Source organism: Eretmochelys imbricata, chromosome 3, assembly GCF_965152235.1.
Source record: "Eretmochelys imbricata isolate rEreImb1 chromosome 3, rEreImb1.hap1, whole genome shotgun sequence".
NCBI classification, from domain to species: domain Eukaryota; kingdom Metazoa; phylum Chordata; order Testudines; family Cheloniidae; genus Eretmochelys; species Eretmochelys imbricata.
In genome coordinates, this window is record NC_135574.1 from 201531388 (window position 1) to 201675566 (window position 144179).

At 43.0% G+C, this 144179-nt stretch overlaps 2 protein-coding genes across 3 annotated transcripts; one reads left to right on the plus strand and one right to left on the minus strand.

Moving 5' to 3' along the window:
* Nucleotides 1–30674: 30674 nt before the first annotated feature.
* Nucleotides 30675–118546, plus strand: PAK5 (p21 (RAC1) activated kinase 5). 2 transcript variants are annotated; one of them, XM_077812053.1, is made up of 10 exons: nt 30675–30725; nt 36021–36102; nt 54243–54457; nt 83843–84640; nt 95800–96291; nt 97275–97408; nt 102064–102190; nt 113457–113582; nt 117554–117688; nt 118391–118546. In XM_077812053.1, exons 1-10 carry the CDS (start codon nt 30675–30677, stop codon nt 118544–118546), a joined length of 2316 nt encoding a protein of 771 aa, XP_077668179.1. The 2 variants fall into 2 exon arrangements, with proteins under 2 accessions (XP_077668179.1, XP_077668180.1); XM_077812054.1 differs by lacking the exons at nt 30675–30725; nt 36021–36102 and adding an exon at nt 53486–53501.
* Nucleotides 118547–126585: 8039 nt separating this feature from the next.
* On the minus strand, nt 126586–141426 carry LAMP5 (lysosomal associated membrane protein family member 5). The gene is made up of 6 exons (XM_077812055.1): nt 141366–141426; nt 140825–140997; nt 140050–140181; nt 139640–139745; nt 136584–136772; nt 126586–126764 (listed from the first exon to the last, which is right to left on the minus strand). The coding sequence occupies exons 1-6, from the start codon at nt 141424–141426 to the stop codon at nt 126586–126588; spliced, it is 840 nt and encodes a 279-aa protein (XP_077668181.1).
* Nucleotides 141427–144179: the final 2753 nt, after the last annotated feature.

The following is a 144179-nucleotide window of genomic DNA, read 5'->3' on the forward strand; positions in this document are numbered from 1 at the left end:
CCTTCCTGAATGTGGGCCTCAGTCCCTTACATCAACCCTGCCTCCACTCCCTTCTGTTCCTTCTCTGCAGGATAGCTGCAGCCTTCTCCACTCTGCTACAAGCAGAGAGAGAGCTGGAGGAAGCAGCTTCTGCTGCTATAGCTGGCCTGGTGGGAGGAAAGGTAAATGCAGGCAGCATCAATAGCAAAAGCGGCAGCAGCTGCTCTGAACAGACAGAATAGATGCTCTGCATCCCCCTGAACAGGGTAGAAATGGAAGAATTTAAGAGTTTGATTCTCTTCTCAGTTACACTAGCATAATCCCATTGATTTCAAATGAGTTACTTCTGATTTGCATTGAGGGGAATAAAAGGAGAATCAGTCCCTAGCTGTTTAAATACCTGGTCCAGATACTTGGTTGTCTAAATGGTAGATTTTCTAGCAAGGTAACAAAGGAAGCCAAGTCAATTCTCCTTTAGAAATCAGGCCCTAAAGGATTCTAAGTGTTTTATTTTGTTCTCTTGTGTGGGTTTATCAAGGATATGTCAGTGTTTTGAAGCTAAAGGAACTGGCTGTTCAGGAAATTAAACTTCTCTGTTCATCACAAGGAAGCCTTGGTGGAGGCATCCTTCATAGTTGTTCCTCCAACCAGTCTCTCTAGTGAGTTAGCTCTGATTCAAGCTCTGTACTGTATCAGAGTTCTCCTGAGTACAGAGTGTCATATGGGCAGAATTATTTAAGGTGGTTTATGATATGGGCTGCTGAGGACACAAAACTCAAATCTACAAAGAAAACAGATTGGAGAGGCCAGAAACGAAAATCGGACTGTTTACATAACTACTCTCAGCTGACTTCTTTTCCCCCTGAGATTTCATCCAACACTTAGGTTTACATGCATGTGGGGAGAGTGCGTTTGCAGGGGATGAGCTGGGTTTGCTTTTGAAATCTGTTTGCATTGACAAGCATTTTCTACAGGCGATGTAAAGTTTGTGAAAGGTGTTAGATTGACAGCCCCGGAGATATTAATTTTAGATTTGTCAACAGAGGGTCTGATTTGCGATGAGATAAGTGAATGGAGAATTAGTCCCTAGATGTCTAAATATCAGAGCCAGGTACTCAGTTGTCTAAATGGTAGATTTTCTATCCAGGTTAAAAAAAAAAAGAAAGCCAGGTCAACTTCCCTTTAGAAATCATTATACAGTGGGTCTTTGGGTGGATGAGATGTGCAGGATCAGGCTCATGAGATAGGCAGCAGCAACAGAAAAAGTTGAGGTACCCCAAATATGATCTGTGAGGGACTCACACTTCTGTGAGTGACGGGGTAGTTCAGTCTCCCTGACCATTCAGTGCTTCTATTGAGACTGCCAACAATTGTCCGAGACCATTAATTCACTTCAGGTAGGCCACTAAATATCCATCAGATAATGACTTTTGGTCCCTACAAACTTGGACTTGATTCAGAACAGTGACCTAGAGGAGAAATGATTTGTACTCATTACCAATCGACGGAGCCCTCCAGTCTCACTAGGAGCAAGACATTTTTTTTAAATCCCTAATTTTTACCGTGTCTTATCGCTAACCTAATTCTACAGCCTTTCTGCCTACGGAACTCCTGTTCACTTTGAGAGTTATACCCACCGGTGGGCTGCAGAATCTAGCTTTCCTGCACCATAGATCTGATCATGGGTCATCCTCTCATAAACGTGAAGTCCCCTCACATAGCACGTGTGCATGGCTAACCTAACATCTCGTGCATGTTATGTGAAAGATTGAGCCCCACCTCCTCTTTGCCAATGATACCAGTCTGCGCCACCCATTCGTTACATTTTTCAAACAAACACCTTCACATTTTCGGCTATTCCTGCGCTCATGCCTGGGGTGAGTGCCCCGTAATCAATGACTGGAAAAAGGCTAATGTAGTGCCCATCTTTAAAAAAGGGAAGAAGGAGGATCCTGGGAACTACAGGCCAGTCAGCCTCACCTCAGTCCCTGGAAAAATCATGGAGCAGGTCCTCAAGGAGTCAATTCTGAAGCACTTAGAGGAAAGGAAAGTGATCAGGAACAGTCAGCATGGATTCACCAAGGACAAGTCATGCCTGACTAATCTAATTGCCTTCTATGACGAGATAACTGGTTCTGTGGATGAAGGGAAAGCAGTGGACGTGTTGTTCCTTGACTTTAGCAAAGCTTTTGACACTGTCTCCCACAGTATTCCTGCCAGCAAGTTAAAGAAGTATGGGCTGGATGAATGGACTATAAGGTGGATAGAAAGTTGGCTAGATTGTCGGGCTCAACGGGTAGTGATCAATGGCTCCATGTCTAGTTGGCAGCCGGTATCAAGAGGAGTGCCCCAAGGGTCGGTCCTCGAGCCGGTTTTGTTCAATATCTTCATAAATGATCTGGAGGATGGTGTGGATTGCACCCTCAGCAAGTTTGCAGATGACACTAAACTGGGAGGAGAGGTAGATACGCTGGAGGGTAGGGATAGGATACAGAGGGACCTAGACAAATTGGAGGATTGGGCCAAAAGAAATCTGATGAGGTTCAACAAGGACAAGTGCAGAGTCCTGCACTTAGGACGGAAGAATCCAATGCACCGCTACAGACTAAGGACCGAATGGCTCGGCAGCAGTTCTGCAGAAAAGGACCTAGGGGTTACAGTGGATGAGAAGCTGGATATGAGTCAACAGGGTGCCCTTGTAGCCAAGAAGGCCAATGGCATTTTGGGATGTATAAGTAGGGGCATTGCCAGCAGATTGAGGGACGTGATCGTTCCCCTCTATTCAACACTGGTGAGGCCTCATCTGGAGTACTGTGTCCAGTTTTGGGCCCCGCACTACAAGAAGGATGTGGAAAAATTGGAAAGAGTCCAGCGGAGGGTAACAAAAATGATTAGGGGACTGGAACACATGAGTTATGAGGAGAGGCTGAGGGAACTTGGGATGTTTAGTCCTACGGAAGAGAAGAATGAGGGGGGATTTGATAGCTGCTTTCAACTACCTGAAAGGGGGTTCCAAAGAGGATGGCTCTAGACTGTTCTCAGTGGTAGCAGATGACAGAACGAGGAGTAATGGTCTCAAGTTGCAGTGGGGGAGATTTAGGTTGGATATTAGGAAAAACTTTTTCACTAGGAGGGTGGTGAAACACTGGAATGTGTTACCTAGGGAGGTGGTGGAATCTTCTTCCTTAGAAGTTTTTAAGGTCAGGCTTGACAAAGCCCTGGCTGGGATGATTTAATTGGGGATAGGCCCTGCTTTGAGCAGGGGGTTGGACTAGATGACCTCCTGAGGTCCCTTCCAACCCTGATATTCTATGATTCTATGATTCTAATCATTTGCAAAGCTACCTTCCTCTCCTTCAAATCCCTCTTTCAAATCCCTTAAAATGCTCCTCTGTCGTGATACCTACAAAAAGCATGACAATGGCGAGGCAGCTGGTGTGGTGTGACTCCTGCTTTTCATGCTGACTAGCATTGTTTCATTGTTCATGATTGGCTCTTTGCTGCGGGAGCTGAGTGGCATGCTCAGCTGTCAGAATTTCCTGGAGCCTTGAAAGGGGAAGGGCCGCATGCCTGTGTAGCAGGAATGCAGGGCAGCCAAGTCCAAACAGTGAGCAGAGTGGTCACAGTGGGAATTGTGGGATACTGGGTGAGGCCAGTTATAGTGAAATTATGAACGGCAGTGTCTACATTGATGCCTTCTCCCTTTAAGTTTGTCACAGAAAGCCCTAGGCCTCTCGTCGAGGTGGTTTTGTCACCAAAAGTATCAATACCTTCACTGTTTCATCGCCAAAAGCTGCCTTTTGGAGACAAAACTCTGCAGTATAGACAGGGCCTTATGCTCCCTCTGTCTATTTGTTGTATCTGTTGTGTCTTGACTTAGACTTAGACTTAAAACTCTTCAGGGCAGGGACTGTTTTTTCTTCTGGGTTTGTACGCAAGACCCTGACCCATGACTGGGGCAGTACAAATAAATAAAAATAACGACTACAGGATTGGATCATTAGTGCAAATTAAATCATGCTTATTTTTTAGTCACCAACATGGCAAATATCATTTGACAGTAATTAATTTCAAATTTTATAACATTAAGGCAGGTCAAATTTGAGACCTAAATAAACTGATGGTTTTGGTTTCACTAAATGCGATTTGAGATTGCAATGTTTTAATAATGATGGAATTATCAGAAGCTCAGAACTGATTCATTAAATTGTCTTTCATCCTTTTGGACATCTTTAATATTTAATATGCTTCTCTATAGCAATTTACATTCACTGGTATACTTTTCTTTCTTAAATTGCAGTTTGATCTCAAGAGTCTCTGGCTGACCTAATGAGACTGTTTTAAATTATTCACTTTAATATGGAAAAACTACATGCATATAAACATTTGTACCATCAAGAATTCCAACACTGTTATTGTGAGACGTGATGAGCCAAATCCTGCATCAGCCAAAAACGATGAACGTTGTGCAATGCAAAGATACACATGTGAACATTTAGCAGGGCTACTCTCTATCCTGCTTACCACTGGCTGGCTCAAGCATGCAGCTGGACAACGGTAACATAGTTGGCCAACACTGGCCACTGTTTGCTTGAGTTTGGAGGCCAGGATGAGATGCAAGGAGGTTCACCCCACCTCCCTCTCTCATTTTATGCATGAAGGAGAGTCCATACACCCGGACACGCTCTGGACTCAATCTTCAGCTTGGGAGTGGACACTGAAAGCAGAGTAACCAGATGCCTATCATGGGCTAATCATCATTTACCCCAAGCACAGCTCAAAGCTCTCCAGACTGCCTGCTGAAACGGTGGATGGAATATGAAGGTCTGCTCTTGGGACTTAGAGTCAGTGAGTTTACAGCCCTCTCTTAGGGGCATGTCTACACAGCAGCTGGGAGGTGTAATTCCCAGCTTGGGTAGATGTACACATGCTAGATATGCTCAAGCTAGAACCTAAAAATATCCATGCGGCCACAGCGGCATGGGAGGCAGCTGCCCAAGTATGTACCCACAGATCTGGTGGGATTGTACTTGGGCAGCTATCTGCGTCGCTACCTTTACCACCAAAGCCATGCTGCTCTGCTTAGCAAGCTAGCTTGAGCAGAGCTAGCACATAGATGTCTCCCTCAGCTGGGAATTACACCACCCAGCTGCTATGTAGATATATCCTCTGAAAGGGCTCGCTAACCAGCCATCGGAGCAGTCGAGTAGTGGCCTACTGCAACTCCTCTCTTTGGGCAGGTATTTTCATGAAAATTAGGTGGCGTCTCCTAACTTCTCTGGAGTAGGACCCAGAAACCTATGCTGGGAGAACTTCACTCATTTGTGGCTATTATTTGTGTACAATTAGTTCTGTAAAGAGTGTCCAGGCACAGAAATGCCGAGCTAACAGAAATAATGATGATAAAGGCACAAGCCTGGGAAGCAGAGGGAGGCGGGTTAGGAGTGTGTCTGGGCTGAGCACATTTAGCACAATGTGGAAACCTTCTCTATTCCTTCTACCATGCTACTCAAGCCTGTGCAGGACCATCTGCAATCAAGACTACCAGGCACGTTTTGATGCTATAGCAATCACCGCACCAATTTCATGTGACAGCCACCATTTCCTTATTAATGAAATCAAAAACATTCTCTCTCTGGAGAACTCAAGTGGCTATTTTTCTGCTTTGTTTACACTAACCATTAAAATAATCTGATGATTAATGAGACTCTTCATCCCAACATCATCTTAATGAGAATGTGCAGAAAAACAAAGATCTAGCACTGGTGATTAAACAGACCAGCTTGCTATATATTTCATGAACTTGAACAATTTAATTTGATGGGATGAAATGTTTAAATTTTCCTTTGTGGGATTTTGCAACAATAACATAGGGCATGGGTTTATCGTTATAATTTTCAAATGTAAAATACAGAATAGAGACACATCTGAGCATTAATTAATGAATATCCATTATTTTAACCTCAAGCTCTAGGACCTAGTCTCAAACCTAGACTCAAATAGAGTCTTTCCATTTACTTCAGTGAGCTTTGAATCATCATTACCATCATCTGCTGTCCTGCAGGAGAAGAATTAAACTATCCAGAAAGAAACGGAATACAGCATTAAAAATCAGAACAAATTTCTACTGTACCGATGAACTGAACCTTCTTACTATCTTTCCTAGTATGTGAAGTTTCTTTCACCTCAAGATATTGGGGGTGCTCTGTCACCCAACTGCCCACCTCACTTCTATAATACCTCTGTAGCAGAGTTAAGGAACCCACCGTCTCTGAAAGGTCACCAGTTCTTTTTGCAGCTTACTCACGGCCTCTGTATACTAGCAATAGTTCCCTCTCAGTCTAATGCTGGAGCAGCTGCACTTGGTTACATCTCCATTCTGTTACGTTACTGCCACGGATGGGCTGGCTCTTGTGATTCAAACAGGTCCAGTTCCCCTGTGCCAGACTGGTGCTGCCAGTTGGGCTAATTAAGAGGGTAGGGGCTGCCCCTGGGGCTATAAAGGCCTGTCAGAGGAATGGCTGGGATAGGCTGAGCCTAAGGAAGAGGGATCACAGAGGAGGGGAGATAAAGCCTGTGGTGGGTGCCTAGGAAGGTTGTCCTAGATGAGCAATAGACTTTGCTGTGAGTGGGAAGGCACAAGAAGCAGGATTCCCAGAGGGCCCTACAAAGGGTGGTTGTGAAACTCCAGGACAAAAGGTGAGCTGAGGGACTGTGGGTGGTTGGTTGGTTGTTTTTCATGTTGTCCTGTGTTTAGACAATACACCTATTTAAAGGAGACTGGGTGAGGTAGTGTATGCCTGTCAGACTGGAAGTAGTGCTGCCAAGTCACAGATGCCTTCACCCGCCTTTGGAATTCTCCTAAGTGCTACTTGGGAGTTTTTGCTAGCAGCTTAGTCATTTTATTCCTCAGAACTTCTGGCTTATACCAGCTAGTCCTGGTGACTGGTTGCTTTCTTATTCATCTCATTTTTATTCTTTAGAACACTTTCTTCTGACACCTCAATCTCTTATAGTACCTCATCTCTATTACCAGAAAGGAGTAGATCTGGGTTAGTGATATTGCTAACATTTATAGTGAAGACTGATATAAAGACATTTGATTTTTTCAGCATTGTTATCTTCCTTAATTGCTCTGTTTACCTCCTGGCTGTCCCCTAGATCAATCTATTTTCTCAGGCTGCTATTTATACTTAATTTCTTGTCACTTCGTTTTTATACCTCCAGCTATTTACTCTTTGAGTTTGTCCCAGCCCTTCTAACGGCATTCTTACATGTGACGGGCTGAAACTTATGCTCCAGTCTTAGTGAGGCCAAGTTTAAAAAAACCGAAACTTCTAAATTTCGATGAATCATCTGGGTTGGAAAAACCTCTTGAGCCATGTTGGTTTTCTTATTGCCGTCAATCGCTGTGCCTCAGTGGGTCACAGCTGAGAATACCAGTTTCAGGGCAAAACCCTGAGAAATAGGGTAGACACACCCCAAACTGGTAGTTATTCTATCATTACATATACCAAGCCAGTAACAAAAGTGAACTTCTGTCTCACCAGAAAGTCTTAAATGCAGTCTCCTTAGGCATGCCACACTCCAGCCCTTGGCTCACCACCCAGACCCTAGAATTTATGATGAGTTGCTATTGAAAGCCAATTTCATCAAACAAAGGGTTCTTCTGATCTCAAGAGATGTATTGCTCTGGCTATGTGGCTAATAACTCAGACCCTACCCAATAATCATGCTGTTGCCAATCCTTTAGTAACTAAAATCTAACGGTTTATTCGTAAGGAAAAGAAGAGAGTCAAAATGCACCTGAAGACGCGGTTTTTTACTGATGAAAGCTTATGCCCAAATAATTCAGACTAACACGGTTACTCCCTGATACTTGACAAAATGGTTAATAGATCATATACATACAGTCATTGCAAAGTTCTCATCTCAGGCTTGTCGCAGTGATGGAACTAATGGCTTGTAAAGTCTCTGGTAACTTCAAAAAGATTGGAAGGTCCATAGATTAGAACATTTCTTTTTAGTTGCAGAGAATCAGAGCAGGAAAGAGGCAAAATGGAGATGATTCATGGGTCTTCTGTATCCTTTGCCAGGTGCTTGGAATTGTACTATCCCAAAACGAAGCCCACAGCATAGTTTTTGGGAAAATTACTGGCACAAGATGCAGTCCAGGTTCACGTGGGCAAGTCACATGCCCTTACATGGCTTGCTGACTCACGGGGCAGCCATTACCCATATACTGGCTGGGAGGTCCACAGGAAGGCTTGCTGAGTGGGATGAGTGGTGGTGGGGGGGGGGGTAGGGTGGTCGTATGTCCCGTTTTGGCCAGGACAATCCCCTTTTTAAGCCCTGTTCCAGATGTTCTGATTTTTTTGGCAAAACTGGGCATTTGTCTCATTTGCTCTTGTCAACTGATGATCAGCTGACGAGAGCAAATGGAACAAATGCCCAGTTTTGCCAAAAAAAAAAAAAAAAAAGAGTGGAGTGCGCCCCCTGGGGAGCATAGAGGAATGTTCAGAGGCCACACGGGCGGTCAGCCCCGGGGCGGGACAGCGATGCCAGGTGGCTTAGCCAGTCCTGTGCAGTGTCCCCTATCTATGGCCCCTTGTGAGAATTAATTGTCTTTAGTGGGCCATCAACACAAAGCTGCCTGATTCATTGTAGATTTTAATTGGTGGGCGTTACCCCAGGAACAGACACAATGATGACACAAGTATATAGCCAATATTCATAACTTCAGATACATGCATATAAACAGGATAACAATACTTAGCAAATCATAACTGTTCCATTGACAGCTACTTTTGTACATGTTTTGTTGCAATTGTCTAACAGTGGCATCATTGATATAAAGGTCATATTTCAATCATACAGCATCAGACCTTGTTTCCCCCTTTTGTTGGGTGGTATGGCTGCTGTCTGAGACTGTTTCCTTAAATAGTATCCAGGCCAAGTCTAACAATTTTAATGTCTTTCTTATTGACTTTAGCCCCTCTTTAACTAGCTTCCTCTTTTCTTCACAGTAGATTTTTATACCTTTCATTTTCCCCCAGGGTGTTGAACTTTAATTATGTTAAGTAATTTATGCAGTTGAACTTTATTATATAACATTAATTATAACGTCTTTAAAATAGAGTATTATGTTTTCATTTTCCACTATTAGTTATAATCTACACTGGGTAGATTTGCCAATCCTTTCAAAAGTTAGAAAGATAATTGGTGTTTCATTAAAGTAAATATTATTAGGGTTTGATCCAGATCTTATTGATCAATGGCAAAACTCCCATTGACTTTCTGTATGAGCAAAATGGAGCTGTTAAGCCAAAGTTTTCAAAAGTGGCCTCTCATTTTGGCTGCCTCACTTCTAGGGCACCAAAATGTAAGATACAGGCCTGATGTCCATCGATGCTGAGCTGCTACACTTCCTGCTTGTCTAGTCTGGGAGCTGGAGGTGTTCGGCGCCTCTGAAAATCAAGCTGGCGTATTAAAAGTTGAACACCTGGCACCCAAAAGTGCTAGTAACCCTTCAGTTGATTTTGTGAGGTCTGGTAAATATTCGTGTTTTGTGGGATCAGACTTGTGAAGAGGATTTTTTTAAGCTCTAGAATTAAGTCAGATACAGCTTTGGTGAGGCAATAGATTAATTTAGAGTAAATCTGTTTTCTGCTTGTCTGTGCTGATTATCACCCAGATATGCCATTTGTCATGGCTGAGATCTTCTGTGAAGAAGCCAGAAGGAGTGCCACAGAGTTTCTTTTTATAGAATGCCTTTGAAATCAAGCCTTCGTCTCCTCTTTCTCCTTCTAATGTTAGATGAGTGTTGGAATAAATACCCAGCCTGCTATGGCTCTTAAGGAGCTCCACAATGTTTTGCCATATTAATGTTGGAAAATAGGCTGTAAACAGTTTTAAGTGTTCCCAGCAAAGTGATCGCTGTATAGAGTTAATATTGTTCACAGTTGCACTGTCAGGCAGCCAGACAAAACTAGGATGAAATATTATGTGCTCTCAGCAGGGAAATGACCTGCTTCTTTTTGTCCACTGAGGCTTGCTCCTCTGTTCTGATTGAATTATGATACTATAAATGAAGGGTTACTGCCTCATGCCAGAGCTGTGCAATTCTTATACATTTCATAGGAGACTGGGGAAGGGGAAGAGTGTTAAGCTAACCAGTCCTAACTCTTTCTCCCTGGACCCCTATGAGTCCTGATACTGTAAATGGTAGTCAGGTCCTACCTCTAGAGAGACAAGGTGTGCGAGGTAATATCTTTTATTGGACCAATTTCTGTTAGTGAGTGACAAGCACTCTCCAGTGGCATCATTGATACACAGGGCTCTGAGGATGTGACCCGAAGAAGAGCTCTGTGTAGCTCAGAAGCTTGTCTCTCTCGCCAACAGAAGTTGGTTCAATAAAAGATACTACCTCACACTCCCACCTCTCTTCTCTCTAATATCCTGGAACCGACATGGCCACAATAACACTGCATACAAATCCTACTTCTGTAAGCCAACTGACCACAATAATAGTTCAGCCATCTATTGCAGCTCACTGCTGAGTGCTAAGTGGAAAAGACAGTTGCTTATTTTGTCCACTCCATAGTTGCTGGAGTGTGCAGTTTTTGTATGAATGTTCATTGGGAGTTACCAGACTCTGCATGAGCACACCCAGCAGAGAAAATAAAAAGGGGTTTTATGTGTCAGATTAATGTTGGTTTCTGAGCATAAAGCAATGCTTGCAGAGGACCTCTCTGACTTTACTAAATTGAAACAAGATGAATTCATCTTCATTATTTAAAACACTGTGAAAACTTGCTTATACTGTCATGAAACTAGGTTTTTTAACTTTAACCACTCATCACATTCATGGTAAGTGCCAAAACCTGAAAATATTATACTGCCAATTTTAAATAAAGCATGGGGTGCCTGATGTTTAACTGATATAAATTCAGGGGGGGAGGAATATTTCTGTGGCAAATTACATCAAGTTTGCTAAACCTGTTTTAAGGAAGGTCTAAATTGCAAATTGAACAGCATGAGCCTTCTAAAGCAATAGTTGAAAACTGCAGTCTTTTTTCCAGGGGGAGACTTTAGTGTTGATTAAGAATGTTTCATTTATTAGAAAACCTTATCCAACTCCTGGATTATTTTTTAAAAGAATTAAACTGTTGTTATAGTTCAAAAGGAGATCTTCGCTGCCATAAACTACAAGAGTGCAGACCAAAACAGCAGCAGAGCTCCTCATGTGAATTCTAGCAAGAAGTTTGTGTACTGAATGTTTATGGTGTGGTAAAATGCTATATGGAGAATGTTATTTAATCTTTTAAGCTTTAAATGATTATCCTAACATTGAACTAAGACTGGAATGCTGCTTCCTGTACCCTTTCTCCTCCCTGTTCTGAAACTGTGTGTGAAAGAGAAAAGGACTAAACATAAACATTTGACTGGCCTGATGCTAGGAAATCAGGTTTATTGGATTTTTAGCAAAGGAACACAATGTTATAAGCCTTGTAGTTTGGCTGACTCTTCTTAGTTGACTGAGATGTTCTGTTTTATAGTTCGTCTACTTGGCACTCTGTCAGACACTATGATTCTGTAATGCCATAGCTGTCAGTGTATTGTTATATGGCAAAACTCTCTCTAACTTTATAACTCCTATAAAATCTATGCAAATAGACAAGCTACAGTATGAACAAGAGTCTTCAGTTGCAGTAGTAAAATATTCCTGTTCAGAACAATTGCTGTGTCTTCCTTAGGTAAAGAACTGGCAGTGGCTTGTGTATTAGCATCACTGCGCATGTGAGTTACATTGCAACCACACAACTGTGTGTCCTTGAGCTGCATTGGATCCTCCTTTAGCTTAAGTGGTAGGGGCATTCGCTTTCGGAGCACAAAGATCTGAGAACTCTCCTGGCTGCTGTCAGGAACTGAGCCGTCCTGGCATGCAGCATAGTGACTACCATGAATTTCTAGTTGGCCATGAATTTGACAAAGTTGTCCAAATGTATTCACAAGTAATAGTTTATTACTGAACTGGAGTAGAACAGTTCCTTTTAATAGCTGCTTTTTAAAAAAACAAATGAGAGACTTGCTTGTATCTGGGGCTCTGTTTCTTAGTTTTATCTTTGGATCACTTATACAAATAGCCTAGTGGTAGAGTTTTGCTCAGATGAGTATTGAATCACAAAACTTAAGATGTGCCGTGACTAGTTCTAATGCCCTAGATATAGAAGAGTCTGTGAACTCTTCTCATGTATATCAGCAAGTGCTGCCATTTCCCTGCTACTTCCAAGAGAGAACTGAGTGTCTTGTGGCTCAGTCTGAGCTACTGTCCCATAATACATGGGTGGTGGTGGGGGAATCCATGTATCTTGATTTCAAAAGCAAAGCATAGTGGATATATTCAAAAAGTTCAATTTAGTTAATAATGTTTGACCCAAAGCTGAAATGTTTTATAAACAGTTTAGTTTCAATGAAATCTCAGGGTGTGTGAGGGGGAGATGAAGACAATGCCTTTTTTCATTAAGAATGTTTTAGTAACATCTAAATCTCAACTCAACTGCCTGGTTCAAAAAAAAAATCAGAAATAAAACAGGATTTTTCAACCAGCTCTATCCAGTATATGGAGCCAAAACCTGTAGAAATTATGTTGTGGAAGCTGCATAGCAGTGCATATAATGTGTTTGCCTGTTACAGATGGTCAACAGGCCACATGTAAATTTACAGTAAGAATTCTGAGACTTGTCTGATGAGCTGTCAGCACAGATGATCCCGGCATGCCCCAAACATTCTGCCATTGTTATACTCTGAGCATCAATACATGAAGGCTCCTAAGTGGAAAATACTTCAGTTTTATCTAGGATGTATTGGCTTTATAGGCAATATGAAGTACTTGCAGATTTCCCAAACTCCTCCCATTGCACCAGTTTCGTCCCAGTTTGTTCTCTTTTATGGCTCTGAAGCTGTCTAGCTTTGCATCACAACTCAAAAATATCACTATCTGGCACCCTGCCATGTCACACTAGTTCTGGAGATTGTCAAGTATACTGAAGCATCAGAACTAACTATCCTTTACAAACTAGTCACAGGAGCCTTTGGGCCATGGCTGGTGACAGAGGAAGTGTGGCTCAGTATCTGAACGTTTTTAATACAAGTTCTTATTTACTAGAGTAAATAGTTTAGAAAACACGGGCATGATCCTGCAAACTAACATAGCTTCTTTGAAGGAAAGGCCTGCCTCTCTAATCTTCGAGAATTCTTTATGTGCATCACCAAATCACGGATAAAAGGAACCTGGCTGAAATAAGATGTAGTTGTAGGTGCCCAGAATCACTAAAGGTCAAGCCCCAGTTACTTACAGGAAGTCCCCAAAAACTGAGGCTCCCAAAGTTAGAGGCCACTCTTGAAAATTTTGGTGGTGAACATGCAGAAATGTGGACATAGTCCTTCACAAGAGGCTACTAAGGAAGTAAGTCCTGGTGAGAGGTGAAGTGTTGTCATGGATCAGAAATTGGCTGAGACAGGAGTGAATAGTCAATTGTCATCATGACACCTGGCACCCTGCCTGTTAACTTTGTGACTGAAGGTTCCCTATTAGGCCTGTTAAATATTTATGGATGATCTGGAAAAAGGGGTGAACAGTAGGGTTGCAAGCATAGTGGTGTTGGAAGTAGCTTGGTCAGCTTCTTGCAGTCATGAAGTAGTAAGGAGGTCACACATTGTGGGATTTGTGACTCTGGGTAAACCAAACTTTTTAAGAGTATTGCCATTGGAAATCTAATGCAAACAAATTCAGAATTCATTTTCCACATTGCCTAATATTCACTGCTTCATCAGACATTCTTGCTAGTAAATGCACTTCTGAAAATATTCAGCGAAAGTAAACACGGAAGTGTAAACAGATCACTTTATGTGCACAAATATTTGTGGAAAAAGTTTTGAATTTTTTGCCCAGTTTTAATACACAAAAAATTACCATATGTGGTTATTCTTGAAGTGCATGAAATGTAACTTATATTTGAAATTCAAATAATCTCCTTGCAGCCATACTGTAGTCCTAGTACATGAAAGTTGAAGTACATTCTACTCTCACAGTGAAGACCTGCTACAAAATCTCATTCAGGTCGTGATGAACATAGAAGAAATGGAGCAGAAATGGAGGATGAATTTTTATACCTAGATGAGGGGGCAGATTAATAATGGGAAGCAAATGTCATATGTTTCAGATAGCTGTGAGGAGGTTTATGTTAGAGGGACTTGCCCATATTGCCTTTTTCTTCCCTGTGCATTAAATGAGATGACACAATCTGTAACTCTTTAGTTTACCTCATATGTGAACATAGTGAACTGCCACTTCACATTTCAGGTAGTCATGGTGAATTTGTATTAGCATTTTGAGGGGCTGCGTTGTATGAATTATAAGTGATGCATGAATACATGTTTCTAAAGCAATAGGTCACCTCTAAAAATGAGTGCCATTGAAATGCGCATCTGGCTGAGTTTATCACAGTAAAAACATTTTCAGAGCATATGAATTCTCATTTAAACTAACTTTATTTTGCATGCTTTAAAGCAATTCTACCAATAGTAATTTGCAAATATTTAAAATACACAGAATCCAGGAGAAAGAACAAGAAAAAGATAACTAATTGTCCAGGTAAATAGAATCTGAATCAAGTCACTGTTTATCTCCAATAAGGAAATCAGGCCTTGATCCTGCAAACACTTAACTTTAAGCATGTGACTACCTCATTAACTTCTTCAAGCACGTGCATAACTGTTTGCAGGATCAGGGCTTAGTTCATCTCTGCACCCAGCTGCCCCTCATCGCTCTATTGGCTGCGCTGTTACGATGAGTTTGAGGACCCCTCTTGCAACCGTAGTAATACTACACAGTGGGTTGGGGGAGGGGGGGAGCAGCCGGATCCCAGGCCACCAACAGCCTAATAAGAACTGGAAGTCCACGCGGCCGCAGAGTACTCTTTTCAGAGCTGCTTCTGTGAAGTGATCTGTGCATCAAACTAGTCCTAGCTGAGCTTAAAATTGGATGCCCATAGAAGATGGACCCTGATCTGGAAAAAAGGGGTAAACGCTGAGGTGGCAAAATTTGCAGATACAAAATTACTCAGATAGTTGAGTCCAATGCAGACTGAAGAGTTACAAAGGGATCTCACAAAACTGGGTGACTGCGCACAAAATGGCAGATGAAATTTCATGTTGATTAATGCAAAGTAATGCACATTGGAAAATATAATTCCAACTAGAAAAGGAGTACTTGTGGCACCTTAGAAACTAACCAGTTTGTTTGAGCGTAAGCTTTTGTGAGCTACAGCTCACTTCATTGGATGCTCAAATAAATTGGTTAGTCTCTAAGGTGCCACAAGTACTCCTTTTCTTTTTGCGAATACAGACTAACACGGCTGCTACTCTGAAACCTGTCATAATTCCAACTATAACATATAAAATGATGGGATCTAAATTAGCTGTTATCACTCAAGAAAGATCTTGGAATCATTGTGGATAGTTCTAGGAAAACATCCACTCAATGTGCAGCGGCAGTCAAAAAAGCTACAAATGTTGGGAATCATTAAGAAAGGGATAGAGAACACGGAAAATATAATAATGCCTCTATATAAATTCATGGTACACCTGTATCTTGAATATTGCGTGCAGGTATGGTCACCCTATCTCAAAAAGATTGATTGGAAAAGGTTTAAGAAATGGTAACAAAAATGATTAGGCGTATGGAACAGCTTCCATATGAGGAGAGATTAATAAGATTGGGACTTTTCAGCTCAGAAAAGAGATGACTAAGCGGGCATATGATAGAGGTCTCCTTCTCATAACACAAGAACTAGGGGTCCCCAAATGAAATTAATAGGCAGCAGGGCTAGCAATTAAGAAATACATATTTCGATTTGTAAGCTAAACATACTTGATCTGGAACTTGTTGAGACACAAGAATACTGCCATTTCCATGGGCTCCCTTTTGGGAGTAGATCTTCACTTTCAAGAAAGACAATCACTACAGGCGAGTGAAAGATCTCTACTGAAAGCAACCAGCTATGTACTGACACCGATGAATCCACACGGTGAACACCGTCCAGTCAGTGCTTTGTTTCTGGTCCCTGGGAAGCCAGTTGCAGAGTTAGATCTTGTGAACAGCAAAGCCGTATGTGGGGTTCTCCATGTGGGCCAGGTTGGTCCTTGTGTGGCAGAGGGCTGATGGACTATAGAGACTTAAAGGGTCTGAGGCCATGCTTCAAGGGGAGAAGTAAAGAGAGAGGACTAAATGCAAAGGAGCATAAATGACAGATGTGTTGTGACCTAGAGGAGGAACTACTTGTACTTATTGTGTGTCCAGTAAACCAGACTCTGAGCAGGGGTGTTGCTTGAACCTTGTTGAATGTGAAAGCCCACCTACAGGAAGCTAAGAAGGGGAAGCTGAGGGAGTAGATACATGACCTGACGGGGTAAACTAATCTTGTTCTACACAGGGCTTTGGAGCTGTGCCCCGGCTCCGCTCCAGCTCCAGGCAAAAACCTGCAGCTCCACTGCTCCGGAGCTGCTCCGCGCTCCAGCTCCAGGCTCCACTCCAAAGGCCTGGTGCCACACGCGACAGTCTAAGCAAAATGCTGCTGCTGCTACTCATCTCTTCCTTGCGTGTCTGTCTGATCACATCACTCCCCTTCATGAATCCCTCCATTGGCTTCTCATCTGATATTGTATCAATTGTGGCTTCTTACCATCACCTTCAAAACTTTAGGTAATGTCCCTCCTTGCATATTCTCCCTTGCCAAGCTTTGTGCTGCGTTTGTCCCCTCTGCTTCGCCAGTCCACCTCTCTGTCAGACAATTGCCTCTGTACCTCCTTCCACCCAACCTGTCAGAGATAGTGACTCCTGAGCTCATCCTTAGTCTTAAGGACATAAAATATGGTCACGAGAGAGGCCCCAACATCTGCTGTGCTGCTTGTCGTGAGTCATGTTAGTAAATTATATACAAATTTATTGTTGTTCCCCATTCCTTGACCTCTGTCGCTAGGTCATGAGCTCCTTTTGAGCAGAGACTACCCAGGCCTAGTACATTGTGGGCATTACTGCCAATAAATATTTATCAGTGTTCACGCTCCTGTACACCATTCTAGTTGCACAATATCTATACCGTGTTCATTTCTCACTTGTTATTGTATTGTTCTCTGAAACATTTCCTGAGCATAGCCTAGCAAACCCTTCCCCTTGGGTTAGGGGGATAAAAGCCTGGTGTCTGTTTAGTAACCCAATAGATATATAGGTATGGTGCTAAATGATACCACTTCCAATTTTTCTGACTCACTAGGCTAGTGAGAGTAGCCATAATATACAGAAAACTTTACCTTGAAGATCACTTAGCAGACCACTGTGTAGATAAACCTCGGGCTAACAGGAAAAGCATTAGTGGAAAGCAGATGGAAAGCAGAGTATGTGGTTGGCATGGCCATTGTATTGTGGTTGTAAACCAGGAGATGAGTTATGGTGGGACAAAAGAACAAGCATTTAAAACAATTATTTAGAAAGGCCGGGGGAATAAATATACTGAACTAAATGACTGGTAGTGACTAAGAAAAAAGGGCAATGTATTCAAATCACAGCTGTACCATTAAACAATGAGGACCTGCAGACAAAATGGAGTGACATGATGATAATTTGAGAAATGGAAGGCTTCTGATTTGAGGAAAATAAATGGAAATGGTTCCTCTACGATCATCTGCTTATGCTGTGACTGAAGAGTCCAGAGAGCTAGAACAAGCCTGCTTATAAGTTCTGAACTTGTGCCAAAAATTTCAGTATGGTTACATTAATCTGTACAGAACATTGCATTCAGATAATTCAGTAACTTTATGAATCACATGCATTGATTCATTTCAGTAAACTCCATTCCAATTGCATTCTCATGTACATCTTTCTGAGTTGAGAGCAAACCAACCTCTGTCTCTTTGTTGCTTGCAATTAGAAGCATTTGCTACGCTTAACCAATTTTTTAATTTAAAATCTTGAGTCTGTAACACATTTTCGTTCACCAAAGAACATTATTTGAGGTTTCAAATGAAAACCCCCAGTGTGTCACCGGTCTTTGACAGTGTGAAATGTGTGTATAGATACAATGTGAGGAGGGGTGTGTGTGTAAAACACACACACATGAGGAAACATTCAAGGTATCCGTCACCAGCAGAGTTGTAAAACAGGTGTTTTTTGTCAGATGAGATGTATGTTCACTTAATCTGTCTGCTTGTAAATTTGAGCATTTGTAAGCCAACACAATGGATGCTCATTTACTTACAAAGATGTAAAGTCAACCAGGAATCAGCACAAAGGAAAAAAACAGGCCCTGGCTGTGTACAAAGGCAATGAACTTTAGGGGTATAATATATAAAGCAAAGAAAACACCCCATAATCCTGCAGCTAAGAAGCAAATGGTTCTTTAGTGATAACTGGATCTCAGCCAACCTTGGTTGAAAACTCTGAGGAAAGCTTTGAGTGAGAGAAACATCTCTAGCCAGAAGGTTAACAGGCCTAACTAAGTTTAGTTTCTAGAAAGTGTTATGATTGCTTTATAGGTACCCATCTGTTCCCAATAGCCTTCTTTACTATCTCATGAATCTCGAGTCTTTGATAACAAACTTACTCTTGTGTTCACAATAAATATATCTCAGTGCAGTGTTAGGCAAAATGCTGGTCCTGAGCTGAATCTTACAAGCTGATATGTCCACTACTCCTTTTGAGACAGCAAATAGGATGTTTGAGTAGCCAGTGTCAGGGGCTGGAGCTCACAGGGGAATGCTTCACAAGGACTTGGACTGGGGCGCACCTATTGTTTAACTGCAAGGCAAAGTAAGGCCTCCAAGCACTCGCCTTTGGGCTCTGAGTGGCTGACGGGCTGGTGGCGTCAGGGAGCTGACAGCTATCTAAGCACAGACAAGACTTCTCACTGGAAAGAGTGGAGAGAACCAAGGTGATTCTCAGTCCCGGGTACCCTGAGAACCATCATATTAACTTTCGGGAGTCCAAGGTTCTGTTAATCTTTCCTGGAAAACTGTGGATGGGGATTAAAAGCATTTAAAACCTATTCAATGGTAGGAATAGTATACTGAGACACCACCTTCCTACAACCATTGGTTAAGCCAATTTGAGAGAAACTTTTTTGAAAGCTGAGCCTGCAGAGAAATGAAAATCAATTGCACTTCCCTTGAAACCCTGCCATCTGTCAGAAAAGGCCTATATACCTTTCACACTCCCCAGCAAGTCATCCTCCAGGCATTCACACTCGCTTGGTCTGGGAAATGCTGGCATAGCTCATCATAATATGAAACTTCCTTTCCTCTCATTTCATCACCCAGCAAAGCATGTAGCTAACAGCACTGACTTAAAGTATCACTGGCATCTGAGAAATCCAGTGAAATGAATGGGGAAGTTCAAACCACGGAGCTAACATTTCAAACTCTCGGCATTTCAAGCTCCCAGCAGATTTGGAAGGATTATCTGCAGCAGTTACATTGCCTTCAGATTTTGAAGATTTTCTTTGTGACCATAACAGCTTGAGACTCTCCTTAATAAAAGCTGAGACTCTGGAGAACAATTGAGGCTTGTCTGTAGTATCCACTAGGTTAATCCTTCAGGCCTGCTCCCCAGGGAGACCCACCCCATACTCTGGGAAATACTGGGTTAAATTATCTAATGGCAAAAAAAGAAACTGAGATAAATACAATGGCACGTGATCCCACATGGAAGATCTTAATTCATGAAAGGTGACATTCACTCAGCTCACATCAAGCCTGAGTAATTGGGCTCTATGCAGCTAACGTGAGGGGCGGGGAATAAAATGGCAAAATCCATCCAGCAACTTCGGGCAAGAAGTGAGCCTGCAACCCATCTCCCCATCTTTATAGCTGCTGCCCTAATGAATGGGCTATGTTAGTAACAGCGCCATTCACACCACTTGCATGGTGCGTTGGATCAATCGCTGTCTGCCCTACTACCTCAACCAGGTTAGGGGCGCATCGTACATGTCATTATACACATGTGTAGCAAATGGCAGACCTTGCCCCAAAGGAGCTCAGGCGAGATCATCCCAGAGAAAGAGGGAGAAGAGAAAGTGCTCAAAGGGAGGAGGAGACACTGAAAGTGGACAGAGATCTGAGAACTAGGAGGGTGGTACCTTGAAAGACAAGGAGAAGATGAGATGTCAGAGGGGAAAAAAGCAGTGGCGAGGATGAGGCAGATGAAGTGTGGTACAGAGCTGTAGCCAGGAAGAGTTTCTTTCTGCTGTTAAGAGCAGCTTCAGTGGAGTGGGGGGAGCACAAGCCAGATGAGAGGATCCAGGGTGGAGATAAGAGGAACTTAGCGCTCAGTGGCCCATTCAGTGTGGTAAGAGGTGAAAGGAGATGGGGCAATAATTGGAGGGACAGGTGGGATCAAAGATTCTGGTATCTGAGGATGCAGGGGCCTATGGTCAAGGGGTGTGGTAGAGGGATTAGAAGTAGAGACTAGGTGAGAGTTTGGTCCCTGCAAGACTGGGGAGGTGGAAAAAGTGACAGGTAGTAGTAAGGGGAGTGGGAAATTGATGTCATCTTGCTTAGGTTTTCACTGACTTCAAGCTAAAGAGAAGGGCAGGGGCTGAAGTAGTTCTTATGGGGAGATCTAAGGTGGCAAACTGGTGGTAGAAGCCATGAGACACAATCACCTTGGATAAATAGAGAGACTTGGGCAGGAAGATGGTAGAATGTGCAGAGTAGAACATCTGCATGGCTTCTTGACTCTCTTTTGCTCCTGTGAAATGGACACAAAGAAAGTAGATACTATTATGTTCCCTTAAAAACTGGAGAGTTTAAGTTTGACTCCAACAGGGTGTCAAAGATCATTGTTTGTTTGGGATTTTTTCCCTGCGAACCAGTTCTTTGCTCTAATTACCAAGTGTGCAGAGCATTTGCCTCAGCTTGCCATTGGCATCTATTACATTTACTATCATCAAGCTAAAGAGAAAATATCTTGTTTCCTGTAGCAGTTTAGTCGACCATTTCAAATACCGGCATTCTGATCATTTGTATGTAATGTAACTTTGTCTCTCTAAATGAGAAAATAGCTGCTAATTGATTTGACATAAAAATAGTTTGTTGCATACTGAATACTTCGTCTCTGAATGTACCATTATTTAACACAAAACAATACATATATTCGTAGTTAAGGAAGACTTTATTTACAGACACTCGCTCTTTGGGCTTCCAAATTAGAAATATCAATCTTAATGCTCTCCTTTTTTTTTTTAAACTTTGAATTTGTACTACCAGTTCACAACAAACAGCCTGCAAGTCCGCCTTTGTTAGGTTGAGTAAGGGAATAAAATTGCTGAGACTTGATTTTCCTTTTCAAGATTGGAGGTACTGGCAGCAAACAGAGGAAGCTGAGAACAATCATGTCATGTGATAGTTTTTACAAATGCTTATTCTCAGTGAGAATTTCTCCTCCCAATTTTAATTGAGTGACAACTCCGGCATATGTTTAGAATGCCATGTGGTGCTAAAATGGATCCAATGTATGTAGTGAGCACTCCAGTTTTTCTGAATTTTCTTATTGTCCAATTGCTTATTATCCTTACCACATAATACTTGGCACTTTAAACATGTAAAAGTGCTGTGTGCAAACACTAGTTATGTAAACCAGACGCTTAAGCAGGTACAGTATTTCACTGATGACCCTTTTCATTTAGCTAGTCTTATTACAAAAGAATAGCCCCTCAAGCTTTCTCTACTAGGTTTTCTATAATTATTACAAAGTTAAAGTATGTACATCCATTTTAAATAGCCTGTTACATGTATATATGTTTCGGTACGTGATTACAGCAAATACATACAAATGGGGATTGTTTTCATTTTAAAAGCAACAAAAGGAAAGAGTTTTTTGTTTCCCCCCCCCCCCGCCCCCCAGAGGCTCTAGGTGAGAGCAATCAAGTCCTGGGGCCAATTTTGGCGCCCACTGAAGTCCAATGTGGGTTGGATCCAGCCATTCTAAAAGCATTTGAGTCATTGGAATGACCTAGCTGATAACATTCACATCAACGCTGCTGATGAATTAGCGCCTTGGGCACGAGCAGCACACTCGGCAATGCCTCTGAAGCGGAAGTTGTTGCTGACTTGAAGATAAGTGGCAGGAGAAGTATGAGAGAGAGCAGTATTACAGTAGAGGCTTAACTCTGCTCTCATTGGGGCTGCATGGATTGTAAATAGGAGCAAAATTTTGCCCCTGCATGTCCAATAGATAAGAGCTTTTTTCATAATGTTATGAAGGAGGCATGGGCCAATAAATCAGTTCCTGTATAGGAAGCAAATTACCACTATGGACCAAATACCCCTTGTTCCATTCCTTTGTAACTTGTCGTATTGTCTGTGTTTTGGCTCTAACAAATGAGTTAATTTATTGAATGACTGAGTTTTAAATGACACTATACAAAGGGTAGGTCGACTTGACAGTTTCATCCTAAATGGCTGATCCTAAATATTCAGAACCTGACTCTCCCCAAGCAGAATGAGTAACTTCCACTCACTTCAATTTGAGTTACTTCTGTCCTATCCTGTGTGGGAGAACTGAGCCCCTGGGCTTTACTGCGGCCTGTGATTCAGGTCCTTTCCGGTACAGACTGCAGTTAATAAACACATGAGAGGAGATATTACTTTGGTCTAAAGCCTTCAGCTGATGCATACTAAAGAGAAAAAGTATGCTGAAGGCAGTGAACGGTATTATTAGAAGTACTAAAGTAGAGACACTTGAGTAAGTATTATAAAGTACAGCATGCTTTGTATAATCGCGTGAAAAGCCATGCAGGGCTCATTGCTGCTTTCATCATGAAGAAGCTGGACATAATTTAAAAGAGCATGTAGCTGCTGCCAGTCTTGCTAAAATTAAGACCAGCTCTTGGACACCTTGAAAAGTCCAGTGGGGTTGCACCGGGTGTAAGTGAAGGCAGAATCTAGCCCCATTGTATTTGGGTTTACTAATTTAGTGGACATTGGCAGGCTAACAGCATGTGATGTGCCTGTAATGAACTCAGCCGCTGAGTTATGCGGAGCTGATTACATGAAATAGGGCCGTCCTTACCCATACGCAAAATATGCAGCTGTGTAGGGCACCAGGATATTGCTGCGTGCTGCTCCAACCCCTGCTCCGGCTCTTCCCCAGGCCCCCGACCCTGCTCCGCCCCCACTCCCCTAAGCTCTGCAGCAGGGCTGGGGCTGCACTCACCGGAGGCGGGAAGTGCAGCAACCCGGCCCCAGCCTGAGTGCTGCGGGGTGGTTCCCTCCTGCCCCCCAAGCCAGCCCCCCTGCTCCCACCCCGCAGAGCCCTGCCCTGCAGCGGGACTGCGTAGGGCCCCAGAATAACTAGGGACAGCCTTGACACTAAATGATCAGCAGAACGTCTTTGTCAGGAAGGGCTCTGTGTTAGCTTTCCACTTCTTTAAACATTTGGGAGCCAGTTCTGCCTGAACTCGTGTGGCTATGCGAGGTCTCGAGAGCAAGGGTAGAACTGGTGTATTGTTGCATCTTAAGGGGCAGGCCACAGAGGCTTTGTAGTTAGGGTGACCAGATGTCCCAATTGTATAGAGACAGTCCTGATTTTGGGGTCTTTTTCTTATATAGGCTCCTATTTACCCCCCCACACACCCCCAGTCCCGATTTTTCACACTTGCTGACTGGTCACCCTATGTGTAGTAGTGAGGATCTGTCCATGGCAAGGTAGACAACTGGCCTCTGTGTGTGGGAGCAAGGGGAGGAGCAAGGGCAAAGCCACTTGGTCTGTGACTGTGCAGATCCACTGGCCAAAACTCCCCCATAAGGAGCTGGAGGGGCAGCAGCACTGCAGTAATAGCTGCCAAGTGATACCACAGGCAGTAATCACACAGCTGTCCAACCTGTCAAGGTCCTACTGGTGTTGTATGAAGCTTGTGACTTCCCCCTCCTTTTGTGAGATGGGGTGAAGGGGAAAAGTGCCAGGCATGTTCATTGATAGGAGATTAATGGAGCCTCCATCGAGCACACTAGTTGCTTATCCCCCTCCCTCAGGGACTGAACTGTGAAGCCTTCACAACGGTCAAAGTACAGAACTCCAAATTAAAGAGAATTTTGCCACTGCCTTCAGACAAGACCCTCAATGGCCCTGATCCAAAATCCGCTGAACTGGATGAGAAAACTCTCATGGATTTGAGTAGACTTTAGATTAGGCCCAAAACTAACTGGTAACAATTCTGCTTATTTCTGATCTGTAAACAGAGCTGAAGCTGAGTTCTGGTAACATAACCACCCTAAAGCAGTGCAGAAACTTCTTATAACCTCCTCCGCTATCTTTAAACACCACCTTTAACTTTCAGAATGTTGCTGGCTATTAGTCCCTTACATCGTGTGTGTGCGTGTGTGCAGTGTACATATATCTGACTTAAAATCATGGTGGTGAACATTATTCACAGGCCCTGATACCGGACAGCATGTGCTTAAGGCTAAGCACATACTGAAGTGCAGGATCAGGGTCTTTATTTTATTTTCTCAGCTTTATCACTAGCACCAAGAAAATGAGATTGAGCTATAAAGATCACTTATATATTAAAAAAAGGCCTGATTATTACAGCAACATCTAGGATCCCCAATCACAGACCAAGTCCCTACTGTGCTAAGTGCTATACAAACACAAATCCTGCAGAACTTCATTTGCATGAGGAATCTTTACTCATACAAATAATCCCACTGACTTCCAGTGGGGAAGGATTTATAGGATGGGGTCCAAAGTTTTGTAGCTCACAAATGGTAATGTCCGGCAGTGATTCATTTGTATCTTTACTAGGGCTGTCGATTAATTGCGATTAACTAAAAAAAAAATAAACACGATTAATTGCTCTGTTAATCAGTAGAATACTAACTGAAATTTATTAAATATTTTGGATGTTTTTCTACATTTTCAAATATATCTAGTTCAATTACAACGCAGAATACAAAGTGTACAGTGCTCACTTTATATTTTTGATTACAAATATTTCCACTGCAAAAATGATAAAAGGAATAGTATTTTTCAGTTCACCTCATACAAGTACTGTAGTGCAATCTCTTTCTCATGAAAGTGCAGCTTACAAATGTAGGGGTTTTTTGTTACATAACTACACTCAAAAACAAAACAATGTAAAACTTTAGAGGCTACGTGTCCACCCAGTCCTACTTGTTCAGCCTATTGCTAAGAGAAATAAGTTTGTTTACATTTACGGGAGATAATGCTGCCCACTTCTTAATTACAATGTAACCTGAAAGTGAAAACAGGCACTCACATGGCACTGTTCTAGCTGGTGTCGCAAGATATTTATTTGCCAGGTGCGTTAAAGATTTATATGCCTCTTCATGCTTCGGCCATCGTTCCAGAGGACATGCTTCCAAGCTGATGACACTTGTTCAAAAAAATAATGCGTTAATTAAATTTGTGACTTAACTCCTTGGGGGAGAATTGCATGACTCCTACTCTGTTTTACCCTCATTCTGCTATATTTTCATGTTCTAGCAGTCTTGGATGATGACCCAGCTCATGTTGTTCATTTTAAGAACACTTTCACTGCAAATTTTAAAACAATGCAAAGAAGATAGCAATGTGAAATTTCTAAAGATAGCTACAGCACTTTACCCAAGGTTTAAGAATCTGAAGTGCCTTCCAAAATCTGAGAGGGATGAGGTGTAGAGCATGCTTTCAGAAGTCTTAAAAGAGCAACACTCTGATGCAGAAACCACAGAACCCAAACCACCAAAAAAGAAAATCAACCTTCTGCTGATGGCATCTGTCTCATGATGATAAAAATGAACATGCATTGGTCAACACAGCTTTGGATGCTTATCAAGCAGAACCCATAATCAACATGGACGCGTGTCCCCTGGAAAGGTGGTTGAAACATGAAGGGACATATGAATCTTTAGTGCATCTGGCATATAAATACCTTGTGACACTAGCTACAACACTGCCATGCGAATGCCTGTTCTCACTTTCAGTGACATTGTAAGCAAGAAGTGGGCAGCATTATCTTCTACAAATGTAAACAAACTTGTTTGTCTGAGTAATTGGCTGAACAAAGAAGTAGGACTGATTGGACTTGTAGGCTCTAAAGTTTTACATTGTTTTATTTTTGAATGCAGAGTTTTTTGTACATCTACATTTGTAAATTCAACTTTCATGATAGAGATTGCATTACAGTACTTGTATTAGGTGAATTGAAAAACTGTTGTTTTTACAGTGCAAATGTTTATAATCAAAAAATAAAGTGAGCACTGTACACTTTGTATTCTGTTGTAATTGAAATCAATATATTTGAAAACGTCCAAAAATATTTAAATAAATGGTATTCTATTGTTTAACAGTGCAATTAATTGTGTGATTAATCGCGATTAATTTTTTTAATCACTTGACAGCCCTAATCTTTACCAATATTCAGAATTTTCACTTTTACTTTTAAAGGTGTTTTTAGACAAAAAGCAAAGGTACTTTGGTATTGTTCACATCATGATTGTTTTAAGAAAGTGGGGAGATGGCTTTTGTCACTGATTAGCTTCTGGTGTTCTACCTTTTACCCGTCTACCTTCATCTTAATTAATTACTTCCTAGCTGTGGGTTTGTTAGCTCAGCTTTAACCCACGTGTATTTATATTATCAGAATTGGGCAGGGGAGGGGAATTAGGCAGCATTTTGCTATTGCAAAGATTTCTGCCCAGGAGAGTAACACAATCAACATGTACATTGTTCATGCATGTCATGTGAAATGGGTCCTTTGTTTGACTACATAGTTGTCTGAAGTTCCAGAGAAAAGATAAATTTGGCTTGGGACAAGAGCTATCATGTTTGTTAAAAGGGCAATTCCCTGTCTTCGTCATGAAATCATCTAAAATTTGATTGCTCCCAGGAGAATTTTATAAGTGGGGCACCTGATGTAGGTTACCACAGGCTGGTCTTCACTACAGGGAGATCGACGCTGCTGCAATCTAGTGAAAACCTGTTAAGTCGACAGCAGAGCGCTCTCCGGTTGACCCCGGTTCTCCAGCTCCCCAAGAGTAAGGGAAGTCGACCGGAGAGCGTCTCCAGTCGACGCAGTGAAGACACCGGGGTAAATTGACCTAAGCTATGTTGACTTCAGCTATGGTATTCACATAGCTGGAATAAAAAAGGAAATGAGTACTTGTGGCACCTTAGAGACTAACCAATCTTGAGTAGTTGGAGTAGTGTAACTTAGGTCGACTTACCCCCATAGTGAAGACAAGCCCTTTAAGTGGCCAGTGAAGCAGGAAACTAGGTGAGGTTCCCTAGAAATGATCCTCTGCAGATCTAGCATGGGTGGAGATCTCCCAAATGCAGGGGATCTATGGGGGAAGGACATACCCGGATTCTCGGAGGAGCCATCCTGCCTGGATTACTGCCTCACCATATAGTTAGGCAAAGCCAATGACCTCATGACTCCAAGTCTGTTCTTGCTTGCTCTTTATTTTATGCCCTTCCACAAACAAGTACTTATAATGTCCTCCCAGCATAGGGTATTGTTAACTGCGGGCTGCCACAATCTGTCATGAACTACTGTCCTCTGGAAGGGTACTTAGAGGGACAATGTAAAAACTTCCCACTCTTGGTGATTCCACGCTCTTTGGAATCCAGGATACTTGCAAGTATTTAAAGGGAGGCGATAGAACTGGACACTTAGTGGCAAAAGAAAACACAAATAGGTTCACCTCTTCAATACGCATCCTTTCATTTGTATTTCAGCACCATCCAGAATAAACATGCAATACAAGCCCTTCCCCCAGAGCCTGAGGGTCATGAAAACAGTGAAATACAGTGCAAACTTTTTTTTTGTTTGTTTTGAGAATCTCAAATTCCTCGTCTTGCTGCCTCTGCAGTCTAGAATGGTGGAGTTTTCTTGTTTCTGTTTTTTGGCTTTTCTCTTAAGATAAAGTCAGAATTGTATCTATTGAATGGCTTTGTTTTATGAAAAACACTATGCTGGTGAATCAAATGTTTCCTGTTTATCAGTACACATCAACCCAAGTATCATTTGCCAGCACAGACCACTATTATACTGTTTGATTTATGTGACATTGTTGTCTGAAATTGCTGATGCTGTACTAAATTTCCTTGTTTTGCAAGTGATGGAATAATAAGTAACCTTGTGGTGGGAGGGGTGGGTGGGAGGAGAACAAACCAAGCACTGTTATCTGCAGCTTTGGGATTTTCATTGTTTCTGAACTCAGAACTGATTCTGACAGCTTGGTACTCCTCCTGCTTGCCATATGAAAGGGCTGCTCCCTCCATGGGGCAAACAACATGTCACGTCTGCTCCCCTCTCTGTTCTCCCCCTATCTACCCTCTGCCCACAGGAGTTTAGCAGTTGGGTTTGTGTAATTAGGGATTCCCCAGCCCTTCCCTAACCTCATCCCCAAAACCTCTTTCAATGCTGGTGGGAATGGAGTCCGATGAAGCTCCACTCCAGTTCAGTCACCTGCTCCACTTCCACTGTCTGTCAGACCTGTGCCCATCGGTGGTGGAGTTAATGGGATTTGCTCTTCAGTTATTCCGTTTACTTGTACACATTCCAAATCTCCAACAAGTAGCTTCAAACCATCCTCTATTTTAAATTTTAAGCAACTTAGCAGAAGAATGTTCCCTATTTCCCATTCTCAAAGTGCCAAACAGAGCCTGAGGCCTGGGTTGGATGATATTAAGTTCTGCACTAGCAGTAGGTTTAAGGTTCAGTGTCTCACAACCCTGAGGAGCCAAAAACAAGCTTCAAACCATTGGAAAGGGCAGATTGCCAGCTTCCTAGAAGACATAAATTTCCTTCTAGCCCTGAAGAGACCTGAAATACTGACCTTAAAATCAGCTATTGTTAGGTGGAAAGGAGCTATTTTAGTTCACGGTCAACACTTTACACCAGGCCATGAGCACTGTACAGAGGACCTATGCTAAGTGAGTTGTTAGGTTTTACAGGAGAGCTGTGACAAGTAATCCCAATAACACTTTGTAAAATCTCAGTAAAATAATAGAATAGCTGTTCTGTGACATCATGGCATATAGAGAACAACAGGCTGGTACTGCAGAGGTTTTATCACCACTGGTTTGAAATGCCTCGCATTGAGTAATGCAGCCCTCCTAAACTCATGCTTGTAAAACCACACTCAATCAGAAGAGGTCTATAATACAGTGGTGAAATTTCCTGACATAAATACAGTATATTTGTGTGTTTAATTACATATCTTCCCCATCAGTTTCTTTGTTCGCCACCAGTTTGTGATGGTTTTAAATGAACTTTTGCCGCCAGACTGATAACAATGGAAGATCACTTGAAGGATGTTAAAGTGACCCCTCCCAAAGCACAGAATTGTCTGAGCAGGCTGGCTGCTTGAGCAAGGCGGTCTGGGTTCTGTTCCCAGTTCTGTCACTCACCTGCTGCATCACTTCCCCTCTGCTGCTCTTGCCCCCACCTCGATCCTTTCTCCTGTCTCTGTTATCTGAACTGTAACTCTCCAAGACCAGCCGTGTCTCACTGTGTTTGTATAAGGTCTTGCACTGTGTAGCCTTCATCTTAGTGGGGGACTGTAGGCACTGCAGTACTCCTTAAATAATAGGAAGCATGGTCTAGTGATTAGGGCATTAAGCCGAGGACTTGGGAGACTTGGATTCAATTCCCTGCTCTGCCACAGACTTTGAGACCTGGAGCAAGTCACTTAGCTTCTTTGTGCCTCTATTCCCCATCTGTAAAGTGGGGATAACCACATTACCCTACCTCGTGGAGGGTGTTGAGGATAAATAAATGTAAAGGTTGTGAAATGCTCACCCACTATGGTGATGGGGTGGGCGAATTGTTTCTTGATGCCACATATGGCGATCCATTAGACTCTGAGCAAGAACCAGCCAGCAAAGTACATGAGAGAGAAGATGCTCGATGCTACCTCCGAGCACTGGCCCACCCTATCCAGCATCCCATCTCTAGTTGGGGCCATTTCTGATGTTTTGGGGAGGAGGGGAATTCCCCAGCATACCATCTTCTCAAATCGGAAATATATGGTACCCACCTGTAATTTTGGGCCCTAAAATCTATTTATATTGGGTCCACTTCACTTACTAACCATCATCTGCAATCATTCAGTATTGGTGACTTAATAGGAAAACGTTCCTTAAAGAACTACATATTCTCTTCTTCCCCAAGGAATCGATGTGGTGGTAGTAGCGGTGAAAGAATACATACAGTTAAAAACACAAATGGGATGATAAAAAAGTGTTGTCCCCCTCAGTACACTAATTCTCAAGTACTGGGTTGGAACTTGGTTAGCTCAGCTGACCAGCAACGGGTAAGAATCACACAAAGATGGATTTTGTTTTGGGTTTTTTGTTTTTTTTTATCAGGGCCATATGTTTGCAGCTGCAATCTGTGCTTCAGGGAGGGACAGGAACACTAGCAGAAACTCTGATATTTTGTATCGTTCGCACAAAACCAATCACATGTGGTGAAAAAAACCGGCGCAAAAGAAGGGCACCCATGCTTCACTGTGCAGATGATCACTGCTGCAGCCGGAATCCTTTCCTTAGGAGGAATCTGAATTGAATACTCTGAATCAAGGGATACATGCCTGTCAGAGCCCTGAGGTCTAGTTACAGTATTTAGAATATGGCCATCGTGCAGGCAGCTACCAGTCTAGAATTAGAGGCCACTCAAGAGGTAAGTGAAGCTTTTGACATCTAGAACTACCCCCCTCTGTTTATAGTGGGGGTTTTCCATTAGACACAAGGTTTCTATTCTATTTATTCCGGTTCTTATACCAGTCTGGCACTCCATTGTCATGGGCAAGCATGTTTGAGGCCTTCCTTTGACACACGTTGACATAGTTAGATTTGAATTCTTTCAGGGCAAAAGACAGTAAAAGACCCTTCATCTTGGCCAGAGATTTCTGAGGCAAAACTGCATGTAGTTCCCATTAAAGATATGAAGAGAACACAACCTCTCTGAAGTGCAATCTTTCCTCCCCATCAAAAAAAATAAGGGTTCTCAAACTACTGGAGAGGATTTTACCTGCCTTTGCACACTGCTTTACAGAGTTTCCTCTGAAGTTATATTTTTAGGCTTGGCAGAATTACATTGGGGAGAGTGGGGGAGAGAGAGATTACTATTGATGTTTGTTTTTTTGTGTATTTTCCAATAATAGGTTGAAATGTTCAGTTGTGCAAAATTATGGGGGGCAAGTCAAACCATTATTGATGTTGAGATTCAAGAATTTAAAGTGATTATAATAAGTAAAAAACAAATTGTCAATTTTGGAATTATTTAAGCTCAGTACCAATGCGGACACAAGAACAAATGGATATAAACTGGCCACCAGGAAATTTAGACTAGAAATTAGACGAAGGTTTCTAACCATCAGAGGAGTGAAGTTTTGGAATAGCCTTCCAAGGGAAGCAGTGGGGGCAAAAGATCTATCTGGCTTTAAGATTAAACTCGATAAGTTTATGGAGGAGATGGTATGATGGGATAACATGGTTTTGGTAATTAAATATTCATGGTAAATAGACCCAATGGCCTGTGATGGGATATTAGATGGGGTGGGATCCGAGTTACCCAGGAAAGAATTTTCTGTAGTATCTGGTTGATGAATCTTGCCCATATGCTCAGGGTTTAGCTGATTGCCATATTTGGGGTCGGGAAGGAATTTTCCTCCAGGGCAGATTGGAAGAGGCCCTGGAGGTTTTTCACCTTCCTCTGTAGCATGGGGCACGGGTCACTTGCTGGAGGATTCTCTGCTCCTTGAAGTCTTTAAACTACGATTTGAGGACTTCAATAGCACAGATATAGGTGTGAGGTTTTTTGCAGGAGTGGGTGGGTGAAATTCTGTGGCCTGCGTTGTGCAGGAGGTCGGACTGGATGATCATAATGGTCCCTTCTGACCTAAATATCTATGAATCTATGAACACCACATCAAAATATGCTATATACATATCCTTAACTCAAACTAAGTTCTTAAGCAGCATTTTTCTCACTTTGCCTGTCTGTAAATTTCTTTTATCAATGCAAATATTTTTCCCTCAGTTTGTGTGCATTTGATAAATATTTATTTCACCAATAGAAATCAAATCCTTCCAAGCCAACATACGCACAACCCAAAAGGCCCCAGGTACCTCCTTCTAGACATTCTCTGCAAAATTGTAATTCAGCGAAGTCCAAGGATTCCCCGGAGGGAATACAGCTAGCTCGGTCAACCATAAAGATTATACCCAGGGATGTACTGACATTTTGACAGTTTCCCTGAAAATTTCAAAGCTGTATTAACTCTGGATTTGGTTGTTCAGCAGCTACTTTGGTTACTTTTTAAATTGATTTTCCTGGTAACCATCTCATCTCATCTGTTCAAAGCTGAGAGCTTTGTCTTGTCAACTCCCCTCGTTTTTTGTTTGTTTGTTTGTTTGTTTGTTATGGTTTTTTGTTTTGTTTTGGGGTTTTTTTGTTTGTTTGTTTGTTTGTTTTGCAGGCCCAAAGTGTCCCTTTGCCTCATTCCAGAAAAATCTAATTGTACCGTTCAGGTAGAACATGCTGTTCCCAAAGACAGAAAAAAGTTAGGCACAGCAAGGTGTCTTACAACTCACTGACGGAATGCTTCTTCTGAGGGACCATTCTAGATGGGAAAAGTAGATCCGCCTCCATGTGAATTTTAATCCATGGCCTTTGTTTTCAAGTGTCATTGAGGCAGTCTGGGATGCAGACACCTGTCCACTGGATTGAGACCAAAAGCTGTTTCATACAGGTCATTGAATAAACATCAACTAATGAGAGTTTTCAATGGCTACTGATTTTAGAGAGATGAAAATGTAATTTCCCATTACTAACATCCAATCTAGTTCTTGTTAACTCTGTGTCAGATCATGTTGCTTGTTCTTGGCATTTTTTTGATGGCTACAGAAGTCTCCTAGAAAGAGCAGTAGGGTGAAAGATCTGGATTTCTCCAAAAAGCTTACTTTTATCAAAACTTACTCGCATCAATACCAAGCAGTTAAATCAAGGATGAGTAATACCCATTAGTCAGAATGACAAATAGTATTTTAAAAATCCAACGTATAGGAGACACATCTCATTTAGCCCTAAAATATTTGCATGCCATGGCACTAAGACTTTTCTGAGTTTCCGTGATCACTGAATGTCCTAATGGGAAGGATTAAGTGAACAGTATTTTATAATAATTCAGTGTTCTTCACAAAAGATTGTGGGAAGTTTTCTGGAGTAGTTGGATGAAAGAATGAGCTCTAGGAAACATTTCAGGAAGAACCATTATATTGCTTGACAATATATAGTAAGGAAAGAGAGGATAATTGACTTTCCAAATGCTCTTACAGAGCAATAGAGACAAATATTTAAGTAGTAACAATTTGATGTAAGCATCTGCACTTCACTGTAGAGTTTACAAATGTTTTTCTTCCAGGCATACTTTAGTAGGTACACTGTGCCGTGCTACACGGCTACCTTCAATTAAGATGATAAACCTGTAAAAAGGTTTAATATCTTTCTATAACTATCACCACATTTGTTAGGGTTAATTTATAATATTTTGGGTGGGGTTAATTTTTTAAAATGATTAAATGTGCAGCCACCTGCTGCAAAGCCCTTAGACTGGAATGCAAATGAACTTTTATGCTTATAGCAACCCTACAATATCTAATACAGATTGCCGTAATTTCTTAGAAAGCATGTCTATTAATTTCTGATTTCTTAGAAAACGTGTCTATTAATCACTGATTATCAATAGTTACCTATAAAAGTTGTCTTAATGGAAAGTGTACTCCAAAAATGGGTGGAGACCAGAGAACAGGTCCTCGATAGCCAACATAACATAGACCATCCTAAAAAGTGAAAAATGAAGGCAATCCTTTTTCCACGAAGGCTGAGATTACCTTTCTGTATGAGTAGTATTACACACATTAAGATAAGGAGGACTTGTGGCACCTTAGAGACTAACCAATTTATCTGAGCATAAGCTTTCGTGAGCTACAGCTCTAAGGTGCCACAAGTCCTCCTTTTCTTTTTGCGAATACAGACTAACACGGCTGTTACTCTGAAACCACACTTTAAGATATATGCAGTATGTATTATTGTATAGCCCAGATCATCAAAAGATGTTTGGCACCCACAATAGGTTTGTACTATTGTCACAGAAGTGGTGGTAACTGTGTGCTGATATTGTGGTTGGCCATAGCACCCACTTCAACATTTGAGAGGACTGCTTATTCTCCTGCCATGACTAATCTGCACTGTTGTTTGCTTATCATGGTGCCAGAAAGCTGCAGCTTAGATCCGCTCCCCATTGTTCTAGGTGTTATACAAATATCTAGTCCCTGTACCAAAGAATTTGCTGTCTAAATAGATGAATAAAGATGGGGGAGTAGGGAAGAAGTAGTATCATTCCCATTTCACAAATGGGGGAACTGAGGCACAAAGATTAAATGACTTGTCCAAGTTCACATTAGGGAGTTGGTGGCAGAGCCAGAAATTAAACCAGCATCTCTTTTGGTCCCTGTCTCTTACCTGTAAAACCACTCTTCCACATCCTGCTTGTTAGGGATGCATAGTCACACGACACATGTCTTCAAACGTATCCTGTGCTCCTGGAGTCCCCCTGTGGGTGGTCGGAGAGCCAAACTCAAGCTGTGACACTTCTGCTCCAGCTTACCCACTTTGCTTCTGTCTTTAATTGTATGCACGTACAAGCGGGGCGGAACTCTTCTCACTAAAAGAAATTCTAAATATAACCTCTGTAATGTGCAGAATGTTTGTTTGATCTTCCCTGTGAATTAAATTAAATATACACTGAACTGTTATCTGCAACCTGCCTGGTCACTGGCACACTTGTAATGCTGTCTGTGTCTCTATCCACCAGCAAATGAGGTGTAGGTGAAATGGATTTAGGTGGATTAAAATGAAAGCGTTAATTTTTAAAGGTATCCTAAATGCATAGTGCCATATTCTCTGCTGATGTAAATTGGTATTGATACACTAAGTTCAATAGGCCAATGTCAACTTACTCCAGTTGAAGATCTGGCCCTTAATACAGAGAAGATGGGAGCTGATATATCAAATTGCAATACTTCTTTCCAAACAATTTGTCTGCTCTCTTGACAGACTTATGATTTCATACCTGTGCAACTATTATTAAAATATCTTTCAGACCTCTGGCTTTGTCATTCCCTTCAGGCATTCCAACCGTATCATATCTTCTTTCTCCTGATAAATCACCACCATCTTTATTCCTGACAATTTTGCATCTTCCTAACAGCCTGGATTTTTCTCCTAATTCAAAATATTTGAATAAATGGGGACTTCTCTCAGCTCCTGTAGTGTAATGTATTTTTATAGTGTAATATAATATAACAGTAAGTAAAACATCCTTGGCTCATTTTCAGAAATAACTGGTGATTTTGGTGTGTCCAAATTTCAGGTACTCAACTTATCATGATTCAGCGGAGGATGCTCAGCACTGCCTGAAAAATCAAGCTCCTTTTTAGATGTCTTAAATTGGGCACTCAAAATCACTATTCATATTTGAAAATCTAGGATACTTTTTATTAAAAAAAATTAGAAACCAAATATTTAAATCTCTTTAGTTTCTTTTAGTATGTGGAGCGCCTTGACAACCAATAAATGACAGGGAACCTGCAGGTAACTTAATATATATATTTAAAGATAATAGAGTGCCTACAATATGTTCATTTAAACTACTTATGGTGGCTCAGTTCAAAATTACTGTGCATTAAAATCCACTGAATGCCACAAGCCTTCTAAATTAGGAAGAACATGTCAAGCGATATGTGGAGATGGGCTCTTGTACAAGAGTAGTTTACAGTGAGAAGAATGAGTATTGTTCCCTGGAGTACATACATCCCAGTTTGGTAATTCCGTACCAGCTTTTACTATTTCTCTCCAAACACTTATTGTCTTTTGGGTTTTTTTATTTGTTCCATTGTGCATCTCTATTAGATATTTCTCATGGGCCAGCTATCAAGAAACACCCTGCTGTGCTGTGGTGTGGCGAATGAAGGCATTTTCAACCATAAACAAGGTATTGTGTGGTTTAAAAAAACACCCTGACAATGACAAGTCTCAGATGGCTTGTAATTGTTTAAATGTATCTTACTTGTATTGCTTAGAGATATAGTGTCTTTTGAGAAACTGACCAATTTGACAAAATATTTAAATGATCAGGCTGCTACAGGGTAGATTAGAAGATGTTTTTTATGAAGCATGTTGCATGCTTATTTGGTGTGGTCTGTGAATCAGTCTGTATGTATCTTTTTTCCTAAGTCTCTCTTTCAAAAGAGACTATTAGATTCCTAAGTCCTATTGACTGTCAGTTAGAGTTAGGCACTTACCTGTATGGGACTTAGCCTCTTAGTCAGTTAGGCACTTTAAAAAGGTTGGGGTAAAATTTAATTGAGTTCAAGAGTAAGGCTTGACAAACTTTTTATTCTCATGGATGAATGTTTACTCACCTGTGGGACTATTTGCATGCATAGGAGATTGCTAGCATGACAAAATTCTGTAATATGGCAATATATTGGCTGGCTGAATTCATTATTTGCCTTTGATTTTTTTTTTTTTTTTTTGGCTGCTGGATAGTTATTTTGTGATTCTCCATCTGATTAATTGCTAGGGTGCCTAGAACTTTTTATAAGGGGTGTGTTATTTGTTGCCTAAATTGCAATGATTGATTATACAATGGATAGCAGTACAGGAAACTGTATCATAAAGATGAGGGAATAACAGGACGTTCACTGCCTATAGTATAATTAAGAATGTACTCAAAAAGCAATTGAGAGAAACAATATTAATGAGGTCTAAAACCATTGTCTACAAAGAAGTAACAAGATCTGCCTCTAGGTAACAAATGAACACTTGGGACCTACATTCATCATAATTGTTCTGATGCTTTACTGGCTTAGACAGTGTGTGTGCCTGCTTTCCTGTGCAGATATTTTGTCTGGGGAAGGACACAAGGGATACCCGTTCCTTACACACCTGAACTAGGTTCTGAGCAAAGTAGTAGTCCCTGTGTTTATGGTGTGTAAGATCAGTGCCACAGTCAGCACTAATTGCCCCGCAGCTAGTTCCACACTGGCCAGGCGTGGAGTGAAGCAGAATGCTGTGTCCTCTTCCAGGATGGTACGGTGGCTGCATTACCTGGAGCTCGGGGAGGCAGGTTACCTGTTTTTGAGGTGTGACTCTGCCAGAGCTCCCCCTGAAGTGATGAGCCCCCCTCTCTCAGCCCCAATATGTGGCTGTGCCTTAAAGGCATATTAGAGCCCCTACTTTCTCTTGTTCAAGTCACAGTTGCGTGATATCTGAATCAGAGGCCACTCTTGACCATGTTGCCCCTAGTAGTCCTGTTTTTCCATCTGACAGTTCATGGAAACGGCATAATAGCTTGAGGTTTTTGAGTTATCCATTGGACATTAGTTATGCCTGTGTGCAGCCTCTGAGGTGAGGGGGTGGTATTGCTTCAGAGTCCGGCTGTACCAATGCACAGGCATTACCAAGAATTATCTAGAGGCACATCTTTGACCCATGAGTGAAGTCTGAGAATGGGCTTAGCACAGAGGATTTCTGCAGGGCTAAGAGGGGCAGAATTCCCCTTCCTCCACCCCCTCACTCCCAGACAGGATATAGACTACCTCAGTGCAGCTGTTGCAGCCCATGGACCATAGTTGCAGCCCATGGACTAAACATACTCGCTCAGTGGCCAGCTTTACACTGCAGTGGAAACACAATGGTCCTGTTGCATCCAGGAACGTCCGTCACCCAGTGATTCCTGCATCAAGCTTGCATCTTGTGGCTGAGCTACGGCATATTGTTTCCGAAGTTTACAAATAAAGGCTAACATGGGTGTTACAGAAAGGGAAATCATTCCTCAGCTTCTCACTCCTAACCACTAAATTCACCTACATACTATCTTATAGCCTGGGGAATTCAATTCCATTTTCTTTGAAACTTATCCCTTGTGTCAAAGTTATTTTCGGTTTCTGATCACTCTTGTAGTCAGATCTGTGACAAGATCAACCAGTGGTGGTCACTTTTTTTAGTCCTCCACTAGATCCCCTCATCTTGCAAACCTCATCCTTCTTCCTCCTATATTTGCATTTAGGGCCCGCTTTCATCTCAGGCTCCCATTCTCCTCATGTGGCTTCTCCTATCTCTCTCTCTCTGTCTCTGGTAATCCCCTCTGCCAGCTTCTCATACAAGTGCAGCTCTTCTAATCTAGCGGAGGAAGGTATAACACGATCCAATGGCTGGAAGCTAGAGCTAGACACATGCAAGCATACATTTTTGAGAATGAGGGTGATTAACCAGCGGAACAATTTACAAAGGGCCATAGTGCAACCATTTTTAAATCAAGATTGGATGCTTTTCTAAAAGGTATGCACTAAGAATTATTTTGGGGGCAGCTGTCTAGCCTGTGTGCTACAGGAGGTCTGACTAGATCAGTGGGTCTCAAACTTTTTTACTGGTGACCCCTTTCACATCACAAGCCTCTGAGTGCGACCCCCCTCCCAATAAATGAAACACACTTTTAACTATATTTTAACACGATTATAAATGCTGGAGGCAAGCGGGGTTTGGGGTGGAGGTTGACAGCTTGCGACCCCTCTTGTAATAGCCTCGTGACCCCCTGAGGGGTCCCGACCCTCAGTTTGAGAACCCCTGGACTAGATGATCACAATGGTCCCTTCTGGACTTAGAATCCATGAATTCCCCTTCTCTGGTAACACTACCAGAGACACAGAAAATGGAGATACAGAAAACCGTAATCACCTAATCCGCTGAAGGGCTGTCTGCCTGTAGGCAGGAGAGTATAGCTGCAAATCCTGCCCAGTGGCACAGCACACTTGCCGGGGGGGTGTTATTATTTGTTTTTTTTGACAAAACAAATATCAGACTTTTTTTTAAAAAGGCAGTGGACATGCTTGAATCTACTGCCATTTTGAAGACAGGCTTCTTAAGGTCTTCAGGAGAACCTATAATACCTCCATACTGCAGAGGACTGTATCTGCCTTCTAAAATGAGTGACATGTGGGGCGTGATCCAAAGCCCACTGAAGTCCAAGGGGAATTTTTCCACTGACTTTAGAGGTTTTCATTCAGGCCCATATGTTTACATGGTCCATCTATTTCCTTTGATTTCTCCCTTCCCCCCGCCCCTCCCCCGACCCCCGACACACACACCCCTGTCCCCAACACCCAATATTTGTGGTGGTTTTCACTTAAGCTAAAAATTTAGCATGACATTATAACTTTTTTTTTAATTGTATGTGCACAGTAGAGAACACGCATTTGATTAAAAATAGACATCAGTTTCAAACAGTGAGGGGAAAATACTCTTAAGGTTGGGGGAAGAAGAAAAACCACTGTGCACAAAACCCAGTAGCTATGCAGAACCCTTTTACTGCTTTTCTTCCCTGCCCTTATCTCAGCTGCAGAGCTGAGACTCAGTGGATTTCTTTGAAACAAAATTAGCAAACAAAGGTTATGTCTGCACTACAGCTTATGCCAACATAATTTAGGTTGCTTGGGTGTGAATAAACCCCCCCCCCCCCCCCCCCACACACACACACCCAAGCAACCTAAATTACTCTGGCATGAGCACTCATATGCACAGCACTATGTCGGCAGGAGAGCTTCTCTCACCAACATAGCTTCTGCTGCTCTCTGGTGGGGTTTTTTTTTATGCCAACAAGGTTCTCGCCCATCGGCATAGAGCGTCTTCGCCACGCATACTACAGCATCATACCTGTCTCGGTTCAGCTGGCCACTGCAGCACTGTACGTATAGACATGGCCTTCGTTTGATTTGCTTGGCAGAACATGGTTTCAGGTTTAAAAATAGGACAACCAGCTCTGTGTGTTGCACCAAAATTACCGTAGCCAAACATACAGTGACTCCTCACTTAAAGTCGTCCCGGTTAACATTGTTACGTTGCTGATCAATTAGAGAACATGCTCGTTTAAAGTTGCGCCATGCTCCCTGATAACATCGTTTGGCACCCACCTGCTTTGTCCTCTGCTTGCAGGAAGAGCAGCCCGTTGGAGCGAGCTGATGGGGGCTTGGAAGCAGGGTGGACCGGCAGCGCCCCCATCAGCTCCCTGCTCCCCTAAGTTCCCTGTGCAGCAGCCGCCCAGCAGGCTATCAATTGCCAGCAGTTCTGCTGTCCCTCCACCCACTGCCATGTGCTGCTCCTGCCCTCTGCCTTGGAGCTGCTCCCAGGAGCCTCCTGTTTGCTGTGTAGGGGGGAGAAGAGGGGTACTAATGTCAGGGTGTCCCCCTCCCCCCTGCTCCTGCCCCCCGCTTACCCCATCTCCATAGAGCTGGGGGTGGGCACGACAGGGCTCAGGACAGAGGGAGCTTGCTAGCAGCAGCTGCTATCTCAACTGGCTGATCTCCTTAAAAAGGCAATGTACTTAGAGTGGCGTCAGCAGACTTAAAGGGGCAATGCTCATCTCTCTCTCTCACGCACACACAGGGTGTGTTTCTCTGTCTCTGTCTGCCATGCTGCCTCCCCTCCCTCCATTTGTGCTGCCTTGTAGAGTGTGAGGCTACATTAACAACAGTGTGTTAACCCTTGAGGGCTCAGGCGAATGCTAGGTCATCATTCAGCACTAAGGCATTCCCTGGGAAATATTCCACCATCTGACTCCACCACCTCAACCAAGCTTCACAATCATCATTGTTGTGTACAGTATTAAATTGTTTGTTTAAAACTTATACTCTCTGTGTGTGTGTGTGTGTGTGTGTGTGTATATATATATATATAATGTAATCTCTTGTCTGGTGAAAAATTTCCCTGGAACCTAACCACCCCCTCACCCTCCCACACATACATTTACATTAATTCTTATGGGGAAATTGGATTCGCTTCACATTGTTTCACTTAAAGTCACATTTTTCAGGAACATAACTACAACTTACAGGAGTTACTGTAATCCAATTAACTACACTGTATGATTTCATGCAAGTATGTATGTTACAGTTGTATGGATTGTTTCAGAGTAGCAGCCGTGTTAGTCTGTATTCGCTAAAAGAAAAGGAGTACTTGTGGCACATTAGAGACTAACAAATTTATTTGTTAGTCTCTAAGGTGCCGCTCAGTTTAGCCATGATCTCATACTGGCACAGAATAGTGGATAGGACTTTTTTTGTTTTTTTATCCCTTATTTCATGTGTCTTTGGTCTGGATCAGCACTCCTGTAACTTTAAGGGTGATTACATATTGGTTACTTGGCCAGTCGTTCTTTAATGTGCAGTAATGTATGTTTTTAATGATGTAATTCACTCCTGCCCTGACAAAGCCCGAGTGATCTGGTTTGGGGCTGGGATCAATGGACTAAAATTGATAGAGCTCTAATAGTGCAGGGCCAGATTGTGGCCTGGCCTGTATGCGGGTGCGTGGCCGGAGCACTAGGAGCTTTCCCCTCATTGCCTTGCTTGCATAAGGGCTGGAGCCAATGGTGCAGGGAGAGAGCACAGGATCCCGAAGGCACCAAAGAGGGCACAGGGAGGAGGAGACAAGCCATGCTGCATATACATACCTCCACTCCAGCTCACAGAGTGGGGATAAGACTGCAAGGGGAGTATGCTGAATCCAGTTAAGGGGTGTAGCAGCTGGTAGGTTGCCACTGTGCACTTTGGAGCTCCCAGAGGCATTCTGCCTGCCTAAAGCAGAATCCCACCCACTACAAAGAGCTGTCCCTTTAATGGCACCATTGAGTGCTTATGTAGTTACGGGTGAGATTTTTCCAAAGCACTCAGCATTGGCCTCACTCTGCTCCTTCTGAAGTCCACAATAAAGCTCCATGGCCACAGAGTTAGGCCAATGCTGAGTGCTTTGAAAATTCCTCTCCATTCTGAATTTAAGATTTACTAATTTTTGTGGCCTCGCTGCATATCAGAATCTATGAGCCTGATTCTCCTTTCATTTGTATCAGCATAATGAGCTGTAACTCCATTTAAGTCAATGCAGTTACACCAGCGTCAGAGGAGAATCGGAGCTTCTGTCAATGTCTTAGCTTCGCTTTCAGTGTACTTCCTAGTGATTTATGCTACGGTGAATCAATAAGTGGACATTAGCTTCCCCTCAGGATTGAACGCTTGCCCTGCATACATTCATCTGAAGCACTAGCTACACAATCTATCCTCACTTGAATTTGATTTGTTGCTCAACTCATATTCTTTAGTTTACAATCAAGTATTGGAAAAGGGCAATATTAATCAGAGAACACGAGCGGAAATTGGCAGGCTAATGGTGCACTGTTGCATTGTTTACTGTACAATAGAATGATTGAGGTCACTGTTACGGAAAGCCATTAAGAAATGAAAAGCTTATTAAAGGGAAACTGTTAGCATATTAATTGCCTGTTGTAAGCACACATTTCTTTACCTTCGCTACTAACAATGCCCTGGATTCTTAAGTTTTGTTTTTTGTTTTTGTTTTTTTAAGTTTCACTTTTATTTGTTACACAATTCTCCCAGGGTCTGATTGTGTTCCCAAGATGACCATGTGGATCTTCCCCTCCTCATTAGAAAGAGGGCTTGGCGAAATCTAGAGCAGAATCTCCTACTGAGGGCTGTCCAGGTGTCTGGGTTAGGGGAAGGTTGGTAGGCAGTGGGCTGGCCATGGACAGAATGGAAATAGGCATCATCTCCCCCAACGAGTCCCCTCTCACCCAGGCAAGTTCATGGCAAAACAAACAAAAGGAAGTATTTTTTCACACAACACACAGTCAATCTGTGGAACGCCTTGCCAGAGGATGTTGTGAAGGCCAAGACTCTAACACGGTTCAAAAAAGAACTAGATAAGTTCATGGAGGATAGGTCCATCAATGGCTTTTAGCCAGGGTGGGCAGGGATGGTGTCCCTAGACTCTGTTCTAGTCATTCCCTCTGAAGCACCTGGTATTGGCCACTGTCGGAAGACAGCATACTGGGCTAGATGGACCTTTGGTCTGATCCAGTATGGCCATTCTTATGTTCTTAAAACTAACAGTCAAAGGCTGTAGTACGCTTTTGGCTGTAGGAAGGATCCCCCTTTAATGGGCCGGGGGAAGGGACATCTAAGGACAGCCACTGGCTGCATGGCTCCAATGAACATGTGCTACCAGTCTTTTTGCCAAGGCAACAGCTTGGGTGGAGGCACGGTGCCTCTGAACAGATGGTCCCTCTGATGTCCCAGGAGCTAGGGTGGAGCCCATGTCCTGTTCTGAGATAGGGCAAACCCCGCCACCCAGAATAATGGGGGAGACCTCTCAGCAGAGATTTCTTCTCCATTAGCCTTCCTGTGGAGGAGTGGAAAACGGGACCCTCAATGTGAACAATACAAATGAGTCAGATCAGCTCTGCTTTCAGGTGCTAAGTGAATCAGTGTTTGGGGTCCATCTTGTATAGAATGTTAAACTTTCTACCTGGGGTCTCATAAATGTGTGGACGTTGGTGGTGGTGTTGTTCCTAGGTTTTTTATGACAGCTTGGATTTGGGATCAAATGTAAGCTGACCATGTCCCTTTAACCTTACGTAAATGTGCGTTTAAGCAGGAACCTTGTACTGTTCCTTTGTGTAGTGTATAGCCATTCCAACGTTGAGAGAGATGAATATTCAAAAGTGCACAGAGCTAATTTTCAAAAACTAATTGCTAGCCCATTTTAATACTAAAAGGGACTAATGCTGAATACATGGTAATGACCCGCAGGGAGTCATTGGAAAAAATTAAACACTGGTGAACTTAATGTGTTGTGCTCTTAATAATTGAAAATGAGTTCAATTTTTAATGGCTAAAAGGAAAATGTATTCTTGGGCTGAGATGCAGTATCGAAAATGCCACCCTAGAGTGAATCTTTACAATCCAGCCATGTGTTTTTGAAGAAAAGAGGTTTACATAAGAAATATTGACCTACCGTTCCTGGCAGAATAGCTGTAATAACAGTGCTGGCATGGTAACATGGATGATTCTACTGGTTCACTAGGACAAAGCATCTTCTTAGTGAATTATTGTAGTGAGAGCCAACTTGGGTTTCTGTAGTTCATACAAGTCTTGCAAATGTTATTTTTTGGTTGAAAATTATTACCTCAATGTATACATAGGAGTAGGCTTCATGCACGTTTATGAGGCAAGTGTTTTTGTTTTTTTAAATGACTGAGTTCATTTACCTATGCACTGCTCTGACCTGTGCCAGCTGGCACAAGTCACAAAGAGCCTGCCTGACAGATGGGGATAGCATACACCCTCTCCATGCCACCTAGCCCTGGACTGAAGTAGAAGGGTGTTGGAGCTGGCTCCAGATCACTGAGGGAAGAAGGGAACCTTCCTAATGCAGCTGATGTCTTTCCTTTTGGTGCAGGGGGAAGGGCAGGGGAAAGAGTTTGTCCCTTGAAGTTCCAGACAGTTACTAATTTGAGGGGGAAGAAGGGGCATCATTAAAGTGTCTTTCTCCCATCTCCGGCTCTACTCTTTCAAATCAATGGTAGCCATTTCAGGTGGCATCTATTACCCCTGTCCCTCATGAGGATGTAGGATTCAGCCTGGTGGGTCTTTCAGCCCTCTGGGGGAGAGAGGAGGAAATGAGGTCATCTGTGTGGGGCCCTGAACATTCAATATTAATGTGTGTCCATAGAGTATAAATGTTTAAAATTATTTTTTAATAAAGCAATTTAAAATAGAAGCCCAATAGCAGAGGGAGAGAGGACTCTGAGTAGGGCCTACATTAATGGTCTGTAACCTGGAGCAATCGTGTACTGTCCTAAGGAAAACTGTATTAGGAAGGTATGCCATTTAAGGCACTGTGGTATAAACAATGGAGTTTCCACTTTATGAATATTCCATAACTAATTCTCTTCTGGGGTAAATTGGTGCAGCTTCATTGACATCTGCATCAGCAGAAAATTTGGCCCTCAATCTGCAAAGAAAATATGGGTCCGCTCCTAATCCCATTGGTTTCACCAGGCAGTAGGATTGAGCCCTTTGATTATATAAGTAACTCAAACTCTGGGATTCCTCCCTTAGGCATCAGCTTCGTGCCTTGTGATCTGAGAGAAAGCATCATTCAACCTTGCTCTGAGGTAATAAGCTACTTCAGTGGAGTTAGTACAGATTAACACCACCATGCCCTTCTTTTCTCTGCTAGGAGACAAAGGCAATCTCTAATCTGTTCTACAGTGTCTTGGTTTACTCCATGAATCAGGAAGACCTCATAAGTCTGTGGCACTGCAAGCAGAGTGGGGGTGTTATAAAATAAACATGGGTTCCTCTTTAAAGTTGGCCATTGCTAAGTTGTTATGGCACTTTTATTGATAACATACCTGCCGTTATGCCTTATTGCCACACTTAATGTCATCTTCTGCAATAATTGAAGGGTTGTTTCCTTGACAGTCCTCCCAGATGAACATTCAAATGAATAAATGCGCTGTTTGCAGACATGTTTTAGTACAAATGGAGTATAGTTATGATAGAAATATCCTCATGTGACTGGTTTTTCTGTGGACATGCTTTCTCTGCTGGAACTAGTTTAAATCAATGTAGCAGTAGCTGTCATTTCGGCAGAATCTGCCACCCATATTGCCTGTCAGTAGCACCTTGCTCTGAGTGATCCTATTGAAATTGGTGGGATTATTCACAAGTAAGGTACTAGTAAAGGTGAGGAAACTGTTCACCTACTTTTTTCTGTTTCTTTCAACAGTAACAAATTTATGAATCCATCTAGCCCCATTTCCTCCTCCTCTGGGGGTGGGGGGTAGATTCACAGAGACCTGCAAGGAAGCCATTTATAAATATTACATTAATTTAAAGGCAACAGAATGCCCATGAGTCTGTGGGGATGGTGCTAAGAATTAAATTAGTAACTGGGAGCACTAACGTGGGTGGTGATATCAAGAGATAATAGACTTCGTGGGACTTTTTTTTTTTTTAAATCTCTTCACAACACTACCTTTGCCTCTGCTAATGGATCCTGGTGACCTGAATTTTTTATTCCTGGACTCTGGATTAAATTCTGTGGTCTACAGAAATAACCATGAAGGGATTAAAATTCTCTGGGACCCAGAACTGATGTTTACCTGGACTACAACTAACTTTCAAAATACAGGGATATTGTGCCAGCAACAAAAGGTTTTTTTGATGAGGCGTAAGCACAAACTCCTCCAATTACTTATCTTCAAGAAGTTGATATGTGTCTAGAGTTTATTTCAAAAACAATTTATAAACCTTAGGACTCTTGCTCTTCCATTTGCTTAGTATGCTGTCTGCTTTCCCAACTTGTTACTCAATAACACTATTAATTCGTGTAACAGTAAGTATGGCAGAAAACCTCCCTTTAATTTTGCCTCTCCTTTCTGAAGTGTGTAGGTGATGGCTGCCATCTTGGGCAATACACCAGGAATTGAAAACCAGGGTCCTCAAGAACTAGAAGCGTGAGCTGCCAAAGCTCTCTAGCTGGGGGTGTGACACTCATGCTATTTGGATTGGGCAAAGAGGGGGGACGAGTTGCGCACACACGTGCCAGTATCTTACATATAGATGGAATCTTCTGGTTTGACGGTAGAGGACATACATTCTGATCAACAACAGTGTCATTTGTTGAACTTATTAAAGAAAAATGCAACATGGAACTAGATGAAAACAAGCTCTACGTGAACAGGGGGGAGGGGAGTAACAAATTTCCCCCCTTTCCCCATTCCATACAGCAGCAGGCTCCAATCAACCACAAGTACCTGGCACTAGAAGGATCAGAATGCATACATTGGCAGAAAAGAATTAGAGCCACTGGTCTAGATGGTTTTGACGGTTTGATCCTATGTTCACTTGTGGCAGGGGTAAAGCTGCCGTTGCTTTAATGGAGCAAGTTGAGGGCCTCAGTCCAAGAAATCATTTATTAGTTTTGTATTACTGTAGCAACGAGTAGCCTCAGTGGGGCCCCAGTGAGGTAGGGGGTGCTGTACAAACAGAACAAAGACAATCTTGCCCTCCAAAAGCTTAGAGTGTAAGAGTTTGGATACAGATAGTGATGGGGGGAGTACAGTGAAACAATAACAGTACTGGTCAGCCTGATTGGCAATGGTTTCAACACACTGGCAGCATATCTACTGTCAGGTTTTTGTAGATTTTATGGCAGAGGAGAGGCCCAGCTTGATGATCACTTTAGATAAGCTATTACCAGCAGGACAGTGGGGTGGGAGGAGGTATTGTTTCATGATCTCTATGTGTATATAATGTCTGCTGCAGTTTCCATGGTATGCATCCGATGAAGTGAGCTGTAGCTCACGAAAGCTCATGCTCAAATAAATTGGTTAGTCTCTAAGGTGCCACAAGTACTCCTTTAGTTTTGCAGATGTTTCTCCCCACTGTGAGGGGCAGCATGGGAGAAAGCACAAAGACACTTGTTAAATTTTTAACAAATGGGTGATGGAAGCTAATATCATAGGCTGCTCAGAGGTGGGAACTGAGCTTTTGATACTGAATGAAAAATGGAAAGTAGGGTGGGGATAGGTTATGGAGGGCCTTGAAAGTGAAGACAAGCAGATTATGCTTGATATGAAAAGAGGGAGCCAGCAGGGGGATGCAAAGAGGATTGCCAGAATCACAGCTACAGGATAGGAAGATGAGCTCTGTAGCAGCATTCTCCATGGACATGAGTGAGACATAATGGCTGTTGTCAAGGCCAGAGAAAAGGATATTGCATAGGAACATAATGTAGAAATGCTCTCTAGGCGATCGGGGGAGGTCCCGGATGACTGGAAAAAGGCTAATGTAGTGCCCAGCTTTAAAAAAGGGAAGAAGGAGGATCCTGGGAACTACAGGCCAGTCAGCCTCACCTCAGTCCCTGGAAAAATCATGGAGCAGGTACTCAAGGAATCAATTCTGAAGCACTTAGAGGAGAGAAAAGTGATCAGGAATAGTCAGCATGGATTCACCAAAGACAAGTCATGCCTGACTAATCTAATTGTCTTCTATGATGAGATAACTGGCTCTGTGGATGAGGGGAAAGCGGTGGATGTGTTGTTTCTTGACTTTAGCAAAGCTTTTGACATGGTCTTCCACAGTATTCTTGCCAACAAGTTAAAGAAGTATGGGCTGGATGAATGGACTATAAGGTGGATAGAAAGCTGGCTGGATTGTCGGGCTCAACGGGTAGTGATCAATGGCTCCATGTCTAGTTGGCAGCCGGTATCAAGTGGAGTGCCCCAAGGGTCGTTTCTGGGGCCGGTTTTGTTCAATATCTTCATTAATGATCTGGAGGATGGTGTGGATTGCACCCTCAGCAAGTTTGCAGACGACACTAAACTGGGAGGAGAGGTAGATACGCTGGAGGGTAGGGATAGGATACAGAGGGACCTAGACAAATTAGAGGATTAGGCCAAAAGAAATCTGATGAGGTTCAACAAGGACAAGTGCAGAGTCCTGAACTTAGGACGGAAGAATCCCATGCACCGCTACAGACTAAGGACCGAATGGCTAGGCAGCAGTTCTGCAGAAAAGGACCTAGGGGTTACAGTGGATGAGAAGCTGGATGAGTCAACAGGGTGCCCTTGTAGCCAAGAAGGTCAATGGTATTTTGGGATGTATGAGAGGGGCATTGCCAACAGATGGAGGGACGTGATCGTTCCCCTCTATTTGACATTGGTGAGGCCTCATCTGGAGTACTGTGTCCAGTTTTGGGCCCCACACTACAAGAAGGATGTGGAAAAATTGGAAAACATCCAGCGGAGGGTAACAAAAATGATTAGGGGACTGGAACACATGACTTCTGAGGAGAGGCTGAGGGAACTGAGATTGTTTAGTCTGTGGAAGAGAAGAATATGGGGGGACTAGATAGCTGCTTTCAGCTATCTGAAAGGGGGTTCTGAAGAGGATGGCTCTAGACTGTTCTCATGGTAGCAGATGACAGAACGAGGAGTAATGGTCTCAAGTTGCAGTGGGGGAGGTTTAGGTTGGATATTAGGAAAAACTTTTTCACTAGGAGGGTGGTGAAACACTGGAATGCGTTACCTAGGGAGGTGGTGGAATCTCCTTCCTTAGAAGCTTTTAAGGTCAGGCTTGATAAAGCCCTGGCTGGGATGATTTAGTTGGGGATTGGTCCTGCTTTGAGCAGGGGATTGGACTAGATGACCTCCTGAGGTCCCTTCCAACCCTGATATTCTATGATTCTCTAAAAGATCCACTATACACCAGTGATTGGTGTCTACACATGGAGGCAAGCTGGTACAGGTTTGCATGTGATTTCCTACAAAGGAAAGCTGGGGTATTTCAAAATAGAAAGAGTACATGCAGCCTCTCGCATTATCTGAAAAATTCACATCAGTTGATACTCCCTGAGAATCCTGCTAGAAAAGTCAGTGTTCACATGATAAAATGTACTTGCACACCTCATGCATGTAATCCAATCAGAACACTCAGTTTAAAATAGTCAAAATAGACTGGTTTCCATGAAACTTAGATTTCAACAAGATAGTATTCTCCCAGACAGAAGTTCCATTGGAAAATTTTTGATCAGCTCTAACAACATGATTTTTGAGTCACACGATAGCTGAAATGGCTGGAGGTAGACAGTTAAAATGTGGCATGGATATAGCCCTCAGCCAGGAAAAGAGCCTTTATTTTTTCAAGAGAATATTTTCTTTTATCAGAGTTATGCCTCTGTGAAAGTCACCTACTGAGCATGCACAGATATGGTCACTAAGTACACGTAAAGCAGCATTTACCCTTCTGCGTGTCTGGCTAATTTAGCTACAAGGGCAAAAGCATAGGGGAAATATATTGCTGCAAATTGGTCGATACACTTATGGCTGAAGAAATGAAGGTGCAAAGGGCTTGAGCCCTGCTGTAATGTGGCCAAGTTCCTTTGTAGCTAGGGAAGAGACCTACACAGGAGAGGAAGAACTCTTGCCATTGTACTTCATAAATCTGTCAAAAGAGGGACTCATTTCCACCAGACTCTTAGGTCTGGTCTGCACTACAGCTTCCGGTCAATCTAAGCTGTGCAATTTGAGTTACGTTAGCAATATAACTCGAGTCGACGTAGCTTAGATCTACTTACCGTGGGATCCACACTACGCTGTGTCGATGGGAGACACTCTTCTGCTAACATTACTCCACCTCAATGAGAGGCGGAAGCACAGAAATCGATGGGAGAGCGTTCTCCCATCAGTTGAGCTGGTCTTCACTAGACTTGCTAAAACGATGCCGCTGCATCAATTGCAGCAGCTTCGATTTAGCTCCGTAGTGAAGACAAGCCCTTAAAGAGCACCCGGTTAGGGCATTCCAAGCCAGAGAATTCCAGATTATGGAACTGATCAGAGCCTTGAGTAGCTCTAGAGAATAAATAAGAAAGAAATATATGGTCCATTTATTGGCCAGCAGAGCTTCTTCATCCTGGAAAGCAAAGCTCCTTTTGTTGTTTAAAAAAAAGTCCGTCCCCCCTTTTTTTTTAAATTGCTCAGTAATCTTTCCTGGCTTCTCAGAGAGAACACAAAATTAGGTAACAATTAATATTTTGTATAATGCCCAAATATACAGGCTTTATGATGGAGACCATAATTTTTGGTGGATTTATAGCTAGGCTAAATTTGGGGTTTCGAGTTGTGCAGTTCAATTTTTTATGTTTTCAGAATGAAACATTAAAACTTTTTTGTTTCAAAACATTTTAAACAAAAACGGGAATGAAATATATGTGTAAACAAAATAAAGTCAAAATCAGAATGAAATGTTAAAATTTAATCAAAACAAAATGTTTTGATCAACCTGACACTTCTCGGGTTTGTTCTGAATCTTGTTTCAGAGGAAGTTCAATTACTCTTTTGATTTTGTTGTTGTTCTTTGTTTGTTCCATTTCAGAATGGAATTTTTTTAAAATTTCATGTATAAAAGAGAAATCCAGTTCCCACACAGTTCTAGCTGCGATATCTTTTTTATGAGGTTCTCTTGTACTCAAAATGGAGGGCACTACAGTGTTGCCAACTCATGATTTTATTGCAAGTCTTATGGTAGTTGTCCTTCTTAAAGCCCCAGCTCTTGGAATCATGTGAACACCTGAGAATCTCAGCTTTGATTTTTAAAGATAAGTACGTTTCTAGCCCAGAGGGTTTCAGAGAAAAGCTTAAAACCATTATTCAAGTGCATTTGAAAGCTTCAACCATCAAAGAAAACGAACCCCAATTTATTTTATTTTTTAAAATCTTGAGATTTTTAAGCTATTAGTGTTTCGGGGGAGGGGCTGACTGGGGGGGGGCTATTTTTGTTTTTTTGAATGCTAGAGGCTAGCAATATTGGGATGACTTTTGTTTAAACTTTTAAAAAATTGCCAGGGGCTAAAAACCAAAAATGGGAAATGTCAACCCAAAACCATGGGTTAGGATAAAAATATTTGTGTTATTGTAGCACCTGGAAGCTGGAGTCATTGACCAGGACAGCCTTGTGCTAGGCACTGCAAATACACAGAGCGAAAGGATGGTTCCTGCCCCAAAGAGCTTACTCTCTAAACATAAAATAAGAGCTGACAGGTGGATCCAGGTAGCCTGCTCCTGCTGTCATTAGGATTCCACTGACATGGGCTCCCATTTGTTATTGTGTTTCTGTTTTGTTTTTGTTTTTTAATTTGATACTTCCCAGAAACGAAGCAATGGCTGAAAACTTGGAGAGTGCAGGTTTATACTTAGGCACCAGTGGAAACAAAATAAGAGATCAGAATGCTAAGAAGGGGAAAGGATGAGGGGACCAGAGTGATAAGACTTCACAAAAGGAAGCTAAAAATGACTGTAAGTAAGATCTTAGCAGGAGAGAGAGAGAGAGAGACTAAAGGGCACTTGATTTCAAACAAGACAGAATAATTGGAGAGAGCTCAGAAGAGAGGAACAAAACCGGTGAAAGGTTTGGAAGATAAGACCTATGAGGAAAGGTTAAAAGAACTAGGCCTGTTCTATCTGGAGAAAATAAGCTTAAAGGAGACATAATTGTCTACAAATATGTAAAGGGAAGGTATAAAGAGTACGGGGATCAATTTATTCTCACCAGTCAAGGAGGACAAAACTAAGAGGAATGGTTTTAACCTTTAGAGGGCCATGGAGGAGTATCCTCCTATCTGCTGTGTGCTCTTTACAGAAGACCTGGAGACAAACATCCAACTTACATCCTGTCTCCAAGCAGCAGAAAGACTGCCTTTTTCTCCTCTGTTTCCCTCCCCTCCTCCAGCCCCACAGCCAGTTCCCAGCCCAGGGCTAGACTTGCTTCCCATGAGCCCAATGTCCTCCAGACTTCTACCCATCTTCAAGCACTGCTGGCCCCACCTCCCTGTTAGCTCAAGCTGCCGCCTCTGTGCTTGCTCCAAATACTTCAGGTCTTGCTGTTTCCCAGTCCAACAGATGCACTGAATACTGGTAGCAGAGATAAGTGGGCCACAGACTTAGGTGGAGGAGAGAGGGTTTGTCCAGCATGAGGCAGCAGGAATGGTTTCCTTCCCCCCTCCCAAAAAAATCCCAACCTATCCCGCTCCCTAGCTGCTGGGAATCTTTCCTCTTCCCTGGTATAATGACCCCACAGCAATCTGGCTAAAGCTCTAGAAACGTGGCCCTTCTCCAAGGTGTTGAACACACTGTAGGCTGGAATGAGCCATTAGGCTGTGCTCCGAGTAAGTGGTGGTGTGGAAGCTGTCCTGCCCTGGGAGTAGCCTGGGTGAGAATTGTGACTCAGACTGTGTGCTGTTCATCCCCTGCACCTCTTTGCTGTGGGATCTGGAGTAAATTACTTCAGCCCTTTACAGGTGCAGTTTATCCATCTTTCCCCTATGTATCTGGCCGCCCACTCCTTGACCCTCTCTGGCCATCCCTTGCAAGTACTGGGCAAGCAGCGTCTGCTCGCCGTGGCCAGAGCCACGAAGGGTTAGGGGTAATCTAGCCCCGGGAATGATTAGTCAGTCTCTTGCGGATTAAATCATAGCAGAAAAAAAATGTTCAATATCCCAAAAGGCATTATCAGAACAACCCATAGAACAGTTGTCCAGGGGAGGCTGTAAAATCTCCATCGCTGAAGTTCCGCAGGGCTAAATCAAACTCCCATCCCAAAGGTGCTGGAGATTGTTGGAGAACAATAATGAAACCAGGCCTGTCACTGTGCAGCAGGTAGACAAGATGACCCAACGGAGTGCTCTTCAAAGCAAATGCGCCAATGATCACGGAAACAGCCAACTTCACCATGCAGCTAGATCTGTAGTGGGGGCGGGAGAAGAGGCAGGGTGGGGGCAGAGCAGGGGTGGGAAGGGTGGGGGTGGGGCCTTGGGGGAAGGGGTGGAGTGGGGGTGGGGCCTTGGGCAGAGCAGGGGTCGAGCACCCTTCAGCAAATCAGAAAGTTTGGTGCCTCTGCTCTGAATCCCCCCTTTACATGCTAGCCAGCCGTGCCGGGGATAGCAAGCTGCTCCTGCAGAGGGATGTGGTAGCAGGTGCTCAGCCTCAGTGTGCCTGATGTTTCCTGGGCTCCCCAAGGGCTGTGCAGCTCCACTCTTTCGTTTGCTATGAGCTGTGTCTAAATGGCACAGTCGGGCCCTTGATATTAAAGGCATGATTCTCTTCTCACAGGGAGTGACTTCTCTCCAAAAGGCAAAGCTGCGCTGCATGAATGGAGATTTTGCTAGTATAGGTGAAGATGCTGAAGGGTGGCTGGAATTTGAAGCAGGATCTCTGCTTGTCTTGCATTACTGAAATGGCGGACAAGCTATGAACCCTCTTCTAACTTCAGCAGGATGCAATCTAAGTGTGAATGTATTAGGGCCTGATGCTCGGCTGGTGAAAACAGTCCTCCTGCCAAGATTTAAGCTTGCTGAGCATCTGGCCTATAGTTCTGAGATGCAAGTTCTTCTATTTATTTCTGTTTCATATTAGGTATCATCATTATCATGACATAGCTAATCACTTTGAGGATAAATACAGAAAGTATCTGAACACCTCATAATCCTACCATAACTAGGGCCATATCAGACCTCCAGTAGATGCCAGTGGGATTATGTGCAGAGTAAAGCACTACTCCATGTGAGTAAGTGAGGCGGAATTGGAAACTTTGAATCAGTAAAAACTAACATCCGTTTTATACTCTGCAGGTAATGATGACAGATTTAAACATTTGAGACAGTGTCAAGATAAACTACTTCTTGTTTCTGTTCTCCCACACCTCCCCTTCCCTTCAGGTTTTTCCACCATGTTTGGAAAGAAAAAGAAAAGACTTGAAATTTCTGGACCGTCAAATTTTGAGCACCGGGTTCACACTGGATTTGATCACAGAGAACAAAAATTTACAGGACTACCTCAACAGTGGCACAGCTTGCTAGCAGACACTGCAAACAGGCCGAAGCCTATGGTGGACCCTTCATGTATCACACCCATCCAGCTTGCTCCCATGAAGGTAGTGTACAGGGTCTGGGTTTCCTATTGTCTTTGAGCTTTTCATGCAGGTTCCAGCTCTTGGCAGTTTTACAGGAGTAATGTTGGTACATGTTCTCCAGTAGGACTGAGGGTTATACTTGTTCATGCACCAAATGCATATTTGTTGGCCCAGGACCTGCTATTGGTAAGGTACAGATGGAATGCTGGGCCTGCCTGGAGTCTCACCGACTTCGCCACGGATCAATGCAGGTACAGCAGTCCACCCGCTTGCTACCAATTTCAGAAACTGGGCCGTCATTTGTTACACTGTAAGTCAGCCAGTTTCCCTTCCTTTCCTTTCATCCCCACTATAGCCATGAGACTAAATCCTGGACCTTTTAAGTCAATTGGAGCTCTGCCGTTGACTCCAGTATAACCAGGATGTATGTGTATATTGCATTTGTCTCATCTTTCTTACAAGTACTAATAGCATTGTGGTAGCACACAGTCAGGATCCAGGCCACAGCATGCTAAGCACTGTCCAACCCAAAAGGAAGATTTTGTCCACATCCCAAAGAGCCTAGTCTGAGACATGCAACATATAAAGTGTTAGTGGAGGGCTATACCCCAAATCAGTTATTAAATACTTTGAGGGAGAGAGAATACTCTCTCTCAAATGTATTTTTAAAAACAAACATAAAAATGACCTAAAATAGATTTTATGTGCATAAAAATTTCATACCTCCAAAGGGCAATTGGCACTGTCCAGGGTTAGGTGAAAGTGTTGCGTGTCAGAGTGGACAACTGCAAGTCTCCCTTTTCCAATTGTATAGCACTCCCGTTTCTAGCCCTGCAGGGCTGCAAGATATCCGATCACACACCTGGCCCTGGAGTGATTTGTCCATTTTGGGCCTTAAGCAAGGGTAATGTGGAGACAGAAGCACCACACCTGGAGAAGGAAGATTTAAGAAAATAATAATTAGGGCAGCTGTGTTAAGATCCTTTAAAATTGAGACGTTCTAGACTAAGCTCAGGGAAGATGGGTTAGTGGGCAGAGTGCAGGTGAGACAGTCAAAGGGGCATGATAAAGGGGCATGTTCAGATGGCTCTACTGTATCACACACCTGACATGTGAATGCATGTGTTTTCTCTCTCTCTCATATTCAGACATGCTGCTCTTTCTTTCTTATGCTTACTCTGACTAGCCTAGAAGAGAAGCTCTGGGACTTAAAATTCTTATTGGCTTCTTTCCATCCACGAAAAAATATCAATTCTAAGAGTACAAACCATCCATTTGTATTTGTTAATCCCTCCTTGCCAAAGTCAGGTTTACTGCCAACTGCTGTGTAATGCGCTCTCTACCGGCGTGATCAGGATTGTTGCAGAGCAAAGGATTTCTGGTGTGATTAAAATAGCTTGATGCTGTTGTGTAAAGGAAACAGCAGGAAGGCATTTGCCTGCTAGATGTGAATGCGAATAAGGACAATTGCATTCCACAGGCCCCCTCCGGAGCACCATATATCTGATCCAGTGGGTATTTGGCCATAAATTAACAAAGATGTTATAGAGAGGAAAAATCAGATTACTATCTTGCTGCAATCTCATCCATTTTATGGATTTTTTTTTTTGGAGTGATCCGTCTTCAGGCTTAAAATCTTTTAAAATGTATTGGATTTGTCAGCTGCACATAGACCGTCTTAATTATGGGGCCAGGCCAGCAAAGACTTGCACATGTGAGCAGCTTTGCTCATGTGAACGGTCCCTTTGAAGCCATAGGCACATGTGCATAAGTGTCTGCAGGATCGAGGCCTGACTGACTAGGTGAAGAGTTGTGAGACCGTGTACAAAGACACAACCTGATGCCATTGGGGTGGTGAGAATCATTTGCAGTTATTTGAATAGACAGACACTATCTTGTCCACCCTTGTATTTATGAAGTAGTTGTTTTTATTAGTCCTGGAAATCATATAGGGTCCAATCTGGCAATGGGGCTATGCATAAACTCCTATTGTATACTGTAGGAGTTCTATGCACAGTGGACTTGCTTTCATGTTACTTGGTGGTTATCCACTTTTTTCTCTTTCTGTCCTCTCCTCCCACCTCCTCAACAATATAATTACTGCACAAGATCTTATCACCATATTCCCACCACCATCACCCAGGACAATCTAATTTGAGGACTTAAGTAAGGTACTTCTGGAAATTTAAGTCCCATTTTCAAAATTGACTTTGGCACAGATCCCCAAAGGTGCCTAATTCCCATTGATTTCAGGGGGAGTTAGATACCTGAATACCTTTGTAGATCGGAGTCTTAGTCACTTAGGAACCTATACTTTCAATGAGATGGAGGATCCTAAGTCACTTTTGACAATGGGACTTAAGCTCCTAAAACTCTTCAGAAGTTCCTTGGTGATTATCCCTTGTCTACACTACAATTAGCACATTTTAACTAATATAATTTTTATATTTTCGTGGAAACGTGTCCACAATATAATGTGTTCTGAATCACAAAATGATGGTGGGCTAAAAGCCCCTTTAAAATTTGTAAAGTGCAGTTTTAGGTCATAAAGCTGATATGGTAATAAAGGCATTGTGGGTTTCTACGTTTATTCTCTCTTTAATTACTTCTGTATCGAATGTGCCGAGTTTGTAATGCAAAAAGCATATTGCTAATGGCTAGTCCTCTGGAGCTAAAAGGTTATGTAGATTCTGCAGTCAGAACCTAAGTGATGGTTTTGTTGATGCTCCCTGAGACAGAATTGATTGGTTGCTTTGAGCCTAATCAAGTAAGGGAAAAACTCCCATTGGCTTCAATGGGCTTTGGATCAAGCCTTGTTACATAAGGAGCTGAGTTGGGAAAGCAAATAGACAGCAGGGATAGCAGTCACTCTTTGTCACAAGGTGCCACCTACTTGAACCTGAGCAACAATGACAAATGGGCACAGGAGATAAAACCCCATACATCCCATTCCAAGTAGATGCCTAATGTATTGTATCTACATCTGGCAGAGACCTGAAGGTTCTGTGCTTTTTTTTTTATACTTTGGCAACACTTCAATAGCTTTTCAAGTGTACTTGGATTTTCAGAAAGTCTTTGACAAAGTCCCTCACCAAAGGCACTTAAGCAAACTGAGAGCAGTCATGGGATACCAGGGAAGGTCCCCTTGTGGATCAGTAACTGGTTAAAAGACAGGAACAAAGGGCAGGAATAAATGGTCAGTTTTCAGAATGGAGAGAGGTAAATACCAGGGTCACCCAGGGATCTCTACTGGGACCAGTGCTGGTCAACATATTCATAAATGATCTGGAATAAAAGGGGGTTAAACAGTGAGGAGGCAAAGTTTTTGCAGATGATAGAAAATACTCAAGATAGTTATGTCCAAAGGTGATTGCAAAGAGTTACAAAGGGATCTTACAATAGTGCATGACTTGGTAACAAAATGACAGGTTAAATTCAGTGTTGATGATAAAGGCAAAGAAATGCCTATTGGAAAACAGTCCCATCTACACATACACAATGATGGGCTCTAAATTAGCTGGTACCACTCAAGAAAGAGACCTTGGAGTCATTGTGGAGAGTTTGCTGGCTAGTGCTGCACATTAAGTATATGTTTTCAAAAAAGCTACAGCTCTTAGGAACCATTACGAAAGAGATCAATAATAAGACAGCAAATATCACAATTCCATTGTGTAAATCCATGGTACACCCCTCTCTTGAGTAGTGTGTGCAGTTCTGGTTGCCTCATCTCTAAAAGGATATATTAGAAATGGAAATGGTACAGAGAAGGGCAACAAAAATGATTAAAGGGATGGAACAGCTTCCGTCTGAGGAGAGATTGAAAAGACTGGGACTGTTCAGTTTGGAAAAGAGACGACAAAGGGGGGATACAAGAGAGAGCTATAAAATCATGACTGGTGCGGAGAAAATTACTAAGGACATTTTATTTACCCCTTCACATAACACCAAAACCAGGGGTCACCTAATGAAACTAACAGGCAGCAGGTTTAAAGCAAACATAAAGGAAGTGCCATTTCACACAACGCACTGTCAACCTGTGGAATTTGCTGCCAGGGGATGCTGTGAAGGCCAAAACTATAACTGGATTCAAAAGAGAATTCGGTAAAGTCACAGAGGACAGGTCCATCAATGGCTTTTAGTCAAATTGGTCAGGGATGCAACCCCATACCCTGGGTGTCCCTAAGCCTCTGGCTGCCAGATGGGGGGACTAGATGACCGAGAATTGAGCACTTGATGATTACTCTGTTCCATTCATTCCCTTTGAAGCATCTGGCATTGGCCACTCGCAGACGACAGGATACTGGGCTAACTGGACCATTGGTCTGACCCAGTATGGCCGGTCTTATGCCAATGAAATAGCTGGAATTCAAACTGAATTCACTGTAAGTACTTCAAAATTCATTCATTTCAAACATGTGGTCAGGAATAATGGAATACCCGTGCTCAAGCTTAGCACAATCATTCAAATATTTGGTCAGTACAGATGACCCAGATAGCAAGAGACTGTTGTGCATGTCAGAAGTTATATGAGTTCTGAAACCTATGCTTCCCAGGTCCCCATCAGAAGGAAAAATTCACTTGTGAATAAGTACAGAAATCAAAATTTCTGACAGGATGCAGAAGTTAGATCTAGCAGCGGAAACTTTCCAGAAAGCAGGGACCTTGTAAAGGACAATGGGGTAATGGTGGATAACCAATTTAACACAAGCTCCAAGTGCAATGCTTTGGGTAAGAGGGCCCGGCCCTGCTGCCTACCTGCCCTTCCGTGTGCCAGGTGTGCAATTCCCTGTGAGTTCAGGGACTGCAGCTGTGGTAAGTCCTTGCATAGACCTTGCAGTGTGGCTTCTTGCATTCCACCAGCCTTTTAAGGCCATGTCACAATCAGACCTGTTACTGGCAGTTAGGGTGTTAGAATTTCTGTATAATCTTCTGAGGAAAGCCAGCTTTACTCTAAATATCAGGAGGTGACTCATGCATAACGCTGCCAGTCTGTCACGGAAGTCACGGATTCCATGACTTCCGGAACCTCCGTGACTTCTGCAGCGGCCAGTGCAGCTGACACAGGGCAGACGGAGCAGCTGTTGGTTCTTTTCAGCTTCCCCCTAGCAGTCAGGTTCTTTATGCCCATGCTGCTTTGTGCATTCAAACTCCTCCTCTCCACCCGCAGCCAAAACAACCCAGATGAAAAAACAGTGTATTTGACCTAAGCGGCTTCATAGTGCAGTATTTGTTCAATATACTTTATAAACAACAAGCTAAAAATATCAAGACTTCAAACTGAATTAGTTGTCTTCAAATATACCCAGCCAACCGATTTCACTCCTACTGCAGCATGGAGCTTGGCTGAGGCTAGATGGCCTGACCATGCTCTGCAGCTGTAGAATACAACATGAATCCTGAGAGGTTTCCTATCTCCACAGGAGTAGCTGTGTAGGCAAAGCACAGCTGCTGAAAAGTCACCTGTGAACTCTACCTACCCAGGCCTTTAGAGAGGATGGCTAGAGGGACTGCACATTTGCTCCTTGGGAGTAGTGTAGCGAAGAGCCTTAAATGGCCTACACACACTAAAATGGTGCTCCTGGCTGGCAGTTTTTAAATGGAACTTTCAACTGGGAGAGATGCCTGAACAAACATTCCCATCTGTGATTCCTAGTGCTATCTCCCTCCATCCATTACACACACACACACACACACTGCTATCTCCCTCCATCCATTACACACACACACACACACACACACACACACACACACACGGGGAAGGGGGAGGAGCAGGGGACGCAGAGAGCCATATTGGAGATAGGATATTTCGACACAAGCTCACCTCCCACCCCAAAAAGCATCTCATCCCTCACCTATGGAGCAACTCCGCCATGAGCCTGTTCTTCTGAGGATCAGCCAGCCTGTTATTTACACCTCTGTGTAATCATGGTCAGGATTTGTGTCCCCTCTTCTGATATGGTCCCACTGTAAATTTGAATTCAGTATGAAATAGGAATGTTTATTGATAGGTGTTGCTAGTTTTAATTACTAAATTACTATAAAGCATTCAGGGAGAAACTTTCTTCTGCAGGGATAATGTTTCACTTGGGGGGGGACTTGCTTTGCTACACATTTAAGGCCTGGTATTACTTCCTTTATTTCCAGTCTTCCGCCTCTGCAAGAATAATACAAATACGCCACCTAGTGTGCGAGGATGTGTTCTACATTGGCATTAACTTGGTAGGAGAGTGAACAGAGCTTATTCTCCAATTTAACAGTCTTACAGGAAACCTATCAGTGCATGAACAAAACTAATTGAGTCAGAAATTCACATTTCAAAGACCAGTATATTTTCCATTATTGGATTGGTATGTTTGATACATCTACTATAATCCATATGAACACACTTATAAACAAGGATGTTGATCCAGAGGGTTGTTTGAGGCATGCTGAATGGCATTAGTGTGAATGTAGGTGGTAAAAGTGTTAATAGCACACTGTCAATTTTAATTGACTCATTTCAGAACATTCCATTTTAATATTCAGTACCCTTTAAATAATGTCCATGTTCTTTAGTTCCTTTAAAATAATTCTGATGTTGGTGTTTGTACAGCAAGGGAGAAACTGCCTGTCTAAGATACCTGCCCTGCATTGTGATCCACTAAGGTGCACTGGTGTATGTGTGGAGAGTCCATTTCAAGTCCATGAAATGCTACACAGTCACCAGGATCTGTATTATTGGCTGTCAGAGCAGGATCAGGGCCGAACTGACTGTACAGAAGAGAGTGTGAAACTGACTATATAAAAAAAATGCTGTCAAACATGCAAAGTAAATAAATGGAAAAATGTCCCATTCTCTCCCCCACCCCCCCACCATATGTTTTAGGTGGTGTTTGTCACTACAGTAGGTACTAAATGTTTAAAGTCCTGTACCTCTAACTCAAGAAGAGTGTACCAAAGCAGGAAGAATGGTCCTTGGGCCTGTTGAATCACTAAGATGCTTCTTTTTCTGGCCCATTTAGCCTGTGCAGACTGCAGTGAAATTCCATGCAAGGAGTGAAATCCTGACTTCAACAGGGCCAGGATTTCACCCAAGGTTTTTGAGTATCCCTGACTGCCATAGGCTAGGGCCTGGTAACAGTCAAATCTGCATTGCTGGTGTTGGCAAATTATATTAGTTATTAAAGATCTGAAGGCAAAATGTAGAAGAATTACAAACCCTTAAGAATAAGGGACCAGATCATAATTATCTTGCAAATCTGCAATTGCACAATTTCTCTCTCTATGCATCTTGGACCCAATTTTGTGAACGTGCAGGTCCATAAATTTGCTCCTGTGAATAGTTTGTGTTGGGACAATAATGTACAGGTGTGAGAATGAACTTCCAGGGTAAGTGATTGGTTTTTGTGTTAAATATCAACATTTACTAGTATCTTAAACATCTCATAACTAGAGCCCTGCAAATCCCCGGATATCCACTTCATATCCGCGGTCCATTTTTGCAGATAGTGGATCGGATGCAGATACAGCCACGCAGGGCTCTACTCACTGGCGGCACCTGGCCTGAGGCGTCTGGCTCAGGCAGCCCTAGGGGCTCAGCACACTTGGGGACGGCTGCCACCAGCCAGTGGTGGGGGCTGGGCGGCAGGCAGGAGTCAGGGTTGTCCAGCACCTGTTTGTTGCGCTGCTTCCTGTCCAGCAGCTCAGGCCCCTCGGGCAGTGCCAGTGTCCCCACTATGGCCCAGCCTGGCAGCACTGGGCATGCTGCTGGCTCCTGGGCAGCGGGGCCTGCCCCTGGCCAGAGGAATTGGAGTGGGCGGGACCCTGGCATCCCACCCTTCCTGCGCTCACGAGTCCCTGGGAGCAGCATGTGATGCAATGCAAATCCTTCTCCCCAGCCCCCGCAACGCCTCTTCTTCTCGAGATTGCCCCCGTGCCACCCTTTACCCCCAGTCTCCACCCTGGTACGGCCTCTTTCCTGCAAGAGCCCCGCTCCCGCTTGCTCATCTCCGCTCCCTTCCCCCCTCCCCACATCGCTAGCCCTTGTGAGACAACTTGCTACTGTGGGTGTGGATGCACATCAAAGGTGGCAAGCGGACGGTGGGTCGAATGCACGTTGATTCTGACAGATGCGGATTGGATGCGAATCCACATTTTTATATCCGTGCAGGGCTCTATTCGTAACTTCAGTGCTGCGGATATTTAAAACTGAACATTTCACATTTTAACCCTTCAGTCAGGTAGATATTCTACTTGGATAACTACTGCCTGCACCTGGCTCTTTCCAAGATCCTCAAGGGACCTCATCACCTCTTGTCACTTGTAATCTAAGGCCCCAATCCTGAAAGCACTTGTGCACAGGCTTAACGTTATGCATGAGTAGCCCCACTGAAGTCAGTGGGAATATTCATGTGAATATAGATACCCTTACGTGATTGCAGGGTTAAGGCCTAAGTATCTGATCCTGCAAACCCTTATTCATGTGAGTAAGCTCTACTCACGCAAGTAGTATCACTGATTTGAATGGGACTATTCATGTAGGTAAGGAGTTGCTGGATCAGGTCCTACAGTGACGTAATAACATAAATGAGATAATGCCGATTACAGCTTTTGGTTACAAATATTAACTGTAATACAATAAATGTCATTCATATGGCACACGATATGGCTTACTTCATCTTGATTTTAAATAACATCATTGAAGGGCTAGATTGGGCAACCCTTCATCGTGTTGGTGACTGCTTACTCCGATGAGAAATATTCATGTATACAAGTGAAGGCTGCACAGTTTAGCTCTCAATCTCTTCTCTTTATTGCAGGTTATCAGTGCCAAACACTAGGTGGCAGCAAGAAATCTTTAGAAATTCATCTACCTCTACTCGTGTGTCTTAAAATCATTCAGGCACTGCGAGTGAGAAATCTGCGTGGACATTGCAGAGGGAATTTGTCAGTGATCCGTTTTATCCTCACTCATAAGCCTTATAAATTCTCTTTTACAGAGAGCTATGAAAAACGTCCATATCAAACTACTTGTATTGCAGTTGGGCTCCGCATTTGGTTGATTTTATAGAAAACCACTTTTAGGGCATCCATTTTGCATTTAAACAATAACAAAAAGCACCTGATTCTGCATCTGTGTTCTTACACATTCCATTGTCGGGCACCTTCTTTGTTAGTTTCTGGTATCACTAATAACGGGGTGGGGGGGACTGATAGTGCCTGCTGTCGTTAAGAGTGGCAAACAATTTCAGTTATAATGGTGTTTCCAGCGTAGTCACAACATGCTGAAGTCCATGAGAGTTCTGCATGCAAAGACCAGCAGGATCAGGAACAGAATAAAGTTATTCTAAGGCTTATTCACCTCTGGAGCAAGAGCTCCCCGTTTAAGTGTATGTATTTATTCTAGCTTCTTAGGCGAACTTGATTAGACTTGAGCTTTGGTGTGCTATAGAAATTTGATTCATCCTTGTTTGTTTTCTTATTGTCCTCCGCCAACACAAGTTCTGACTATAATAGCTGGGCCCTGTGTATTCGGTACAAATGATCATGGCCAGTTTATAGAGACTATTGAATAAATTGTCTATTGGAAAACTTGATTCCATAGTATGAACACTGTAGGTCAGAGATGACTCATCTCTGAAACATATCTTTGAAGAGGGAAAGAGATGCAAGGGCAAAATGTTTAGGTTTTTGATCACAAAGATCACATCCTATGGACTTTAATTAACTATCAGGATTGCACAATTAAAAGAATAGCAAAAGCATATGAATTTTACTGAAATAAGTAGCTTTTTAGTACAAACAAAACAATAATTGCTACCTGTGTGCTAATTTACATTTAATAATTCCCTAGGTGGAAAGCATAAATTTCCAGTAAAAGCTCTAGTAAGATGTTCATAGTCCCAAAAGCTGCAGAGTAATTAATATAAAACAGTGCCCATCGAGCACAATGGGGCTATGATCTTTGCTTGGGGCCTCTCGCTGCTGTTGTACGAATCATAATAATATCAGCATAGCTTAAGCAGTTATGCACATCTTAGTTATGTGTTTTATGCGGCAGTACTGGTCTCAGTTCCACTGTCTATTTTGCCTATCTTTGCAGTCCTAAGTGGTGCAGGAAGGAGAAGGAACAGCACTTTGTGTGATACCTTGTCAGACAGACAGATTAATTTATTAAGGATGTCAGGGTCAATCTATTGCTGATAATGGAATACCACTGAAAGTGGTTCAGTCCAGCAAATCAAATCAAATCTAAATTATGCCAGAAGTGTTTCAGCAGCTTCATGTAAATTAGATCATATTATTATACTATGTATCACCTTTCTACAAGTTACATGGACAAAATTTCTCTGAAAAACTGTCCTTCTGTTTCCTTAGAGAATGCTCACCAAAAAGAAACCACCTTTTGGGTTTTGTATACAAAAATAAGTAAATAAAACACAAATGCAGGTGGATCTTCATGTCTATAGTGTCTCCTGCCTTGTAAATTTGACTTATCTGTTTAGATTTCTGCATAATAATTCTTACTACTGTGTTACCAAAATTTCAGTTGGAAATCATTTACAGATGTACAGTACTATTTATATGTGGCATTGCTATTCCTATGTTTTGCATTTTATGATGACCATCTTCAGAAAACTAAGAGTCGTGTGTGTCCCAGGAATAAGAAAAAAATAATAATCCTGCTAGTGGATTTACTGTTCTGATGAATTTACTTCAGGCATTTATTTTGCTAGTACAAATCTCTAAATTCTCTGAAGTAACCAAAAAAAAAACCTGTTACAGGAGAAATTTAGGAAGACCATAATATTTTCAGACATTCCACTAAAAATCATTTGAACATATTAATAGCCTGTGGGTGGGGTATGTGTGTATACACGCAATTTTCATTAAATATTTTAAAACGGCTGTGAGGGTCCTTAGCTCTGCATTTCCAATATTAGAACGTTGGGAATTAAACTCTCCCATTCTGTGAGGACAGGTGGGGCTAAGTACCTAATAACTCATAAGAATGGCCATGCTGGGTCAGACCAATGGTCCATCCATCTAGCCCAGTTTCCTGTCTCTCTGACAGTGGCCCAAGCCAGATACATCAGAGAGAATGAACAGAACAAGGTGAGTTATAAATGGCAGTGGAGACCATGAGCCATTGCTTAGCCAAGTAAAGACACCTGAAGAGGGTAGGAATGTGCGTTACCTAGGGAGGTGGTAGAATCTCCTTCCTTAGAGGTTTTTAAGGTCAGGCTTGACAAAGCCCTGGCTGGGATGATTTAACTGGGAATTGGTCCTGCTTCGAGCAGGGGGTTGGACTAGATGACCTTCTGGGGTCCCTTCCAACCCTGATATTCTATGATTCTACTCAGGTATACACCCTACATGGCTCTCTACTTGCCTCTCCATCGACAATGCTATTCCTATCCGGGTAGCGTCCCACTACCTCCCCACTGTTGGAGCCTTTCCTCACCACAGTGAAAGGCTCTGGCAGTGGGCACTGCTGAAGCCTTTTCCCCGCTGTCTCCTCTCTGCTGCAGCCTTTCACTAACATGTCACTACACACGGCAGTGGGTCACAGCCTGCTTTTCACTGCGGTGTATAGCTACACATACACTACATGCTGCCACCAGTGGCATGTAGAAATAGGGCAGTACCTCTTTAAACAGGCTGTGAGCCCTCTAGTGGAGCTCACTTTGCTTTATGTTCTACAAGCCGCCAGAAACCAGCCAGAGTAGCCGTACGTGTGTAGCTATGACTGGCACATTTGTGTATAATTAGTAAACCTGGTTATTGCATAGTTAACATGGAACCAGTTGTGCCCATGTGGTTTTTTCCCCCCACATTTTTTCAGTTGTTTAAAGAGACAACATACCTGTATTTAATACTTGCTAATATAACGGAGTAAAAAGGTTGTCCTCTTCTGTGATTTTTAGGGATTATTTGAGGAACAAAACTTCCCTGGACTTCAGCAGGGCCAGGATTTCATCCGCTGAGTTGACTAATGCTCTATAAAATGTCATTGTGACGCACAAAGCTGTTGTGTAGTTTTAAGACGAAAAACATCTTTGGAAACTTTGTGTGGGAGCAGGGGTTTGCAGTTATCACATTACATGTCAGCTGGTGCAGATATAAAAGCTCTTCACTACAGTACATTTTGTAAAGAAAACAATAATATATTAGACAGTTTCAACATTTTGTTTCTTCACTTGTATGTTATCATAGTGTCAAAATTCTTATTTTAATTAAAAACAGAGAGATGACCATAATGAGGGCAGTGTAAAGAAACAGACTCAAGTGCACGAGTCCTCCTGAAGAAATTCCCCACCACCAAAGCTGTCCATAAAAGCATTGATTTTTGCAGCATAAAATATCATAGCTCTCGCATTTTCCAAAGTGTTTCCAAAAATTCAATCAAACAGCAGCCTAAAATCTTTCATTAGTTTAAGAAGAGAACAGGATTCATTAATCAGGTTAACATGCTTAAAATTGTTAATATGCAAGTTTTCGGCATAGCTTGAACCTCATTTTGAAAAACATCATATGAACCAGTAAGAAGGCTTACCGTGTAGGTGTTAATTAAAATTACTTTTTAAAGACTGTACTCTTGATGCCTGTTTAATTTGTACTCTCCAGAAAGGCAATATAACACATCATCATATTCCCAAAACCCATCATGAACAAATTTTAAATATTTACTTTGTAATATTTAAATAATTTCTAAACAGCTCTTTGTTTTAGATCTTCACAAATGATAGGTGCTGATCTGACAGCCCTTTATTCTCTTGTGATTCACAGATTTTTAAAGCAGAAGGTCCTGCTGTGATCATCTACTCTGACCTCCAGTATGTCTCAGGCAGTAAAAAGTCATCCCATATTCTCCCCATCTGAACTCTTTGCACTTGTCCACACTGCTGAATTACATCATGTTAATGCACATTTTAACTAACAGGTGGTTAAACATGACTTAGCATTGCTTAATGTTGTAGCAGTGGGTCATAGTTAATCATAGAGCTGGTTTAGAAATAGATCTCTCTCCCCCTTGTCTCCCCCCCCCAAAAAAAATTTGAATTTTTGGCAAAAAATCAAAAACCTAAGTGTCACCATAGCCCCTCGTTTGACTTATAGTTTGGTGGCCTCATGCTCTCATTCTCCTGTATAGATTGGACTTCCTGGCCAGTCTACATCTCCCATGATCCACCACACTCACCTCTCTTAGTGAGGAAAGATGGTGCATCCTGGGAGATGAAGTGTGGCTGAGGACACCAGTCAGTAGAGGAGAACATGAGCATGAGGCATCCGAACTACAACTCCCATGAGGTACTGTGGTGGCCTTTTTTTTTAACTGAAATTTTTCTGTTTTGGGCTGTTTAATTTGTGACAGAAATCTGAATTTTCTGTGGAAAGCAGATACTTTTAATGGAAAAATTTCATTTTAGTCAGAAAATCAACTTTCCATTGAAGAACAGTTTAGAGTGATTATTTTAAACCCGACCACATTAACAATGAGCTTCTGATACATTGTTAAACAGGATAGTCCCTCTCTACAGAGAGGGCCTGGTTTTCTCTAGCCCTACACCTTGCATAGTCCCTTACACCAGGGCAAAGTGGCTGTGAAATGCTGCTGTACGGTAATGTTCAATGCCCACTTTGCCCTGGTGTATGTGACTACATAAGGTGCAAAGCCATGGGGGGGTCCACATTGTTTAGCATTATGTCAGCTAACACATGTTGTAAGGTGTAATTTTCCAGTGTAAACAAGGCACTGCTCGCCCTGATTGACCACCGCACTACTCCAGTTTCATATCAGTGCAACTTCATTGAATCCAGCCCACAGCCATCCAGTGGGCGTATGTGTGAAAAAGGGCTCTAGCGTCATGGCCTGTAATTCCTCATTGGCTAAAAAGAACGGGCAATTGAGAAGCAGGCTCCATGTTTATTTACTCTCCATTCTACCTCTGTTTAATAGTTTATCTCTTGCGTAGTTGTATGTAACTTCTGAATCTAAACACATGTAATAAAAGAGAGACAGTAAATGACGGAACACAGATTCCTTGGATTAGGACACTGTTCAAAGATTGCAAATCATATCAGAATTGTAATTCCTTGATTTATTTCCTGCTCCTAGATCTGCAGGAGTAGTTTAGTACAAAGTAACTATAATGAAACATGTTAGTTCTCACAAATCCCATCTTTAGTACATTAACAATACAAAGCAAGAATAAATTGCTGGGCTGGGATCCTCAACTGGTGTACTTTGAGATTCAGGCCCATTGTGTAATTATTAGCGCTCTGTCTGTGCTCCTTCAGCTTTCAATATTTCTGTAACTTTTTTTTTTTTCAAAAATTTCATTTTGCGGAAAATTTTTTAATGTTGACTTTTTGTTCTGATTCAGGATGAACAGAAATTTCTAAATGTCAGAATTTCCCATGGAACAGGCATTCAGAGATTTGACCAGCTCTGCTCATTTGGGAATAGTTTCATAACTCACTCATAATAAGTACATAAATATCCATATCTCATGCCGATAAAACATCATCACACCACACCCTCTACATTCTGTGTGTGTGTGAGAGAAGTGTAGATAGATAGATAGGTAGATTAGATAGATGTTATTTTATAGCCTGGATTCAACCAAAAAAAATTAACTTTTAGTATTTCCTTGGGAATATTTCAAGTGACATTTAATGACTGTATTTGTGTATTTTTAAAAAAAGAAAAGAGAGAAAGAAAAGTGACTAAACTGTAGACACTTGACTGGAAGTTTAATACCAAACATTTTATCAAAGTTATTATGTTTTAAAATGTCAAAAGAATCATCAGTGAATGTGATTATAATGAAATGTTGCTCTTGTTGTTATGGCAACTGACTTTAAAAACTGCTGTAAAAAGGTTGACAAATTATACAGTGCAGTTTTGGTTCATCTTTTTTTATAGTCCCCCATCACTTTACTTCTAAAGAATTTTAAACAGTTTGCACTGAAGTTAAGTCATTGAAAATATTATATGTTGTCTCAGATGTTTATACGTACATTTGTTTCAGTGCATCAAATATCATTTATTTTTCCAGACTGAATAACTTCATTTCTACATTATTCACACTTTCTGTAAATTGAAATGAGAATGTCCCATCATTCTCTTAGCTGCTGACCTATTTTACATCGCTGCCAATATCAGTTTAATCCAATGTGACAGTGTCCAAGTTACATACTTGTAAGAGGGTTTTTTAAAAAACACACAGTGAGGTCCTAACTGTGCTCCCATTGAAGACACTTAGTTTAGTGGCAGTAGAGAACTCAATGTGCCAGATTAAAAGTGGTTTTTTATCCCTGAAAGCTTATGCCCAAATAAATCTGTTAGTCTTTAAGGTGCCACCAGACTTGTTGTTTTTGTAGCATTTGTGAGACACCAGTTTCAGAATCCTGTTGGAAAACTTTTTGCAAAGTGCTTACCTGGTAGGTCAGTACAAATGATATCAGGAAATATTTCCAGGCATCCGTCTTGGACTGATGATCAAAAAGAAAAAAGTCAGTGCTTGGTCCTTGTAATATTTAATAGATGCATGAGCATGATTCATCAAAGTTTCTCCAGGTTTACTCTGACGTTATTCCATTGAAAGCAACAAAATAACAATGACATAGGGTCTGGAGTAATGCAGAGGTGAATCAGGACCGCACAGCTGTAAAATAAGAATGGCCGTACTGGGTCAGACCAAAGGTCTATCTAGCCCAGTGTCCTGTCTTCCGATAGTGACAAATGCCAGGTGCTTCAGAGGGAATGAACGGAACAGGTAATCATCAAGTGATCCATCCCCTGTTGCCCATTCCCAACTTCTCGTAAATAGAGGCTAGGGACACCATCCCTGCCCATCCTGGCTAATAGCCATTGATGGACCTATCCTCCATGAACGTATCTAGTTCTTTTTTGAACCCTGTTATAGTCTTGGTCTTCACAATGTCCTCTGGCAAAAAGTTCTACAAGTTGACTGTGCATTGTGTGAAGAAATACTTCCTTTTGTTCGTTTTAAATCTGCTGCCTATTAATTTCATTTGGTGACCCCTAGTTCTTGTGTTATTAGGAGTAAATGACACTTCCTTATTTACTTTCTCCACACCAGTCATGATTTTGTAGATCTTTATCATATCCCCCCGTATCATATCCAGCACAGTTGGATAGTACAAGTGAAACCCATATATACCACAGTTATAATGGTCCAAGTAGAGAACTTGAAGCATAATGGTAATGAAGCTAGATTGACTTGGGCAGGGTGTGACCCATAGTCAAGCATTCATAAAAAAGTTCCAAAGAATGCCAGTGCACTGAGGCTTCTCTTCACTGACATTATTTGTTCTGGGGACAAGTTGGGTGAGCTAATCTTTTTTACTGGACCAGCTTCTGTTCGTGAGAGAGGCAAGTTTTTGAGTCAGGCAGAGCTCCTCTTCAGGTCTGGGAAGAGTTCTGTGCAGTTTGAAAGCTTGTCTCTTTCACCAGCTGAGCCTGGTCCAGGAAAAGGTATGACCTCACCTACCTTGTCTCGCTAATATCCTGGGACCAACACAGCTGCACCAACACTGCAAACATTATGTACTCTGGTCTATCATACCATACGCTAGCAGCTAAAAGTGTAGTGTGTTTTTCACTAAGACTTATCATTGTAGGTATCTATTGTCTCTTCTGTCACAATACAATAAAGAAACAGTATGCTACATAGTTATTAACATCTGTCATCATTTAAATAATATGGCAAATGATAGTGGGTGGACAGAGTAAAAGATGTTTCTTGTACCAGTGACAGTGAGTCAGGACTGATAGTCACCCATTACTGAGATGATCTGTACTGCACAGGCTTCAGGGGGAAAGGATGGCCCATGCTTGGTTGCTTCTCACCTGCCAGCTAGTTAGGAGCTGATGCTGATTCTCTAGTATAACCGTGTGTCCTTTCTATGTGGAAATTCCTAAACAGCAGCTGTCCCAGAATGGAATTAGCTAAATCTGGTGAGAATGGCAAGTAAAATTGCAAAGAATTGGGGTGGGGAAATGAGGGGCGAGAAGGAAAAAATGAAGTTTTCTGTTAAGATGTAGTTTCCACTCTTCACACAGTGCATCCTGTTTCATTTGGGGGTGGGATGCTGAAGATGCTTATAAAGGGATCCTACTGTTTTTCACTGGTATCTTTATTTAAGTAAAACAACTGGACTGCGTTGGTTCACTTTTGCCGTCCTTCTCCTCAACATGTAGTGCAAAGCTACTAGTGGAACTTGCGAGGAGCTATAGGCTCCTATGAAATTTTAAAGCACCTAAGCAGGTCAGGTGCCTATCTCCCATTAAAATCAATGTGGGATAGGTGCCTCATCGGTTTAGGTGCTTTTAAAAGCCCCGCTAGCTGACTAGCTGCATCTTCACGAATCTGGCCCTTAATCTCCTGTTGGTGGTCCCGGGTGTAACTACGACTTCTCTGCACTCCCGAAGTGGAATATTCAAAAGAGCTCAGTGCTGGCCAAATTCTGCTCCCACTGTACTCAATGGATGGGTTTTTATCGTGGGTTTGATTCGGTAAGACTTGCTCACCTGTGCAACGTTCAGTACGTGCATATCTGTTTGCAGGATTGCAGAGTAAAATTGTAACATAGTTTTTCCTGCCCGAACGCTGTCTTTGGAAATTGAAGAAGCTTCCCTTTGGTATCCTGAGCAGTAAACTCACAGCTTGACCTGCTGTTTGCTTCCTGTGTATGAGTGTTTAATCTGAGTATTCACTCTTCTTCAGTCCACTCAGCTGGGATTCCGCAGCTTCTCCAAGCATTGGGGAACATTCAATGGTACTAAAGGCAATACACTTAAAACCAATGAAAAAAATTCCTTTTTTTATATACAACAAACACATAATCTGTGGAACTCATTGCCACAAGACATGACAGAGGCCTAAATCTTTATGGGATTCGAAAAAGGATTAGATATTTATATAGAAAATGAGGACATCCCCAGTTACCTTTAGAAAGGAAATTAAAAAACAGAAGGGAAATAAACCCACATGCTTTAGGGCTTAAGCCAACCTCTAAAATACAGGGGTAGGAAGAAATGTCCCGATGAGCAAGTTATTCCATAATTGTCCATCGTGGCAGTTTCTTTCATGTTCCTGTGAAGTGTCTGATACTGACCACTGTCAAAGACGGGCTACTGGACTAGATGGGAGTCGGATCCTCTGGCAATTCCTGTGCTCCTCTCTACCCAGACTAATAACTGATGTTTCTTCCCTTCCAAGGCAGCTTCTAGAATTCACATCTCACTAGTTTCCTTGGCAACAGCCACGCTGCCAGCACAACATTCTACAGCACGTGCTCGTTAAACTTCACATAAAGATGAATGTTTTATGCTTCCCTTTGAAATCTGGAATTCCAGGCATACAGATGGTGTGAATCCCTGATTGCTGTGTGTCTACCTAATACAGCTGTGTAGTTAATCTAGCTGACTATCTGGGTAGGAAACCAGCTTTTCAAATGGTATTTTTGTTTCTTGGCTGGAGAATTCGTAGGTTCTCAGACACTAGGACTATTACTGTTATCATTGGTAGTATTGTAGTGCCTGAGAGCCCTACTCATGGACCAGAACCCCATTAGGTCCCGAAGTAAACTGTTACCTTTCTGGCTCTCATCCAGGCCTCATACCCAAACCAGCAAGATTTTCAAACTACACCTAGCAATTTACACTTCTCACAGACATTTGGTTACATGATGGCCAATTTAACCAGGTTACCAACCCGAGAGCCATCTATGGAGTAGGAGGCCATTTGTCAGATAGCTGCCAAAGAGGAAGAGACCTTGGTAATGTAGCTGGTGGAAGGCTGGGTTTCCATTAACAGGCAGGACGGACCAGGCTTGTAGTAGGAATTCTGAGGTTGGAACCTGCCCTGGACTAGTGGTTAAAGTAGATTGAAACAGGACAAAGTGCTCTCACTGCACCAACCAAGGAGAAAGGGGAGCTGTGAGGAGCGTGGAAGGGTGGTTAGGGCACTAGGAGACCGGGGTTCAAGTCTGTTCCTCTGCAACCCATGGGCAAGTCACTGAGCTGCTCTGTGCCTCCAGTTCTCCATCTGCAAAGTGGATATAATAGTTCCATCCTTCACAGGGCTGTTGTGCAGAGAAATACACGAAGGGCTGGGAGGTGTTCAGGTCTCCAGTAAAGGGGACCATATCGGTACCTAAGATAGAAAGAAGATGGGAAACTGTACCGCATTGCCCCTTAGCACTTCAAGAAGCCACATCAGACAGTTCTATTGAACCCTCCCATCAGACTGCGTTGCTTCCCAAGAGTCTGCATTGGGTCATATTGGGCAGATAAGAGGGGAAGTATATTGGACCCCTCAGCTGACTGGCTGCTATAAGGCGAGCACTGGTTCAGAGGCTACATGCTGATATACAGGTGGGCAGTACTATGATAGCGATCATATGCTGTGTCTTGGCACTTGCCTTTAAACCATAATTGATTTATGGTTGGAGGGCCCTGTTCAACAGTTTGTGATGTATGAAGTGGTATTTTCTTTTGTGGCATGATTCCTCTTTGAGGCAGGATAACTGTGATTACTGCACAATCTCCATTTAAAAAGCAGCCGCACGCTATCACCAGTTTATTGAATATAGACTGGAGGGGGCATTATAAAAACCATGGATGTGGGGAAATTCTTGATCATCAGAGAAATCCTCACATGGGCAAAATTCCCAGTGAAGCTCTCAAATCTTCATCCCAGCACACAGTCCAAGTAAATGTACTGTGCGCTGAGAATCAACTCCAGTGGGAGAAGGAAGCACCTTCTGCTGTCTCATCCATAGCAGCTTCGTAGACAGTCTTGTGAGAAGTATTGTGGCCTAGTAGATAGAGCATTGGACTAGGATTTGGGAGCCTTCGGTTCTATTCCCAGATTTGTTGCAGGACTTCTGAGTGATCTTGACTTCTCTGGTTGTGCCTTGGTTTTCCCATCTGTAAAATGGGGATAATGATGCTTACCTCCTTTTGCTTTGAGATCTATGGAAGAAAAGAGCTGCATAAGAGTTAGGTGTTATTTATTAATACAGTTGTTATAAGGCTACAGTAGTCTTTGCTGTTCCTGGGATTCCTTCTGTGCCGGGGTTTGGCCAGGAGAGCTATGTAGTCACATAGCCACCAGTCTCTGCTTACACCTGTCCTACCTCCAAACGCTGCTTTTTGTTGGGGTGCCAGGAGCACAGGCAGGGTTGAGCTCTGCAGCACATAAAGGGGTTTAGACCCCAGTGCTGGGCTTCCTAACTTCTGCCTCCCCAGTATAGTGGACCCCCCAGTGATGCCACTACATTCCGGGGTTCCCACAGCTATGGAAGTGATGGGTAGCAGGATTTGATGCAAACAGAGTTAGGCCAGAGTAAGGACTGCGGGACGGTCCATATGCCATGGGTGAGTGGTGCTACTGATCACATTATACATGTAAACACCAAACTGGACCCTGAGATCGACTACAGTATTGGTTAAAACAGGTGGCCCAGTGTTGTCTAATGAGAGAACTGACTCAACACAATATGTCCTCCAGGAGGCTTCAATGTACCATCCTCACATGCAACAACAGGCTTGTTGTGATTCATACACCTGCTCTTTACTATCTTGTGTGTTGATCGCACACATCATAGCCTGGAGATGGTGAATTAAATGTGCACTAGTGAAATCCACCCCTCCAACTGATAATATAAATTACCCAGTTAATAACAATGAGACACCAATATTGTTCTTGTGAAGTGACAAGGAAATATTTCCTCTTCCCAAGGTGCCCATGCTATCAAATTCTTACACCTGTGAATATAATTTAATTTCATGATCAAGGCTTCAAAGACTTGATATCTTGCAGCATGAGAAGAGAAATTGTCAACTCTTCAGTTGTGTCTACTTAATTTATCTTTAATGGCATGTAACTCTAGATTTGCTGTAGTTCCATTTTCCTAAGAAAAATTGATTTTCAGATATACACAGATTGTGTTTTTATTACACACATTATGTGTTAATAAAAATAAGGGAAGTAAGCTAGGAACAAAATCTGAATTTAGATTGGCTGTTTATAAGGTGACATTTTATTAAAGGATATTTATTTGCTCCTTGTGTCACACAGAATTTAAATCCACAAAGAATTTTTAAATGATCTAGAAGAAGAAAAGATAATATATACTTAGTGTATAAAGTATAGTAGTTTAAAAAACAATAAACACAAGGTCATTTTAGGCCAAATCTGTTAATTACCCACTTCATTATTGTCAAGGTTAATACAGTATTTGAGAGCAGAAGCTGTTTTTCATCTGCTCTTTGAAACAAGGCGAGACAGCTGTTCTTACGGACAGATCCATTATAGCTTATCACTAGAGGACAGACCACTGAAGGAACACCATGAAATATGGCTACTGTCACTGGCAGCCAGAACAAACACCAAGACTGTTTAGGAACCAGTGGAAATTAAATGAAAACTACTGCTTGAACTTAGTGGACTTTAATTCAACTAGATTGGGTTGAATTGATTTTTATTTCATGACAGCTACAGTGGCATAAATTTCACTAGTGCGCCTTAATCTATTGTAATATTGACCTATCTAAAATGGCATAGTGTTTTGCCCTGATAAATGTTCTTTAATAAACATTGGAAATTGACAGTAACAAACCGCAACCATCTTTTGTGAAAGTTACTTAAGCCAAGTTGTAGAATACAATATGTTTTGATTTTCATTATTCATGCTTGGCTAGTTATTGTACAAGATTCCATTACATGAACTCAACAAAAGAGAGAAACAAATGAAACATAACCTTAGCTGAATCAACCTTAATAAATAGTGCATTGTTTTTAGCTACAGAAGTATCTGCATTTCTTTACCTGCAGCAATCTAAATTCCATTGTTCTAAAAAGATCTGAAGACTGAGGACTCAAGGTCTGAGGACTCAAGAAAAGATTTTTTTTTATACATATAAAATACATATACAGATCAGGAACAACGTATATTCTTTATTTGGAAATACTGTGGGTAGATTTTAAAGAATGAGTTACACCTAGTTTTGTTTGTTTGTTTTTACTTCCAATGCGATGCAATTTGAAATTGCAGGACTTCCCCGTTATTAGCAAAGAATATCCTTGTACTACCACCACTTTTGGCATAATCCCTAAAACAGGCTAAAATTTCAGCCTTTTGTAATTCCTGCTGCCCTAGCTACATGGCATGAGCTTCTCTTTTCGCTAACTAATATCTACGTGGCACTGCTGCACAGAGAGAATAGCTATGTGTCCACAACAGGGGCCAACATTTGCAAATTTGGGAACCTAAGGTTAGGCACCAGGATCCCTATTTAGGCACCTAAATGAAAGCAACTTGATTTTCAGACGTGCTGGGCACCTACACCACCTTCAATGGATTTTGTGGGTGCTCGGTCTGCTTTTATTAAGGATAATAGGGTTTAAGGGGCTTCATCTAAAACCCTTTGAAGTCCAGTGGGAATCTTTCTGTTGATTTTAATGGGCTTTGGATCAGGCCTTTGGTACCTAACTTGCGGCTCTCAAGTTTGAAAATGTTGGCCACGGTTTATATCGACTTAGTGGCTTGTTTCCACTTACATAGTGCAAAAATTTCTACTTCATAGCAAACCTACAGTACATCACCGAAGCACACAACACCTCCTTTTGCAGGAATACTTAGTGTCCTGACATTAGTTCAATTCTGTAAAAACATCTTATTTGACTTTTGAAGCAAAGATTCTGTTTATTTATTTTTATTCATTGTGGTAGCATTCTTCCCCCCCCCCCCCTCCTGCTGGTAATAGCTCACCTTAAGTGATCACTCTGGTTACAGTGTGTATGGTAACACCCACTGTTTCATGTTCTCCATGTATATAAATCTCCCCACTGTATTTTCCACTGAATGCATCCAATGAAGTGAACTGTAGCTCACGAAAGCTTATGCTCAAATAAATTTGTTAGTCTCTAAGGTGCCACAAGTCCTCCTTTTCTTATTCCTAAAGATGGATCCTTGTTTATTTTTTAGACCAAATAAATAATTATGAGTGAAGTTTATTTATCCTCCTGTAAGACACACAACAGTATTTTAGAGTAGCAGCCATGTTAGTCTGTATTCACAAAAAGAAAAGGAGTACTTGTGGCACCTTAGAGACTTTAACAGTATTTTAGTTATTCTTTGTCACTCTTCACAGAACATATATTAGATAAAGGTTTAATGCTTCATTTTGGAATTATCTGCTATTGGACCTACCAGAAATATTTTTAAAATTATCTTCCTCAGTATGTTCAACTTTCATTCAACAGGAGCAACACAGAGAATTTTTCTTGACATAATACTTGCTCCTGCAATATTACATACTGCACTGTCCAAAGATCACATCTTTTTCCCCTTTAGGAAACCATATCTATATAGTAATTCATCTTGTGATATCAGTGGTGTGCTTTTGATCGTAATAATAACAATACTTGGCACTTCCATGGCAGCTTCCAAGCAAGAATCTTAAAGCACTTAAATTTAATCTAGACTTGCAACAGCCCTATGTGGTAGGTAAGTGTTGTCCCCATTTTACATATAAAGAAACTGAGGTAAATAGAAACTACAGTGGTTGCTCGTAAAAAGACAGTGTTTGCCAGTAGTCATCCTACAGTTTTCCCCCTGTATTTAGAAGAGGAGATACCTGCAGTATCTCAGCTATAAGTATCTGTTGACAAGTTTTGTCATTTTAATGGTGAGCACTGTGAGTGACGTGACACAGTGCACATAGGGAGAGTCAGGAATAGAACCTAAATGTCCTGATGTATAGCCAGAAGACCACTTTTCCTCATCTGCAGGAGTTAATGCTGCTTCAAACAGATTAACTCCCCCGAGATATCTGCTTGGATGCGTCCAGGGGCGCCTTCCACCCCCAAAGCCCAGTGGAATTCTTTCTCGACGGAGCACCAGCACTGAGGCATCTTTGGGTTGCAAAGGAGGGAGAAATCATATTACCCCCCTCCCGCCCCACGGGAGAGTTTTACCCACAGAAGTTCCCCTCTGCTCCTGCTCATTCCAGGCACAGAGAAGGCAGAGTGAATGGACAGCCCCGTCTACTTCAGGGGAACCTCCCCTCTTTGAAGAGTAGCCCCAGGGAGATTATTAAATCAGCAGTTCTATCCTGAGCACATGTTGATACAGGAGAAATTGGATGGCACTTGAGTACTTCAATCATGCATTCAGTTATAAGCATTTCATTGTTGAATCTGCTGTTTGATTATGTGATAATTAAATATGAATGATCATAAAGTCACCCTGCCAAAGAGAGGCTGCAGTTTAATGAAATGATTCCTTTCATGTTATTGAATCGCTTCAAAGTCAAAAGAAGCAATCTGTTTACTTTTTTATTTTCCTGTTGTTTCAATGTTGCTTGCTTCAAAATAGCAACCTGGACAAATAATTATGGGCATAAATCAGAGCAGGGATCTATGCAAGGTCATGATTGCTTTGCATTTAGCCCAGCTTTACAGAGGTGGCCTTTTCTGAATAACATAGAAGCAAATTGCTGTTGATTTTGTGGAGATTCAGCAAAAAGGCAGTTGAAGCAAAAAGAGGAAGAAAGGCAAGAAAGGGCCTTACTTAGTCACATCTCCCTCTGACTACAACGGGAGCTTTGCTTGAGGGAAAACATGACCAAAGACTTCAGGACTGAGTACAAATATCGAAATGGAAGCGTGCACATTGGTACTGCACAGACTCACCCATACACAGCCAACCTTAATTCTGGCATTTCCAAACTTTTAAGCACTTAATGTTGCAACCTTAATATTCTTTTAACATCATTTTTGATTTCATATTGTTATATACAATAACCACACAAAAATGCTTCATAATTACATGTACACACTCTAAGGTATGACAAGTTACCTCGGCACGCTCTACTCAAAAATATACAAGTATATAAAATGTTGCTAGATTTCTGAACCTTGCTTTTGCTGTCATGTCTTTAAGTTATCAGCACGATAAATATGGGCAACACATAGATCTTTGCTTTGAATGATTGATAGATAATTCAGAATTCACAGATTCATCTGCCAACAATGTAAATGGGATATTAGGAGTTATATCGTGACTAGTTCTGGTTTATGTTTTGCCGGAAAATTAGTATCCAGGTGTTACATCTGATCAAGCTACAAACTGATGCATTACACCAAGTACACAACACACTATTTAATTTGCTCTTTAGGTTCTTATTCTGACAATCAGCTCCCTGTCTGAATAGTGCATGCTCTGTCTACTCCAAACTATATGCTGGAAGACTGAAGCAGAGTGAATAGAATAGTGTTTACCTAGATGTCAGCAGATACTACAGTTCATAGTCTTCCCAGATAATTTGCTGGTACTCTAGCCCCTTTTTAATCAACACATTGCTATAGTGTTTGTCTTGTAGCTTGTTTTCTGATCCCGAAACATTTTTCTGAAGGTCTCCATTGTTTTCAGTGTTGCCCAACGCAGTAGAAATGGCTATTGTTCCATATTCCCAGCACAGACAAAGTTAAAGCTGCTTGCCTTGCTATTCTTGTATTGCATTCGTCAGCTTTACAGAATGGATTTTGAGCATGAATTTGACAGCGTAATAAATAAGTCCAGATCTTGCTACCCTTACACTACCCTTCCATTGAATAGCACCATGCTCCTCATGCAATCATAGTAACATAGAAAATGGATCAGACCTGAGGTTCATCAGTCCTCACTCTGGCAGTGGCCAGCACCAGCTCTTCAAAACCAAGGTGTAAGAAACCCCACAGTCGTTAGATGTGGGATAATCTGCCCCCTATATAGGTCTCATCCTAACCCCTTGTAGTTAGAGACTGGCTTAAGGTCAGAAGTATAAGGTTTCATATCCCTTCCAAAAATTTTTTAGCATTTCTTTTATAATTCTGGCTATTCTTGTTATCCATATATGTGTTCAATCCCTCTCAGAGTTCTTCACCTCGACAACATCCTGTGGCAATGAGTTCCACTGTCTCATTCCATATTGTGTAAAAATTCATTTCCTTTTATCATTTTTGAATATGCCACCTTTCAACGTCCTTACATAAAAACATAAGAATGGCCATACTGGGTCAGACCAATGGTCCCTCTAGCCCCAGATCCCGTCTTCCGGCCAGGGCCAATGCCAGATGCTTCAAAAAGAATTAACAGAACAGGGCAATTATCAAGTAATCCATCCCCTGTCATCCAGTCCCAGGATCTGGCAGTCAGAGACTTTGGGACACCCGGGGCATGGGGTTGCATCCCTGACCATCTTGACTAATAGCCATTGGTGGATCTATTCTCCATGAACTTATCTAATTATTTTTTGAACCCAGTTCTTCGCAATATCGCTTGGCAATGAGTTCCACAGGTTGACTGTGTGTTGAACATCATTGAATGTCCCCTTGCCGCCCTACCGATCTTAGTGGAACTACTCAAGGAGTGAGGTGCATTTCATTGTGAGTAAGAAATCTTAGGGCCAAATTTTGCCACCCATACTCATATTGAGTAGCACCCTACTTTGTAACTAAGAAAATAATCTGGAAAGACAAGAAATTGCAGTATCTGCTTGTGTGTGCCTCAGATCAATGGGGCTGCTAACAGAATAAGGGCCTACCTAATGTGAGCAAGGATGACAGAATCAGACCCTTAGAAATTAGAAATGGAAGAGCCTAGTAGTCATCTTGTCCATCTTACCCTAGTAGTCATCTTACCTCCGACAGATTGCTGTGAACAAAGCGCTGAGTGTTGCCCTCATGGAGCGAGGTATTGCTCATCATGGTTAATGATGGCGCAGTAGGCCCTTGAGTAACTACTGAGGGCTAGGTCAAGCTTGTCAGGGCCAGGCAGAGTAATTCCTCCCTGAACTCCCTGCACAGAGGGGGAGCATGCTTATGACCGAACTCTTTATGGGGTGCACCCTTCTCTCCTTGTGAGCTGATTGTACTCTGCAGATTAGTGCAAGGTGAGACAGATATAGCTATGCCAGGTGTCTATCTCATCTATTGATATCTATCTTACCTATCTGTCATTGTCAATGTCTATAGATGATAAGAAAAATATAGCTCTACCCAGAGCACCATCTTCCACGACTTCCAGAGCGTTCTTTTGTTGTCTGTCTAGATTATAAGCTCTCTGGGGGTAGTGACTGGCTATTCAATTTTCAGAAGTACCTGTGTCCTAATGAAAGTTGACGGGAGAGAGGCTCCTAAGTGAAATAAGTGCTTCTGAAAATGTTAACCTGTGCCGACCAATAATACTCTTTATCCCCTAGTAATGATGATAGTGGCAATAAGATGCCCATTGGTTTTTGTCCTTCAGCCAGTTTTCAGTCCCTATGCCAGTGATCTAGGCCAGCTTAAATGAATATTTTAAGTTGGGTTTTGTGTGGTATCATACCACACGATTTGTAGTTCAGACAGCGTCACAATGGCTACATTCCTTTCATCTACTAACTAAACTTCCACAATTCAATGAGTGCCATCAGGTTTCTCTAGAAGTATTTGTTTTTATAAAGCAAATGCTTGGTTTTGCTGGTAATTCCTATCACAGCCGTCTTTCACAGATACCTCCTTGCTGTATCTAGTCAGCACTGGTCCGTATGACTCAGCCTGAGCTGTACGAGGATGTCGGGGGTTGTGCACTTCTGGGAAAGCCTCCGTAGTCTGTGTTGGAATTAAACAGGGATTGGGCTCAGTGCCCCAGACTGTATTTCAAACCCACTGTCTAGCAGCTCCACAAAATCTGAAGCCTGGTCTACACTTAAAGCCAGTGCACAACCTCAATAGCCAAGCTGTACACTGAGGAAGTCAGTGGGGATCAGATGTTGGGAAGGAGACTTTCCCACCAAGGCTCCAGAGTAGCTGTTGCAGTCTCAGAGTTGCGGTGACCCCTTCTGTGGGCCATCTCTTTGTGGGGATCACCCACGTAGTCAGGGATCCAGTAGTCCCCTCCCCTCTGTGTCCCTGGTGGATGAAGCACCAGAAGTCCCCTTGAAGCCGTGTTCTGTGGCACACACAAAAAGACACAGAATGATAACACAAAAGTGTTGCTACAGGATATCTCCCTAGGCTGTTTGCAAACTCAACAAGTTAAAAATAGAGGCCCACTTACTCAGCTGGTATGAATCCCCAAAGCAAATTTGACATCATTTAGAGCCACACTGATTCACACCAGCTGGCCCATGATCGGTCCATCTCATTCTCACAGGAAATGTACACACAACACAATGGTTCTTTCTGACCCTCGCAGTAGGAGTTGATGATTAATCAATATTACTATCATTGCTATAATATAATGCTACACTGTTAGGAGTAATGAGTCAAAAAATAGTTCAATCCCTGATAGATAAGCGCAGAAATCAAGCATGGCTGACTTCATGTGTGCCCTTACGTGCCAGTCATGAGGCCCATCATCCTGGGTTGGAATTAGTAGGGAGCAGGTGTTGAGTGGTAGGAAGCAGTTTGGGGAGAGGGAGCTCATGCAGTCTATCCCAGCGAGGGCTGTGGAGGTCACTCCATCCCCAGGGCTGCAGAAATGGGAACAGAAGGGAGAGAGGGTGGATAACTATGCAGCATTTAGGATATAGGAAAAGTTACCACAGCCTGGTCAGGCCATGCAGCTCCCACACTGTGGATGTCCCAGGGCCATGATTTAGCCCTTCAAAAGATACTTGGTTAATTAAAGATATTATTGGAGCCAGGTGGCCCGCTGAAAGCTGTGAATGTCCCCTCTTTACATCACATAAGAGGTAGGTATTTAGGTTTTACACTTTATTTTTATTTTTATTTCCCCCCTGGTGTCTAATGTAAGATGAACTCCAGTGTAATTACTCGGGGTGGTCCTATTACACTCACAGATATTGTTTTGAAAGAAAATAGTGCCCAATAAATTGCCCACTACTTTCCATTCTGACTCTTCTCCACAGTCAAACGTATAAGTGAATGCAGACTGTGGAATGATTTTCTTTTAGCTTATCCTTATACTGTACACCAGCTTCAGACTATTAGCCTTCTCTGATGCAGATGAGCAGCAAATAGTAATGGATATAATAGTCCCAAGATTTTCAAAAGTGTCTAGTAATTTGAGGTGCCTCCATTTTTTGAGAGCTGAATATCCTGCTTCTGAAAATTCGACCCTTTTTAAGGTGTCTTAAATTAGACACCCAAAATTGAAACATCCAGAATCGCTAGTTTCTTTTGGTAATCTCAGCCGATAATTGTGTCTCTGTCTCTGCATGATTCTGCAGTAAAGTAATTATTGGTAAAAATATATTTTTTCCTTCAAATGAGCTACCTGATAGGAGAATAGAACATAACCTCTGAACGTATTGCTTGCTAGATCATTTTGTTCAGAGGTTTTATCAGTCAAATATTAAATAGAAGACTGTATTTAATCAAAGCAATTTTCTGTTCCCAGACTATCGTTAGAGGAAATAAACCTCAAAAGGATACTTCAATCAATGGCCTGCTAGAAGAATTTGACAATATCTCAGTGACACGCTCTAATTCCCTACGGAAGGAAAGTCCTCCCACTCCACACCAAGGAAACTCAAACCATGTACAAAGCCACCAGGAAGAAAATGGTTATATCACATATTCTCAGTATTCCAGTGAGTCGGACACCACGACAGACTATGTCACTGAAAAATACAGAGACAAGAGTTTTTATGGGGAAGAGTTAGACAGATACTGCCAAGGTAGCTTCGCCCCAAAACAGAATGGACACGTGATGAAAACAAAACCCGGAGACGCCTATTATTCAGAAATTAAGCCCCTAAAGTCAGACATCTCAAGGTTTCTTCCAGATTACCATACACACATGGAAACAAAAAGCAAACCAATTGAGTACAGTGGCCTAAAGTTGGAATATCAAAGGATTCTTAGTGGATCGTCTCTAGACTACAGAGAATCCTTTCACTATGCTCCATCTAGAACTTCAGTGCAGAGTGAGTGCTCAAAAGAGAGACAGGAATACAGTGACAGTGAATGGGGAAATGGACCAGACAAGGATGACTATGACAAAAGACCAAAGTCGTCATATGTAAACCAGACAAGTCCTCAGCCAGCCATGAGACAGAGGTCCAGATCAGGTTCGGGTCTGCAGGAACCAGTCGTGCCATACGGAGCAAGTGCTTTTAAATCAAATCAGCAAGGGCATTCGTATAGTTCATACACCTACCCTCGCTTGTCAGAAACGGCAGGAGGCATTCCAAAGGTAAAATTAACATCTGTGGGTGCTATCACAGGCCATCACTTTCATAGGTGTGACCAACAGTTTCCAAAGGTGGTTGTATAAAGCTGGGCACTTGAATCCATGGTTAGGCACCTAAGTAAAAGTGGTCTGATTTCCCGAAGTGCTCAGCACCTATAGCTCCCCTTGATTTCACTGGGAGCTGCAAGTGCTCAGCAAAGCAATACCTTTGAATACCAGGCTGCTTTTCCTTAGGCGTCTGATTAGGTGCCTCAGTTTAGGCGTCTGATTAGGTTCGTTTTATTTTCCCTCAAACACTGAGAGAAGAGCTGTACAGTAAAGGATTTTCAAGGGTTACCAATTAAAATGCTACAGCTTTTAATTTTTAACCCTGGAAAGTCCCTTAATTTATGGTGTCACACTGTCTGGAATGTTTTATGACTGTGCCTCCATCAGGACAGACTGTCAAAAGCAGGGCAGACCCCCCCACCCCCACCCCAGGCTGGTGGTATGTTCTATCGTTAGATTTCACTGACCCAGTACCAAATGTGAACTCCCAAAGTACTACAGTAGTCTTATAAGCATAGAATCACAGAATATCACGGTTGGAAGGGACCTCAGGAGGTCGTCTAGTCCAACCCCCTGCTCAAAGCAGGACCAATCCCCAACTAAATCATCCCAGCCAGGACTTAGTCAAGCCCGACCTTAAAAACCTCTTAGGAAGGAGATTCCACCACCTCGAGTCGCAGACTGTTCCCTTAGACACTCCAGTCTATCTTGCCACCCAGACAAGCTGGACTATGTGAAAAATGGTCACTTATACAAAAAAAAAAAAAAATCACAAAATATTCTGGTTGCACCCAGTCCCAAGAGACCAGTCACTCACCCAGCTCAATTTGCATCCTGGGTCTCACACCAAAAACAATGCTGGTAGCCAATTCTATAGTAAACTCACTAAAGGTTTATTAACTCAGACAAAGGAATGAGCGCTATTGAGATGTTAAAGCAGGTACAAATATATGTACAGGTGAGTCACAGTCTATAATTTCAAGGGGTAGCAGAGATGTAGTAATCTGTCAGTTTCCAAAAAGCCGTTAGGGCTAATCAGAGTAATTCTGGGGATCTCTGTTTTCTCATTTGGTTAATTCTTCCTTGTTAGAATCCAAATAGTCCAGAGATGAAGGGTGGGGGGGGGTGTCTTTCTTCGATGATGGAGCGCAGTTAGAGTCTTTGATCTTGGATCATCACACACAATAACCACTGGCCTTTAAATGGACAAGAATTAGCACTTTCCTGTTACAGTTCTTCATTTGCATTACACAAGGCTTCTTTCTCATTTGATGGGTTATTTAGTTACAGGGATATAAATAATGTAAATGTTTGCTATTCCATTATAACAGGATACAGATATGTGAACATCCCATTAATTTTCCTGAAGTTTAAACACCAAATACACTCTTTTTCATTTAACAGTCACTTTGATCTATACTAATACACAAGTGAATTGGCCTGATTTCCAGCTGTGAGTGTGTCAGTTCTCAGCTGACGCCTAGGTCTTGACCACAGCTGACACTTGGCTTACCAGCATCACACATAGCTCGTTCCTCAGGGTTATACAGGGGAAAATGGCCAAAATATACAAACATGGGGGCCTACACTGAGACATCTAAGTCCACATTCAAATGCCTAAGTAAAAAGCGGCCTGGTTTTTTTCAGTATTGACTTGCTGAGCGCTTGCAGCTCCCAGGTGCTGAGCACTTCTTCCAAGGGATGAGATCTGTTTCATTGTTGTATAATGGAACATTTTAATGCTCATGACATGGGCTGGGTTGAGAGCCCTGGAAAATTGATTCTATTTACCTCCAGAACAGAAAGCAGCAGTTGAAGCTCTACCAGAAATATATTGTGACCGTAGGCCGGAGGGATGTGAAAGGCTTGTTCACACTCCATGCTCACCCACTCCTTGGCTCCTCTGCTGATGCTGCCACCCAGAGTTCTAATTAGTGCTCGGACCTATTAGCAGTAAACCGAGGAGGTTTAGCCCAAATTAAATTCGGGCAAGCGGTTTGGTTTTGGGTTTCTGGCCAAACCCCAGGGGACAGAAGAGTTCCCAGCCACGAAGTCTCTTCAATTGCCCCTTTGGTGCTCATTTGTGTTAAGCAAAGTCTAAGCAATGTCATTTATGTTTAAGGGATGTTTTGGTCACCTGTGGCTAACTCAAGCACTATACTTTTCTTAACCTGTGTATTATATAATTTGTTTAACATTGGCTTTAATAAAATTTTTAAATTTGCAGGATTGGTCTCTTAAACAGGACTGTAGAAAGAGGTATATTTTAGAAGGATCAGTGCACGGTAGGCTCTTTGGAAAAAGTGCCTCCCTGCAAGATTCATTGTCAGCTATGCGTTCCTTAGAACTCTAAAAACATTCCTACAACCGTGGTGCACTCGATACTCGATGATTCACCGTTCTATGCAGCAGTTACGATTCCCAACCCCATCAGCAACCCCAGGAACTGAACAGCAGTGTTTTGTCTACAGATGATTGCCAGAGAGTTTCCTCTTCAGAGAGGCATTAGCGAGACAATGGTTTGTTAAATGAGTTTACTAAATGAGAATCGGGTCTTGAATCAGTTATCTTACCACTGAGATTGCCTTTAAAGTATAATTAAAAAGGAAAAAGTATGTATTGAAAAAATCTGCAGACACAAATGCATGGCTTTAAAAATATATTCGGGAAAAATAGTCATTACGGCTAATAAGTCTGAAGGGTAGATTTAGTTCACTATTACTTGCAGCTGTTTCATCTGATATGCCATGTACCTCAGATTCATCCCTGGTGTAAATCAAGTGAATTCAGTGATGTTACACCAAGGATGTATTTGGCCCTATGTATTTAACTCGAACTTTACAGTGGGATCCGGGAAGGTGGCTCTTCACACATGCATACTGTCTCATTAATTTATCGGATGGGACTGGTGGTCCAAGTAGAAGATATCATGTCTCCAACAGTGGACCGTATCGTCTGCTTTAGAGAAAGGTAGGGCAAGTTTCTTCCTCACCTCCTTCAGTGAGAGGTTGGTTTGTGCCCTTTGGATTTGATCCAAGCCCACTGAAGTCAAACTTGCCCTGAACCAGGAGGGTTTATAGCCTGTATACATTTTTTTTCCTAGCTGATATAGATGTGGATGTTTATATAAACATTTAATCCTTTTTTTAAGCATACTAATTTTTTGGCCTTTATGATACCTTGTGGCAATGAGTTCCAATGATTAATAATGTGTGCTGTACTTTTACCAGCTTTAAATGTGTCACTTTTCAGTTTTACTACATATCCCCTTGTTCTTCAGTCATGAGGGGGTAAATAGGATGCCAATCTCTGACATTTTACTAGCTAAAAAGTGTAGGTTTGAGTTAGGTATCTTCTTCTGTGTTGAAGGCTGATGAACAAAAATTATGCTTCTCTGCAATATCCTTGTCCACCTTAGGCATATCCCTTTGTTCCCTGGCTGCCTCAAAGACCCCCCAAATCTCTTACAGGTTCCCTGCTTTTGGTATACATATTTCTTGTTATTTGTTTATACGTCTTTGGCTATTTGCTCTTCAAATCCCCTCCTCACCCTCCTAACTTCCATTTTACATTTTTACTACCAGAGTTTGTTCCTTTCCCTTGGCTTCACTTGGGCTGGATTTCCATTTTTGAAGGTTACCTGTTTGGCTTTTCCTAATCTCTTGCATCTTGCCATTTAAACATCAGAAACATAAGAACGGCAATGCCAAAGGTCCACCTAGCCCAGTATCCTGTCTTCCGACAGCGGCCAACACCAGGTGCCCCAGAGGGGATGAACAAAACAGGCAATCATCAAGTGATGATTTAATCTCTTCTGTTTTGTATTACCTTCTTGCTTCCTTTTTAGTTTAGGGGAGCACATACCTCTAGAGACTCTATTGTCCTATGCTACAGAAGCCTCCCTGCGGAGTGTAAGGATTTTAATTTAGTCATGTGTAGGGTCTTTTCTGGATTACCCCTCTTCACCTTTTTTTTTAATTCCCCTTTTAAAGATTAAAGTCGCATTGCTAGTTTATGATACAGCCCCTCCTCTGAGGAAGTTGAACTTAATTATAGTGTGGCTACAAGTATGTAATGGAAGTTGGGGTTCCCTCCAAGAACTCTTTCCACTCGTCTTCCCAAGAACTCAGTTTGACTCCAGAATTCGTCACTCAGATATCTTTATTTAGCATAGAGCAACGGGACCCTGAGTTGATCAGACTCAAATGCGGGATCGGGGGGTGGGATGCAGGGTACATCATAGCTCCAAAGTTACACAGAAACGCTCTCTCTTTATATACATTGACACATCTCATTGCATTTACTATACATCGCATTATACATTTTAGGCTTGGCTTGGTTACTTGGTACAGAATTGCTGTACCGCATGCTCTGTCCACGCGCTGTCCATGTTTCGACTTCCTCTTTATTTTATCTCTTCATTCCTAACTTATTTTGTCCCTTGTTATCTAGTTCATAGTAAATAATTCCCTGGGTGTTCTTTCTCTTATCTTAGCTGGCTCAGACATTCTGTCTTTTTAGCCTACTGACCTATGTACTTCCCTTATTTAGCACAAATGTCCTGTTTTCATCCTAATAATTCATTTACCTCCCTAATCCTATCTTCTACAAAATAAGGCCTTTCCCCATGTGTTAATCACTCACGTCAGGCCAGGCCTCAGCTACAATGGATCAACTATAATTACTTCTTGAATCAACTCCTGGGTGAGATTTAGGACTCCGCTGAGAGTAGCCTCTCCTCTTTTGTGCTCTAAAAGTAGCTGTTTCGAGGTGCAATTGTAAAAGGTGTCGAGACATTGCTCCCTAAATCATACCCTAGTGAGACATTTGGTCATTTTATATTGCAAGTAGCTGAAGTGGGCCATTATTAGATTTAGTTGCTTCTTTGATCTCCTCCAACTGTCTGAAGATCAGCAGTATAACCCTTCTAACGTGTGTATTCTTATGACTTGACCTTACAATAGGATCTGTATGGACAGAAATGCTCTCTCGCTGTAGAAATATCTCATTAGGTTCAGTGGAATCTTTTAGGTACTCCCATACCTCCATGGCCTAATATATCCTTCCTGCTTGGTTGATACTCAGATATTACATTATCCCATCAGTCTTTGTCATTCCACTGTGTTCCAGAAATGCTTCTTAGGCTAAGGTCCTCTTCTATTGTCAGGTTTTCTAGTTCACCTGTTTTTCCTTTAAGCTCCTCCTCTTGGTATACAGTCCTTTATAGATTTTGTGTTTGACCGTATGCCTATTTTTTAATTCCTTTATGTGAAACCTTGTTGGGGTTTTTTTCCGGAATCTGCCTGTGTGATCCCATCCATCACTGCCCAACATCGGCTTCCTTTTGTTTTATTGCAATACCTAACAGAAGTCTTTGTCTAACTTGACTGCTCCTCAGCACCTGGCTGGTTTTCCCCAGATCCTGGTTTAAATTATACCTCCCCACCCTACATTTCTTATAGATATTCTGTGCCTGCAGGCTACTTGCTTTTTAGTTAAGGTGGAGCCAATCCTTAAGAATAGGCTCTCCCTTCCTTTTCTCAGTGACTAATGAGGATAACCCCTTCCTTTTTTATGGCATCTTCTCATTCACATATTGAAACCCTGATATTATCGCTGTTCAGCTCATCATGTGTGTGGCAGAGGAAGCATTTCAGTGATCTCTACTGGAGAAGCCCTGGACATTAGTCTCATTCCTAGTAATCTCCATTTATTTTACAGGCCTCCTCTCCTGTACAGCCTGACGTCACGGTACTGATATGTAGTATGATCACAAACTCCACCGTTGCCCCGCCCCTGCCCCGAAGCCTGCCCCCTGCCCCACCCCTTCTCCGAGACCCCCACCCCCGCTCATTCCGTCCCCACTCCCTCCGTCACTTCTTCTCCCCCACACTCACTCATATTCACCAGGCTGGAGCAGGAGGTTGGGGTGCAGGAGGAGGTGAGGGCTCTGGCTGCGGGTACAGGCCCTGGGGTGGGGCCAGGGATGAGGGGTTTGGGTGCAGGAGGTGGCTCCAGGCTGGGGCAGGGGGTTGGGGTGCAGAAGGGGGTGAGGGCTCCAGCTGGGGGTCTGGGCTCTGGGGTGGGGCTAGGAATGAGTGGTTAAGGGTGCAGGAGGGGGCTCCAGGATGGGGGATTGGGCCGAGGGGTTCAGAGTGTGGGAGGGGGCTCTGGGCTTGGGAAGAGAATTGGGGTGCAGGAGGGGTTGAGGGCCCTGGGCCCTCCAGTAAGCATTCAACCCACCACCTTTGGATCTGGCAGGCAAGTCACCAAACAGTTCTCGGTCACCATATAACTAGCTATCATTATGTCTCGTGATTGAATCTCCTCTCACCACAGCCTCTCTGCACCCTCCTGTGGCATCCCCATCTCCTGGTGGAACTAGGTTCATGATCAATGATCAGGCCATTCTACCTCTGTGGAAAGGGGGGTCCCCTTTTAGGATGTTCGTCCTTATTTTCCACCTTGGTTCCCTCCCATAGGATACCAAATTCTTCAGCTGGGGGTTTGGGGCAGCCGTTTCTGAGATGGGCCTTTTCTACAGTGCTCCTGCTGGCTGCTTCTATGAATAATTTAGCGGCACTCCACACGGGTGAAGGGTCTGCCCCTGTATATCATGTTACAGGATCAGGGTCTTAGTTTGCGTGTGAATAAGCAGGTGTTTCCTCCTAATACCATATTAACGATCTGTAATTTCTGGTGTTACAAAATACGCATTACTGTCATCAACGTGAAAGGTAAAATGACTTTAAACACCTTGCGATACCCCCTTTGTAACAACTGAAAGGCCTCAGTGCTGAAATGAGCACGCACACATTTGAGTAGCATTGTGAGGCAGTGAACCAACCCGCACAGCAGCAGACGCGTGTTCCATTACAGTGCAGCGCCTTGATGGATTTCATGTCAGAACCTAATCTGCCCTGTTGACCTGATCTTTAATGAGGCCTGTGCTGAGGTTTTTTTATGGTCTTTTAAAGGGTTTCCTTTGGGAAGCTAATTGAATACCATAATATAAATAGAAGCATTAATGAAATAGTATCTGTTCAATTGTGCAGTGATGGGAGGAACTGTATTACGATGTGGCTAATAATGAGAAGTTAGTTGATTTAATGGCTTTTCCCTGTGTATTTTTGTTACATTTCATTGTATTCCAGAAATGAATGGTTTTGAATGGTATTGTAAGCCAGGTTATCAAATGCTACAAAATGTATTCGCAAGTACACTGTATTTTTCAGGAGTTTTGCTGAACTGATTAATTTTCATTTTAAAATTCTGAAAACCCATCCCATCCTTAAGTTTAAATTTCAAATAATTGACTTATATGTATGCATTGATCTAAATGTGTAAGGTGCTCCCATCACCAGAGTATCTGGGCACCTTGCGCATTAATTAGATTGGCAACAGCAGAGTCCCTAGTGGTCTCTAAGCCTTTGCAGTTTATAGAAAACTTTGCTTGATGGATCAAATGGATCCACTCCTATAATTATTTGTATCTTTACCTTGTATAAAAATCTTCTCTCAGGAAGCTGCTACTTTAAGTATGATGCTGTCTGGTGTTTTTGTGCATGCTGCATATTATTGGTTGCGACGACTCAAAAGAGTCATGTTAAAGGTTTCAGGGTAGCAGCCGTGTTAGTCTGTATCCGTAAAAAGAACAGGAGGACTTGTGGCACCTTAGAGGCTAACAAATTTATTTGAGCATAAGCTTTCATGAGCTACATCGGATGCAATGTAGCTTATGAAAGCTTATGCTCAAATAAATTTGTTAGTCTCTAAGGTGCCACAAGTCCTCCTGTTCTTTTTATGTTAAAGAAGATGTCTCAGTTTCACGTTTCAAAGAGGAATATTTAAGCAGCCCTTTGAGAGCGTGCAAACCCTCCTCCCATTCGAAGCTGCATGAAAAGATGGGCAAGTGTCTTACACAGAATGTTGCAAAACACTGATATAATTTGGCACGTCGAGGTTTCTTTCCCCCACTGAGTAGAGTTCGGCTACAAACTCCTTCTCTCCCGTGCAGCAGGCAACAGTGATAAATTGATGCTGCGGTAGTGGGTTGTTTTTTTTTTTTCTTTTTTCAGCCGTAGCATAAAATGGTCAAATGATGTTCCACTGCAGAATTCAATTTCACAGTTCAGTTGGGTCCTTGATTACGCTGCCAAATTCAGATTAATGTGCACTTAACTAACACGGATCAGGGGACTCCTGGCTGACAGCCAGCAGTAATAGTAGCCACCGAGAGCTGTGTAGAGTTTTATGCCCTGTCCACCCTGGTGCACCGCCAGTGGATTTGATTGATTAAATGAATTCATAGGTGTAATTATTTGTAATTGTGCTACATCATGAGCCTCTGTCTCTGCACCCCGCACCCTCCTCAGAGATGTTACACACATTGTCATGGGCTATTTTTGCTATGTTGTAAACAGAGATTCATTTCCAAAAAATTGCTACATGTATTTTTGCCCATACCTTTTGGGTTTGACTAGAGGTATGGATGAGCAAACATCTTGTCTGAGAATGTAAAAAATTCATTTATTTTACAGAGAAGAAGCTTGAAAACACTTTAAGGCAAAGGAAGTTTTAAGTGGAAATAGGGCATGTGTTAGTTGTTTTTCCATCAAAGGAATAATGCTGACACTTGTGGGGTTTTTTAAAGCCTCCTATTGAGATAATTTCTTCCCAGATTGTCTCTGATTTCAAAGGAAAATTAGGGGTTGTATGACACTGCAGTTAAGTAGTTTGTCATTCTGGAGAATCATTAAAGAAATTAAATTAGTCTCCTTGTTGCTCATTCTGTCTTGCTTGAAGGAAGCCCGCTTTGAAAACGATGAAGACCAAACACCCATTTCAGATAGGTTATAGGCTCACGTAATCACTACGCTCCCCCGCACCCCTTAGTTTGAACTTTCATGGTTTCTGCTTATTGTCTGTTTAATCTATTGTAGCATTTGCCCGTTATAACGATGCTCAGATTATTGGGAAGAACAATAGGTGCAATACCAGTTTTGGGGAATTGTAAGGAAGACCCTGAAGAATTATAGTGTGTGAATCGTATAAGCAAGGCATTTGAAATGAATGCACCATTGTCATTTGAGCCACATAACCCTACATTCCTTCTTCGGTGCTGTTGTAGGAAGCTAGGACCAGTGCTGGTGTGCAGTGGTCTATCTACACGGAGCCGTTAGGGAAGTGTCTTCTCCACAATCCGTAGGAAAGGGCAGGTAACTAGAAATGGTGAGAGGTGGGCCATCAGTGGAAGAAATTTTAAGCTGGTGGCCGGGTCCAGTTTGCCCTGCATGTGACTGGGATCTAGCCAATCGAAATACGTCTGTCTATGCTGCCAGCCCCCACTCCCTTCAATAGTGGCAGTCATTTGGCCACATTGTCACATTGCACAGGAGTACAACCAATGCTAGCAGGGCCTTATCACCCAGACCATTGGAGTGGGAACAACTTTCCAGCTCCCAGTCAGTCCTGGTTTCATTCTAGGAGTGGTCTGTATCTGTATATATGTAAATAGTTAATAGTCCAGGTACCAGGAGATTGTGGTCAAGAATATGTAGCATAGCTCCTGGACCTATAAAACTTGTTGTGCATTGCAAATGGCTTCCTCTGTGCATCTCTTTGCCTCCGCTCTTAACAGGTTGTGATGCAGGTAAATTGGTGTTAGCATGGCAGTAAGGATGACAGTGTGGCACAGACATCAGCTGGGTAATGGATGCTGGATGGCAGCTACACACAAGTCTTTCCAGTGCTCCTGAGCACAGTAATTACTGCCAATGCACCCATTGTGTTGTGAACAGATATGGTGCCTGTCAGAACTGTTGCACTGTGCACCGTGTATTGCCATCTAAAGTTTCTGTCACAGTTCCTGCATGTCCTGTTTGTTCTTTGCACCTCTGCTGACCAGGTGAGGGTCCATACATTGGCTGCCCTGTGTGATGTCTTTATGGTCCTGTCCATTAACGGTGCGCTTTGCAGGATTCAGGAACTAGGGCTTGATTTCCAACCCTGGTGAGCTCTCCTCAGCACTGAAACTGATTGGGAAACAAAGGTAGCTTTACATTCACTTGCTCCTCCTGTGTTACTCTTGTGAAAGCAAAGGGAAAATCAAGCTCAATATCTCTTTCCAGCTGCTGTAGAGAAAAAAGGGGAAGAGGGTGGCTGGAGAAGGGAGGAGCTAACACAGCAAGAGACTTAAGGAGCTCAATCTGTTTATCTTATCAAAAAGAAGATTGAGAGGTGACTTGTTTGCAGCATATAGGTACAAGGACCAACGGCTGGAAGTTGAAACCAGACAAATTCACATTAGAAATAAGACCCAAATTTTTAACTGTGAGGGCGACTAACCACTGACCCAAACCACCAAGGGAAGTGGTGAGCCACTAGATCAAGACTTGGATGCCTGGAAGGTATATTCTAATCAAACACAAGTTATTTGGCTCAATATAGGGGTAAATGGGTGAAATTCTTCGGCCCGTGATACCCAGGAGATCCAACTAGATGATCTAAAGGTCCTAAAATCTACATTTTTATTGTGATCAGAATGCACCAAACGGGTGATTTTAAAAAAAAAAACTCTATTCTCAGCAAGAGGGTACCAGAGTGTCACTTTAAAAGGAACACATATTTAGGTCGTAGAGGACACTTCCCCTCAAAATTATACCATCTGTACGGGAAGTCATGATACTGGGTATAAACAGATGGTTTCTGCTCCACTAGTCCTAAAGACTATAATAAATAAAGCAATAGGGATTTTTACTTATTGCCTCGGCAGTCTATGGACCATCAGTGATCCTTGGAGTTCCTCCTGGTGGCCCAGAGAGTGAAACATGCTGAGAACCAAGCAGGGGGTGAGGAATGGGAGTGTCAAGTGGGTCTGTGATTAGAGCTTTCTTTTACTAAATGTGCACAAAAAGAGAAAGTTGGAAAACCAAGTAGGGATCTCAGAAATGAGAAATCACGGTGGAGGTGGCCACACTGTGGTACTGAGGAATTGAGGTCTGACTTCATTGATAACATAAGGTTTAGAATGCTCATAATATCTGCAATTATTTTCAGCCATTGATCAATGCTGAATACAACATGTTAACTTTGCCTTGTTTTAATTTTTGCAGGTGGATTACGATCGAGCACAGATGGTAGTTAGCCCACCACTATCTGGATCAGATACCTACCCTAGAGGCCCAACAAAGCTACCTCAAAGTCAAAGCAAAGTTAGCTATTCAGGTAGTAGCTTCCAGTATCCTTCAGTCTATCACAAAGCTTCTCATTATCACCAGCCTGCCCTCCAGTCAAGCTCTCCTTATATTTCCACGGCTTCTTACCCAAGCTCCCCAAGTATCACGTCAGGTGCTTATCCCCCACCTAGCTGGGGTTCATCCTCCGATCAGCAGCCCTCCAGGGTGTCACATGAACAGTTCAGAGCTGCCCTTCAGCTTGTTGTCAGTCCCGGCGACCCCAGGGAATACTTGGACAACTTTATCAAAATAGGAGAAGGCTCCACGGGGATCGTTTGCATTGCCACTGAGAAGCACACTGGAAAGCAAGTCGCAGTGAAGAAAATGGATCTCAGGAAACAGCAGAGAAGAGAATTACTCTTCAATGAGGTAAGCCATTTTGGACGAGGGGACAATTTTGCAGGTTACTGATCACAGAGAGGAACAAAACGGAAATCCCCTCAGTGCCCAGTGGATAAGGCTTTAGCCTCCTAAGGTGGGGGTGATGAGTTCAGTTGTAACTTCCTGAGTCACAGTCTCCATTTTGGGTGGCCCCTTACTATGGGCAGGTGATAAACCGACCATCAAGCCGAATATTTGTCACTTTTGTAAACAAATCTAAAACTTCATTTTATTTTCTATTCTGCCTTTCCTTTAAATATCTCACTATGGGCTTAGTCATAGCTTTGCCGGGAGCCCAGCATTGTTGCCCTGAAGCTGGAGATGCTCTGAGTCAGTCGCCTGGTTCCCCGCTGCTCTGGGAAGGGAGGTCGGGTCTGTAATCTGTCCCAGCATATGTTCCTTGACACCCCAATGCAGCCAAGGCTTTGCCCATTCCCTGCCTTATTGTGCCCACTCCTGCTCAGCAGCAAGGTTAGGGTTGCTCTTCACTGTTACCTGGGGTGTGGGTAGCAGTGCAGGGGCAAAAGGGAATGAATGCCTTATGACCCCAATTGCTGCTTTAGCTGGGTCACAAATGAGCTATATATTATTAGGGTGTTTTTAACTCTCTGCATGTTGACTTTGGTGGCACCATGAAGAAGGCTTTGCTTGACTGATTTGATACAATCTCTGTTGTACTAAAAGGACAAGCAACAGGCAAAAAAAGAAAGAACCATTCCTGTTTTTATATTCAAAAGAAAGCTGTTATCCACCAAATATGATTTAGAAAGGATACTTCCTCCATCTTTCAGAAATGATTTACAGGAAAACATGTAAATATATTTGTTAGAAAAACATTTTGTGGTGTAATTAGGCACAAGGATTTAGCAAGGGTGTTACACCATAACATTTCTTGAGTGCAGAGGTAAAAGAAGAATGGTTCAGAGTCAAAACGTTTCCAGTAACTCATGCACTCTTTGTCTTTTGCTTAGGTTGTAATAATGAGGGATTACCATCATGAAAATGTGGTTGACATGTACAACAGCTATCTTGTGAATGATGAGCTCTGGGTTGTTATGGAGTTTCTGGAAGGTGGTGCTTTGACGGACATAGTGACGCATACAAGGTATGTTTGGTTAGCATCATCTGTACACTGTTTTAGTGTTGAAGGCACCTATTCTTTCAAAGGTGCAGTAAATCCTGTGCTTCTACTAGGGCAAGAAGGAATATCTGGCTTTGTCTTGCTCATGCTTACTGCCACTGTCAGTTTATAGAAAGGGGGGAAGCGTTAGCAAAAGTGGGACTGAGTGCAATCCATGCCTGCTTTGTCCCAGCTTAAGCACTCAGTGAGTCAGTGGAAACTGATGAGTGATTTAAACATGGTTTGGTATTTTCAGCGTCTGTCTAAAAGCGGACAGGTCTGTAATGTAATAAATTCATACTCCTGACAAAATGCAAAAACTATGAGAACTTTACTATGCATTTAATCTAAAAAAACCCAAAAACCTGTTTCTGTCAAAGAAGTCTAGAAGCCAGTTAAAATAACTGAAAATGCCCAGCTCTGCTCAGTATGCAACAGGTCCATTTTTCTACCTTTATACTGATCAACTCTCTTTAAGGGTGAATAGAAAGTCCTTTTTGATCTGCTAAGGTTGGGGTTCTGTGTTTCTCATACAATAACTGTGTAGCTAACACCTAAAAGAACACAGGGAACTCCATAGGAATGAGGGGTGTCTCACCAACCATTCCAAGGGAAATACGGAAATGTTAACTTGGGTGTTAGCAGAAAGGTGATGGAGAGAATGATTTGCAACACTTACTAATATAAATGTATATATTCTGTTAGAGTGAAATCCCGCCCAGTCCCCTTCTCTCTTGTTTTTTCTTCCCCCTCTCTCCCCGCTGTTTTTTCTTGTCCCCATACAAATCCAGAACTTTGAGGCTGAATTGCCACTTCTGTGAAGAAAGCCTGACTCCACTGAAGTCCATGACAAAACTCCCCTGGACTTCAGCTGGGCCAGAATGTCACCTCAGAGCCAGAGCTATATTAGGGAGGGGAGGTGGTGTCAGTGTACCACATGAATGATGTTGGCTGGAGCCATTATGCCTGCATGACACAGGAGTAAGCAAAACACCTCCAGAGGTGCTGGACAACAGCATACTATTGGCAGCCACTGTTACCTCGTTGCAAAAGTTTACGGTGAGCTCCTCCCAGGGCTGGCCTTCCTCCCCTGGCCTCCCCCCAGCCTGCACAGCCATGACTTGCTCTACGTGTCCATCGACAGAAGATGTCCTTTCCCCCTTCACTTTGCATTGTAGAGTGCAGGCTGTTGTTTTATGGCTACCTCCTTCATGAGACCCCTGAGAGGAAAAGAGCCTCCTGAGCCCTCTGACCCACAAAGCACCTGTGTTGGCACCAGCCATATTTTGGCCCTTCAGCCAGAGGCGATAACTCTGCTCATTCAACTATTGTGGAGAAAGGGATGTAGGATCAGAGCAGTCTTCCATCCAGCCCAGTATCCTGTCTCTAGTAGTATTCTTTACTAGCTGTATCTGAGCAAGATGCGGTAAACCCTGCTGTAGGCAGCTACAGGTTAAGAGAAAACTAAACCAGTGGCAACGTAGGTTCTTACTGTTAGGAATTCTTTCTCTGGTATAGCTAAAGTGGTACAATACCCCCTAGTGTATAAATGTGCTGGTGTAGCTATTCCCATTCAGAAAGGAAAATAAGATATACTGGGGTAAGAACCTTCATGCCTCTATAACTGCACCAACTTCAGGGGTTGGACTGGTATGCTTATTTCAGTTACAAAAATAGCACACCCCCTAATCAACATAATTAAACAAGTACCAAAGGTTACATGGAGCTCCTGACTTTATGCCTGTCTTCCAGCTTGCCTTCTGAATGGACAGATTTGATTTTGTGTAACATATTCCCTCTGTTTGCCACCCACCTTTTTTCCAGCACGCAGGAAGAAGGTAGGCAGGAGAAAAGTGTTTTACATTTAACCAGCAAAATGCCTTTCTCCTTGAATCGAAACCACACAACTAGCACATCTATGTGGAGGAAATTTAGCTATACACAAAGAAGAGGACTCCCAGTTTAGCAACGAATAGCAATTCAGTCACAAAAGTTATCTAACAATTTAATGACATGTTCAGGTCACGGCTAAATAGGTATTGTAAAATAGATACTTATTTTTTAAGTGTTGCCTCAACTGATGTGCAAAAAAATCACAGCCATTGTAAGTCATTTGTTAACTACGCTGCCCGCCCCAAAACTTCAAAACCACTCTGCCAAATACCTTTGACAGGAATTTAATGGCAAACAGATATTTACAGAAAATGGCTACTTAAGAGCCGTCATCGTTTTTTGCAACCACAAGAGTCATTCCTTAATCTTTTTTACTTTTTCTGACCTTCCCTCAACAATTTTGCTGAAAGGTTGTAACATTTCCATAGCAGCGTGAAAGCAGAAGTCTCCTTGGTGTAATAGAGGGAGCTTTGGCCAGCAAGACAGGAATCATGCTCTTTACTGGCTCTTCTAAAGCGTAAGGCGCGTGGTGAGTCACAGCTGAACTATGGATTGTTTCTACATCTCTCATTGAACGCCTGCCACGGGATGTTCTGTGGATGAAGGCTGATGTGAAAGAGCAACTGATAGAATGGCTTACAGTTCACTAACTCCCTTCAATGTCATCATTATAACGATGGTATAGCAATGTGACAGGCTTCTTTTCCAATGCATATGTTTTTGTAAATGATGACTGGATAAGTATGTCTTATCATATGATTTATGAGGCCCTTCTTGAAATATCATATTAAATGTTTATTTGTAATGTACATCAGAGCAATGGAAATAACCCCTACATAATTGCACACAGGATGGGAATCCACAGATTTGCTCTGAAATCCAAGAATCATTTCCCTTGCTCATTCTATTTCATGATTCCATCCCAGTAGTGATTTGTCCTTCTTGAAACTATTGGACTTACTGCATATGAACGAACTTCAGTTTCTTCAGAACAGGAAATTGACTAACTAAATACATTACATTGCGCTATACATTACATGTATTTAATGCCGCACACCTACTTCGTTTTCAAAATTTTTCCTCATGCTTAAATTTCCAAAAAGTATACCTGCTCCATTTTTTAAAGAAACAAAAGTGCAGTGCTGCTCTGGTAAGTGACTATCAAAGTGGCATTAAAGCATTCCCTGTTTGTCATTTGTCAGTGATTTGCAGATAAAATTTACTTTATTTACAAGTAAGACGGCTCCCAGCCCTGCTAACTCAACATGTGATCTGAGAGTCAAACTATTTCCTTCTCACACATTATCACCAGTAACAAGTGACCTGTTGGTAAAATTAGGAAATTTACAGTTACACCTGTGCAGCCCCATTGTCTTCATACCCACTAGGATGACCTCTGTAGCCTCACCGGCATAAATGAATTTGCACAGATGTAACTGATTGGAACTTAGTAAAAGTTGAGAGTGCCCAGAAAAGAAGACAAGCCAGTTGACTTTCTTCTCTGTGTTGACTCTGCAAGACTAAGAGTTGCAAAAAAAGGTAAAATTTTACTTCTGTTATTGAAGTCCAGCGAGATGACTTGGACACTGCGCAGGGAGCAGTCTGTTCAGCAAGGAGGTGTCATTTTTGCACCGTCACTTTTCAGAACAGAAGCACACTTTAAAGGCAGAATGAAGGCTCTGCGTCTCGAGATTATTTCCACATCTCAGTGTTTTATTTGTTGCAAGGCAGGGGTTCCTGGTCATTTGGGACTGGTGGTGCTTAGCGCCACCGATATCATCCCACTCTCAGTCAGACTGTATACACTGTCTGTCATGTAGTTACCGTTCTTCAGAGTGACTTACCACCTGCTGTCAAGAGTGGTGCTGGAGCATCTTTAGGCAGCTGTGGCTGCAGTACCATCTACTGCCGTTGGGGTCACCTGGGAGGGCTGAAACTCCTCCAGCTTTCAGAGGTCCTAGCAGCTCCAGGACATCTGGGGCAGAGTTAAGGTTGTTGTGCGTGATCTGTAGTGTTGAGTAGTTGAGTTGGTAAGGTGCAGGCCTGTGATTTGAGGAGCAGTGGGTATGTACTGTTGGGTAGTTTAACTTTTCATCTCTGTGCTGTTGTGATTTTTGTGTCATGTAGAGCAACCTGAACTGTTTCACAACAAAGTTATTAGTCTGTGAACATGAAAACAAAGTTTCTGATCCAGTGACAGTTAACTACATAGAGTCCTGTGCAGCGGGGGACCAACACGGAGTGACCAGTGGCTCTTGAGGGAGAGGATATGAGATTGTTCTTCAGGCCTCCTAACCTCTCCTTCTCTCCAAGAGCGACATCATCATTTAGGAGCTGACCCAGAGGAAAAAACTTCCAACCCATGCCACCATGTCACATTGGCTGGAGCTCCCTGGAAAGAGTTCAGTGTGATTTTTCTATTGTAATTCTGGTGAGCCTAGTTTCTATATATGGCTGTCTAGTGGACAGAGTCTGTGACTTTGACCTTGGCAAGGACAGAGAGCAATAAACAGTCCTGAGAGGGAAGGACATCTTAGAATGAGAAGCAGATGGGGCGGCAAATTTGGGCTTGATCAGTTCCTTTGAGAGACTTGGCTGCTGTCTATCACTACTGCATAATGACTTGAATGGGGCTGTGCCAGCTTACATCAGCAAAGGTGCTGGCCCATGTCCTTATCTGTTTCTTCCGTAGTTTATTCTTCCTCTCTTTTTACATGTGTCCTCACGCCTTGCCTTCTTGCCTTTAGAATGAATGAAGAGCAGATAGCTACAGTTTGTCTGTCTGTACTGAGAGCGCTGTCCTACCTGCACAATCAAGGGGTTATTCACCGCGATATAAAAAGTGACTCTATACTTCTCACGAGCGATGGAAGGGTGAGCGTTTAACATTTTCACTCCTACTGTATCTTTAACTGTGACAATCCGAATGATCAATGTAACTATCCTGTAACCAAATTAATGAAAACCCTATGGAGGGTTGCAGACATCAGCTGTTGAAAGCATGATATACTAATCTTGGCTCCACCTGCTATAGAAGGTCCATGCCTCACAGCTCTTCCCACAAATGAATGCAGGAATTGCCACAGCATATCAGAACAATAGTCCTTCTAGTCCAGGATCCTGTCTCCAACAGTAGCCAATACTAGACTGAGACAATGTAAGTCACTGCAGCCTATAAAGGGTTAATAGATTTCTTCCCATCATATAGCTTCTCAGGGGTGGAATACATAAGGCAGAGGAAGCTGGGTGAAAGGCCTCACTTGAGAAGAGGGTGTCCTCTTTCTCCTGACTGGCTGAGGCAGGGAAAGCCATGGAGGAGTGTTACCAGCATTTTTAGTTGACTTATTTTGTTTGTGACCATTATTTATGAACAATAAACAAAGCCCAGAGGAAATGGCCATAAAAAGGACTTGGACATAGAATCTGACTCCCTTCCCTGGTGGGTGAAACAACCCACTAGCTTACACAGATGTTTTAGAGGAACATATAAAATCTCTGTTGTGTAGCACTGAGCCATGACAGAGTACTATTGTGCACTAGTAGCCTGCTGATGCACATGTTGGAGTAGCATGTGGTTGTTAGCGTATGGATCATTCATTTTATATTTCACTTTTATTTTTATACAACCTTCTTAAAAAACAGTTGCGTGCAGCATTATAGAGGTACCCTTCCACTACCAAAAATAGTTCCTAGTGAAAGGTGTAGGTGAAATTATATGTTTGTTTGCAATATATGATTCAGTCACTTGATGTCTGTGTGGGATATAGAGAGTAAACATGGTAAACATGGAAGACAAAGCTGGAACTCAAACTCTGTGGAAGCCAGATTGAATGTGTCAGTAGCTAGTACTCTAGTTCTTTTCTTTAATAAACACCTCACAGAAAAGGTGGCCTGGGACTTGATACACAATTGTGACAGAAAAGGATAGCCAAATACAACTGTGTACAGCATTGTTTCAGAAACTGGGTTAGGGGAGCTGAACACAGTTCATTCTGAGCTGCACTTGCAGTTAACCCACTGGTTCAGCTATACCTGTGACTGACACCCACTGTCAACAACAGCGAACTTTGCTAGTCTAGACAAGGCCTGTGACAGGGATCACTGGGCCCAGAGAAGGACTTAGTGCTGTTCTGTGAAGCAGTAACCAAACCGTTTTTCAGCTGTACTAGGGTCGATTTGGAGGTGGCAATGTGCCACACAGAATGGCTGCTACCTGCCCCTTCCCTTACCTAACTGGCTACCCCCTTTCTACTCTTTTCCATGCAGCCGGACTGACATGCCATTTGGTGGAAGGGGTAGCTGTGGGAGTGGGGACATTCCTCGCAACCCCTTTTCCCCCTCACATGGCTCCTCCACATCACCGTTACACAATATCTGAGGCTTTCATTTATTAACCATGCCTCCGGGAGGGAACTATTCAGTCCACATATAAAATATTAAGGATTCTTTAGGATAAAATGTAAGGTATTGGTATTATACTGGGATACTGACACAGAGGTTATCCTGTGCTACAAATTCCAGGCAGAGCAATATATCTGACTTATTCTTTGTATTACAGGAGTGCTTAAGGGCTTCATGCAGCAAAATGCATCCACATTGTGCTAAGTGCTGTACGTGCACGTAATAAGAGTCCCTGCCCCACAGACCATACAGTCTAAATAGACAAGGCAAACAAAGGGTGGAGCAAAGGGAGAATTGGTATCTACATTTTTCAGATGCCCAAAGTCGTACAGGAAGCCTGTGGCAGAACAGGGACTTGAACCTGAGTCTTTGGAGTCCAGAGGTGAACTCCTGGCCCCATTGAAAGCAATAGCAGAACTCCCATTGACTTCAGTGGAGCCAGGATTTCACCCTTAAGGCTTGTCTACACTACCTGCCGGATCAGCGCGCAGCGATCGATCCAGCAGGGGTCAATTTATCGCGTCTAGTCTAGATGCGATAAATCAACCTCTGAGTGCTCTCCCATCAACTCTGGTACTCCACCAGAATGAGAAGCACAAACGGAGTCAACGGGAGAGCGTCAGCTGTCAACTTACCGCAGTGAAGACACCACGGTAAGTAGATCTAAGTATGTCAACTTCAGCTCCGCTATTCACGTAGCTGAAGTTGTGTATCTTAGATCGACCCCGCGTATTAGTGTCAACAAGCCCTCAGTCTGGCACTTTAATTACAAGAGCATTCCTCCTGATTTGGTTCCTTTTATCGTCTTCACCCACCAAGAGGGTATATTCTTCCCTTTGTAGGTACAGGTCACTCCCATTAGAATTAAATGGGAAGAAAATTCCATACATGTGAAAGTTGTTCAGTCTTGTCTCTAGTAGTGTTGCTGAAATACCATCTGATCTGCTTCCAGGGTCTGCACACAATGCCTCATTATGCTCATTACTCTAGTACTTATTATCTGCAATGCAGATTTCTTCATGGCTATGTTGTGCAATTATCTTTTTTTAGAAAATCGTCTTTTTTGTATGTACTCGGATGAGCAATAGATATGCAAAAACTGTTACACTCCCACAAAAGAGCTTCCAAACTATTCACTATTTCATCTCTTCTCCTTGCTGTAAACTGAAAAATATGTTTAGCTTGGACAACTTGGATATTATTTGCTTTGTTTTGTAAATACCTATAATTATTTCTACAGTCTGATTTTATAAAAAACAACTGCCGTCACGAAAAGATAGCATCTCCATTGAAGCCAAAATAAAACAAATCAGCACTGATAATAAGATGCTGGTCTGCACAATGCATCAATTTATTGAGCTTCCTCTTTAACTCTTCAGAGAGCTGTTCAGGTTCATTCCTTAACCACAAACTGCAGACCGACATGGTAGGCGAGTGGCAGACACCCCCCGATTTGGTCGACTTAATGTATCCTCTCTGCACACATCGTACGTCATTTGAAAGTGGATTATGTCTACTTTAAGAGGAACTATGATGTGGAGCTGTCAAATGGTGCCATTATCATAAACACGGGGATAAACAGTGATACCATCAACACGTTAAACTGACCATTTTGAAATATTTGCATTCAGTTTTATGACTCTTAAGTATTATCTCAAGACATAAAAATGGATTCTGTTGTGAGCTCAAAGCATCACAACAACAATCTAAAACAAAACCTAATATTAAATTCATACAGGTATCATTGAAACGGATTAGCACTGATGACATTTCTAGTCCACATCATTATCATCATCCTGTTCATCATTATGATCTGTCGAGAGTCCGTGGGTTACCATAGTCTTCATTGCCTTGGCATGTACACAGTTGTATGCAGGGAAGTTGTTCTGACTACAGACGCATTTGATTGTGCAGCGATCCCTATTGATACAGGCACAAATAAGGTTTTGTGGAAACACAGTTGCCATAGGGCCCTTGAAGAATACAGGAAGTAGTTCATCATCCACATTTTTCCATCCATGTTGGTGATCCAATATCTGGTTTCCCTATGTGCGAAGATATCCTGATTTTTGTTTGCCAGGATGCTCTTTTGACCTGCTCTTCAACACTGTCCTGACACAGTGAGAGTTTGGCTGGTGGCTTGTCCTTCCTGATGGCTAGATTGAGGCAAAAGCAATTCAGGTCTCTGTGATCTCCTTTTCTTTCTCACTGTGGTCATACAGCATTGGTACCAACTTCCTTGCTGGAGAAATTGCGGCTTGTCTGTCACTCTGCCCCAGTTTGGCAAGATCTCTGAAGCGGTAAGCTCCCTTTATTTTGACAACATTAAACCCAGAGTTTTTCCCAGAGCCAAATAAGGTTGACACAGAGTCACATCCTGTTAATGTGCATACAGCAGGAAGTATGTTGCAGACGTCAGGAGTGAGTGCATCACAAATTGCATGCACAGACATGAAGCATCGCCTGTCAACTGTGCTAATAATGGTGTCTGTGTCAGTCCACATGTTATCGATATGTTCCATATTTGGAAAGTTGTGAACAGCCAGGATCAAAACATCTGTATCAGGCGACCTAACTACTATCGTTCTTTGACACCAAGAGATCCAGAAGCTGTACTGGCACATAGAGCACATATAAGTGACTTTTCTTTCCCATGCTTCAGTGATATTAGTTATGATGCTGGACTGTCTGCAGACTGTTCTTGAAATACCACTCTAGCCACTGAATGAAATAATTCCTTTCCATCAGTGGCCTCTTGCACTGATGTCTGTACTATTACCCTCTTCATGGAAGAGATTTCCACCAGCATGAAGTTGTACACAGCCATTCGGAATGTACACACCTCCCTGGAGTCTTTCGACTTCCATTTTTGCAACACTAGTGATGAACTACCTCCGCTCATCATAGCTGATGCAGAGTCTATGAAGGTGTAGAGTATGTCAATTAAACGGGGAGACCCAAACTCATAGTGTCGCTGTGCAGAAAGGCTTATGTGCAGTGGTGTAATAATTTTGGAATTGTTACATACTCTGCACTCTGCAATTGAGAGGCACCTTCCTTGAATGTCTTCTGAAGGATGATACTCATTGCTGACTGAATTATGTGCCTCCTTATCTATCAGCCAAAGGACAAACTACTGCACCAGTAAAGGCACCAAAGTAGCTGACATCTGTAAACTGCAGTCACGTGGCTTTAGATAACGTTCAGAGGTTTTCATTGTGGCTATTTCAGATCAAAGGATTGAAGTAGCATTAAGCTGTTCATCAGGCTCGCTCTCCAGATGAATATACTCAAAACTTAAATTCCTGCTTCAGATTACTAGCAGCTTGGATAGCATCCACTAATGTTATTGTGCTGTGTAGAACATGGTAGACTAGACTTGTCCATGCTGTGCATGGAATAAAATTGCAGAACCAAAGTGCTTTTTCTAACCTTGCCTGTAATTCACTAATGGAATAGCTTACAGTTTCTACATCTGAGGGAAGTAGGGCTTTATATCTTTGTAGCAGCGTGGATAGGAGAAGGTTCTTCTTTTTGTACATAAAATCATTGAAGAGATAGAAGATCAGCTGATAAAATGCAATGTCATAAGGTGACCATTGTTGCACTGTAACTAGATGGATTTGCTTTAAGTTTTGTTTTAGTCAAGTAGGAAGAAAGGCATGTTGAGTGGTAAACGGCATCCTTAGCAATCAAATCTTAGCAATCTGCACAACGTGTCATCATCTCCTCTTTGAAGTGCTACCTCCCTTAGATTGGTTGCTGTCACAAGTGTTTCTATTTTATGAAGTTTCTTGTCTTTCTCATGTGTGTGTTCTCAATCAAACAATGCAACAGGATCAGTCACTGAAGGACGTGCTTGCTCTGGTGGCTATAGAAGCAGGTGAACATGATGCTCTCTGATCAGATTAAGAATCTGTCTTTTTTCCTGGGTTCAATACAGCTCTGACATGTGCCAAATTTGACTTGCTGATGTATTTATGAAAGCAACCCATGTGATAGAAAACTCATCCAGTAGCCATTGCTACAGACTTCTGCTGCCCGCATCACAGAATTCTGTCCAGCACCAGTGGCTTTTGGTAGTTTTGCATTCTTTTGATTTGCTGGGCAAATAACACTTTTCAAAGTTGGTGGACAGTTTTTCTCTTTGATGTAAGATTTAGAGGACTTGTATCCTCCATGTCTTCATATATTGTAACTTCCCTGTAGAGATAAAACCTGCAACGTATATTATTAGCATTATCACCACCACTACCACCATTTTGTATAAGTATACAGACTTGTGCTAATTTAGATGTAAATGAGATCTATATGTTAGTATCAAATTGCCATTTTGGTTCAGTGAGCACTTTGACTGAAGCCCAGTAAGAAGTTGTGTATTGTCATCTCTAACACTAATCCTGTGCAAAAGTGTTACCGAATTAAACCCTCAGTGTGAGACTGATCTGGTCATCAAATTTCAATGGAAAAATATAGACAATTATTATAATCACTTGTGAGGTACTTTGACAATTAAGAATATGCAATGTCAAAGCATTTCGTGTTAATATATTGCAAAATGTTGATATTTGCCATTTTTGCGACATCATTTAAAAAAAAAATACAGGTCCTACAAAACCAATTCAGATCTTTTAATATCTTGTCATTTAGTAGCTTTGACTCATAAACACAACATTATGGGGTAGAAATTAATTTAAACTGTAAAAAGTCAGAGTCATGCTACTGTGTTTCTGGTACTGCAATAAATGACAGTTTCTCTTTTTGGGTAGTATTGTTTCACCTTGCCTGCGAGCTTACGGAACCACTTGATAGCTCCACCTAAACAAAGATAAAATCAGCTTTTCAAATTACATATGGTGTGGGTATGTGTAGGGTGGGTACATTAAACTCCTTTTTTGGAGAATTGCCACATGCCTACAGTGAACTCTAATAGACTAATGTGCAAAGTTTTCCATCTCTGACATGCAAGGCAAAAGGTGAGTCCAGGAAATGCAATTACCCTGTACTGTGGGTAGCAGTAGACATTATCTGAATGCAGAACAGCTTCCAATAAAATTGGGTTCTACCATCAATAAATGAAAACAACCCGCATATTTAGCTTTACGGACTCAATCTTACTAACAGGAGTATTGAGTAAACAGTTTTATTTTCATGGAAGCAGCATCTCTTATAAACAGAGGCAATATATATCCAAGCATTTAATACTGTACAGCACATGTATGCACAGACACACACAAATGTGCACATTTTATCTCTTCATAAATTTTCAGCCATGCATTTTTGAAAACAGACCATTACTGCTAAATGTTGCATAAACAGAAACTGATTTGCAGATGGGTCAAATATAGGGCAGCAATTTGAGACCTTCACTAGAAAAAAGCCCCTGGAGTGCAGAGGGTAATCAGAAGACTTTATAGCCTTAAGCCCTCTTAGAACATCCCTGCGGATGAGGCTGAGGGTGTAGTCAAAGAAGGCAAATTTGGACATAGCCAGAGGGCAGAACATAGCCACAGGACCCCCCAATTCAGCCACAAAACTTCCCATCTGCAGGAGTGGAGGAAAGCAATGAATGAATGCCAGTGTAGCCATATTTGAGCTGTCATCCCACCTTTCCTCCAGGCTCAGCCAGTGAAGGACAACATGCTGTTAGAGTCAGGTAAGCAGTTAAGGAGCCAGAGTTCCCAGGGAGAGGGAGAATGGGGCGTGTCAGGGACATTTTCTTACATGGTACATTCTCCAGCCAGGCTTTTGGAGAGGATTTCCAACCAAGTACCCCTCAGAGCTCAAGTGGAGAGATTCCTGCAGGTGTTTGGTAGCGTGATGATGCCACTTACGTTCATGTAGTCCTATTTTGGCCTAGATTTCAGTGAGTTTCCTCCTTTCCACACGCATGCTTAGGTGAGATGACTTCTCCCATAGAGGCTATTTATCCATTTGTGACATTCCCCTGGTGTTATCTGGACTGGTGATCTGCTAAGTCACTCCAATCCTTGACTCCTGGGGTATTCACGCACAGCCTCTAGCATGTAAGCTGCTCCTTGAATTGTGTAACCGAATGACACCCTAATATCTCCAGTCCCAGTCACAACCGTAGCAACCTCCGTCTTGCAGTGTCCAGTTATACCCGCTGGATGCTGCAAGCTTATATGAGTTCATCAGTTTAACAAAGAAATTAATATGTACCAGGCTTGTTATCCCAAGGGGAGTCTCTGACATGCTTCAAACCAAACGCACTGCTTCAGGTAGAATAAACAAACAGATTTATTAACTACAAAGATAGATTTTAAGTGATTATAAGTCAAAGCACAAGAAGTCAGATTTGGTCAAATGAAATAAAAGCAAAACGCATTCTAAGCTGATCTTAACACTTTCAGTGCCCTTACAAACTTAGATACTTCTCACCACAAGCTGGCTGGTTGCCATTCAGCCAGGCTCTCCCCTTTGATCAGAGCTTCAGTCGCTTGGTGGTGATGTCTGTAGATGGAGGTGGAAGAGAAAGAAAGAGCATGGCAAATGTCTCTCCCTTTTATCATGTTATTTCTTCCTTTCTTCTATGCTTCAGAGTCAGGTGAGCATTACCTCATCACAGTCCCAAACTGACCAAAGGAATGGGGGTGACTCACTCGAGAGTCCAACAGATCCTTTGTTGCTGCATAGGCCAGTGTCTTTTGTTCCTGTGAGGCTGGGCTGGGTTTGTTCCATACATGCTCTGATGAGCTGTGAACTGCCCCTCTGCTCTTGGAGAGTTTTACCTGGGCCTGTTTTAAGCCATGAGGACACATTTTCAGCCTCATAACTATATACGTAAAATTACAACCTATAACATTACTATAACAACAATGCTCAGTGTATCTTGAGCCTTCCGAAGACACCTGACATGACAAACTTTGCATTGGATACCACACAATATTATAAGGATGAACATGGGGGTGCAGGGTATTCCTCCAAGGTACAGAACGTCACACCATTGCAGTGTAAATTACCTTTAAGAGCACTTTACACAGGTATAGAGGAGGGGGAAAAAGGCCCTGTCTTGACAGGCAACAAAGATATGGTTTTCAATCACATTAGCTCAGTTGAGTTAGTTTGACATGATATAAAAGCTTATAAAGACTCAGGCTAGCTAATCTGAAGGAATCTTAGCTGGCCATGTTGTTGTCTGGCCTACTTCTTAAGAAGATTTTGCATTTAAGTTAAGCTAATATTCTTGAGTTAATAAAATTGAAAACCAGACACTTCTTTTGTCCATCAAGACATGGCCAGATAGAGCCTTATGTAAGGGTTGCCTCAAAAGTTACACTTCAGTACCATTAAATGCACAGGTGACTGTGCCCATCAGTTGCCTTTCAGGATATGTTGCTCGTGATGGAAATGCTGTTGTCATTATTATTGTCCTAGAATACCACCATGGTAGCATGTGGGTTTTCCACAGTGAACTTAATCAAAACAAGCCCACATGGGCATGGGTGCAGCAAAACCCACTCCAGGACTGAGTGAATGGGCCTAAGCGTAGAGGCATTTCAGCCTCCCCAGGGATGTTCTCCAGCAGCTTGTGGGGAGACCACCATATTTGTGCCTGGAGCCACAGTGAGCACTCAATATTAAATGGAGGCAGCACAAATAGAGAACCAAATATACATAATGTTACCTAGGCATTAGGGTTTTTACTTGAATTTAAAATCAGTTCTGCCTCCCAGCCTTGTATTGGTTATGTGAGTGGCATTTTAATGTATATTAAAACAAAGACACAACTAGAGTGGTCCAGAAAATGACGATACCATTTTACAACTTCTGAGGTTTCTAAATTTGGTTTTTGTTCCTCATTCGAATGAAACCAAAACCTTTGGAAGGTTTCCTCAAAGTACAACTTGGTCAAAACATCCATTTTCAGATCAGGTTTTCCATCTCCCTCTTGTGCTCTCTCTCCTTTTAGAAAATCCACCCTTTACCTGAGAAACCATCCTGTTGAAACTTTCATGGCCGGGTATAAGTTTTTGTGAAACGTTTCAGTTCTGACAAGACGGCATTTTTCAATGAAAAATCATTTAGTTGAAAAGTTTCCAATGAGCTGTATAAGCTCATGGAATGTGTAAGGCTATGCAAGGGTACAATGAAACATGAGAGACTGGAGTTTTCAAAGGAACCTACAGGACTTCCAGTGGATTTTGGCACCCAACTCCTTTAGGTTCAGTGGGCACATGGGTGAGATTCAGGGACACTAAGAAAAAGAGGAACCCTGGCACAACACAAAAGAAAACGAGCAGAATGCAGAGAAGGTCTTTAGATAGGCACAGTGACAGTAATGCTTCAGACCGTGAGGCAAGACACTGACTGTTGAGACAACCACATGTTTGTGTTGGACAACCAAGTCTGAAATCTACGCTGACTGTGGAAAAGTGATGCGGAAACTAATTTTCCCAGCCTGGCCTCAGATGTAATGTTCAATGTCTTTCAGCATTACCAGGTGGTTGTCTGGGTATCGTGATAGTCAGTGAGTTGATACTGACTTAATGTAAGAGCCCAAACCAAACCAAACCAGTTTATGGCAGTGGTTCTCAAACTTCTTTGATTGCGTACCCCTTCTTTGTGTCTGTAGTCGCTTACGCCCCCCCCAACCCCGCAAGTACATATACCCCCGCCCAGCTCTGAAGGCAGAGTGGAGAGCAGCGGCTGCTGGCCAGGCCCCCAGCTCGGAAGGCAGCACTTGGGCAACAGCGGCACCGAAGTAAGAGTGACAATGTGAAAAGTGATGTTCAATACCGCTTTTCACAGCAGACTTAGCACCCCATTGCCACCCTTACTTCTGCGCGGCTGCTGCCATCCTGGGGCTGATAGCAGGAGCTCCGCTGCAGGGGGAGAGCCTGAGCCGAAGTGGCAGGGCTCCGATTGTCAGCCCCGGGGCGGTGGGGCTCGGGCGGTCCCCCTTATCCCTGCCTCCCAGGTGTGCACAGCCCTTATGCATGAGCCCCAGCCATCTGGGGCTGACAGCCAGAGCTTTTTAAAAAAAAAAAAAAGCACAGAGTTTGTGCCTCCCTTGACACATTCCCGTGCATCCCTTGGGAGGCTCCTCCCCGCCATAGTTTGAGAACCGCTGGTTTATAGTGACTGGAGAGGCATATTGACCTCAGCTTTGGGTTTTGTATACTCACTGAGATGTTTATTTCTATTCCAGTATACCACACTTCTTTAATACAGTATAACAAGGCCATTTAGTTGTCACAATGGTGGTAAAGGAAAGTTCTGTGTTCTTCACTAGGTACTTAATTGATATAAATACAACAGTGTTTCATAAATTGGTAAATTTTACAGTGTTTTCCGTAACTCAACAAGTAAATATGAGGGAACGTGACACCAAAGGAGCTACTGTACGGATCTCTGATATTCACATCCTGTCTGTGTTTCAAGTCGTGATGGCAGCTGTCATATATATTTGGACGATTTGACCAACAACAAGGAAATACTTTTACACTGCACTTTGTGTGCCCCTTAGAGTAATATTTGATCAACCTTTTAAAGCATTTATCACCGCTGCATCTAGAAAGTTATGGGAAGTGTCAGGCCACCTTAATAATAGTGGTGCTCTCAGCTCTGCCTATAATTCTACACTCTTTGTCAATTTCTAAGGCACAAAATCAGCTTCATTTTAAGTAGTTTAGAGGTAGTCACACAAGGCTTACAGTAATTCCCTAACAGTGCCCATTCGCCATTCATGATGTTTCATTTAATTATTTATTGTTAGATAAAATTATCGGATTTTGGGTTCTGTGCCCAAGTTTCCAAGGAAGTTCCGAAAAGGAAATCTCTTGTTGGAACACCATACTGGATGGCACCGGAGGTGATATCCAGACTGCCTTATGGAACTGAGGTAAGCGTAACAAGTGCCTTGTTCCCGGCTGCAATGTCCGGCTGATGCAACCGCTTCCTCACAGAACAAGTACAATTTTAAGTGACTTCATTGTTCACTGTGTCGATATGTATAGTTTTGATTATGTTTAATACAGTAAAAAAGTATGCAGTACATTGTAATCACTGCAGGTGCAATAAAGTAGCAGTAGACGGTACCTCACAGAAATGACATTATGCAGTGCCTTGACATAAAACATGATTCCCTGGGGGTGCGATCAAACAGTAATAAATAGAATTTATGTTTAGAATATTACACAATGCACCCTCTATGTGTATTTTTAGCTTAGGTGTTATAATTAAAGGGAATTGCCATAATTTTCTCCTTAATGAATGGATTTTAATACTCTTTACACTTACGCCAGGGGGCTGATTTTCAAACATAGGCATGTGCAATTACGTGTGGAGCCCTGCACGGATACGGATATCTGCTGATATCAATCGGTATCCACGGGACCACAGGGTTCCCCCGGGAACTACAGCTGCAAAAGGAGCAGAAGGTGGGGCTGGCGCAGATGTACCACCCCCAGCCCTGCCCCCATCCCTTCCATGCAGCTGTCTGCCTTTCCTGTCTGGGGGTGTGTGCACCACTTGAACACACTAGCATGACCAGGGACAGCTGCCGGGGAGTCTGGTGCCTGCCCCAGTGGGTTGGGGTGGGGATGGTAGAGCAGCACCAGAGGAGCTCCCGGCACAGGGTGCTGGCTCTGGGGACCGGCGGCCCCACATTCTGCTCCTTTCGCTGCTGCGGTTCCCACAAGAGCCCAGTGGTTCCGCAGATACCGATTTGTAGCCGTGGATATCCGCATCTGCGGGTATAAATTTGTATCCGCACCGGGCTCTTAAGGGCATGTACAGAAATGCAAGCCTAACTGTGCATGCCGTACGCACGTAGAGTTACCACCGTTGCACCTGTGACTCAAGCATTTGCATGTATAAATGGCCAGTTACACGTGTCACTTGCCATTCAGGTTGTTGTTTCGGTTTTGTCATTATTTGTAGTGTGATAGCAATATGAGCCCCAGACCTGGACCAGGACCCCACTGTACTGGGCATGTTACAAACACACAACAAAAAGATAGTCCTGGACTCTAAAGGACTAACAATGGGTGCAGTTAGCTGGATTGTGATCAGGGTGGGATTTTTAAAAATGCCCAGCATTGGCCTGACTCTGCTCAGCGGTAATGAGCTAAGCCAGGGTTGAGAGGTTTTGAAAATCCCACTCACATTTCACATACATTGCAACTAATTGCATCCACTCATGCCCTGCTTTCCATTCAAAACATAAACTAGACAGTGTTTTACTCCTCTCTCCAACCTTCTTGCCATTTCTTAACAAATGGGTATTTCCTCCCATAAACATCTGATGTCAGGTGCTGATCTTTCCATGCCCTTGTGCAGAATCTGGATGATTCTTCTTATGAGGGCCCATTATACCAAGCCGTAGAGAATCTAGGTGAGGTCAGAAGCACTTCATGGCTGGCCGTGATCCTTAACTGTCCAGATGTCTAAGAAGTCAGAGAATTGCAAAATGAGGTGTGCAAAAACCTCAATCTGAAGGTTCTGTAGGTTCATGCCTGAAGAAAATGCTGAGTTATGTCGGAGGTTTACTTGGATAGCGATACACTCCTGCAGAGGAATAAGAAGAAGGTTTAGGATAAAGTCCCAAATGAAAATGAATAACGAATACATAGCACACAGAATAAAAGATCATTGTTAATGCCCTTCTGCACTGGGCTCGAATGACGGAAGGGCATTTTCACCCATGACCTTTGCTTTGGTCTGGTCTGCAGACTCCAGCTTTGAAAATGTGTCCTTCAGTTGTATGTGTTATCTTCCCTGAGGAAAAAAGCAGATCCTGATGTCTGGTCCTTCAGGGCAGAAAATTTCAACAGATCCTAAGTATGTGCAGTTAAATCAATTACAGATGGACTCAGGTTATGATTTAGCTGTGGACTTATTTTAACATACTTGGCAGTTCTTCATGAGCCATTCTTCATGCACCATATGGCTGTTGTCTGACAAACAGGCATGTCTGTGATGGCTAGACCATGCAGTCAGACTTTCAGAGTTACAGCTGATCAGTATTTCTGAAGAACTGATTGAAAAAAAACCTCCCATCTGGTTGCGAGGGCTTGGGGGAGGGAGGGTAGAATCTAGTGCAAAGCTCTCAAAACATTATACTTCCACACGATCATTTGTGAGACGATGTATGAAAGAAAATAATCGATATGTTATTTTCCCACTTGGATGCTTATGTAGAAATATTTAACGATTTTAGAAGATTTCTGATTAACCCTAAATTTTGTCTGTTACGGTGAATGAGGGAGGATAGCTCTGTCAAATTAAGGACCACAGCAACCTGGGTTACGTTTACTCGCAAAGAGCTGCAGTTCATCTCAAAGCACGGTCAACTCACTCATTAAGATGAGCAGCAATGACCATTCCTGTGCCTCGGGGAACTATTTTGAGAACTGCCAAACTGTCAGGAGAATAGACTGTTCACAGCTTTTATTGGGGGACCTTCAGATGAGACTAGAAAGGAGTTGGCTGTACGGACTCACAGATTTTATAACCCATTTGTTACCGAGTACTGAGTCACAGTATTTCAGAACTGGAGATCACTATGGATTTATACAAAATTATGCCTTTCTCTTAGTAATGACAGTGACTCACAGCTTCCCATCCAAAGAAGTGACTTTTAACTCTCCTTTTTTACTCCACATGGTAGTAGGATTTAGCATATTTTTATTTGATTTTATATTATCTATGATAACAGCTAAGATGAAGTAATAACTGATGCACACAAGCAGGGAAATGAGTCATGCTTTAAAGCTGTAAGGAAGAGGCTATATCTACACATAATGCAGAGTGGGACAAATTCTGTTTCATGTCAGAGGGGTGAAAAACCAGAAAAACTCCACTGTCATACTGTTACTTTGGATTTACCGCATGTAAGTGAGAGCCAACTCTGGCCCAATGTGCGTGGCTCTCAGTACACAAATGATATTGGGCCCGATGGTCATTGACACTGAGGGTATGTCCAGACTCGGCGCTGGGGGTATGATCCCACAGCTCGCATAGACATACCCACACTAGCTCTCACTCAGCCAGCATGCTAAAAATGGCCGTGTAGCCGCAGGCAGTGGTGAGCAGCAGCATAGATTAGCCACCCCATGTACATACCCACAAGCTTCAGGTGGGTTTATACTCAGCATGGGTAACCCAGGGCACCACTCACCGCTGCCCAGGTGACACTATCATTTTTAGCACACTAGCTCAATGCGAGCGTGTCTATACGAGCTTTGGAATCAAACCCATAGGTCCATGTTTAGACATACCCTTAGGCCACTTTACACCATTCAGGCAGTGTAAAGGAGCTTTAAAATGGGCATAAGGTATTTACTCCACTTTAAACCCCCTTTACACTGCCAGTAGCATTAATGTTAATGAGAATCAGGCCCATTATCATTCAATAGAGGGATTAAAATAACTGGGTTTGTGGCAGTTAAATTATACTCTGCTCTTATACAGAATTCTGGATGCTCTATGGGACAGATCTTCAGATGGTATAAATCCGTGTTTTTCCATTGCAGTCAATGGCCCTTATTTGGATCTGACCCATACCGGTGTAAATCTTTATTGGTCTCAATAAACTTTGCTGATTACACCAACTGAGGCTCTGGCCCATAATTTACTGCGCACACCTTTCAGTGTATACTTTTTTCTCAGTGGCAAAATTTATTACCAGTTGGTAAAAAGAGAGCAGCCATCCCAACAGCAGGTAAGTTTTTAAGCAGAAGTTCCCATTGAAACAGAGCATAAAAAGCAATGGTATTCTAGGGCTGTAGGACTGAACATCTCAAAATGCTCATCCTAGAATATGTGTTTGTATACAAGTTGCACAGTTCAACAACTGTCGGCCCATTGCAGGTGGATATCTGGTCACTTGGTATCATGGTAATAGAAATGATAGATGGAGAACCACCTTATTTCAACGAGCCACCGCTCCAAGCAATGCGCAGAATCCGAGATAACTTACCTCCACGAGTGAAGGACATCCATAAGGTGAGAGTGCTCATGTTTCTATGGAGTCATGCACATATTAAGGTGAACCAAATCCATGACCAAATGAGGATGGTGTAAACTAAGGCCTAGATTGTGACTTCAGGCACATCCCTGAGCATTGGGTGGTACATAAACTGGGTATAGTAGTATTCTGTGGGGCTGTACCAAGAGTAGATTACTACCCACTCCATCCTGTGCTGGCTTAGTTACTCGGGCCACTGAATTGGGAGGGGAATGGGCTGGAATCAAAGCTCCATTCATTCCCCACTTCTGCCCACCCACCAACTCTGGGGATAGAGTAAGTGGGTGAGCAACCCTGTGTATTTCTCCACATCCAAACTCAAAATCCAAGTGGCCTGTGAAGGGGAGTCCTACTCCTCTGCATGGCCTGATAGAGTCAGAATTTAGCCCTCAGTAATAAGAAAAACTGACCAGGCTTACTGCTGTGCTAATTCGTTTTATACCAAGTCATGTTAAGTGCCGTGTTCTGGTCTCTTTCCCCACTCATGCCACATGACTTCTTCATGTACTCGTATAGGGAAGAAAAGTGCCCTGTCAGCCCTATATATGTACTAATTGTCGCAATTCTGCATGCTCTTAACCTGTATTTTAATTGACTTTCCAGCAGAGCTAGTTTGAAAAGCCAGTCATGGCAAGTTACTTACTTTGTCTGCTTTTCATAACGTCAATGTGATGTTGCAGGTTTCCTCCGTGCTCCGCGGTTTCTTAGATCTGATGTTGGTGAGGGAGCCCTCCCAGAGAGCAACAGCACAAGAACTATTAAGACATCCGTTTTTGAAACTGGCAGGCCCTCCGTCTTGCATTGTGCCACTCATGAGGCAATACAGGCACCGCTGAATTCAGCAAATGTTCAGGCGGAGGCGTGTACAAAAGTTGGAGAAAGACTTGCCAAGGAATCCAGCGCTTGTGTGGAAACCATGGGGAAGTGCAGCGCTACAGAGATTCATCAGCATCAGAACAGCTCTATGGAAATAATAGCAGTGTAGAAAATAATGAGGTGCTCTCCTGGGGTATGAAGGACTTGCGACTTTCCTTTGCCACTAAATCAAATAGTCATCTGCTGGCTTCTAGCACTGTCGCATGGAGCACGTTTTCCACAGGTAGTCCTCTTTCAGCCATCAAAGCAGACAGACTCAATTACACAGGTGGTTGTGGGGGAGGGGGGCGAAAGATAATAAATTATAGCACAACCAGGATAAACCACCAGAATTTTATTGGAAAAAGTAAACGATATGACACTTCTATTTCAGAAGAACACTTTTCTGGCAAAAAAGCACTTTTTATCTCAGTCATAGCAGTGTAATGTATTTTGAAATGAATTTGTAATTTTCTGTATAGTACTTTTTTGATAATTTACAGTACTTTGATGTTATGTACCCATCGTGCTAGTTGAAGTAATGAGTAACTTAGCAAGAGTTTGAACAAAACCTTTCCTACTTTTTTATCCCTTTTGAAGACCGAAGGAAAAAAAAACAAACCTTCAGGAACTTAAAATGTTGGCAGATTTTCCAGGAATTTCAATAACAGACACAGAGATGGGTGCAGGCAGTACTGATAAAAATTTTGCTTTTCCCATCACACCACTGAAATTATAGTTTTAAAGATTTGAACATTTCTGGAATCACTAGAGCTGATGAGATAATTACAGTCACACATTAGAAATAAGTTGAATGTTATAAATTATGAGGGTTTGTTTCAGATCATTGTTTTCAGAGCCATGCATCTTAGCACACCAAACTCACGTACATTTGTTCAAGAGATGGTTAGTGAGAAAGGATCATCTATTAGCAATAGGGCAGACTTGTCATTTAGTCTGTACTGACCTCATTGTCACAAAATAATCCCCATTATTTATATCAAGAGTCAGAAGTCCGGATTGACTCTAGAGGTCGAGTTACCAAGCGGGTATTTTCCAAATTTCAAACAGACTGTTGTGATAATGTTCTGATGTGTGTCCCGTACAGAAGTTGTGCTGCTGTGTAGACCTTTTTGAATGTTGATAGAACAGTTGACTACTACCATACATTTTGTGTTGCTTGTTGGATGAACTTGCACGGTAATTGTAAGCCTAAGTAGATTTGCCTTTAACCTTTTTAGAAGTGTGTCATGATTATTTCAATTATAAATAAATTTTATTTATGAATGATTAGCTCATTTTAAGTATGCATACTACAAAAGCCGTGTCTTTTCCAAATCGTTTTTTTCTTACTGACCTCACTTTGCAATACGACGATGAGCATCAATAACCCAGGTTTGTGAAAACACTCTGACTAGTTTCTTTCTTATTATGAATTTTGTTGTGAATAAGTTGTTCATTATTTATTGTCATAAAATATAAACAAAACACACAGCACTGGCATGCTGTTGAGCTGGACTTTCTGAGTTTTCTTCTCAGAAAGAGATTTGGCTAATGGCAAAGCAGAGCCTTCATTTTATACCATGCAAAAGTTAGAGCAAACAAGAGAAACAAAACCAAACAAGAATGCTAAATGTTTAGTAAATCCTCTACAATTTGCATAGCTTATGACCTGTTTCTTTCTTATCTTAACATTAAGTTTGAATAATTTAACTTTGCAAAATATACCCAGTCCTGTGTGTGGTCCTGAGCTCTATTAATTCTATTTGAAGTCAGTGGGAACTGAGGACACTCGACAGCTCAAAGAATGGAGCTCACAGGGCCTAGATCTGCACTCTTTATTAAGGTGAAAAGGGTCTCCGAAAAGGCTGGCTCAGATTGCTGGACTGGGTCTGAAGAGAACATGCTACACCCCTGGTGTCACCAAGCAACTGCTAGCCAATAATAGCCTTCCTTGACTGGAAAGCTCTGGTTGTTTGATTCCCAGCATTTCTTACAAACCATGAGGGTGACGATTATAACTATGCCGCCATGTTTACTGCCCCCCCTCACCATTTGCAATGGGAGTTTTGCCTGAATCTCACCCACAGAATCTTTGTGTATAAGAGACTATGAAATTAAGTCTACAAAAAGAGAAAACGCTCATATTCTGTGGTCTTGACAACTCAGGAAAAATGTTACATCAATAAAGACAATAACATACAATTAGAACCATTATATTAGCCACAAAAATCAAACTTTTAATCATCTTTGAATAAAATAATGGTTTTGAGATTCAGCACATTTTAAACGGTACAAGTGGAGAATTTTGTGTAATTTTCTAATCACTAGATATTTTTAAACGGTATTCATCGAGTTTACTAAAAGTTATTGTCAGCTGAAAAGGTTTTGTGAGCTCCAGCTATTGGTGGAAAAAAATCCACATGCAAATAAAAACTTAAATGTCTGCATTTTTCTTGTGTTTTCCCTGCCTCTTCTGTGTTTCCCTGAGTTCAAAAAGCTGAGCAACATTTCCTTTGCAAGAGAGAGTGGTTCTTTTTGGAGAGCTATCAGTATAAAGGGGCACTTGAATAAAAAAATATATAAACGGACTTGTCCATTTTCTTTCAACCTGAGCAACTAGCAAGGCAGACAATGATGAAGGATTAAAGAGAGAGTGTGTGCAGAGTCTGTATTGGGTTCTGATGGTCTGAGTTGTTCTGAAGGGATAATAGAAAAAAAGAAAACAAAATACAAAGACAAAAATGTTAATACCAAGGTCAGTAAATTTCAGCATTAATTTTTATCGGAATATCAGGTTGAAAGAATAAATGCTAGACTGAGAACCTTTGGAAGACTGAAAAAATCAAGCTTAAACAATACAATTTCAGAGGTGTGTACTGCTAACTATTACATATAGTGAAGCGCAGAAATGATGAAGTATAAAGTTGACTGCAAAATATGAAAGAGCATGTCCTTAGCACTCCAAGCACATGGAAGAAACAAATGGCTGAGACTGAAACCCAAGGTGAACAATATGTCAAGGATTGCAGTTAAGTAGAAATGAGCTAAGCATGTCACGAATAGAAGAGCCAAGACGACGGACTGGCATTACAGTTAGATACATACCAATGGATGGTAAGCTCAGCACGGGCCCGTAGCATCCACATGTACAACCACATCAGAGGTGGCCCAAGGTGTAAGAATGCACGAGTCCTGTAACTGATTCAAAGGAGGATATCAATAGGATAGCAAAAACGTGAGTGAAGGAAGCTTGCTTCCTTTCCAGAGTGGCTAGCGGATGGAGCTGGAGAGAACCCTAGGAACTTTATAGTACCTGTTGGATCACTTTTTAGGTCAGAGAGAGGATGATTGGAGACATCATGGTGATGTTGATGCAGAGCTGGCAGAGAGCATATTAGCTAGCACATAAATTCTATTCCCATAGGTGTGCCAATATAATTGATATTACTGAGTCACAAAGGATGAAATAAGGGTGGACTGTAGCAGAAAGGGATAGATTTGTGCCATTCAGGTGCAGCCTAATGTTGGAGGAGGCACAGGGAGACCTCAGAGAGGGACTGAGCCTGTCTGTAATATGAGGCCGAGCCCTGCCTCTTCCTCACATCTCCCAGCCATACACACTGGGACACTATACACATACAAACACATCAGCCTGCAGTTGTGACTAGCCCTTGCTTGGCTGTACAAGCAGGGAGGATTCTTGTGTGCAGTCCGGTCAAGTGTGTCCAAAGGGATTTATGGACTGGATGTCCCCTCCTTTCATAGTTCAGGATCAGCAGCATAAAATGAGCTTGCTACAAAAGAGAATCAGCCTTTTGATTAGCAAGGCTGTCCGATACTGCTCTCAGCGACACCAGCAGAAATCTGAAGGGACATCATTGTCCTTGAAAGACGGAGGTAGATTAATAAGAGTGTGAATGAGAGCAGAATCTGGCCCACTGCTTTTAATGGTCCCGCAGGAGAGTGGGCCAGGCACCAATAAATGTCTACTATGTCGATTTCTTGCTAGAGCCTTATCCCAGCCCTACAGTTACATCCCTTTGTAGGAGCGATCCGTCCTGGCTTCCCTCATTCCTAATAGGATCTCACCACAGGTATGAATTGCACCTATTGGCTTCAGAGATTCATAACCCACCAGGGGGGCAAGGGGGCCCGCAGAGGCAATGATTTCATTGGTTAGTGCTTCTCCTCTTCTTCCTTCCCTCTGGTCACTCTCTTGCTTTAGCTATTGTCTCCATTCTTGTCCTCATCTCCCCCACACACACCCACACCCCACTTTCCTTCTCTATTTCCCTCCCTTTTCTCTTCTGTCTCTTTCCTCCTTTCCTTCCCTCGCCTCCATTCCCAGCACTAGGATTAGCCGAGAGGAGAGAGAAGACCAGAACATGGCAGCACAAGGAGGAGCAAGGTGCTTGGTTCCAGCGCTATGACCGTGCAGGTGTGTCTCAGCCCTGGCTGCAGTGTGGAAGCATGATTGAAGTCAGTTTCATCCCGCAGCTGCTGCTTCTGGGGGGGACGTACTGCATAGAAGCATGATTGGAATAGAAAGCAAAGGCACAGCCAGAATGGTGCTTTTCTGTTGGAGCTCTGGCAGGGGGCTCCTCGTGCGTCATCTGCCCCTATCGCCCTGGGGTGCCTGAAGCCATCGCTGCTGAAATGGACTGTAAAAAAAAGACAAATGACAGCTCAGGGGCTTGTTTGGCATCTGCCAGGTTTCTTTTCCAACTTGGATGTAAAATTACTGAGCAGATGTTTGCAGCTTTACGCCCATCCCTGGCTGGAAGAGTGACAACAGAAAGGAAGGAAAAGGCAGAGGAGACATGCGGAGAAAAGCACCGAGAACAGGGCGAGCAGCTCAGCACCAGGGAGAAAGGGGTAGGTGAAATCATCCCCTTCAGTGCTTCCACCTCCTAGAGCTAGCAGGGGCTTTCAGGCCAGGCTGGAGTCTGATTTAAAAAAGGGGTCTTTCCCAGTCTACGTATACACAGCGTCTCAGCTCTTCATCTTTCTCCTCTCAGTCAGTGGCGTACACGGCTGCACTGCTCAAACGTCCCAGGGAGAATTCTGATGACTTAGAGGCTACATCAACAACCAGCTTCCGTGATTCTAAGTCCGATCCTGCCTCTCATGATGGTGGCACAAACACAGAGCCCCTACACTTAAAGTTTGAAAGCCAAAGACCAAAGCTGTAAGTACAGTAAGAGCTGCAACTTCTCTTCCTGCAGACACGAGGGAAAATAAGACCTGAGTATGACTAACATTAATGACACTGACTGGACAGCATTGCAGTTCAGCTATTCACTATGATCATCTTTAGCACACTACTGTGGAATGAAACCTTTGCAGTAGGGGATGCTCTTGAGTGGGTCTAGCTTTTCTTTTCAAGAGATCCAAAAAGCACACTTTTGGGCAGTTGCTTGTCTGCTTCAAGTGATCTCTTGCATGGAGTGCAACATTTCACTCTCATCTGCTCTAAATACCTGCAAGGTTGCTCAGAGACACAGGGACTTGATTTAGGCTGTGAAGCCATCCGAAAGTGGATGACGTCTGCTTCATCAGAACTAGACCATGTGAGCTCTTTCCTTTCCCAGTGCCTGACTGAGATTAGTGGAAAAGATTGTTCTGCACCAGTTATAGCATCCGAATGTGGCTGCCCACCTGTTATGTACTATTAGGTGCATATTAACCCGCACCAACACTGACTTCTTATTTGCAATGTGCTGGCTTCCTCTTTAGAACCTTAAAAGGCTTGGTTCCAAGCTGTGTATGAGATTGCCTTGCCACAAGCCTTTGGTGCATCACAGCCATTTAGGTTAGCTGGGGCATTCAAGCTAGAATCCGTAGATTGAGTTGTGTGGGTCTTGTGGTACAGGGAGCTTTCAGTGGGGTACCCTCAAGTCTGTAAATCACTTCCTCAGCTAATCCTAGAGAGCTTGGCTTTTTTGACGCACAGTGCAAGGTCTGTCCCTCTTCTCAGGATTTTGCCTGCAGGGAGAGCAAGTGGGTTGGTTTTAGTTTTAGACTTGCCTGTTCCTGTCAATGTAGCGAGCCTGATTCCCCATTGCCCTGCACCGCTTGTAAGTCCGCTGAAAGTGGACGGAAAAGGCTCCTATTATTCGGATTTTGCAGTGGTGTCACTGAGTGCATACACAATGCGGAAGGCAGTGGAAAATCAGGCCCTGTGTTATTTTGTGGGTGAATCCCAGGCTATCAAACTGGGATCACTTCGAAAAGGGCCAGAATCTGCCCCCTTTCCATTGAGCAGCACCTTACTTCATGACTAGCCTCATTCATGTCAGTGAAGCTGTGGAAGAAATAAAGTGTAGTCAATGTATGAGTGGCAGAGTCTAGTCCTTAATATACATAAATAAGGGCTTGATTCTCCTTAACATGCATGTATTTTATAAACGTAATTTACACCTCTTTAAGTCCCCTTTATACTTCCAGGGAGCTATAAAGAGGCATAAGAACATAAGAATGGCCATACTGGGTCAGACCCAAGGTCCATCTAGCCCAGTGTCCTGTCTTCTGACAGTGGCCAATGCCAGGTGCCCCAGAGGGAATGAACAGAACAGGTAATCATCGAGTGATCCATCCCCTGTCGCCCATTCCCAGCTTCTGGCAAACAGAGGCTAGGGACACCATCCCTGCCCATCCTGGCCTCTGTCTGAGGGAGAACTGGGCCCTAAACGTATTCTTTTATTACAAAAAAACATACGAATATGTTCTCCAGTAGTTTCAGGATTTGAATTAATATTTTTCTTGGCTCATAACATATATAGTACAGGCAGTTCAGGGAAATGGTCTGTAGGTGTCCCTCTTTAAATCAGGTAATATAAGAAGAGAAAAGTACATCTTGATTCAATAACTACTGAAATCACACTAAAAATGGGCATCTTTCCAGTGACTTTAATGGGAACAGGGCCAAGGAGGGTAGTGAAATACTCCACGTTTCATAATATGTGCAAACAAGCAAATGGCTGGGAGGATGTATGAATTTTTTAGGTCACATTGTAACATACAAACTACAGTACAGCTAGCCATTATTGCACCTTCTTGGTACCATTTGCACCAAAGATACTGCCAACATAAATTAAATCCACCTTTGTATCATTCTACATGCTCTTCATGTACATCTACATTCAGTCTTATAAATGACCACTGCTTATAGCCAACTTTAGGTCATTTCACAATAAAAAGGCAAATCAAATTTTATACATGGGTATATTTTAATTGATTTTAAAAATGTTTTACATTAGCGGATATATTTCATATTTTCTGTTACATTGGGTAACACCTGAAATGATCTGCATAGTAACGGTGACATTTTTGTTTTGTTTTGAAATTGTCAGTTGCAGGTAGCAATGTAACGTTTCAAAGACAATCACAATACGTGCAAGATGCCCAGCCAGAAGCATTCCTTGGTTGACTTGCAGTAGCGTGGTGCTCTACATTTTGTGCATCAACAGTTTTGTAAGTGTAACTCAGAAGCAAAAACAAGCTTTCCTCTCTCAACCTTAAATGCGAGGCCAGTTCCTCAGCTGATTGAAATCAGCTGACTTTGACTTCCCTGGAAATACACCGATTTACACCAGCTGAAGGTCTGGCCTGGATTTTTCAGAATAAAATGTCTACTTTGTGGCCACTCCTAGATTCCTTTCGTTGACTTCCAGGGGGATTTCTAGTGTGTTAGGAATGCAGGACATGGCTCTTAATAATGAATACACTAAATTAATGCTTAGAGCAAAACTCTGAGTGGTGAATCTTCACTCCAATACCCTGCTCTCCATACATGTATGGAAGGGGAGTGCTGCGTATGCATGGAGAGTAAAATATTGGGGTTTGAATATGAGAAGAGAATTTTGCCCTCAGCTTGAAGCTTTGACTTTGAAGAGTGTTTTCATCTCCATTTGGCCATTATACTGTAGATATATCGTGTGTGTGTCCTCACCTACAGAAGAAAAGTGCTTTTGCTTTGCCTACCTGTTAAGTACTCAGTTTGGATTAATCCTGCCACCTATCCCATGTGTTTGTACTGAGATCTGTCTCGAGGAATTTGCACCTGGCTGGCTGTCAGTTTGTGGTGGATATGGTAAATGCAGACGGTTATCACAATCATCAACCCCAATATCAGACCCAAAATTAGAGGCAGGGTTTCTTCTAACTGTTCCCTCTCATCCACTGGACACTTATGTTCTGCAATTAGAGAGAGAGAGAGATGATGAAATGCTTTAAATAGTAACTTGTCCGGTAGTACAAAATGAGCTTCACCAGTGAAATACAGCTAACTGAATAATGCCTACACTGAAGTCATCTATACAGAATAAAATTATGTTCAGTAGCAATGAAACCAAGGAAAAATGATTAGTTTTTTGGTGGCTCAACTGTTTTCAAGCAAATTAAATATCATTGACCACTTTAGGCCCTGGTTCAGGACACCACTTAAACACATGCTGAACTTTCAACTAGTCATGTCTATTTATTAATTATTATTACTATTCCCACAGCATCTGGGTCTATTTTAATTGCCTTTTTTATTCTTTAAGTGCCTTCCTTTGCTGAAAAGTGATTGTAAAAATGTCACTGTTTACGCCGGGGGGGACGGACCTCGTTGTCTCTTGACTCCAAATCACCTTTGTTCGGTTTGCACATTTAAAAAGGTTGGTTTGTTTCTTCCTGACCGCCAGCCCTGTGAGTTCACTTCAGGATCCGAGAGTGAAGCCGAGTTATGGCCTAGTCATCCCTCCCCTTCTATAATCTGGCCCAGTGCAGGAGTATTAGCACCGTAGTTACAGCTGAACAGTGGGGCACACTTTGATTTCCAGATTAACAGCCCTGGATTTTGAAGTCCTTTATCTACATACCAGGGAGAGCGTGAGAAGCCGCAATGCAGGCTGCCCCACACTGACTTATCACCGTGCCTGCATCTTGTCCTGCAGGGACTATCCTGAAGGTGAAAGCTGGTAGTTCAGCCTTTGAGCCAGCTCCTCAGCTGGTGTAAACGTCAATAGAGCTCTGCTGATTTACACCAGCTGAAGATCTTACCCAGAGTGGTCCCATTGATTTCAGTGCGATGGAATGTGGGAGTAAAGACACACTGGATAAGCACTCTGCAGGATCAGGGTGGAGATGTGCATTAACGCAAGTGACCCCTTGCACTACAGGCAGCAGCCACAATTACTAGATAAATTGCATTTGCACCGTTTGCAAGCTCTTCATTTGCACAGTGCTTAGTACAATGGGGCAGGGACCTCTAGGTACAACTGCAATATATAACCATTACATACAAAAAGTGTTATTTAGACAGCACAGTCAAGCACTCAAAAGTTAGGAAATGCCAGAATCTAGTTGGTCTATACAATCTTAATTTGATGCCCTGGTGCGTATGCATTATGGTACAGTCTTTAGTAAGATGATCACATCGTATTTTTCCCATAGCACCCATGCCTTATTCACTGAACAAGATGGACAGCACTCAAGAGGCTGAAAGGGTGCTGCCAAAATTTTGCTGACAGTGCAAATGACAGAAGAAAAAATTGAAATTTTCAAAAGCCTGTCTTTGAGATTTTCAGGTGGGAAAGAAGAGGCACTTCTCTGGCCCCAGGGCTTTCCCCCTGCCAAACTTCAAATGCCTACTGCAAACAACGGAGGTGTAGGAGCGTCTCAAATAAAGGTTGTGTGAATCTTAATGGAAAGTTTTAGACAACCTAAATACTAGTCCCCCCCTATTATTAAAGATGGCCAGGCCTGGCACCCTGGTTACCTGACTCCGGAACACAGTCCTCTACCACTAAAACTAAAGGAGAGTGAAAAACCACTTGGAGAACGCTTCAATCTCCCTGGTCACTCGATTAGAGACCTAAAAGTCACAATACTACAACAAAAAAACTTCAAAAACAGACTCCAGCAAGAAACTGCTCAATTGGAATGAATTTGCAAACTGGACACCATTAAATTAGGCTTGAATAGAGACTGGGAGTGGGTGTGTCATTACACAAAGTAAAACTATTTCCCCACGCTTACTTTTTCCCCCTGCTGCTACTCACAGCTTCTTGTCAACTGTTGGAAATGGGCCAACCTGATTATCACTACAAAAGTTTTTTTTTTCTCCTGATGATAATAGCTCACCTTAACTGATTGCTCTCATTATAGTAGAGAGTATGGCAACCCCCATATTTTCATGGTCTCTGTGTGTGTGTATATATATAGATATAATCTTCCTACTGTATTTTCCACTGCATGCATCCGATGAAGTGGGTTTTAGCCCACTAAAGCTTATTCCCAAATAAATGTGTTCGTCTCTAAGGTGCCACAAAGACTCCTTGTTCTTTTTCTTTATCCTCAATGTATGCCAGCCACAGAAGAGCATAATCACTCACCCATACACAAAGCCAGGCAGTTACAGCAGGGACGTTGCTCGAATGGAATTCTGACAACTTATACCAGCTGAGGATCTGCCCCTTATTGCTGACACACTCCTGGTTCTATTACCACTCCTTTGAGCTACTGAGGCTCATAAAGCAACCGTTCAAAACTCTGGGTACAAAAAGCAGCTGGCCGTGGAGAAAGGGGCTAATCTATCTGGGGAAAGAATTCTATTATTAAGCTTTTTTTAAAACAAAAACAAAGAAGGTAAGAAAAAACATTGACATGGAAAGTATTTTAGCCATCTCCTTTTCAATTCAGTTCCTGCACTGTTTTTGCCAGAACAGTGATTAATCACCAGTACTCTGTTATAGACGTGGCCACAATTGCTGCAGTGCAGTTTAAAAAAAAAAGAGGGAGGAAGTGGCGACTGGTTATTATTCAGGATTCAAAAATTGATGCCAGTGTTTGATTAAAAACGCCCCTTCCATCTAATGACCGTCAGAATCCCACTGGACTGTTGTTTCCAACCCACAGGCATATGGGCACAAAGGCATTCCATGGTGGTGAACCTGCAAAGGCTAGCGTGGAGAGCAGAGTTGAGTGTGGATGGGCACTAAAGTAAGGGACACAAAAGCCAGAATTACATAGACCCAGTGGCCCTAATGATCTATGCAAGCCATGCAGAGGAGCTGCAACCATTCTTCTGAGTAAAAGCCAGCCACAGGAGCTGCACTCTGCCCTTGAATCACATTCAAGGAAGTTAGGCTCAAATCCTCAAAGATTTTTGAGGTGCCTAAATCCCATGGGAATCAGCTGCTGTGTGCATCACTAACAGTTACTTTACAAGCTCTGCTGGCTTCAACAGCAAAGTTTGTAAGTTCCCTGCATCAGACCTGTTCAGCTCACTGGACCGCCTGACTTCACTGCCAAAATCTTAATGCCCTTGTCCCAGTACTGAGCAAATCACTGGTTGCTGGACATGTACACCACACTGATCTTTAACATCACACCTTACAAAGTCACCAAATTTTCCACCTCACCTGCTCAATGCCACCATGTCAAACATCTTAACTCCCTTTTTTTTAAATTCATGTTTTCCAAACTAAACAAAGCATGTCCTCTGCAAGGAGAACTGTTTAAAGCCAAGTTGCACATCTCAGATGCCAACTATTATTTTAATCAGAAAAAAGTCACAGTTGTAACAGGAAATATGTATTTCTTGCAATGTTTGCATAAGTCTAATGGGCGAAAGGAAATTGATCTCTTTAAAAAAATTATTTTAGTTTACAGACTTTGGGCTAAATTATGAAGTTTTTAATCTAATTTTTTTCATATTTAATAAGGAGCAGAATTAATGATATGGGAATGCTAAGAACTATATGATTCTCATCTCTCTAAACCCAGCCAATCAAAGTCTGTAATGTTCTCAGTAGTCACAGACTATTGACTGAGGGAGCTGCCTGGGAAAAGGAGGTGAGCAACTGATAGGCTGCCTGGCCAATGGGGTTGCTTTGTAAATTCCTCAGGGATCTATGGATGAAAAGTGCTTTATAAGAGCAAATAATATTGTTATTATTTATTAATTAATGTTAATTCACTCTAACTCAACCCAAAGCAAATCTATTTAGATCCCCAGGCCAAAACCCACGGAAGTCAATAGAAAGATCTCATTGACTTCAGTGGCATTGGATCATGCCCGGTGAGCTTTGCAAAGCATCACACTATATTTGCTTTTGCTTTTATCTGATCTTCTCTATTCTTATTTTAAAAATCATATTTTAATTAGCTCCCTTGAGTCTCAGATTGTCGGTTGTGGAACTTCCTGTAGACTGTCCTGGGGAGGCATCACCTTCAACCTCTAAGAAGGGACAGTGGTGGAAGAATGTCTGGTTAGTTTAGTCAAAAAGGATTGGGAAGTCATCTCCCCTGGGTGTGTTTTGTGAGTAAGTCTATAGATCACAGGGGGTTACATGACAGGTGTTATGGGGTGTGGATGTTCCATAAGGCCACGCAGACTGGATGCACACTGGGACTAACTGCTCAAGATGGCCCCCAGGCCCAAGAGTGAGGATGGGTGGAAAAGGTCAAAGTCTGCTGTCTGGATAGGTGCTGTGGAGTTCTTTGGTGTGTAGGTGGAAACAGGATGGTTAGGGGAGAGAGAGAGAAACTGATGCAAATTACTTCCCAAATTCTTTGTCTGGCCCTCCAAGGATCTTGCCCTTCTGTCACTTCCACCTGCTGGGTGAATGGAGTGGGGTGGGGAGGGAGTTCCATAGGGGTGGGTTTGTATGGTCGTTAGCAAGACTGTCGCCCTATCCTGCAGAGGCAACATTTTCAGCTTGTTCCTCTCCTTGACTGACCCTTCTATTCACCATTTCAGAGTGGGCCACTGAGGTCTTGGCTGATCAGTGGACTCAGAGAGAGTCACAGAATCATAGCCATGGAGAGCTGGAAGGGACCACGAGAGGTCATCTAGTTGAGCCCCTTGCTCTGAGGCAGGACAAAATAAACCTAGACCATCCTTGGCAGATGTTTGTTTAACCCAGGGGTCAGCAACCTTCGGCACGCAGCCCGTCAGGGTAATCCGCTGGTGGGCCATGAGACATTTTCTTTACGTTGACTGTCCGCAGGCACAGCCCCCCGCAGCTCCCAATCGCCGTGGTTCACCATTTCCGGCCAATGGGAGCTGTGGGAAGCAGTACGGGCTGCAGGGACATGGTGGCCACCGCTTCCCACAGCTCCCATTGGCCGGAAATGACAAAATGCGCCACTGCGAGGAGCCGTTCCTGCGGACGATCAATGTAAACAAAATGTCTCGCGGCCCGCCAGCAGATTACCCTAATGGGCCGTGTGCCAAGGTTGCAGACCACTGGTCTAAGCTGTTCTTAAAAACCTCTGAGGACAGGGATTCAACAGCCTCCCCTGGGAGCCTATTCCAGAGTCACGATGTGGCCACGTGACCGCATGTAACGAAAGACAGGTGAGTTTTACGCAAGCACGTGTTTGCCAGGAGAATTAAAATGCTATGGGCCCTGATTGCCCACAGAATAAATAATCATAATACTTTGCATTTATATAGCACCTTTTGTCTAAGGAGAGCAAAGCACTTTACGAGCACTGAGACTCACAACACCTCTCTGTGGTAGGAAAGTGCTATGACTCGCCTCTTCCAGGTGGACGAAACAAGGCATGATGCAGAGGTGAAGGGACTTGCTCAAAATGAGCAGAGCAGTGGAGGACCCAGCAATAGAACCCAACACTCCTAACTCCCCAGACCCTGCCCCAGCGTTGGACCACAATTTAAGAGTGGACCAATCAAAAAATTTCAGCTGAAACACTTTCCCATCAGAAAAGAGGCTTTCATTGAAATCAACGTTTTCTGCAGAAAAATCAGGAAAATCAAAATTGAAAATTTAAATTCGTATCAAGATTAACTTCTTAGTTTGCCTACTCCTCTGTGGTGTCTCATGGGAGCTGTAGTTCTGGGTCCCTCATGCCCATATTCTCACCTATGGGCCCTACTCCCCAGCTGGCTACACAGCCCATGATGCACTGTGGTAACTCCCTGTGACCGTACCATTACAGTGCACAATTATGAGTCAAATAATTCCCATGAGTGACATTACAAGTGCTCATTGAGGGGAAAATATGCCCCCCCATCGCCTTTCCCACAATAGCAGGGAAATTTTGGCCCCAGCCCAATAAAGCGCAAAAGCACATGCTTAACTTTTAAGCACATGAGTAATCCCAGCACCTTGCAGGATAGAGCCCTTTCGTAAGCAAGAAACAACAACTTCTCCTTCTTGTCAGTTTTTTTTAAGCCAGTTGCTCAGCAAACAAAAGAGTGTCTGGAATACAACACCCTTCCCCCCCCCTCAAAAAAAAACTCAACGGTGAGCACTGACATTTATAGTTTGGGAGGCAGGCTAGTCAGATGTGGTGTCATTTATATACCTGTACCCTAAAATATACATTCTACACAAGTTGATATGAGTTATTTATGCATGGCCATTTATTCCTGAGGCGCATCATATTGTCAGAGGAAGCACAAAATATTTATTGTGTGATGCCTTGGCTTCTGTGGTGAGTGCTTATCCTATACTCAAGAGAAGGATAAAAACACCCGGGCTGATTTTCTTCTCATTTATGCTGTTTACTCTGGTATAACTCTGCTGAGTAATTCCTGACACACACCCAATGTAAGAGAGTTCAGAATCAGGCCTACCACTATGCCCTGTATAAGTTGATAGTAGGGGTTCCCCCCTCCCGTGAGTACCTATGTTGTTCCGGTTAATGGCTAAAGTGCTCGTTTTCTCGTTCAGTCTTCTATATTAGAACAGACATAAATGAGATAAAAATTAGGAAACAGTTCCCCTACCCATAGGCCAGAACCAACAAAATATGGGGCCATAGTCAAAGTTGCTGGAAAGATTCCTGTTGACTTTGGATTTGCCATGATGGGCCAGATTTGCGTTGGGTATAGGACGGAAATAAAGCAATGAATTTTTGTAAGGGGCGGGGGAAAGGGGTTAAAGACAAATATGTACTACACGTGTAATAGACATTCCATTGGGTTGGTTAACCATTAACAAAAGCTACAATTCTCTGCAAATTTCTATGGGACAGTTCCTTAAGCCAATTTGTAAATGGTAAGGACAAGAGTTCTCACTATTTAATTCATACCCACATCTCTGTTTTAAAAGGACACCAGTCCTCCTCCAGATAAAAGTCTCTTCAGATTTAGCAGGATCTCTTTCTCAATTCTAGTATATTTTAAAGTATTATGTGGCTTGCTCATAATTAATAGAAATTTTACCAAATGTGAAATTAATGAGCTTCAAAGGAGCAGGCTAATTACTGTAATTTAAGACTAGTGGGAGATCCCAAGCTGAACCAATAATAATGCACAATTTATATTTACATATATGCCCTATACACAGACGTCCCACATATGTAGTAATGATACGCACATGAAAAATGGCAGACTCATTGTGGGGCTATGTGATAACTTACATCTGTTAGGCATCTCTGACCCCTCATCTCACCTCATCTGTACGCTGCCTGCTATTTACTTTCCCTTGGTACTAATTCAAACAGCCACCATTCAAAAAAAACCCACAAGCTTGCCAAATAAATATTACATCTTTTCCTCAAAAGATAGAATTCCCACATGCAATCACAGTGTCTCTAGACCTAGCCTGGGTGGTGTCGAGTCCTGGACAAGCGACACGTTCGCATGATGATGTCCAAAAGCCCATTATGGTTCAAAAAGAAGCTTTGTGCCATTAGAAAATCAGGAAAGGCCTTTTGCGAACAGTATAAAGTGCTGGTTGCTGGCCTGCTATGCTACAAGACAGAAGACTTTACAACTTGGATATTATGTACAGACAGAAAAGCTAGCCTGGGTAATTTTAATGAGAATTTGCATATTTTAGTTTTCATTCCCTCCCCCCCCCCACCCCGGCCTGTACCGTTGTACCCATCACACTAGGAAGCCTAGATTTGCCAGTGGAGGGATACAAAAAAATAGCATCTGAAAAGTATCAAAAAACCTCTCTGAAATGTCTATAATATTTTTTCCTGTAAAGCATGTGGTCTATCAGAATACATGGTGGTGTGGCATGGTATAGAGGATTTATTTACCCCTACAGAGAAGACTTATATAATTCACTCCCATCTTCACTAGCAGTCATGCAGCCAGCCCTCCCTCCGGCTGAGTCAGTGCCTGTAACAGTGTATGTTTGCTATGTAATTTTGGGGAATCGTACTTGTGGTAATAAGCGCTGTGCTTTGCAGTAAGTGTTTGTGTTACTACACCGGGAGCTATTTCCCACAGGTAGAATTACACCATTCAATATTTTAAATGTTCTGTTTGACAAGTAACGCCGCCCTTTCCTCATCATAAGTTAATCAGTAACAGATCTGGCTACTCCATGTATTGTTTACTTCACCTTGCTTCAGTAATAATGATCGAGTTAATTCATCCGGTAAAGCTGGAATTTGCAGGGGACTGATCCTAAAATACTAACTCAGGCAAAATGACCGTTGGGCCAAACTAAACCTTTATTTAATGTTGTATAAAACTGGAGTAGCTCTAATTCAGTTAGTCAGTGGCATGACTCCAGAGGAACACCAGATAACAGAGCAGAATTTGCCTGAGTTATAAGACAACAGGATCAAGCCCCATAGAAATATCTTGGATGAAATCCTGGCTGCATTGACATCAATGGCAAAACTCCCATTGACTTCAATGGGGCCAGGATTTTACCCTTTAAGTATTAATATACTGAGTGTCAAAATAAGCATTTCAGGTACAAACATACTTGCAGCAATAAATACGTTAATAAATAAAAGCCACAGTACAAGGTTCCCTGCCTCATTCAGTGCACAAGATGGACTGTACTTGGTGGCAAAGGCAACTGTTCAATATTTCTTTTTATCTGCATTGTTCAGTGGGAGGCTCCATGTCTCATTTGCTCCACACCCTCCAAACGCTGCATTGAATAAGGACTTCTCCCTCTTTCTTTCTTTAGTGGCTTTAGTATAGCACAGATTCTGTCAGCCTCAGAAATATTAATGGATTTTATCCTCACCAGACCCCTGTGAGCTTGGGAAGTGTTATTAGTGTGATTTTACAGAAGGGGGACTGAGACACAGGGAGAACGAGGGACTTGCCTGAGGTCACATAGGAAATCTGTAGCAGAACTGAGGATTGACCCCACATCCCCGAAGACCCAGTCTGGTGCCTTGACCACAAAACCATTTTCCTCTTCCAGATCCCTGCTGTATTCACAGTACGCCATGCAACAAATGCCGTTCTCTGGACCACAGACCAATTCATCAACAGCCCCCAGCCAGTGGGGGGCAACCCCATCTTCTGAGAACGCAACAAAATCTATGGAGCACTGAGACCCAACAACAGCTTGACAGGGAAAGGTGGCAGCCTGTATCTCCCCGCCCTTCATCCCTCCTGCTGCTGTGACTGCTGCCTCTCCTCTACCCAACCCGCCTCTCCTCTACCCAACCCGCCTCTCCTCTACCCAACCCGCCTCTCCTCTACCCAACCCGCCTCTCCCCATAACCCAGTCTCAGTGCAGCGCCTCAGCTCGACCTCCCCCACCAACCCCACACACGGTCAGTTTCAGACCATAGTGCTGAAAGAAGCCTTTGGATCTCTGCCTCCTGTGTCCACCTGCACTAATCATTAGAAAGGCCCAGAGCCGCCTGCCAACTTCCCTCTGCAATCGTTATGCAGATCAATAGAATGAGGGCTGACTATTTGGATGGTGCATTACAGAATTAGTGCACGTGCAAAAAGCACCTTGATCACTTTGACAAACCACAACCAGTTGTCACTTGCCCCACAAAAGACAGACAGCCTAGGGACCACGGGCCAGGTCGGTAAAAGAATTTAGGCTCCTAGCGATGCAGATAGGCACCTGCTGGGATTTTCCAAAGTGCTTCAGCGCCTAATTCCCAGGGGGAGTTTGGAGGCAGAGATCATGCTGAATGTCCCAATAAAAGCCGGATCCTATATAGCTTACACACTCAAAACTCCCATTGAAGTCACTGGGAGTTTGGGGTGTGCAAGAGATGCAGGGCTAGGCCGGAGATTGGGCCCAGAATGATTTTGCCACACATTCCTACCTTCGCTGAAGACAAAGTCAGCACTGATGTCAAAGGGTTGAATGCGGACTTCTGACAGCACGAGAGTTACGGTTCTCTGGTGGTCGCTGGTGATGAGGGAAATGGTCTGCTGAGCTTGGCATTCGTAGGATTTCCCAGCTGGGGTGACTAAGGCAGAAAGGTGGTGGGAGTTGGCTGTGTGCTTCCCAGCTGTCGAGACCACATAAACAGCAGTGGAACAGTTAGACCCCAAAATCTGGCAGTTGCCAGTGTTGCTAAGAAAGCTAAGCCTGTGGCAATGTGCCTGGATTGCGGGGAGGTGGGCATGTGCTTTCATAAATCGATAGCTATCCTTGGGGCTGGATTGTGCCTTCTAAGCAACACAGAACTCCACTGGAAAGTGGGGCAGAGCCATCCAGTGGGAGCTCCAGGCAGCATTGTGGGAACTCTCCAGTGAGCAGAGTACGGCCACTACACCAAGCGTTAGGCGGCTGGAACATATACATCCCTCTATCCCCAGTGTAAAGTGGAGACATTGCTCCACCTTTCTCAATCAGTGTAGTGATGCCAGCAGTCCTGGCCTCATAGAGAGCTTGATCCAAAGTCCATTCAGGCACATGAGAGGTTTCAATGGGCTTTGGCTCAGGCCCCATATTCCCAGCATGCAGACAACAGCAAGGACTGCGGTTACACTTAGCCTCTGTATTGGGGTGCCAAAGAAATACACAGCTTGAGACACTCAGTTCAGGACTCAACCGAGCTCTTACTGTGTTTCTTGGAAATAAAAAAGAAGAAGATCATTGGGCAAGTGGAAATAAAGCAGAATTTTCTCATTATGTCAAACATATTTCTACATACAAAGACTGTGGATGATCAGCTGTATGGAATGATGAATAACTTCTGCCTTTCTGATCATCTGCAGCCCTCGTGTTCATCATTAGGCTTCACATAATAGAGAAATTGGGCTTCATATTTGCTCAGTGTGTGAGGGTTAATGTGTGTGTGGCTGTGCATTAGAGCCATGCAAAATATTCACTGCAAGATGAAAAACGACTCAGAAATCAAGGTTGTACATTATGTTATAGTCTCAATTATGGGAGGTGCATTAAGTTATGCAAACCTTTTTGGTGTGAACTTTATTTTTCCATTAAAATGCACCAGTTTTCAAACTCAATAGACTATGTTCTTTGTAGAAGTGGGTAAATGGGCTGTTTTTTCCCCCCAAGTGAAGCTGGCATTCCCACTGACAAAATGGCAAGCGTGAGGTTATTCCACATTTAATATACCAGCCATTTTATCAACACCAAGAATTAAGGGCTTGCAACCATTGTAAAAAATAAGGCCCTAATCCTGTATGAGAGTAACGGAGCCACCAGTCTCTGCCGGATTAGAGCCTTACAGGATGAGAAGTTTTATGTGATTATCTGCAAAACAAAAATGGTATATTTTGTACAGCTTACACGCGTGTTTATAAATACACAAATGCCATATGATCTCCCTTACAGGAGAAATGTGTTGCAAGTTGTTTTTTTAAAGATTTCTCTGAGCGATGTGAATGAAGTTGCGGATGTCCCCATATTAGAGAATTATTTTTAAATGTAACTGAACATGTAGAATGTATTTCCCCGGGGTTTTGTGCTTGGAAGAGAAATGAACTGAGGGTGGGTAAGAATTATAAATATGATATCTAATTGGAGCCAAATAGTTTCTGAAATATTCAGAGGTAGCGGGAATTATTAGGACAGAAAAGGATCTTTCAATTTATCAAGGAAACGGTGAATCATAGAATATCAGGGTTGGAAGGGACCTCAGGAGGTCCTCTCGTCCAACCCCCTGCTCAGAGCAGGACCAATCCCCAGCTAAATCATCCCAGCCAGGGCTTTGTCAAGCTGGGCCTTAAAAAACCTCAAAGGAAGAAGAGTCCACCACCTCCCTAGGTAACCCATTCCAGTGCTGCAAGTTCCCCCTAATGGCATCCCACGGAGATGCCTATCATTCATGTACAGTAAGGAAAAGGGGTGGCAGGAGGGAAAGTATCAAAAGAAAAACTCAGATGAGTGAAGAAGGAAAGACTGAGGAATGAAACAGAAGGTGGGAAGACAGTGTGTGTGGGTAAAACCAGTAGCACCAGTGCAAGCCCCTCTGACCCAACATCAGAAAAGAAAACAATAGGTAAACGTCCAACCCTTCTTACCATTGATGTGATTCGGTCCAAAGGTAGTTTCCTTCAAATTAGCCGCACATAGGACCTGAATCCTGTTCCTATTGAAGTCAATTGCAAAACACCCATTGATCTGCATGGGAACAGGATCTGGTACAGCAACAGCCAGCTGCACTGATCAGTCGTAGAGGAAGAAACTGAGCAGAATGTGGGAGGTGGGCTCCAGGGACTGAAAATACAGGCATTTCCCTATTCTCCTGCATGCAGCGTTTTAAGTGTCGACCTGCCTTTAGCTATAGTCTGCAACAGCGGATGCGGAGGGGGAATAAAGACTGGGGAGGGTTTTCCAGCAGCTGGATACCGCCTTGGTTAGAAAACTCGCTGAATTTCCCTCCCAAAGGCAGTAACATTGCGCTCCAGCTTTGCCTAGCAAGCAGACTGGGGGAAACACGGTTTTCTCACCACGGCATGGAGAACACCTGGTGACTGCGAGCAAATTGCCCCCCCTCCAAAAAAATAAAAAAAATAAAATAAAACCGGGGGGGGAGGTCAGTGTACCAGTTGGGGGGGAGGTCAGTGTACCAGTTGGGGGGAAATTAGTTTGTTCCTATGTTCCTTCCTTTTCTGTTCATGCTCTAGGCCTGGGTGAAAAGTTGCATTTCATAGGCCTGGCCCATACGCTGGGACGAATGGACTATTTAGCTGTATTTTCAGTAGACAAACATTGCATTTCTAATTAAATTGGATTGTAGTAAACACGCCTCTTGATTTCATCATACACCCCGGCCTCCTTCCGCTTTACTCCCGGGCACACAGCGACTGGTTCCGTTTGCTTTTTTATTTTCATCTACAACAACGGTCAAGGGAAAAGCAGCCCTTTGGCCTGGGTAAAGGCCCTTTTCCAGCCAGCACTTACGATTGACAGCATCTTTGAAGTAGGTTCGCTCCGAAGAATCATAGATAAACTGGATCTTGTTCATTTTCCAGACCGCCTCCTGCCTTTTGGATGTGTTGTGGCCTTCCTGCCAATCAAATGAATATGTGTGTGTGTGTGTGTGTGACCATTTCAGTCAATGAACTTCCCGGGCATTAAAATGTACAGCTCGGGTCGTTTTGATGATGCTTGTGGCTCGTTTTTTACCACGATCGCATCTCACTGAACACACACCGAGAGCAGGATTTCACGCCCTGTGGGTTTCCCTGTCACCCGCTACAAGGACGCCGAATTTAAGACTTTCGGGCTGATTTTGCTGCCTTTGGGTTTTAGTCAACAAGGAAAACAAAAAGCAGGCCCCTTGGGCGCACCGCAATCACACAGCCACGCACCTTGATAAAATGCAGTTTGAGGGTGTACACTCTGCCTAGCCAAGATATTTGGAGTTCCGATTCGGTCGTGCCGCAGTTTCCTCTCACGTCTGCTCCTCGGGAAAGCGGAATATCAGCGTCCTCGGTTATCAGCTAAATGCACAAACAACACAACACACGTTCAAAACCAAAACCAACACAAGAAGAAGGCCCGATTACCCACCCCAGTCCCAACTGTGAAGGATTCGGGACAACAGAAGGGGATCGTTTACATCGGCTCCGATATAAGACAACAGCAGAAACAAGGTGGTCCTTCCTCCCCGCCCCCAGCCAAGGAAAAGATATGCCCTTAAGGGTAGGAACAAAAAGGGGAACATGCCGTAATGCAGATACATTTGCCTATAGGGAACCGGCTTGTTTCCTGACGCTATTTCACGGCATTGACAACTTGCGCTGTCCAAATGCAGCTGTTATTCCCTATTCTTCATCATGCCGCGACTGTTTCTGCGGGCAAGCGCATGGACACCAGAGAGGGGTTTTCAATTGGCATCAGGATCTGTCTCCCTAAAGTTGGCCCACCAGACCCACGCTTTTGTATTCCCTTGCTCGTAGGCAGCGGAGTAAGTAGCGGGCGGGGGCTGAGATCTTCATTTTGAGCCCGGGGCAGGAGGGGCTTGCCTTTGGGGCGCGATGCGGAGCGAAGACACGTGCATCGCCCTGTGAAAGATCAGCCCTGCGAGCTGAAAGCGGGACCCTGCGGGGGAACCCAAATCCCCGAGCTGAAAGCACGTCTTACGTCGACATAATTGCTGGCCGACACATCGTAAGGGACCATCAATTTGGCTGCAAATTCTGCCATCAGACACGTCGTCCCGTTGTCCCGCACCACAAAAATATCCTTTTCGGGACTGGTGGAAAGCCCGGAGAGGTTCTCCACTTCTTGCTCGGCCCCGATTCGAGCCATGGCATCTGCGGAACAAAACGGATACGTGTGGAAACGCCCGCCTCTTGCGAGGGCTCCCTCTGCTTCGGAGCTTGCCTGGGGGGGGGGGGGGGTGGGACCGGGGGGGGGCAAAGAAAAAGTGACACCTTTGCCCTGCTCTTCTGCAGCCAAGTACCCACCCCCCAAGCCCCCCTGAAGCCCTTAGCAGGAAATTAATGGGCTTTATTGTAAGCGCTTCTCTGGGCCAGGCGCCCGCCTGTAACGCAGCCCAGTGGCTGGGCGCCACGACAGCCGCCCAAGGATGCTCGCAGCTCCCCACCCGCGGGCCCCACCGCCGATCGAGCGCTGCACCCAGCCGCCGCCTCTCGCCCCAGCCGGCCCGGGCGCTACTCACGGAGAAGGCACAGCAGGCCCGGGACGCGCAGAAGGCGACCAGCTCCGAGCCTCACATCCATGCTTCTCGCCGCCGGGCGCTGGGGCCGGGAACTGCTGTCGGGGCTGCGCTGGCAAAGAGCTCCCGGCTCTGGCGCTGCACGGTCAGGCTGCGAAATGCACCGAGCTCGCAGCTTGGCAGGGAGCTGGGGGAGGAGGAGGAGGAGGAGGAAGGGGAAGCGGGGGGGTGGAGGATTGCTGCGGGGGGGAGGTGGGGGAGCTGTCCAAGGTACCCCGCGCTGGAGCACAAAAGCAGAGGCTAGTTCTGAGCTTGCTTCCGGACCTGCTCCTGCCAGCAGCCCTGCAAATGGATCCAAACGCTTCGCCTGCTCGGGAAACTTAATGGCACGCGTAGGAGCATCTGCGGGGGGGGGGGCTCTCGGTGTTCAAAGAAACCCTCGGGGCTCTGGGGAGAAGCTGCAGCCTGTGAAGGATCCTGCTTCAGCCCTAGACAAGCAACTGCTCCGGCAAGTCCTGGAGCCGGGCTGCTGCTCTCTAAAACGGGGTGTCGAGGCGCTGCGGTGCCCCTGCCGCCCCTCGCTCGCTGCAACTGCGCCGACCGCAAGTCAAGGCCTCTGGCGGTGTAGGGGGTTGTTTATGCATAGGCTCCGCCAGTCATTGCCCCCCCCCCCAATAGCCTAAGAGCGGAGAGGACAGCCCCCCCCCACGGGAGCGCTGCTTTTTAAATGGCCCACCTCTAAAACGGCTGCAGCGGACATGATGGGCGCTGGGGTTTGGTTTGGTTTGGTTTGTGGTGGGGCTAAACGAGGCATTCCTTCCATGGCCTTGTGAGGACAGTCATCGTCCCTCTGTGTATGCAGCCTAACTAGCCGTCAGCCCGATCCTGCTTGGGCAGCAGAGTAGGGCCGGGTACTTGCCTGGGGTTACTCCAGCTGGAGATCAGAAGTTGCCACCAGGTGTTTATTAAGCAGTGACCACAAGCTCTGTGGCCTCAAAGACACCCCCTGAGGTTTAAGACTTTCACCTTTCTTGAAAGAAAAGCTCTTCCACAAAGGTCTGGCTACGCCCTGTTTTATAAGAGAGAGAGAGAAAGAAAGTCCTAGCTAAAGCAGATTCAAATGATCCCATATTGAAGGGAGAGAAGGGATCTGTCAGCGTTTTAGAGGAGTTTAAAACAATAAGTGCTATATATTGATAGAAAAGTCAAGATTTTTACATGCAAAAGATAGGCTGAGGAAAACCACTCACTCTGTTGTGGGCGGTGCTGCAGATAGCCGGAGACAGGCCTAAACTCTGCGGTCTGCGGTTTTAAAAGGGCAACTCAGCCCCCCTTATTTTCATTTTCCCAACTTTCTTTGCTATCCTCGCTAATCATATATTGTGCTGGGATTAATTACCACTGGCCTTATAGCAACAGAGAGAGATTAACTAGTAATGAAGGATTCTTCATCGTAGAAATTGGGCCACCTCCACCGGTGTCAGGTGGCATTGGCTCACTGAAGTTAATGAAACCATTTGCTGATTTCCAGCAGCTGAGGGTCTGGCCCATAGAATCGATCTTCGAAGAGGTTACAGCAGTCCCAGGGAGGTGTGGTTAAAAGGCAAAGGGATACATCTGAGAACACTCACACTCTTAGGGGCCTGCTCATGAACACTGCAAAATGGTGTTCATCACAATCTCCTAAAAAGCAAAGAGGACTTGGGGTACCTTAGTTAATAAATTTGTTAGTCTCTAAGGTGCCCCAAGTCCTCCTTTTCTTTTTACGGATACAGACTAACACGGCTGCTACTCTGAGACATTACAATCCCCTGTTTTCTCCTGCTCTGACAGTAGATTTCTGAGCCATTCATCTTTTTTACCTGATCTGTCATATGCTTGATCTTAGCCCAGAGGTGAAGTTTTCTACAAAGCTTGAGCAAAATCCTTTCAACCATGTTTTAGCTCTGGGAGGATGAGAAATGGTTTGCTTTTCCCCATAGGAAAACCATTCTAACTATACTTGAGAGAGAGAGAGCAAAAAATAGCTGAAGATTGAAACCTGCAAAAGATTGAGGGCCAAATCCAGCACCCACTGAAGTAAATGGGAAACCTTCCAGTGACAGTCAGTGAATATTGGATCAGGTCCATGGGCCCAGATACACAGAGGTATTTAGATTCCTAAGGCCCATTGATTTCAATGGAAGTTAGGAGCCTAAATACGTTTGTGGATCTGGGCCATAGTCCTCATGAATAACTAGTGCCTTTGCTTGCTTCCAAATAAAATGGCTTGCTTGAAAATTGTATACAGAGCATGGTCAGAAGAAAAAAGTAATCAACAGCTTCAACTCAGAGACACCAAGCACCTAGGCTGTCACTGAATATAGTGGAAGCACTGTTGAAAATCAGACTATAAATCCATAGTGGGGTAAATCTTTTCCCCTGCCTCTACAGATGCAATGGCTCCACTTCCAGCAGAATCAGGGCTGTTTCATGTGCAGAGAGAAAGGGGGCAAATGCTGAGGGGCCAGGCAGGGTGTGTGCACCTCCTGCCACATGTACAACTCCTAGACTGATCCTCCCATCTCCCACAGAGAGGGAGCCCCATCCTGGAGATGGGGGCATTTAAAACTGCAGGCATGGAGCGTCCCCGGCACCGCTGGATGGTTCTATACGGAGAGGCCACTCATAAGCCAATATGCAGGTTGTGGAATTCACCATCAGAGTGTTTGCCCCTAGGGGCACACTTAAAGCCCAATTCTCTGAGCCGACGGAAGTCATTTACACTAGTGCAAAGTGAGTGTAAAATGCTGCTCGACCAGAATGTTATCATTTTAC

Coding starts and splice junctions, on each gene's coding strand:
- LAMP5 (XM_077812055.1), bottom strand. CDS start 141,426: ATGGATGTGAGGCTCGGAGCTGGTCGCCTTCTGCGCGTCCCGGGCCTG. Junction 140,998..141,365: donor GGGCCTGCTGTGCCTTCTCC/GTGAGTAGCGCC, acceptor TTTGTTCCGCAG/ATGCCATGGCTCGAATCGGG. Junction 140,182..140,824: donor CGGCCAGCAATTATGTCGAC/GTAAGACGTGCT, acceptor TTGTGCATTTAG/CTGATAACCGAGGACGCTGA.
- PAK5 (XM_077812053.1), top strand. CDS start 30,675: ATGGCCATCGTGCAGGCAGCTACCAGTCTAGAATTAGAGGCCACTCAA. Junction 36,103..54,242: donor CATTTTCAACCATAAACAAG/GTATTGTGTGGT, acceptor CCTTCCCTTCAG/GTTTTTCCACCATGTTTGGA. Junction 102,191..113,456: donor TTCTCACGAGCGATGGAAGG/GTGAGCGTTTAA, acceptor ATTTATTGTTAG/ATAAAATTATCGGATTTTGG.